Here is a 144,179-nt window from a genome sequence, read left to right on the forward strand (position 1 = left end):
AACACATAGGCAATGATTTATATTATTTATGTTTAGATGATGAAACTATGTGATTTCACTTTCTTTTTATAGCAGTTTCAAAATTTTCTTTAATGATTATATACTATTTAAATAGTGGGGAAAAAGAATGAAATCCTCCTACCCTTCTACTAAAAACATTACTTTCCTTACAGCTTTAAACAGCAGTCGTAAAAGTCAGTCTTCAAGCCTTGGAATAAGACTTGCATAAGAATATTATGCAGTATGGATTCTCTACCAGAAGAATTTTTTGTGAGGTAAGGGATGGGCTGACAAAAACTGACTGTAGGTGTTACATTCTGAAGACACATTTGCCTTTCTCACAAAAATTTGAGAAGCTAGTGTGAATGAGATACCCTTATATTTCAAGACAACTGAACAGTTTTTTAGTAGAGGATGTAAACTGGGTAAAATCTAATTTTAGAAAATTTCTCTGAGGACTTAGACCCTGACTCAATAGCTAAGAGTTGATGTGCTATAGCTTGCCGTACTGGGGACATTCACAACAAAGTAATGTTTTATTTATCATTTAACAAGCTCTTAAATAGATTTGGGGCTTCCTTGGTGACTCAGATTGTAAAGAATCTGCCTGCAATGTGGGAGACCTGGGTTTGATCCCTCGGTTAGAAAGATCCTCTGGAGAAGAGAATGCATACCCACTCCAGTATTCTCACCTGGAGAATTCCATGAATAGAGGAGTCTTGCTGGGTATAGTCCATGGGGTCGCAAAGAGTCGGACACGACTGAGCAAGAAACACTAAATAGACTTACTTTCTGCCACGCATTGTTTTGAATGCTTTTACAAACCTTAACCCATATAAACCTCATAACAACTCTAAGAGGGGATGCTATTATTTTTTCCATTTTATATAAAGTAGCCTTAGTATAACACAGAAGACTACTGAGTGGTTCAACTGGGCCTAGGCTAAATGTCAATCTCTCCCCTCCTGTTAGGGAAAGTTCATCCTGCTTAGACCTTTCCCATAAAATAGTAAAGAGCTGGTTAGTATTGGAGATCTTCTTCCCACCTTGCCCTATCTTATATAATAAGCAGTGTGGTGGTTTTGCAACTATTTAATTACCTCCTTGACACTTAGGGAATAAGACTAAAATAAAATATGTGTACTTAGCATCGCTGACTCAGTGGACATGAATTTGAGCAATCTCCAGGAGGTAGTGGAGGACAGAGGAGCCTGGTGTACTACAATCCATGGGGTTGCAAAGAGTTGGACATGACTTAGTGATTGAACAACAACTTAGAATTATAATATAGTCAGAAGATATATGAAAAATTGTCTTTAGGCAAAATGCATGCAAAAGTATTATAGTAGAAATGCTGTGGCTGTATATAGAATGAAACACTAATTACTGACTGGGGTTCAGTGGGTTTTTACAAAGTGACATTTAGACTGAGCTTTAAAGGATAAAGATGGCTTTTGATGAATGTAGAAGCAGATCACGTGGGAGGTTGTTTAGCTGAGGAAACAGCAAGAAAAACATATTTAAGATAAATTCTTGGGGAGGAGTTTGACACCTGATAAGGAGTTAGCTTTATTTTGTGCAGAGTTATGAGAAAAGGGGCAGAGGAGAAGTAGAGATAAGTTGAAGGTTTCTAGTGATCACAAGGAAATATGTACTGTTAAGTAACATGGAGATCACAAAAGAACAGTTTTAATGTGTGTTGAGAAAGTAAGAGAGGACAGATAATGAGTTCAACTTTAGATACGAGCAGACTGAGTGTCACTAAGGTGGTCGTACAGAGATTGTTAAATAGGTGGGTGGAAATATGTAGCTGTAACATCAAAGAACAATTAAGGTTGCAGATACAGATTTGTGAATCATTGGAATGGGTTACTATTTGAATTCATGGAAGTTTGCTTATTTATTTGTTTGTATATTCATACATTCAGTAAATATTTGAGTGCCTACTTTATATCAGATGTTGAGCTGGAGACTTAAAGATAAAAATAGTGAATAAGAAGAACCTAATTCCTATTTGAGAGTGTTTATTCATGGGCTTCCCTGATGGCTCCCACGGCAAAGCGTCTGCCTGCGATGTGGGAGACCCGGGTTCGATTCCTGGGTCGGGAAGATCCCCTGGAGAAGGAAATGGCAATCCACTCCAGTACTCTTGCCTGGAAAATCCCATGGACAGAGGAGCCTGATAGGCTACAGTCCATGAGGTCGCAAAGAGTCGGACACGACTGAGTGACTTCAATTTCACTTTTCATTCTGGGCATAAATGAGATTGATTTAAACAGAAAATATAGTAAGAAGAAAGAGGGATAAATAATGAATATTACTATATGCTATATATGTATATTTCAGGTTTATTATTATAGCAAAATTTCAGCTTTTCCCAGTAGCAGAATAAAGTACACAGATGGTAGAAGTAGCAGAATAGCAAAAAAAAAAAAAAAAAAGAAAAAAGAAAAAACTAGTCTTACACTTTGTTTTAGTTTGCTGCTTTCTAGTGTATGACTTCTCTGGGCATTAATTTACCCATCAATAAAGTAAAGTAGATGCCATATATGACCACTGGGTACCGTCCTGATCTAATACATGGGGAGCATGGTTTGATAGTGTTAACATATGCAGTTCTATGTAAATCTTATTAAAATAATAATAAGGTAAATGGAAGGAAGAGGGATAGCCAGTGGTGCAAACTGATAAGTGGACAGCTGAGGGGCTAGGAGAAGACACAATAGCAGCAAAGGGTGTAGAGGTTTTCAAGGAGGGTTGGAGTCTATGATGTATGATGTTAAATAATGCAGAAAGGGTCACTATTGAGGACCCAAGACAAAGCTACTGGACTAGCAAATAGAATTTCATTAGAAACTTTTATTAGAGCACTTTTAATGTTGTGGAGAAAGTACAGATTAGTCAAGTTTTTACATCAAAATTTGTTATGGAACCTACGGAACATATTGAAGCTAATGTTCCACACTTCTGTTTAAGAAGTTCTGAAGTAGGGTTTGGACATCTGGATGTTTCCAAAGCTTCACAGGTAATTTTAATATGCATGAAATCTGGGACTGAGAACTACTGGGTTAAGAGGTAGATGATCCTAAAGTGGAGTCAACAGGTAGAATATACCTTTTGAGAACATTTTGTACTCTCTCAAACCTTAACAGACTTCAGAAGACTGCTTGAGTGAAGTTGCTCAGTCATGTCCGACTCTTTGCGACCCCGTGGACTGTAGCCCATCAGGCTCCTCCATCCATGGGGTTTCCCACGCAAGAATACTAGAGTGGGTTGCTATTTCCTTCCTTGATAACACAGATGCCTTGTGTTCCTTTTAGGAATGGGGTTTAGAAGTGCAGGAAAAAACAGTTAACAGGTTTCTTTTTACCATGACATTTTTAAAGGGCACTGACTCCTGTTGTGAAATATTGTTTGTGTGTATAAATCAGCTTTTGTTGTGACGTTCACTGTGTAGACAGTTCTGTACTGTTTATCTGTCCCAGTTTCCCCTGACAAAATCAGTTAGCACATCAGTTCACTTCAGTCGCTCAGTCGTGTCCGACTCTTTGCGACCCCATGAATCAGCATGCCAGGCCTCCCTGTCCATCACCATCTCCCAGAGTTCACTCAGACTCACGTCCATTGAGTCAGTGATGCCATCCAGCCATCTCATCCTCGGTCGTCCCCTTCTCCTCCTGCCCCCAATCCCTCCCAGCATCAGAGTCTTTTCCAATGAGTCAACTCTTCACATAAGGTGGCCGAACTACTGGAGTTTCAGCTTTAGCATCAGTCCCTCCAAAGAAATCCCAGGGTTGATCTCCTTTAGAATGGACTGGTTGGATCTCCTTGCAGTCCAAGGGACTCTCAAGAGTCTTCTCCAACACCACAGTTCAAAAGCATCAATTCTTTGGCACTCAGCCTTCTTCACAGTCCAACTCTCACATCCATACATGACCACTGGAAAAACCATAGCCTTGACTAGACAGACCTTAGTCAGCAAAGTAATGTCTCTGCTTTTGAATATACTATCTAGGTTGGTCATAACTTTTCTTCCAAGGAGTAAGTGTCTTAATTTCATGGCTGCAATCACTATCTACAGTGATTTTGGAGCCCAGAAAAATAAAGTCTGACACTGTTTCTACTGTTTCCCCATCTATTTCCCATGAAGTGATGGGACCAGATGCCGTGATCTTCATTTTCTGAATGTTGTGCTTTACGCCAACTTTTTCACTCTCCTCTTTCACTTTCATCAAGGGGCTTTTTAGTTCCTCTTCACTTTCTGCCTGCCATAAGGGTGTTGTCATCTGCATATCTGAGGTTCTTGATATTTCTCCCGACAATCTTGATTCCAGCTTGTGTTTCTTCCAGTCCAGCATTTCTCATGATGTACTCTGCATATAAGTTAAATAAGCAGGGTGACAATATACAGCCTTGACGTACTCCTTTTCCTGTTTGGAACCAATCTGTTGTTCCATGTCCAGTTCTAACTGTTGCTTCCTGACCTGCATACAGATTTCTCAAGAGGCAGGTCAGGTGGTCTGGTATTCCCATCTCTTTAAGAATTTTCCACAGTTTATTGTGATCCACACAGTTAGCACATAGTAGATGATAAATGATTGTCAGTCAAATGAGTATATAAATGTGAAGTGAAATAGGATATTTACAAAGTACAATTCTGAATAAATCAATTGATAGGTTTATCACCTCAGTTTTCTCTCTGCTAGCATATAGAATTAAGCAAATTATATAAATCATATGTGACCCTATGTTATGGTTCTCAAATCTTGTGTCATGATTCTGTATGTAGGCAAAAGCAATTTTATAAATTTTTGGTTCAATAATACTGCATATGTTCACATTTCAAGCATATGACAAAAGCAAAATTTGTTATTCCTTTCTACAGAAATAGTTAAATAATTGCTAAATATGATACTGTTCTACTTCAGTTACAAAAGCCACTTTGGAAAACCAGATAATTTTGATGCTAAGAAGCTGGAAAAAAAGAACTGTGTAAGATAGACACTTACCAAAGTTTAATTATTTTCTTAAACACATACAGGCATGCACACACAAAATATCAATCTTTTCAGCCTTTTTTTCCTTTACACTGAAACAGTGCTATAAAGTTAATTTTTCTCATTATTTTGATCTATTGTGTGTTTGTTTTACATCAGTTTTCTGTTCTCTCTGCCACATCCAGTAAGGACTTGGAATAATTTCTTTTCTTTATTATGAGTCCCTAAGGAGAGATAGCACCTACCTTTGGTACGTATTGTTTACACTTTTGAAAGTTTCAGGCAAAAATTCATATGTTAGAGTCTTTACTAATACAGGCACAGATTCATCAAAGATTTTTAATTGTGTTCTTTGTAAGGGGATGGCTCTGAATATACCTTTCTTTTTCATTTAAAATAGGGATCTTCCTCTGGAAGAGCAGGCTACAGAGGAAACCAAGAAAAAGGTAGAAAAATCAACTGATCAACTGGTAAGAGAAAATTTAGTTAACCAATGTTGTATGAGAATAGAATACTAAATCTAATCAGTTTAATTATCTGCTAAAAGTTTTCTTGCCTATGTGGTCATCACTAAATCCTTTTTTCATAATTGATGTTTGTGTCTCAAAGTTATCATTATAAGCATCCATCCTCACTGTAAGTTAAATTAGTAGATAAGTGAATTAACTTGCCCAGAAACATCACAATAATCAGTTTTAAGATATCTCTTATTTATCCTTTTAAGCAAAATTCAAACAAGATGAACACTATACACATGGCAAGAAAATATATACAAAGAATTTTTTTTAGTAAGAAATTTCATTGATTTGTTTTGGAAGTTAATTCTTTTTCCTGTTTTTATTTTTACTGTCAGAACCTCCAGTTCTAAATGAATAACTTAATGATACACTAATATAAAGTGCTTGTTACCAGCAACAATAGACTTTATACTAGATTAAAAGATACAGACACATTTGTGAATGCCATATGTATTCATATTTAGTGAAACCTTGATGAGAGAGATTTGTTTGATAGATTCTTTTTAATGCAATTTTACTTTCTACATAGCTTTATACAATGAATGATGTCCACTTGTTAATAAAGTTTATAATAGTTGTCTGGTAACTTAGAAAAATATATTAACATAACTATAGTATTCACTTGCACAAAAAAGATCTTCACAACTCAGATAATCACGATGGTGTGATCGCTCACCTAGAGCCAGACATCCTGGAATGTGAAGTCAAGTGGGCCTTAGAAAGCATCACTACAAAAAAAGCTAGTGGAGGTGATGGAATTACAGTTGAGCTATTTCTAATCCTGAAAGATGATGCTGTGAAAGTGCTGCACTCAATATGCCAGCAAATTTAGAAAACTCAGCAGTGGCCACAGAACTGGAAAAGGTCAGTTTTCATTCCAATCCCAAAGAAAGGCAATGCCAAGGAATGCTCAAACTACTCCATAATTGCACTCATCTCACATGCTAGTAAAGTAATGCTCAAAATTCTCCAAGCCAGGCTTCAGCAATATGTGAACTGTGAACTTCCAGATGTTCAAGCTGGTTTTAGAAAAACCAGCTTCCTGGCAGAGGAACCAGAGATCAAATTGCCAACAGCCACTGGATCATGGAAAAAGCAAGAGAGTTCCAGAAAAACATTTACTTCTGCTTTATTGACTATGCCAAAGCCTTTGACTGTGTGGATCACAACAAACTGTGGAAAATTCTGAAAGAGATGGGAATACCAGACCACCTGACCTGCCTCTTGAGAAACCTATATGCAGGTCAGGAAGCAACAGTTAGAACTGGACATGGAACAATAGACTGGTTCCAAACAGGAAAAGGAGTACGTCAAGGGTGTATATTGTCACCCTGCTTATTTAACTTATATGTAGAATACATCATGAGAAACGCTAGGCTGGAAGAAGCACAGCTGGAATCAAGATTGCCAGGAGAAATATCAAGAACCTCAGATATGCAGATGATACCACCCTTATGGTAGAAAGTGAAGAGGAACTAAAAAGCCCCTTGATGAAAGTGAAAGAGGAGAGCGAAAAAGTTGGCTTAAAGCTCAACATTCAGAAAATGAAGATCATGGCATCTGGTCCCATCACTTCATGGGAAATAGATGGGGAAACAGTGGAAACAGTGTCAGACTTTATTTTTCTGGGCTCCAAAATCACTGTAGATGGTGACTGCAGCCATGAAATTAAAAGACGCTTTCTCCTTGGAAGAAAAGTTATGACCAACCTAGATAGTATATTCAAAAGCAGAGACATTACTTTGCCAACAAAGGTCCGTCTAGTCAAGGCTATGGTTTTTCCAGTGGTCATGTATGGATGTGAGAGTTGGACTGTGAAGAAAGCTGAGCACCAAAGAATTGATGGTTTTGAACTGTGGTGTTGGAGAAGACTCTTGAGAGTCCCTTGGACTGCAAGGAGATCCACCTAGTCCATTCTGAAGGAGATCAGCCCTGGGATTTCTTTGGAAGGAATGATGCTAAAGCTGAAACTCCAGTAGTTTGGCCACCTTATGTGAAGAGTTGACTCATTGGAAAAGACTCTGATGCTGGGAGGGATTGGGGGCAGGAGGAGAAGGGGACAACAGAGGATGAGATGACTGGATGTGTCACTGACTCGATGGATGTGAGTCTGAGTGAACTGCAGGGGTTGGTGATGGACAGGGAGGCCTGGTGTGCTGCGACTCATGGGGTCGCAAAGAGTCGGACATGAGTGAGCAACTGAACTGAAGGTTATTAAAAGAATGTTGCAGAGAAAATACAACATATGCAAATATACCAAGGGATGTGCACTTGGACTAGGGGGACTTGATCTAGAAAAGCCATTTCTAGATACAGATTTCTGAATACATAGGCAAAGGAGGTAGAAAGTTTAAGTTTAATTTGGCTTAGATGCTAAATCTATTTTGCAAAAATAGATTGAGTCCAACTATTTTGACAACTTAAAAATTATAATTGTGTTTATAATAAGATTGTTTAACAAACATGAAGCTTATAGTATTTCCTGTTGAAAAAATGTTATTCATGCCATGATCTTACTTGTCTACCAATTTGGTAATTAGTCTTAGATGATTCTACAATGACTTTTGACTGCAGAACTCATCTTTAATTTGAAATACATGCACTGTTGACAATGATCATTCTTTGTAAAGGTTTGTTTGGTTATTTTTTAGAAGCTTTTTTAAATTTACTTTTTGAAATATTTCATACCTACCAAGAAATTGTAAGAATACAGTGAAGACATATACTCTTTACTGAGATTTAACAAACTGTTGACATTTCCTAAATTTTTGGATGTAAATATAATGAAGTGTACCATAAAATGCAAGATGGATTTGTTTGGTGTTGTAGGTGGTGAAGGAATCTCAGTTTAAGACTCAAACCCAGAAAGGGAGAGGAGGAGGAGGAGGAGGAGGAGGAGGAGGAGGAGTCCTGCATTGGACCTTATTTTTTTTCTGGGTAGTTCCAGGTTTGTTAGAAACCTGGCAGTCAGTGTCACCCCATACCAGTGACTGTTTTGCCTTCTCAGTGACTCTACATGGCCTCTGCAGTAAAAATGTTTTTATATACATAGGTCAGTGGCTGCATATTCATAATCCCAAAGTTTCAGCAGGGTGTAAGAACTGTGGTATCTTGTTAAGGTTTGAAGGAAGGCCATCATCCATCCGTTCCAGAACATTTATTCATTTCTGTTGCCCACTCGTTTCTCACAATTAATGCTAATAGAAAATTCAGCAAGACTTGACTATATAGCTATCAGTTAACTGTTAATTACAGCTTTATTAAGTCTATAAGTATCAGTTCCTGAAATCCCAAGATTATTACTATTTATTCAGCTCTGAATTGAGGTTAGGTGTAGATTATATTAGTCTAATTATTTATAAAGTATTACAACTGCATTCATTTTCAAATTGCTGTATGTAGTAGCTGAATCATTAGTCACATAATGTAAAAGGCAGTATCATCAGAGATAGTTTTCATATTTGTAGAATAACCTATTTAATATTTTAAACTTAGCATTTTTTATGCCTTTAAATGGACCAATTCACTACATGCTGTGTATTTCTCAAGGGCAATCATTTTTTGAGGCTTAACTCACATTTAATCCTAAAATCATTCATGTTTCCCATCCTGCCACAATAAAAAAAAAGATATAATTATTCCCATCTTTGAATCTATGCTTTGTTTATAACTTATAAATGTGTTTATAATGGCCTTCCCTAGATTAAAGCTTCTTGAGTTTTGATCTTAAACTTCTGGCTATGTTTTACATTCCTTGAGAACAGAGAGAATGTCTTATGGGGATTTTCTGTAGTCTTTCAAAGTGATCACATATAGCATGGAAAGTTACTTTAAAAAAAATACGTCAACTGGTTTTAATACTGAGGTAAATAAGATCATGAATAATTGTGTAAATTTAAAAAATGTTGTCTAGGACAAACAGGAAAATGACGCACCTACTGATCTTGTCCCTGTTAACCTACTATTAGAAGTGAAGAAATTATTGAATGCAATTAACACTCTACCAAAAGGTGTGGTTCCTCACGTCAAGAAGTTCTTACAAGAAGATTTTTCCTTCCAAACTATGCAGGTAAGATAATAATTTGGTATTTGGGGCAGAAGTATAGCTCTCTATATGTGACACACTGTGTTCCTTGACTGTCACACTACGGTCATACTCACACCACTTCTGACACTAAATGTGTGGGTTTAGTCCCACACCCGTCAATTCTCCAGCATCCTCTGGGTGTCTTACAAGTCACTTCAGTTCTGACACTATCGACCTAGAGTTAGCATCCAATCCCACAATTTAAGAGCCCAGTCTAAGACTGCTCCCCTTCAGATGCCAGTCACCTGTCTTTGATTTTCCCAGTACTTCTGACTGGCTGGCTATCCATTGGCCAGTCAGTGAACACTTATATTCTCAGCCATGATCCCTTTTGAGTGCAGTAATTTGCTAGAACAGCTCACAAAACTCAGGGAAACACATTTACCAGTTAATTACATGATAAAGGATGTGATTTATAGAGGATACAGCTGAACAATCACATGAAGAAGTACATAGGGCAAGGAAGGGTCTCAAGTTCAGGAACTTCTCTCCTTTTGGAGTTGGGGTTCACCATTCTCCTGGCATGTACAAACTGGAAGTTCTTCAAACCCCATAGTCTTAGAATTTTTATAGGGACTTCATCATGTAGGTATGTTGATGTATTAATTATTAATTTACCTTCCAGCTTCCCTCCCCTCTTTAGGGGTATGGTGCTAAAAGTTCCAAATTTCTAATCATGGCTTGATCTATCTGGTGCCCAAGTGTCCGTCCAGAAGCCCACCAAGAGTTACCACTTTAGAACAAAAGACACTGTCTTCCCTGTCATCCAGGAAATTCCAAGGATTTTAGGAGCTGTGTGCCTAGAACCAGAGTCAAAGACCAAATATTGGCAGGAACTGGGGACAGATCAATATTTGTATCTCTTATTACTTTACAGCGACCCTTCCTCCCTCCCTCCCGTCCTTTCTCATTCTCTCTCTCCCTTTCCTCTTTCCGTCCTCTTCCTTCCCTTTCTTTCCTTCTTTCTTTACCGTAACAGTGACACTAAGTTCTTGAAACTATCTTACACCTTATGAAGGGCTTTGGTTTCAGCTTAGACTTTTATTAATTAAATAAAGTTGATGCTAGCCTTTCAAGAATAATAGTAAGGATGTGCGTTAGTAGCTTATAAGCTGTTACTAGCTTATAAGGTCTAGGGTTGAATTCTAATAATGGGCAACATACTATTCTGGAAGAGGGAACTGCTTTCACTTTTCCAAATTTGTAATGTTGATGGCTTTTTAAAAATAGAAAATATAAAGAAAATAATAAGACTTCTGGATTTTTAATGAGATAAATATTCTAGAGAATAGATTGTTGATTTGCATCTTATAGTTTTTCTAGATAATTTGTGAAGCTTTTGACACAAGATAGCCATCAGTTTGTAAATTAATGAAATTTCCCAAAGTTAAAGAAAATGATTATCTACTTTTCTTTGTGACAGTTAATAGGGGGAAGGAGACAGAACACCATAGGTGTCCTAAAAAGGCCACATTTACTTTTTCTGTGGAAGAATATATTATTAATTATTTCCATGAAACAAATTAATACTATTATTATTAAAAATTCAAAAAAGCTCTAAAAATATCCAAAGACTATGTATAATTTTAACCTTAACTGAGGTAATATACCACAAATATGAATTCTGGTTTGAAATTGATGGAATAATGCCACTTTTTCCCTCTCATCTTTTGAAAATCACCTAGAAACCACAATATGAAATATAAATCAGTAGCAATGGCACCCTACTCCAGTACTCTTGCCTGGAAAATTCCATGGATGGAGGAGCCTGGTGGGCTGCCGTCTCTGGGGTCGCGAAGAGTCAGACATGACTGAGTGACTTCACTTTCATGTTTCACTTTCATGCATTGGAGAAGGAAATGGCAACCCACTGCAGTGTTCTTGCCTGGAGAATCCCAGGGACGGGGGAGCCTGGTGGGCTGCCGTCTCTGGGGTCGCACAGAATTGGACACGACTGAAGCGACTTAGCAGCAGCAGCAGCCTTTATTATATAAACAATAGCCAATTAGAAGGTAAGAAGGAAAGAAAAGTACTTCTGATAGCAACAAAAAAGATAAAATACCCAGGAAAACACTTAAGAAGTACACAAGAAATAAATTGGTGTTTCTCAAAGTTTTTTCTAAGCCACTTACGTGAACCTGTTCTGACCCACATACTAGTCTCAAAGAATGAAAATCTTTGGGGGTAGCTCTGGGAATCTACATTGTAGCAGGTACCCTGAAACACCTATTTTTTCACATTTAAGTTTAGAAATAAATACTATATTAAAACAATAAGTAAAAATTTCTAAGACTCTATTAAAAAGTAAGCTATGAAGACCTGAATGGGAAGCAATAGATATAGGAAGACACAGTGTGATAGAGATGCCAATTTTCCTGAAATTAAAATTTACAAATATCACAAAATTCCAAGAAAAATAAACAAGAGGGTTTTCTGTTTACTAAAAGCTAATTCTAAAGTTCAAATCAGAAATTAAAGGAAGAATAGCCAAGAAAATTATTAAAGCATTGTAGAAACAAAGGGCTGGGAGTTTGCCAGTTTTAACTTACTATGAAGCTCTAATAACTAAAAGATTGTGTTACTTGCTCTTGACTCTACAGATAAGTCTGGAAAATAGAAGAGAAATTCCAGAAGTAGACCCAAATATATTCAGGAATTTTTTGTATAAGATAACAAGAATTGATAATACTAAAGGGGAAATGAACCAGTCAGCAGTCCCAGAGGGAGATTTTAACACAGCTGTCTTAATAAGTGATAGAACATGAACACAAAGCTAGTAGAACTATAGCAAACTTAGTCTAATTTATTTGGTGTAATTCATTTATATATATGTAACATTGAACCCAACAGTGACAAGAAATATATTCTTTTTAAATATACATAGAATATTTATAAAAATTGACCATGTGCTAGTTCATAAAGCAAGTCTCTTCAAATTTCAAAGAATCAAAACATGCAGAGCATGTTCTCTAACATTTGTACAGTTGATTTAGAAATTAGTTACAGATATACAGACTAGAAAATCATTGTTCTTAAATTAAGATATATACCTCTAATCTAGTTAATCTAGGGGTCAAGGAAGCCAGCATATTGGACATTAGATACATTTTGGAACTAAAATATATGAAAAACGTGTATCATAATTTTGTGTTATTAGATAAAAGCTGTGCTGCAAGGATTATTTGTAGCTTGAAATGCATATAGTAGAAAAAGAAGTAAGGTTGAATACCAGTCATCTAAACAAAATTCAAGAGTTTGAAGAAAGAACAGCAAATTAAAAGTAGAGTTTAAAAAAAGAATAAAGATAGCCAAATCTAATGAAATGGAATAAAACAAAAGCCTGGTAAGAATGTTAGAAAAAAGGCAAAAATAACCAAACTCATAAATAAATGAACATGAAAGCTTCAATACAAATTCCATAATCATCTATTTTGTCTGAAGGGGATTAAGAGATACAGACTTACAGCTGTAAGATAAATAAGTCAAGGGGATATAATATATACCTAAGGAATATAGTCAATAATTTTATAACTGGTACAATGGTGAGTGGTATAATGATGAATGATAACTGGTGTTATTGCAGTCATCATTTTAAGAGGATGTCATAAGAAAAATGTCAAATCACTATGTTGTTCACCTGAAATATGTTTATTATAAGTCAGTACAGAATTCTGCTACTTACAATGGCTGCCTGGGTTGGTTTCAGGCAGCCTTCTTTTGAGAAGAACTAGAAAAACAAGGCAGAATCTTTCTTAGTAATGATTATTTGTGCTTTTCTTACAGATCACTTAATTCAGCTAGGGATTGAGATGATTTGAAGTTTCACTTCTGTTCTATGAAGTATCTGTTTGTGGCTTACCTTTTGTAGCAGATACTGTCGATGCTCTGCCCATACTCCTTGGCCCTTTGAATCATTTCAGTATACTCTGGACAGTTTCTAATTTTCAATATCTACATCTCTATGTTTCAGGCTTTTTTTTTTTTTTTTTTTTCCTGAAACTGCATGCATGCATGCTTAGTCACTCAGTCATGTTCAACTCTTTGCAACCCCATGGACTGTAGCCCAGCAGTCTTATCTGTCTATGGGATTTTCCAGGAAGAATACTGTGAGCAGGTTCCCATTTCTTAGGATCTACCCACCCAGGGATTGAACCCACGCGTCCTGAGTCTGCTTCATTGGCAAGAATATTCTTTACCACTGTGCCACCTGGAACTGCAGAAAGCTATAATTCTCACAGAATTTTAGAGATCTCAAGGAACTAGTTCTTTCCCTGACCTCAGAAAGCACACTATCAATAACCCTTGGGAATTACTATATAAAAAATCCCAGTTCTCTCTCTCCTTAAGTTGAATAACACTGAGGTTGAATTTTTCAATGGTTTCTGTCATATTAACCCTAGTCAGCCACTGTGGTAACTAGCTTAATAACACACCTGTTAATTTAAAGCCTGCTTTCTCTTCCCTGATTCCCTTCTTGACTCCACTACCATTGTTCTCTGCACCTCTCAAATAAAGTACTTGCATATCTTTGTGTTAGGGTCTGCTTCCAACTGGAACCAAAACAGACACTTTTACTCTAAGGGTAAATTTCTTCAGGATTCTAACCAAAAGAATAAGGTGTTTACCAGGGACCCTGTTCTTGGTAGGTCATACACTCCCAATTTCCCTCCCAGCTCTGCAACTTTGCTGAAAGCTTTGCCTAGCATTTCAACCTCTCAGCCACAACTGAATACAGCAGTTGCATTAAGAAAAAAAAGTGGCTGCAAAATCAGTCTCTTGTCTCTTGGCCTTCCTCCTCTCTTGCACATTGGCCCCATAGATTTTAGTGCCTAGGTAGTCCATTGCTTTCAAACTTTAAAAAAAAAAATTGTACCTTATCCAGCTTTTTAAAGTTCTGATTGAGAGTATTGCTGTGAAACTACATAAACTGTTTGGCAAAGGTAGAGCTTCAGTGTTACATTTTATATACCTTTTCAGATTCAAGAGATATTCTTGAGTATATGGTTGGATAGATGAGTCTGAAATTCAGATGATAGTTCTGAGCTCAAAATATAAATTTGAAAACTGTCAATGTGTAGACACTATTTAAAAAATGATGCTGTATTACTTTATCTAGGGATGTGTTTTGATAGAGAAAATTGAATGTTTTGGAGACTGAAGTAAAGTATCTCGTTAACCTAGGAGAAGAACAGGAGAATATTGGAAACTGGAAACTGAGTTAAAGTATAGATTAAATTTCCCCCATAGATAGTAGTAAATTATTAAACAAAGAATGTAATTTAAGCCAAGCACTTTGGGGTACAAAGCATTGGGGAATGGACACAAAGATAAGACATAGGTCTTCCTTTATTTCATCCATGTAAGTAACAAACTATGGTACATAATTTATATATTAACTTGGTTTCAATTAGATGACAGCATAAGATGATTTGCCCTGGTGTTGGTATTTTTAAAGCAACCTTCCTGTGTACTAGAGTTTTAGGGCTGGAAAGAAGTTTTTAGCTATGTTAGAGAATAGAAGGTATCAGAAGGAAGTGGGATTATGACTTTCCCCTGAAGTAGGAGTGGACATTACCGATTCTTTTGCAAAGTTGGTATTTAGTATTTTTAGGAAGTAGTTATAAAGATTTGTCAAATCCTTAAAAACAAACAAATATAAGAACAGTTTTATCTAGGTTGTGTGGATCTTTTAAGGCCTCTTTATTCTTTAGATTTTCTATGATGAGTGTATATTATTTGTTTAATAAAAATAAATGTTGATATTTGTTGTAACTTAAGGAAATTTTTGACCAAATTATTTTTCACAGAGAGAAGTTGTAGCCAATAGCCAGAATGGGGAGGAAATTGTTCCTGCTTTGACCTTACGTTTCTTAATAACACGACTGGAAGCAGCACTTAGGAACATTCAAGCTACTAATTATACTGTAAGTATTTTCTTTTGGAAGTTTGAAATGGTGGATTTGACAACATTTTTCAATGAGAGAGCATCCAGTATATGCTTATTTTAAGGTGTAGGCCAATTTGTATTTTTCTTACTTACCTCTAGAAATACATATAAATTGATTTCTTGCATTTGTCTTGTACTTTCTCATGAGCTCATGTACTTTTTAACGAGCCTATTCTAGTTTCTTTTCCTACCATAAAATTGTTCATCTTAAATAGAGAACCTTGAACTAGTGTAAATGGGCTTTCCCAGTTAGACATGAGATATGAACTTCAAAAACTGCTTCTTCCTTTCTTCCTGATTAATAGACATCTCTTCTTTTTACTGATATTTCTTTCTTTAATTGAAGTATAGTTATTTTACAGTGTGTTAATTTCTGTTGTACAGCAAAATGATTTGGTTATATATACTTTTTTTATATTCTTTTCCATTATGATTTATCTCAGGATATTGAGTACAGTTCCTTGTACTATACAATAGGACCTTTTGTTTATCCTTTCTATACGTAATTCTGCTGATATTTCTGTATTTGTAAAAATTAGAACGCCTGTTATCTGTATAATCATGTGAGATACAATTGACAAGACATACATTCGAGGTCAAATGATACTTCAGAAATAGAGAAAAATCTGAGGAAATGTAAACATTGCTTCAAAAATAAGAACCAACAGAATAGGACATAAAAGGAAAAGGCAGTTCTTTGAATAATTGGGTCAGTAAGTAAACTAAGTTTTGCATACATGTAGAAGATGGATTAGAGTTATCTTCAAGCAAGGACTACCCAGACATCAAACAAAGCAGCCTAAGCCACCACTCCCATATTATAATAGTGTACACAGAGATGGAAAAATGATCTTTTTTTTAGGACTTTCAGGACATGTTCTAAGAAGTGATATATATACTGCTGCTGCTGCTAAGTTGCTTCAGTCGTGTCCGACTCTGTGCGACCCCATAGACGGCGGCCTACCAGGCTCCCCCGTCCCTGGGATTCTCCAGGCAAGAATACTGGAGTGGGTTGCCATTTCCTTCTCCAATGCATGAAAGTGAAAAGTGAAAGTGAAGTCGCTCAGTTGTGTCCGACTCTTTGGGACCCCATGGACTGCAGCCTACCAGGCTCCTCCGTCCATGGTATTTTCCAGGCAAGAGTACTGGAGTGGGGTACTATTGCCTTCTCTGATACTCTGTCTAAACTAACAAAATTCCAGACTCACAGAAGAAACTTCCTGATGTTCAGCATAAGTTGCATCTCTGGCACAGTCTAAGCACAGTGAGCCACCCCTGTTGGAGGACAATGGGAACACTCTTGAAATCCAGATTTCCAGACACCAGCCAAGGGTCAGACTTGCAAGCAGGCCTTTCAAAGGATAACATTCTCAGACCAGATATGATAAGGTTTTTTATGTACAGGTGTGTATTGGTGTCTGCCATTTTGTCACAAGTGTATATGTTTGTAACCACTGCTGCAATCATGATAAAAGAGCTATATCATCACCATGAAAATCTTTTGCTGCCCCTTTATAGTCACATATACCTTTTACCATCCTCACTCTTCCTAATCCCCAATCTATTCTCCATCTCTAATTTGGCCTAGGCTGTTTTTAAATAAGGGCTTTCCAGATGGCACTAGTGGTAAAGAACCTGCCTGCCAATGCAGGAGACAAAAGCTGTGGGTTTGAGCTCTGGGTCAGGAAGGTCCTCTTAAGGAGAACATGAAGGAAATATTTGTGTTTCAATTTTTCATTAAATAAGTGATAAACTTTGTTTATAACAGTTTTGTTTTATAACGGAGAAGGCAATGACACCCCACTCCAGTATTATAACAAAACCACCCATGAACAGTAAAAAACTTTGATAAGAGATCCTTGTGCTTTTTTAAGCTGTATGGTAGATACTTGGGTATTTGTTATTATCTAAAGTGTTTCTTGGGGCTTCCCTGGTGGCTCATATGGTAGAAAACCTGCCTGTAATGCAGGAGGCATGGGTTCAATCCCTGGGTCAGGAAGATCCCCTGTAGAAGGAAATGGCAACGCATTCCAGTATTCTTGCCTGGAGAATCCATGGACAGGGGACCCTGGTGGGCTACAGTCCAGGGGTTGCAAAAAGTTGGACACAACTGAGTGACTAACATAACAACAACAACAGAGTGTTCTTCACCTAAAATACAATGAGAAAAATGGAGGATTAGAATTTTTTGGAAAGTTTTAGTATAATAAATATTGATGGCATTTGCTTTTATTTTTTTTGCTCAAACTCTAATGTTTTATTTTGATATTATTAACTGTCTTTCTTCTGGGTCTAATTATTAAATACATCCAAAATGAATTCTGTAGTGATTGTTAGATGATTGATAATAAAATGATAATTTAGCTCCTTTTAATAGTTATTAAATAGGCCTAGGGTACTTAATTAAGCTTTCTATACTGAGAAGTATCATAGTCTAAATAATCAACTAAGGTATATTTTTTATTTTTAGGCACATCAGATTAATATTGGTTATTACCTGACATTACTGTTTTTGTATGGAGTAGCACTCACTGAAAGAGGAAAGAAAGAGGTATGTAGCACGTGTTATTTGTCCATTACAAATAAATCTTTTCACATACTTTGACTTCATTTTAGTAAGTTTAAATGTTGATATTAAAAAAAAATTCTCTAAAAACTGAAACCATTCCATGACTTTTCTGTCATGTATTTAGCTTTCTGCCAGAGACTATTTTGTGAAACTAAAAATATCGATAAGATAAACTTAATGTAAGCTTATAGCCTTGAAATACTTACCATTTGTATAAAATAGAAAATTTTGTTTCACATGTTTCATTTATACATTTTAATCCATTTTCTAGTGTAGTATGTAGTTTAATCTCTCTAGTTTTTATCTTAACCCTCTTACATAAAATATGAATTTGACCTCAGTTCTTCATCAAAGAAAGTGAAGTGCAAAAGTAAAAATCTAGGAGTTAACTAGCTGATCTCTAAGGGTCCTTACAAATTTAACATTTTCTTTTGCTTATTTTTAATGATTTCTCAATTTCAGCCTTGATATCTCTTTTTATTTTTTTTATTTTTTGTATTCTTAAATTTATACTCTCTTCTTGGTTTCATAAAGAAGTCTAACTTGTTAATTAGGTGAAGTAGAATTTAATAAGCACCAAACTGAAAACACTTCCAGTTTAAATAATTTCACATAATGCTAATTATTGTTAAGTGTGTTGTGCTAGAGGATGTTTTACAATGAGGCCATGCAGCACTTTTTTTCCCTCAGGGAGATGGAGGCTGTTGTGCCTATTCTAATAATAGTAACTGAAACATTTATTAGAACTGATTCAGACTTTTACTTCTATACATATATTGCCTATAATCAAGATGATCCTTCCCCAAAAGAGACTATATGTGTGGTCAAAAAGACACCTATTTCCTATTTTAAAAATTAGGAAGATTTGTGCTCCAGTTAGGAAAAAAAAATAGGAAGAATTATGTTCCCATAGTCATTAGAAGAGCCCTTATTTTTGCTAGCAATATTTGTCAATTTTAGACATAAAGATTATTATTTTGATGTTTCACTTTGAAACACTGAAAGACCTTAAGTTCTTTTGTAACTGTTTTATTAAGCACTGAGTACATTTTTAATGGGGTCATATACAGAGATTCCACAAATAGACATGTGAATAAATGACCAAATGACTGAATCAGTATTCAAGCGGCTCTGTCTTTTCTAGTCTGGCAAATAATTGTTCATTGTAAAAGGAAAAAATAGTTTTTACATCAGCCAAACCTAGTTTTATGTTACTACAGGATTATATAGAAGCTGAGAATAAATTTCTAGTGATGAAGATGGTGATCCAAGAAAATGAAATTTGTGAAAACTTTATGTCATTAGTTTATTTTGGTCGTGGTTTGCTTCGATGTGCTCAGAAGAGGTAAGAATTTTAATTAATGGGTAGTTCTTGCCTGTTAACTTTCAGCATTATGTAATGGGAATAAAGTTTGCACAATATACCAGGGATCATGACATTTGTGCTCTGTTGATTTTTTCTCTGTCACTGATTCTGTAGATCATTTCATTAATGTACTTGAGAATATTAAATATCAAATTTAACAGGCCATGGCAATAAAAGGTGGTATAGCATAGGCATTAGGAACATAGGCTTTGGAGTCTGATAGGCCAGTTCAAATACATTTTATATCACTTACCTGATATACGACCCTAGGAAATTTAATGTTGCTAAGCCTAATCTTTGGAACTAATAACAGTGCCCACCTATTAAGGTAATTAATTCAGTGCTCAGGACACAAAAATACTATACTTAATAAATAATAATTATAGTTATTAATATTATTACCACTTGGAATGGCTGTTTAAGTTATAAATGAGCTTATAACACATTGAAAGGGTCCCAGTTCTGAGTTTAGGAGTATTGGGTATTACACAGTTAAGTACAGAAGAATGTACATGGGCTATCTGTTCACTTCCCATATGTATGCTGTTTAGTCACTAAGTCATATCCAACTCTTTTGGAACCCCATGGACTGTAGCCTGCCAGGCTCCTCTGTCCATGGGATTTCCCAGGCAAAAATACTACAGTGGGCTGCCATTTCCTTCTCCGGGGGATCTTCCCAACTGAGGGATTGAACTTGAATCTCCTTCTTGACAGGCAGATTCTTTACCACTGAGCCAACAAGGAAGCCCTCCAATATGTATATCCTTAGCCATTTGTAGAATCAATCATTTTATTTCTAAGCATTTGTTAGAGACTGCTCTAGGTGTTAGGGGTAAAATGGTTTACAAAACAGTTTCTTTCCTCATGTTTAACTGACAGTATAGTGAAGGTTTATAGACCTTAATAAAATAATCAGTTATTTAAATAATTATGAAATGTGATAAAGAGCTATGAAGAAAAATATATTAAAGAATCAAAGTCCTTATTGGAACTTCAGTGTGTTTCTTGGGAATCAGAAGTCTCCTTGAAGAATTAATGTTTGGCTGAGGTCTGAAAGATGAATTAGGAAAAATTTACTTATGCAAATCCTTATGAAGGATTACTGCTGGACCCAACTGTTGAATCCCTGAAAGCATCACTTAATATGGTAGTTCCTTGATTCTTTGAAAGGCTGATCTTCCATCCTCTGGCGTGCTTGGTTTTATCCAAAAGATGTCCTGCTTCCTGTTTATTAGCATGATGTTCTCAATGTAGTTTGCCACTGTGATATTTCACAGAAAGTCAGGATAATCAAAATCCCTTTAATACTGTGGAGAGAATTAACATAGCTCTGAGTCAAAGAATCTGCACTGCTGTCCTTCCTTCAGATATGTGAACTACTGTTTATTTTCTTTATTGATGGGCATCAAGAATCCATTTTCCAAATCATTGACACTAGAAAACCCAGTCGTCTGGCAGCAGCATTTCCTTTTGTCCCTGGCCTATAGAGAACAGCCACCGCTGAGCTGCTCAAAATGTCCTTCTTACTCTGTATTTCTTACTGCATTAATGAAATGGAATGTCCTCTGGACCTTTCTAGGGTACCCTGTCTGGTAGTGGATTCAATGGTGTTATGTCCATTCTACCATCTTTTCCTCCCTGAGCTTTCTTGAATACTCTGCCAAGAAATTTTCAACGTTTCATCTCACTTACTATTATAGAGGCCATTGGTTGTGTCCCGGCTTCAAGTAGCCTCAGCAACATGTTAGGATTGGCTTCTCATGTCCTTACATTCAGGAAATGCTGAATTATGGGAGAGTTGCCCCATATCAGTATACATTTCCCTATCCAGCTATATATTTGACCATTGGTTTAGCTTTCTTAAGATCCACTCCCAGACACATTCCTGCCACTGCATAGTAGTGAAAGTAGTGAAGTCTGCAATGCTTACGGTGAACAAGCCTTTTCTTCCTCTTTTTTCACTTGGGCTTTGCTTGTACCTGATCCTAGATTTTTCAGTATTTAGGCAATGAGCAGAGATCGGGGAGGATTTTGAGAAGGAAGAAGAGCATCATCTTTTGGGACATGTACCTCTGATGATGTACAGATATTTGCATGGTCTACTCGTTCCATATCAGAGTCCTGATAGTATAATAGTCTTGTTGAGGCTGTGCTTTTGGTTTTTGCTGTTGTTCTATCCTTGTGATTAAATACTGGGTCTTATTTTCAGCATGGTCTGCCTTTATGTTTAGAGTTGGTCAGATTTCTTTAAATGTTACCATAGAGGCCTTTTAACTTTCACAGAGTACCCTTAGTTGATAGTAGTAGCCAGTTTCTTCCATTGTGTGGTTAAATCTGGGCCTAATTTTCAGCACAGATTATCTTTATGGCTGTCAGAGCTGAGGGTCTCTTTAAATGCTGCCCTCAGAGGCCTCTGTCTTTCATTGTGTCCTGAGTCAATCATTGGCTGACCTGTGCTGGTCATTCTCTTTTTTCAGGGCTTCCAAGACAGTAAACAAAAGCCAGCCAACTCTACAACCCCTTTAATTACCATGGCCCCCATACTGTTCAGGCTTGAGCTACTACATAATCTATTACCTCCCCTTCTACCTGTATTTCATCCCAATCTATTATAGGTGAGAATCCTAGTATTTGTATTTTTGTAGCATGTTAGACATTATCCTACTTACACACACACACACACACACACACACACACAAATGGGTTGCCTGTTGTCTAATTGGTAAGCTAGTTACAGAGTCTTGTTCAAATTAACTTTTTAAAATGCTTTGCAGATATAATGGAGGACTGCTAGAGTTTCATAAAAGCTTACAAGAAATAGGAGATACAGATGATCATTGGTTTGATATAGATCCTACAGAAGATAAAGATTTACCTACAACTTTTAAAGTAAGAAATTATTTAATCTATGGCTAATCAGAATTATCTTTGATAAAGTACAGTTTATGCTATGTCATTCTATAGCAAATGTATTCTTTTATTGGACATTAGCTTTTTGTATGAGAAAACTTTGATTCCATTATCTGGTACAGAATGTTGAGTATGATTCAACAAGTAGAGAGAAGTGAAGTGGATGTGTTAGCATTTCCAGATAACAAGAAGATTAAAAGTTGCACTAGTTCAATACTTCACATGGTTGAGATAAATGTAAGTTAACTTATTTTTTCTGACTATATTTGTCATTGTTTTGTTGTTGATTTAAATTTTAAAAGTATTAAATGGTCACTTCAGAAAACTTGAAAAATGTGAAAATGCCAAAGATAAAAGTAAAATTCATCCATATATTCCTTCAAATGGCAAAACTATTGTTAGAATTTTCATTTATGTATTTCCATACACACATGTGTAAACACTTTTTATTTTTAGTAAATTGGTGTGATGTTATATACATTGATTTATAGTATAAAAATATATATTATTGTGAATTTGTCAGCAAGTAGATTATTGTATATTGAAAGTATAATTTTTCATAGTCTATCATAAAACGGTGCTTTAATTTGGTTAACCAATTCCCTGGTATTGAACATTTAGTTCATCCTAAACATTCTAGTTTTTTAGTGTTACAGAACGTGATCTTTTTTTATTTCTCACATCATTGCCTTAGTGTAAATTTCTAGAGGTGGAATTGTGAAGTGTTTACACACTTGTACAAGTTATTTATGTATATTTCCACATTTCCTCCCAGAAAGTTGGTCCTGATTTATATTCTCAAGACAAGAGTGTAAGAATTGCTCTTTGCCCTCATGTGCTTAGCCGCTCAGTTGTGTCCGACTCTTTGTGACCCCATGGACTGTAGCTTCTCAGGCTTCTCTGTCCATGGGGATTCTCCAGGCAAAAGTACTGGAGTGGTTGCTGTGCCCTCCTCCAGGGGCTCTTCCCAACCCAGGGATCGAACCCAGGTCTCCCACATTGCGGGTGGATTCTTTACCATCTGAGACACCAGGGAAGCCCACACTCCCTGGATAGTCTTTACCTTTTGGGTAATTTTTACCCATCTAATAAGCCATATTGGTCACTTTTTAGTTGTTTAGAGTGAAAATAGCTACATTAGGCTTCCTTTGGTTAACATTTGAGTGAGGTATCTTATTCCAAGCTTTTACTTTAAACTTTTCTGGATCCTTACATTTTAGCTGACTTTAAAGCCAAATACATTCCTCAGATTAAAGAAGGATGTTTCATAAAAATAAGAAATTCAATTTTTCTAGGAATCTTTAACAAGTTTCTATATACCTAATAATATAGCCTCAAAATACTTGTGACAAAAACTGGTAGAACTAAAAGGAGAACTAGAAGACTTCCCAGTCACAGTGGAATATTTTAATATACCTCTCTCAGTAGTCAATAGAATAAGTAAGATAATGTTTGGTGTTTGGGGAGATGATCATATGTCTTTTAACTTTGACTTAATATATTAAGTAGTAATTTTATGCATTTAAAAAAATATTGAATTTCTGTGTTTACCTGAAGCAGCCCCTACTTGGTCTTGCTTGTTTTTCTCCTATTCCTTCTCCTTTTAAAATATTTTTCTTTCTTATCCAAATTTTATTTTTGTTTTATGCAAGCTAGTACATGTATACAGTTTTTGAAGTATATTGAAAGATTTTAACAGTCTGTGGTTCATCATTTCTAATTGTAGTTTCTGAATATAGATAACTTATTTCAACCCTCTAGGCATTTTCCTTTGATATTAACCTGTACTTTTAAAAAGCTGTACCACTATTTAAAAAACAAATTCTCCATCTTAGGTATCATCTTTTGATTTCCTACTGTGGAAGATGAGGGTTTAGTAATTTCCTTACACATCTCCTTCACACAGACACTTCCCATTCCCCATCCTATTAATAGGTACATGTTTTTGTTAAATTGGCCTTAGAGTTTCCCTTTATTCCTGGGAATACCTGTACCCCTCTCCTGTGTAAATTCCCTATTCTTGGATTAAATTTTCCTCTTTCTAGGTGTACTCCCTTGTTTTGGGGGAGTAGCTTTCATCCAGCAGCTTCCTAGAAAGGGAATTTACGTGAGAGTTAAATTTTTTGAGACCTTTCAAGTCTCAAAATAATTTATCCTTTGTACACTTTACTTGTATCTTGCCTGGGTATAAAATTATAGGTTGAAAATAATTTTCCTTTAATTTTAAAAATTATATTTCTATTATTGTTTAGCTTCCAATAATAGTACTTTTGAGATATTTTATGTCATTCTGATTCTCAATATTTTGCTTGTAACCTGTTTTTTTCTTTCTGGGAATTTTTAGGATATTCTGTATATCCCTAGTGTTCTGAATTTATGTTTTTTTGGTGCTAGGACATTTAATTTTTTATTTATTTGATGATTTCTTCTTCATTTTCTCTTTTCTTTTTGAGATGTTTGTTATTCAGCTGCTTGATATCCTGGACTGAATTTCTGACTTTGTTATTTCTATGCTAATTTTTATTTTTTGTCTTTTCTACTTTCTAGGAGATTTTCTTAACTTCATCTTTTTGCATAGAGCTAGTATTCAGCCAGTATACACTAGTGCTATCATACTAGTTATTATAATGTTAAAATATTTCCATACTACTTGGAAAATAGTTTCTGCCTCAAAAATAATTTGGGTAGCCAGCTGCATTCCAGATGTCCTGTACTCTCCTCCAGCCCTCTCTCCCCGCACTTCTCTAAAATTCAATAACTAAAGCTTTAATGTACAGTAGAGCAGAGTGTGTCCATGATCCTGCTCTCTCTCTAGGCCAGCATGTTCCTATCTGTTTTAATTGGTACCTATGCCTGTGAGCCCACCAAAAGTCCTACTTCCCAGACATTGTGATTAGTTTCTAAAGGAAACTTAGAGGGCTGGCCTGTACCCTTTATCTGACATTGACAAATTCCAGGTGAGTACCACCAGAGGCCTGCCCTGCCCCAGTTGCTCCTATCCTCATGTGTCTCCTGAGATGAACTTACCTTATTAAAGAAGATCATACTTATAGAGATACTGGCACCCTTGTAGAGTGGTGACCTTCATATTGTTATTATTTTCAACATAATTCTTGTTTCTATCCTTCTGTTGAATTTTTAATTTCCATGATTATTTCAGCTATCATCTACCAAGAGTTTCCTTGTTATGAATGTTCTTTTTAAAATAAAATAATATCCTGTCCTTTTTTCTTGCACTTGAGAGGTAAATGTTAAAGGTAAATGTTAGCCAGATCATTTAAGGCTTTATAAACACTGGAGTGTTATAATTAAATTATAGTAAAGTATGGTTTATAGAATTTAGGACTTTGAGTAGTTTCTGTATTTATGATAAAGGAGGAGTTAATAAAATAGCTGCAAGTTGTAATCAGTGTTTTAAAGAAAAACAAGGGACTGGGATAGAGAAAATGAAGGAAATGTAGACACACACTTATATACCTGCATGTATCCATATTTATATGTATATATGCATAAATGTGGAGAAGGCAATGGCAGCCCACTCCAGCTCTCTTGCCTGGAAAATCCCATGGATGGAGGAGCCTGGTAGGCTGCAGTCCATGGGGTCGCTAAGAGTCGGACACGACTGCGCGACTTCACTTTCACTTTTCACTTTCACTTTTCACTTTCATGCATTGGAGAAGGAAATGGCAACCCACTCCAGTGTTCTTGCTTGGAGAATCCCAGGGACGGCGGAGCCCAGTGGGCTGCCATCTGTGGGGCTGCACAGAGTCAGACACGACTGAAGTGACTTAGCACCAGCAGCATGCATAAATGTGTATGTGTGTCTATGTATAGTGGTTAGAAAAGGCCTTTCCAGGAGGTGATATTTAAGTTGGAAGCCCAAGACTGCTAATGAAACTAACTCTGTAAAGAGTAGGGGAACAACTTTCTAGGTAAATGGAATTGAGTAGGAAAAGGCCCTCAGGACTTGAAGAGAAAGTTTGAGGAACTGGAAGTATAAAACCATGTGAATTTTATAGGGAGTGAGGCTAGAGATGAATTTGAAGAGATGGGCTAGCGATGGATACATACACTGGGTTCAGATGCTGTAAGTTCTGCAGAACCTTGAAGTCAGTCTTAATAAGGTAGTGGGAAAGTAGTAGGAAGGTAGATAGTGGGAAGCCACTGAAGAGTTTTAAGCAAGAAACTGACACGATCTTTTGCTTCTTTATAGAGTGCTTTGGAGCATAGTAGGCAGGGATGAGGGAGACTAGTTAGGCAGTTGTTAGTAATCTAGGTAAGATGTAGAACAGATACTAATGGAGAGAGAATTGGAAAAATTTGCAGTGTAATTTGGGAGAAGTCTCAACAGTATTTGCTAATATATTGCATGTAAAGGGTGATGGAATAACTATGTGATGGATGACTTCAAGCCTGCTGGTTGAAAATTAAATAGATCTTGGTAGATGTGCTTGATGTAAGTTCCATGAGGACTAAGTATATATTGACCTTCTAAGTTCACTGCAGCATCCTTATCAGCTAACATTTCCTAGCATTCACAACAACCTAGCCCGTAACAGGCACTCAGTAAATGTTCGTTGAATGAGTGAGTGTCGATGATTGGGGCAGAAAATAAGAAGTAAGGAACAAGGAACAGATTTGGTGGGCAACTCAGTAGATTAGTATTGAACTATTAAGCATTAGACATGTGAAACAACAGTAGCTATATACACACTATGAATCCTGTTTCAGCATCTGCACTTACTATTGGCTATCCTCATAGGATATACTGCTTTCATATGGATAGGTCCTTGGATGATGCTTCTTTATTTCTTGACATTTAAAAATTTCTAGTTGATTTGGTTAGAACATTTTTATTCTTCATAAAATTCTGAATGTCATTAAACAAATGTTATGAATGCTGACTTGATGCATAAAATAGTCTATAGAGGTTTACTTTATCATGTCGTATACCCTCAGTATATATGGGTATGTCTCTCTGAGGGGCAGTATTAAGGACTTGTTTAACTTAGACTTGATAATATGTTTCACAACCTTTAGCCAGCATTTTTAAAATATGGAAATTGCATTTAAAATTGTAACTCTGAACACTGGAAACATATTTCTGGCCCTGCCTCTGCCCATTTGGCTGAGCAGCCTGTTGCACCACTACAGTAGTCCCACTGCCAACATGGTGTCTTGGGGGCCAGTTCTAGCAAGGACTCTCCTGGGTTGCCAACGATTTGTTGTTTCTCTGTATCAGAGAAAGTAATTCTTGTTAGGAACCCAGTGGCTGTTATGAGTTAGAATGGAAAATAGACGTATAGCTTCAAATATAGACTTTTTCCACTTTCTCTGTGTTTGTATTCAGGAAGAAATTTAGTATTTCATGTATAGGGCCCTTCTGTGTATTGTTTACTTTGAATGAGGGAAATAGGTTCTATAACTATTAAAAAAAAAAAAACATAAAACACCTTCAAAAAAAGGACATGAAATGAACCTGTAACTTAATATAAATGTGTGGTCTTTTTATTGCTGATTCATAAGATTTTTTATTTTTAAAATTTAGGACCTTCTTAATAATTTCATCAAGACAACTGAGGGTAATATAATGAAGCAGACCATTTGCAGTTATTTAGATTGTGAGCGATCTTGTGAAGCTGACGTTTTAAAGAACACCAATTATAAGGTACTATAATTATCAATCAACTGAGTGTTTTAAAAATGTAATTGTAAAATTAAACTTAGGTGAAAATTGTTATATTATCATTCATCTAAATACTCTTTAAAAAGTACTTCATTTATTGTTTGTAGACTTTTTGATAGCAGCCATTCTGACCTGCATGAGATGGTACCTCACTGTGGTTTTGATTTGCATTTCTCTGATAATGAATGATGTTGAGCATATTTTCATGGCTGATTCATGTCAAAGTATGGCAAAAACCACTACAATGTTGTAAAGTAATTAGCCTCCAATTAAAATAAATTAATTCTTTTAAAAAGTACTTTATTTAATTACAGCAAAATACAGCTGAGAAGTTGTTTGACTTGAAAATCTCAAAAGCTTAGATTCATTGTGATTAGGAATTATTTATATCCTGTGAGTCAATAAAAAAATGAATTAGCACAGAACCCCTGTTTGAGTTTCCTGAGCCATACAGCAAATTCCCGTTGGCTCTCTGTGTTATGTATGGTAATGTAAGTTTCCATGTTACTTTTTCCATACATCTCACCCTCTCCTCCCCTCTCCCCATGTCCATAAGTCTGTTCTCTATGTCTATTTCTTCATCGCTGCCCTGTAAATAAATTCTTCAGTACCATTTTTCTAGATTCTGTATATATGCATTAGAATATGATATTTATCTTTCTCTTTCTGAATTACTTCACTCTACTGTATGGCTCAGGGAACCCAAACGCAGACTCTGTATCAATCTAAAGGGGTGGAATGGGGCGGGAGATGGGAAGGAGGTTCAAAAGGGAGAGGATATATGTATACCTGTGGCTGATTCATGTTGAGGTTTGACAGAAAACAACAAAATTCTGTAAAGCAATTATCCTTCAATAATAAATTTAAAAAAATGAATTGGCTTTGCTAGTGCTTTTGTAATATTCACAAGCACAGTAGCTTAGGAGCTGTTTATCACCAATATAGCAATCTAAGGTCTGGTGATTGGTGACAAAGAAGTTTTAGGAAATAATGCTATGGAATTGGGGCTGAAGGAAAAGAGAAATATAAAACTTCTGATGAACAGATAGCATGTTCATCTACAAAGGTCACTCACTGAGTTTCTGATATTTTGTTGTATACAGCATATGAAAATATTAACTTATTCAAATTATTGCCTATTTTTTTGTCTTTAATGATATAAAAATGATTTTTATAGTTCTTTGATTACCAGTGATCTGTTGATAAATTTTCAGTGCCAAGCTCATCTAGTTATAGAATAATAAAAAGTGACTTAAGGTGATATTTTCTTTATCTACATGGATTATTATCTCTTATCAACAGTTTTTACTCTCCTCCAGGGATTTTTTCAGTTAATGTGCAGTAAGAGCTGCTGTGTTTACTTCCATAAAATTTGTTGGAAAAAGTTCAAGAATTTAAAATATCCAGGTGAAAATGATCAGGTATTATATTTGTACTTCCTTTAAAACTTTACTAGAGCATATCTTCTTCTACTCTTTCCTGCTTTTTTATTCTTTCCCTTTCATTTCTTTCTATTTACATCCTTCCTCTTCCTTTCTCGCTCCATTTTTCTTTCCCTATTCTCTCTGATACTTTTCTGCTCACTATTTGGTCATCATTACCATTTATTAAACAGGTCTTTGTAGTAAATTCACATAAAGGACATAAAATCAAAGAATAGAATTGCTTAATAAAAAGAAAGGACAACTGTGTAGTTTTAAGGCTAGAGAACAGTGATACATTTTATAGCCTTCCAAAATAAATCTGTGTGACTGGGAATTCCCTGGCAGTCCGGTGTTTGGGGCTTGGTGCTTTCACTATCAGGCCTTGGCTTCAATCTCTGCTTAGGCAACTAAGATCCCACAAGCTGCATGGTGTGGCCAAAAAAAAAAAAACCCCAGAAAACCTTCAAAATATATTAGTATTATTTATATTTGCCTAAAATCATATAACTAAATTGAATTTTTTCCACTGAAATTAAAATAGAAATTAAATGCCTGAGTCTGTTACTTATTTACTCTTTAATGAGGTAACTGCCATAAATTGGGTCTATAGTGTTTAATTCTAAAGTGTTTACATTGTGCAAACCACAGAAAACACTTATAAAGCAATTGTATATGGAGTTGAGTGTTCTGAGTTCAAGTCCAGATTGAACCACTTACTAGGTTTTTTTTACACTAGGCTGAAACTCATTTTTCTAAGCCATAAAGTGAGGATAGTAATACCTACTTTATAAAGTTGTGAAGATTAACAGATAAACTTGTATTGTGCATTATAAAAATCATTATATAAGGCACAGTTATTCATTTTTTAAGCAGTATGTAAATACTTTTCACTTTCTTTGATTGTTAGGGCAATCAGTATTGCTCAACTTAGAAAGACAAGTAAAAGAAAACTAAATAAATTAACCAGAGGAAATAGCAAGATCAGGATCAGAGGACTCAAATTTTTATTCTTTCTTTTCTGCTGAAATCTTCACTTATCTAATAGAAATTCAGTGTTTTTTTGTACTTATTTAGTTTGTATATTTTGCTTGAAGTTGCTTTCACTGGGAACAGCAAATTCATTTTAGTTTATAATGTAACTATGTAAAGATTTTGAAATATTAATAGAAATGATGAGAGGGAAAAGTGTGATTATATATTTTAAGTAAGAAATCCACTGGTACAAGTAATGGACTGTCTTTGAACAGCTAACTCTCAAGTGTTTGTTCACATCTTTTGTTTTACTATCTAGCAATATTTGCTTCTAACTTTATATAAATATAATCAGTTTTGGACATCAATGGGTTTTTTCTATTTTTATTGTTCATATTATTTTACCTATTGATAAGTTATTATTGTTTTCTATTGATAAAATTTATAGAGTTTTAGTGGAAAAAAATGTTTAAAGGAAGGATGTACTGGTGACATGGTAAGGATGCTGCAATGTGAGGTACCTGGAATTGTCAAAATTTTGGTGAGTATCTTTCTCTTGTTTTTCTTACTGGAATGATGTTTTTGACTTGGAACAGATTTGGGAATCATAATAATAGTAGCCTAGTCATATTCTCTTTGATGGTAACTAAGCTCTCTAACATTTTGTTGTGTTGATTTCTCTAAAGTAGTATTTAAGTGGAACTTAAGAGTAAAAAAACTAAAAAAATAAAACACACACACACAGAAACTGACAAAACAGGCCATGACTATACCAGTGAGGATAGTCTATCATGCACAGAGGATGATAATCTAATTCTGTTCCACATATGGTTAAAAATAATTTCAGTGTTTCCGAACCCTTTTTAGTCTTGGTCTTGCTATTTCATTTTAATAAAATATCTTCTTGATATTTACTTATCAGTAAGTAAACCAAAATTTAAAAAATGTATATATATATATTATGTTTAGGTATGATCTTCTCTTTTAGATTTGGCATTTAAATCCTATGGCGATATAAAGTAGAACTGGTTTTTGAGATCAGCTCTACTATTTGACTAAGATTGTTTGTAACTTGTTTCTTCTGTTTTATTTTTGTATATTCACTATAGTTTCATTCTCACTGTCTTCTTTCAAACATTAAGGCTAAGAAGTAACACTAAAGAATTTTGAAAATTGAACTACTTTAGGGCTTTTTTTTTTTTTTTTCCATCACTTGCAGTTTGAAGTTGTGAGAAAGGATGAATATATAACCATTGAAAATTTAGGAGCAAGGTAAGTTTGAAATTAAATATTCTACTTTTTTTTTTAGCATGTATGTATTTTTCAGTTGCTTCTTTCTGTGTTTTCTGTTACTTTTTGGTGCTTCATTAAGTTGAAAGACAATATCAGTTGTGTGAAAAACTGTATTTAATTGACATTTGTTTACCCTTCCCACATTTTTGTAGACACTTAAATTCTAAAGAAGAAAGGAAAATTATGTGGATGCTTTGACCTTAAATATGAAAAGAATCCCTTCATGAAAACCAAGCATATTTTTCTTAAAGTTATTTAAATTAGGTTGTTATAAAAAACTTTCTCCTAGCTTTCAAAACTCATCCAGGCCTCCAGGCTCATCTGAGAATTAGAATCATTCTGTTTCTTAGATGAGAAAGCTGTATTGTAACTGTATATACTGGTTATATATCATATATAAGCAGAAATTCATTGAGCTATAAATTGTTTCTGTTGAAATTAGGAATTTCAATATAACACTTATCCTAATCCATTGATTCTCTTTTCTTCTATTTAAAATGTCTACCATTTTTTAATCTACCAGGCTTAAACATTAATACCTAAGGCATCAGTTTTCTCTATGAGCTAATGAAACACAAATCTTTATCTCTGCTTCAGATCTCACTTTCAAAACTCTAGGTCTATCTACATGAATGCTAAATATTTCCATTTTTATTTTTCAAAAAGATCTATAGTTCAGTATGCCCACAGTTAGATTCACAATATTTCTTCCCAACACTGCTGTGTAACGTTTTTTAGGTCCAATTAATTCAGCTTCTTAAATATATTGTACATGCCTCCTTACTTCTGCCCTTGTGCTTCTATTAAGCTAAATAAAGTTATTTTTCATTTGGAATTCTGAAATAGCTTCTAAACTTGTCTTTCTGGCTCCAGTCTTACCTTTCTTCAGTCTGACTGTTCAACAGTCTATAGAACTGTCTGTTCAGTCATTAAAATAGCTTTTTTAAAAGAAAATTGGAAATACTTCATTTCTGTGCTTGAAAATCTTTAACAGACTTCTAGTTGTTCCTGGTTAAGTTCAGACTTCTTAGCTTGGTTCTTTAAGACACTTTGGACCCTGCTATACTCACTGGTGTCGTCTCTTGTCATTCTTTTCTTACTATACTCAACTTATTTTAGTTATTAAGTGTGCCATCTGCTTTACCTCTAGAATTTGCCCAGAATACTCCACTCCTTTGGATTTGGCTGGTTAAAACTTCTAGAAAATCCTATTTACTTTGCATTAGGTGTTTCAATCACATATTCCCTTTTTTTCTCCTATTAAAACATTTACTAAGTTCTGTTATACTTTCTTGGCTTTCTTTTCCATTTGACTATAGTCTCCACTAGGGCAAGAACTTTAACTTGCTTACTGGTATATTCCCAGTATGTAGCATAATGCCTGGCATATAGCTAGTACCCAATAGTTACACGACAGATGTGGAGATTCTGCAATGAGTGTGTTACTTTTGTTTTGATAGGCAATTAACTTATTTGGAACTGAACTGCAAGGCTGTTTTTCTTGGCTAGTGGTTCCAGTTTCAATTCAGATCTTTTGTCTTTAGCTGAGCTGCTATGAGTGTTCCACATGTATGGTTCAGCTGTTAGTTAGAGATGTGGCCAAAAAAATTGGGGGATCTCTTCTCTGTTTCCTTTCTGGAATTCCCCCACACTCAACAGCCATGGCTCCATGGCTTCAATTTTCTAGTTCCTTTAACCAGGGAGACTTTTGTTTTCTGCTCTGTTATACTTGCACCAAAGAATTGATGCTTTTGAATTGTGGTGTTGGAGAAGACTCTTGAGAGCCCCTTGGACTGTAAGGAGATCCAACCAGTCCATCCTAAAGGAAATCAGTCCTGAATATTCATTTGAAAAGACCCTGATGCTGGAAAAGATTGAAGGCAGGAGGAGAAGGGGATGACAGAGGGTGAGATGGTTGGATGGCATCACCGACTCAATGGGCATGAGTTTGAGTAAACTCTGGGAGTTGGTGATGGACAGGGAGGCCTCGTGTGCTGCAGTCCATGGGGTCGCAAAGAGTCAGACATGACTGAGCAACTGAACTGAGCTGAATGTTATTCTTAGCCTCAGACTAAAAGCTCTAAAAGTGGTAAACTTAATTTCATGTAGTTCTCTTCTCTCTGAGCATATATATATACCCTCTACATTCGGTTTGTTTGGTTGGTTTGTTTCTTCCACTCTTTGGTGCCTTCAAGGAGTTGCTTTTTGTAATTTGTGTAAGTTTTATAGTTATTTTCTGTGGGAAAACCCTGGAATAATTGAACCTTATTATCAAAAGTGGAAGAGCTACCTCATAAGGTTTTATGAATGAATGACAGAAATATTTGGTTGTTTTTTAACTTTAAAATGCTTTATTGTTATTAAAACATGCTCAAAGAAAAGCCCACAAAATATAAATACAGAGTTTAAAAAAGAATTATGAAGCATACAGCCTTGTGGCTTTACCCAAAGCACCAAATAGTTTTGTCAGCACTCCAGAAGCACTCAGTTCTCCTCTTGCTAGGTAACTGTTGACCTGACTTTCACAGTAATTATCTCTTCACTTCCTTTATTAATATAAATGCATTTCTAAACACTGAATTTTTTTTTTATAGGTTAGGCTTTTTTAAGCTATGGTTCATATACAGTAAAATTCACTTTAAAAAAATATACGTTTAAATGAGTTTCTTTATATACAACCAGCTAATCACTACTGTGATCAATAGCTCTTTGTCTCTCTAAAATCTCTTACATAGTCATTTCTCTTCAACCTCCAAATTCTGGTAACTACTGATATGATTTCCATTCTGATTAATACTGCTTTTTTTCTGATTATCCTCTAGTAGGAAGATTTGTAGCATCTGGATTTATTTTACTTAATGTAATGATTTTGAGATTCTTCCTTGTTATTGCATGTATCAGTAGTTCAGTTTTCTTTGTTGCCAAGTAGTCTTCCTTTGTATAGATGTACCACAACTTATTTATCCATTTAACAATTGGTGACGTTTGAATTGTTTCTGGTTTTTGGCTTTATAAATAAGGCTGCTATAAATATTCATGTATAAACCTTGGTAGAAAGAGATGCTTTCATTTCTCTTGGGTAAATTCTTAGAAGCAGTATTGCTGAGTCATATGGTATGTGTTTAATGTTACAATAAACTGCCAGTCTGTTTTCAAAGTAGCTATACATTTTGTTATTCTCACCAGCATTGTAAGAGAATTATAGTTTCTCTGTATTCTGTTCAGCACTTGGTATTATTAAATTTAAAAACTTCAGCCATATTAAAAGAAATGTAATGGTATCTTATTGTGGTTTTAATTTGCATTTACCTAAATTTTCAAAACTAGTTTTCTATTTTAGATCCTTTGCTCTTACATGATAAATCTCAGAAACACCTTATAAATTTCTGTAGACCTCTTGCTGAGGTTTTGATTGCATTGAATTTGTAGGTCAATTTGGGGATGATTTATATCTTAGCAATATTGAGAATGCCCATCCATGAAGATGGTGTATAATTAATTTCATTTAACTGATTCTTCTGTGATGTTGCTCAGAAATATTTTGTAGTCTTCTATGTACAGGCTTATAAATGTATTGTTAGACTATCCATGTATATTTGACTTTTTATGCTATCGTAAATAATAATTATAAAACTTCAATTTCTAGTTTTTTCTATTATATAGAATTTGTTTGTGTCTATTGAACTTGTATTCCGTGACTTGCTACTTACTAATTCTAATATTATTTGTAGATTCTTTGAGGTTTTCTATAAATGATTATACCATCTGTGCATAACGACAATTTTATTTCTTTTTTGCAATCTGTTTGCTCTTTGTTTATTTTTTTTTGCATGTTGCATGAGCTAAGTTCTCTAGTACAGTGTTGAATACACCTGTGAGACCAGACAGACATCTTTGCCTTTTCCAGATCTTAGGAAGAAGGCTTCAGTGTTTCACCATTTAGTATGCTGTTAGCTGTAAAATTTTTATAGATGCTCCTGTTTAGGTTGAAGAGATTCATTTCTCGTGCTACTTCTCTGAAAATTTTTATAATGAATGAATAATGAACTAATGCTTTTTAGCATGCATTGAGATAATCATATGGTTTTTGTCTTCTTTGTTGTTAATATGTTGAATTACATCAGTTTATTTTCAAATGTTGAATCATATGTGCTTTCCAGGAGCAAATAGTTAATTGGTCATGATCTTATTTTATGTTGCTGCTTGTCTTTTAATTTCTAGCTTTATTGAGATATAACTGGTATGTAATATTGTGTAGGTTTAAGTTATACAGTGTGATGCTTTTATATATGTATAATATGTGAATACTACATATGTGAATACAACATACCAGTTATAGCTCAATAAAGCTAGAAATTAAAAGACAAGCAGCAACATGAAATAAAATATGGGGCTTCCCTGGTGGTGCAGAGGTTAAAGCATCTGCCTGCAATGTTGGAAACCTGGGTTCGATCCCTGGATTGGGAAGATCCCCTGGAGAAGGAAATGGCAACCCACTCCAGTATTCTTGCCTGGAGAATCCCATGGACGGAGGAGCTTGGTGGGCTACAGTCCATGGGGTTGCAAAGAGTCAGACACGACTGAGAGACTTGACTTCACCATATATATATATATATATATATGAAACAGTTACCACCATAAGGTTAGTTAATATATCCATCACCTCATATAGATTTTTTGTATAATGGGAATTTTTAAGATCTTTTGTTTTTTTGGCTGCACCTTGTAGCATGTAGAATATTAGTTCCTCAACTCAGGATCAAACCTGTACCTCCTGCATTGGAAACATGAAGTCTTAAATCACTGGACTGCCTGGAAAGTCCCTAAGATCTACTGTCTTAACAACTTTCAAGTATGCTTTGTAGCATTGTTAAGTATAGTCACATGATGTATTTTGGATTCCTGGTTTGTACCTTTTGACCCCTTTACACATTCTGTTGTAGAAACCAGTACTTGAGAAACCAAGCACCACACTCTGAGAGTTGGAGAACTCAGGTTTATTATGCTGGGGGCCCCAGAGGAGTTAACACTCCAAACTCTGAGCGCCAAACAAAGGGGTTACAGAGTTTTTTATACATGGACAGGCATGATTAAACAGGTTTGTGGGTTTGCAGGGGCTAGGGCGATTGCAAATAGCAGAACAAGGGTGAGTGAGATAAGCTCCAGTTCCTAGTATTGTGAGTCCCTACATTCTGAGACCTACATGATCTAGACTTTGCAAGACAGATGCAGAAGGAGCAGGAAGTTATGTAAAATTTTAATTTTTCCTCTTCATTATGCCCTCTTGATGCTTCTATCACTCTTTGTAGAAAGCATCATCTCATGTTTTGGTAGGACATTCAGAGCTCCCCATCGTTTAGGGGCTATATTGAGCTATTACCATTTGTAACTTTATGGATTTAATTCAAAAGGTTATGAACTGACAATTACATTGAGAATACAAGGACCACACAAGAGCACTGCAAAGAACATGAAGAGAGGACCTGTTAAAAGGAGAAGCCATGATGCCCAGCTCCAGATATTGTTCTAATTACCCCAGAAATTAGCTAGTTTCTCTCTTTTTATGATTTATTCCCTTAGTGGTTGGGCCTTGTCCTTGACTATTTCTGATTGGTTTACAGCATTCTTCAATTAAGAAGAGACAGAGTCCTCTCTTTTCAGCTGTCAGTAGGTCTCAGTTCAGTTCAGTTCAGTCGCTCAGTCGTGTCCGACACTTTGCGACCCCATGAATTGCAGCATGCCAGGCCTCCTTGTCCATCACCAACTCCCGGAGTTCACCCAAATTCACGTCCATCGAGTTGGTGATGCCATCTAGCCATCTCATCCTCTGTCGTCCCCTTCTGCTCCTCCCTCCAATCCCTCCCAGCATCAGAGTCTTTTCCAGTGAGTCAGCTCTTCACATGAGGTGGCCAAAGTATTGGAGTTTCAGCTTCAGCATCAGTCCTTCCAAAGAAATCCCAGGGCTGATCTCCTTCAGAATGGACTGGTTGGATCTCCTTGCAGTCCAAGGGACTCTCAAGAGTCTTCTCTAACACCATACTTCAAAAGCATCAGTTCTTCGGTGCTCAGCCTTCTTCGCAGTCCAACTCTCACATCCATACATGACCACTGGAAAAACCATAGCCTTGACTAGACAGACCTTTGTTGGCAAAGTAATGTCTCTGCTTTTCAATCTGCTGTCTAGGTTGGTCATAACTTTCCTTCCAAGGAGTAAGCGTCTTTTAATTTCATGCCTGGAATCACCATCTGCATTGATTTTGGAGCTCAGAAAAACAAAAAGTCTGACACTGTTTCCACTGTTTCCCCATCTATTTCCCATGAAGTGATGGGACCAGATACCATGATCTTCATTTTCTGAACGTTGAGCTTTAAGCCAACTTTTTCACTTTCCTCTTTCACTTTCATCAAGAGGCTTTTTAGCTCCTCTTCACTTTTTGCCATAAGGGTGGTGTCACAGGTCTAGCCCTTTCCTATTCTGTAAAACCACCTCAGCCAGGAAGTCTAGTTGGTCCTGTAATGAAAAGCACAGCAATAATACCAATTAGGGATAGAGGCCAGAGTTGATAATGAAAATCCATTGATATTTCGAAGGCAGGATCCTCAACTTCTGCCATGTGTTGACCACTCAGCTGCCAGAGTGTGGCTGGAGCAAGGCTGAAGAGTCCTCAAGCTTCTGCTGTGCATTGACTAGTCAGCTTCTGGAGTGACTAGAGCAGGGCTCAGTGTCCTTCATGGGTGAGGGCCGTTGCCTCTGGAACCAGACCTTGAGGAGGTTTTTTGGGGTCCCAAACTGCTTTCCAGGTGTCCTCATCAAGGAAGCCGCAGATTTCTTAACTCTGGTGTGGTGACTCTAAGGGATGACATCTGTAACTTTAACAGCAGGAAAGGTTGCCAGGATGACCATGTGAGGGCCTGTTCAAACTGGCTGAAGTGGTTCTTTCTTTTAATCTTTAACCCATATCTCATCTCCTGACTGATAGGGATAAACCCAGTTGCCCAAAGGAATGGGTGTCCTTTTTAAGGTTTCTTGGGCAATATGGCTGAAGACTTTTCCAGGGCCTGGAGGTGTCAGGACATCCTTAGGTCAGCTAGTTGTTCGTGGTCTCCCTTGAGCTTTTCTATTACTGGAGGTGGTCTCCCATATAAGATCTCAAAGGGAGAATAGCCCGAGGACCTCAGGGTGCATTTATGGAGGAAGAGGAGAGCCCACAGTATAAGGCAGCTTGTTCTAGCATTGTCTGGGTGTTGGCTGTGCGGATGGATATTCTTGTTGTATTACTCTTTGGAGAAACAAACTTAACAAGAAAGTGAAAGTTATATAGCCCAAAGATTAATATATGTAGGAAAGCTGTTGTGGGGCTAGCCAGGAGAACCAGGTCCAGACATTGGTTTGTGACATTACTGCTTCTCTAGGCATGAGAAGGCAATGGCACCCCACTCCAGTACTCTTGCCTGGAAAATCCTATGGATAGAAGAGCCTGGAAGGCTGCAGTCCATGGGGTCACTGAGGGTTGGACACAACTGAGCAACTTCACTTTCACTTTTCACTTTCATGCATTGGAGAGGGAAATGGCAACCCACTCCAGTGTTCTTTCCTGGAGAATCCCAGGGACGGGGGAGCCTTTTGCGCTGCTGTCTCTGGGGTCGCACAGAGTTGGACACGACTGAAGTGACTTAGCAGCAGCAGCAGGCATGAGAAGATGTAAGAATTTGGACTCATAAAAATCTTTACCTGAAAACATCTGACTTATCTGAAGACCTGTTTTCTGGTTTTTCCCAGAGCATAGAGTGCCTTATTTTTTGTTTCCATCCTAAACTCCTTTCAAGGGTGTGTTGAAGGTCAGCATTTTGTAGTGGTTGTGATTTAATCTTTGTACAGGCAGCTGGCAAGGGCCACCTTCCAGTCAGCAGGGCCCCTTCATAGCCACATATTTGGCCGTATTTTTTGGGCATTTCATGGTCATTCTGTCCCACTGTGCTGGGAAGGCTCATTCCCACATCTAACAAAGATTCCATTGACAGGCCACTCAATGTGTTGTCACTAGACAAGGCCTTGTAAGTAACAAAAATCTCTGGACCATACCTGTCTTACTAGCCTCTTGGTCCAGGAAAATATTTCCTCTTGTTGCTTCTACCCATATCTAGAGTTACATTATTACAATTATTGATCTCATATGAAGCTGCACATCAGTATTTTATCACAGGCTTAGTCACACATTTGGTAACGTAAGAGATAATCTTCTGAAGCAAGCTACATAGAAAATAATATAGTTAGCAGTTATTAGTAAGGTCACAAGCAAGAATTTAAGTCAAGAATTTTCATTGGGTATAGCCTGTTGTACCCCAGGTCATTTGACTCAGTTAAATGATTATAGCCAAGTTTTCATCTCCTGGTTGTATATTATGGAACATCTGACCTTTATGCAAAGACTGGTTACTGAGATAAGCTTTAGAAACAATCTTAAAGTGTCCTTTTTAATAACTTACTTAAAACTTTTGGCAGTATAACATAACAAGGAACTATCTCAGAAGTGAGTCTTAGAAGCACAGACCTTAATTAACAAAACTAGACTTAATATTCAGTGAAACATTTTTCTTCTTCTTTTTTTTTTTTTTGGAGAACTCACTGTGAGGGCATTAACACTGTGGCCAGGTAAGGCTTTAACCCATCAAATAAAAATGAAGTCTGTCAGGGAGCTGGGAAAAGCCAAGCAGTCATCTTGGATTTCCCCTAGCCCTGGCTCTTTGATTTTCAGCTGTTGTTTATCTATTTTTAATTTCCTGATTTAGGAGCAGACTATTGCCATGTTTTAAAGACATCAGGATAGCAGAAGTCCAACTGTGAGGGGTTGTTTTGTTGTTGAAGCAGAGTGAACTTTGTCTACATGTACCATAATCTTAAATGATGTTTATTTACTTTATCAAAGTAACAAAAAGATTTTAAAAACAAATGTAACTCACTTAAATTTTTAGGCAAAGAAATTCATAATCTGTTATTGAAAGCTGCATGTCAAGAACTTTGTTCTCTAAAGAGAGAGAAGACCAAATTCCAGTCTGGTACCAGCTTACTGTTAATAACAAAATTTGTTTATTTGCTTAATCTGAGAAACTTTTCTATAAATCTTGAAGAACTAGCGGTATTTTTTTAAAGGCATGAGGATAAAACCATAGAAAGCATGTTTAAAATCTGATTCTATAGCAATTGACAAACCTGGTCACAACATTTTAATATGATAACTAGAATTATAATTGACCATATTTTATCAGGACATATCAGATCTATATTAATTTTACACAATTTTAGGATACCTATGTTAGTAATATCAACCGTACAGTATAGTCTGAAATGATTTATCACCCCTTCAACAGTACTTCCTTTGTGGCTCAGCTGGTAAAGAATCTGGCAATGCGGGAGATCTGGGTTTGATCCCTGGGTTGGGAAGATCCCCTGGAGAAGGGAAAGGCTATCCAGTCCAGTATTCTGGCCTGGAGAATTCCATGGGCTGTATAGTCCATGGGATCGCAAAGAGTCAGATACAACTGAGCAACTTTCATGTCACTTCAACAGTACTTCCCATGTAATTTAACATGTCCACTGAACCCAGGTAGCTTAATAGCTCTTTGGGACGTCTCAGGGGCCCTCTGAAGCATCCCAAAGTTAGCTAGAAGTCAAGTTATTTAGGAAGTTTTATCAATAAATATCAAAAGGGTTTAGGATCATATAAGTCACTGTGAAATAATATTCACTAGCCAAAGTTAACAAAAGATTTTAAAGGTAAATTTAGAACAGGTCAATTAAGAGGTAAAGAAACAAATCTATTATTGAAAGTAGTTCAACATCTGAAGAAAGTATGTCCTGTTAACAGAGAGAAAGGCCAAGTTCAAGTTTTGCACCAACTGACTTTAAACTCATTTAGGTGCACAAAACTTTTTAGGGTCCATTTTCCACAAACCTTTTAATCACTTTCTGTAATAGCCACCTGTAAGTCAGACCTACTTTGTTTTCCCTTTATAAAATAAAGTTTTATTTTTTGTATCTTCTTTACTAAAAACATACATCTTACTTCCTTATTAGATTAGCAAACAAACATTAATACTAGATATTTAATATTGAATATTTCCCGGTTTATGTGAATCTGAAATATATTTAGGTTAATTTTTCTTGTACTTAGAATTGTTTGATTTATAAGCACTTACTTTTCTTTAGGTCAATTAAATTAGAATGCATTTAAAACTTCAACAATATTATCAGAAAAAAAAAAAAGGACATACATTGAGACAGACATAAATCCAGACAGACAGACAGAGATCTTATAGTTTTTTGTTTGAGATTTAAAATATCTCTTTGACTCCTTTTTTTTTCTTTGCGTGAAGTTCTAATTTGCCCAAGACTGAGGTCTCAGGCAAAGTGGGCTGTGTATTTCAAGGACATGGAAAGGGTTAACTTCAAGCTTTTTCCTTGGCAGGCCTTTTAACAAGCTAGTTATTTTTAACTGTATATGCAAAAAGAATTGGCTTTGCAGTTTCCAAAAAAAGTTTCTCACACTACATTCAGTCAGCAATCACGCACTCACAATCATTCAGAGGCTATCACAGTGCCTCCCTTCTCCTGAGTCCCCAGGTTTCCTTAACTGTTGCTCCCTTCCTGGGAGCCCCAAGGAGGTTATCAGTTACAATGCCTCCCTCCTCCCAAGTCCCCAGTTCTCCCTATCTAGTGCTCCCTTCCTGGGAGCCCAGGGAGGTGATTAGTCTCTTCTACCCGTTGGGGTAGGTTCCTGCCTGGGGACTGACCCCAGAGCCTTACCTTATCCTGTGGCCTTTCCTGGTGAGTTGGTCTGTCCCTTCAATGAGTCCAGTCAGGGCTCGGCCGTCCAGAGATTTGGAACACCTGTCTGAAAGAGAACCTGGAATACAGTCAGGTAGCATACCTCCTCATTCATCTCCGGGTTCCTTGGCTCCAGCCCAGCCGAGCCACCAGTCCAGTGGCCCAAGGGGCCACTGTGGTTGGAATCTGACTGGGGCCTCCAGAAATGTTGCAATAACAAGTACTCAAGAAACCAAGTACCACACTCGGAGAGTTGGAGAACTCAAGTTTATTATACTAGGGGGCCCAGAGAAGTTAACACTCCAAGCTCTGAGCCCTGAACAAAGAGGTTGCAGAGTTTTTTATACCCAGACAGGCATGATTAAGTGGGTTTGCAGGTTTGCAGGGGCTAGGACGATTGCAAAGAGCAGGACAAAGGTGAGTCAGATAAGCTCCAGTTCCTAGTATTGTGAGTCCCTACTTTCTGAAACCTACATCATCTAGACTTTGCAAGGAGCAAGCTGGGTTATAGAAGCAAAAGGAGCAGGAGTTTATGTAAAATTTTAACTTTTCCTCTTCACTCCCACCCCTGGCAATCACCAGGGGTGATTTTTGAGTTCAGGATTTTTCAGCTCCCACATGTAAGTGAAATTGTACAGTATTTGTCTTTCACTGTTGGACTTATTTCACTTAGCATAATGCCCTCCAAGTTTACCCATTTATCACAAATGGCAGTATTCCCTTCTTCTTATGGCTGAGTAGTATTCCATAGTATATATATATGCCAAATTTTCTTTATCCATTCATCCATTAACAGACACTTAGGTTGTTTTCCATGTTTTGGCTGCTGTAAATAATGCTTCAGTGAACTTGGGGATGTAGATGTCTCTGAGACAGAAATTGTTCCTTTGGACACATAAAATGAAGAAGTGTTAATCACTCACTTGTGTCTGACTCTTTGCACCCCCATGGACTGTAGCCTGCCAGGCTCCTCTGTCCATGGGATTCTCTAGGCAAGAATACTGGAGTGGGTTGCCATTTCTTTCTCCAGGGGGTCTTTCCAACCCAGGGATTGAACTTTGGTCTTCTGCATTGTGGGCAGACTCTTTACAGTCTGTAGGTTGCCTTTTCATTTTGTTGACTATTTCATTCAGTGTGCAGAAGCTTTTTAGTGTGATGTAGTCCCACTTAGTTATTTTTGCTTTTTTATATGTGCTTTTGATGTCATATTAGAAAATCATTGCCAAGACTGATGTCAAGGCAATGTTGCTTTCCTCTCTACTTTCAAAAGTCTCTCTTTGTCTTTTACTTTGTTAAATAAGCTATAATGCATCTCAGTGCAGTCTTTTTAAGGTTCAACCCATTTGTGGTTCTTTGAGCCCTGTGTATCTGGATGTCCATTTTGCACCTTAAGTTTAGGAAAGGGACATTATTTTTTTCAAATACTCTTCTGTCCCTTTTTCTTTCTCATCTCCTTCTTGGATTACTATATGAGTATATTGTTTCTCTTATCATTGTCCTATAAATCCCTTGAGCTTTATTTATTTGTTACATTCTTTGTTTTTGCCTTTTTCAGGAGACACTGCAAGAAGGAATGTAGTCTGCCAAGATACAAGCACTGCTTGCTGTAATTTCTACCCCTCTTCTCTGATTATCAGATACCCAATGGTTGAGCTCAATAGATTTGCTTCAGTGATCCCTATGAGGCAAGACCCAAATGTAAGCCTCCTAGTAAGCCTCCCACAATGCTAGATTGCCAGATGCCTATCTTGAGTTTTCCTTTTCTCACTGGAGAAACTGTAGGTCCAGAGGGACTCTCTTGGTTCAGTGCTGTGCCAGCCTGGGAGACGGGTATGTGGTCAAAGAAGGACTGCTTTTCTAATCCTTTTAAGATGGCTCTGCTTTGTCTCTGTTGTCCAGGGAGATGCATCAGCCTCACAGTTGGGTTCTTGGATTTTCATTAAGTTGTCTTGTCTCTGGAGAGTTACTCGTTAGTCTTTTTGTGAGGGAAACTGAAGTCTGGAATGTTCATGTTGCTGTCTTGATGATGTCATTTCATTGGTGTTGTTAAAAATATTATTCATGATGAGTTTTAGTATGATAAGGCAGGCTTTATTCAGAACTTTCATGAGAGGCATAGAGACTACTGCTAAGGGTTTTGTAGTAGGGAGTGAGACTGGACAAGTAGGAATTTATAGTCAGGGAGAAGAGTGGGAGTCAGTGGATGAAAAATTACTAAGAATCATCAAGGATAATTCTTTGTTAAACTTACCTAATAGGACTCTTGCTGAAGTCAGGCCAGGATAATCAATATTCAGTTCAGTTCAGTCGCTCAGTCGTGTCCAACTCTGCGACCCCACGAATTGCAGCACGCCAGGCGTCCCTGTCCATTACCAACTCCCAGAGTTCACTCAACTCATGTCCATCGAGTTGGTGATGCTATCCAGCCATCTCATCCTCTGTTGTCCCCTTCTCCTCCTGCCCTTTGCAACTAAGGGAAATTGATCCAAAGTTTGTTTGTTTGTTTTTGTAATGTCTTTGTTTAGATTTGGTATCAGTGTAATGCTAGCCTCCTAAAATGAATTTGGAAATTTTCCTACTTTTATTTTGTCAGAATGCTGCCTTGATACTATTATATAAATGCTTTGAACTGTATAAAAGGCAAAAAATATATGACACCAAAAAATGAGTCCCCCAGGTCTGAAGGTGTCCTGTATGCTACTGGGGAAGAATGGAAGAGAATCACCAATAGCCCCAGAATGAATTAAGTGGCTGGGCCAAAGTGGATATGACGCTCAGTTGTTGATGTGTCTGCTGTCGAAAGTAAAATCCAGTGCTGCAAAGAAAAGTATTGTACAGGAACCTGGAATGTTAGGTCCATGAATCAAGGAAAATTGGATGTGGTCAACCAGGAGATGGTAAGAATAAACAACATCTTAGGAATCAGCGAACTAAAATGGATGGGAATGGGCAAATTTAATTCAGATGACCATTATACCTACTACTGTGGGCAAGAATCCCATAGAAGAAATGGAGTAGACCTCATAATCAAAAAAAGAGTCTGAAATACAGTACTTGGGTGCAGCCTCAAAAATGACAGAATGATCTTGGTTCGTTTCCAAGGCAAAACATTCAACATCACAGTAATCCAAATCTATCCCTCTTCCACCAATGCCAAAGAAGCTGAAGTTGATCAGCTCTATGAAGACCTAGAAGACCTCCTGGGACTAACACCTAAAAAAGATGTTCTGTTCATCATCGGGGATTGGAATGTGACAGTAGGAAGTCAAGATATACCTGGAGTAACAGGCAAGTTTGGCCTTGGAGAAGAAAATGAATCAGGGCAAAGGCTAACTGAATTCTGCCAAGAGAATGCACTAGTCATAGCAAATACTCTTTTTTTTTTTAACAACAGAAGAGACAACTTTACACATGGAGATCACCAAATGGTTAATACCAAAGTAAAATTGATTACATTCTTTGTAGCCGAAGATGGAGAAGCTGTATACAATCTGCAAAAACAAGACCTGGAGCTGACTGTGGCTCAGATCAGCAGCTCCTCGTTGCAAAATTCAGGCTTAAACTAAAGAAAACCAGGAAAAACACAACTCCAGCCAGGTATGACTTAAATCCTGTATGAATTCACAGTAGAGGTAAAGAATAGATAAGGGACTATTTCAAGGGACTAGATCTAGATAACAATGTGCCTGAAGAACTATGGCCAGAGGGCCATAATATTGCACAGGAGGTGGTGAACAAAACCATCCCAAAGAAAAAAAACAAGGCAAAGTGATTATTTGAGGAGGCTTTACAAATAGTGGAAGAATGAAGACAAGCAAAAAGCAAGGGAAAGAGGGAAAGGTACATCCAATTAAATGCAGAGTTTTAAAGAATAGCTAGAAGAGAAAAGAAGGCCTTCTTCAATGAACGATGTTTAATAATAGAAGAAAACAACAAAAGGGGAAAGACTAGAGATATCTTCAGGAAAATTGGAAATATCAAGGTAGCATTCCATCCAAAGATGGGCTGCTGCTAAGTCACTTCAGTTGTGTCCGACTCTGTGCGACCCCATAGACAGCAGCCTACCAGGCTCCCCCATCCCTGGGATTCTCCAGGCAAGAACACTGGAGTGGGTTGCCATTTCCTTCTCCAGTGCATGAAAGTGAAAAGTGAAAGTGAAGTCGCTCAGTCATGCCCGACTCTTAGCGACCCCATGGACTGCAGCCTACCAGGCTCCTCCATCCATGGGATTTTCCAGGCAAGAGTACTGGAGTGGGGTGCCATTGCCTTCTCTGTAAGATGGGCACAATAAAGGATAAAAATGGTAGAGACCTAGCAGATACTGAAGAGATCAAGAAGAAATGGAAAGAATACATGGAAGAACTGTATAAAAAAAGATCTTAATGAACTGGATTACTACAATGATGTGGTTAGTCACCCAGAGTCAGACATTCTAGAGTGTGAACTCAAGTGGGCCTTAAGAAGCACTGTTTATAAAGCTAGTGGATATGGTGAAATTCCACCAGAACTATTCAAATCCCTAAAGGACAATTTTGTCAAGGTGTTGCATTCATTATGTTAGCAAATCTGGAAGACCCAGCAGTGGCCAACAGGACTGGGAAAGGTCAATCCTTATCCCAATTCCTAAGAAGGATAGTACCAAAGACTGTGCTAACCATTGGACAATTCCACTCATCTCCCATGATAGTAAGATCATGCTTAAAATCTTGCATGGTCGGCTTCAGCATTATGCAAACCAAGAACTTCCAGATGTCCAAGCTGGGTTTAGAAAAGGAAGAGGAACTAGAGATCAAATTGCCAACATTCACTGGATTATAGAGAAAGCAAGGGAATTTCAGAAAAACATCTATCTCTGTTTCCTCAACTACAGTAAAGCCTTTGACTGTGTGGATCATGACGAACTGTGGAAAGCTCTTAGAGAGATGGGAATACCAGACCATCTTAGCTGTCTCCTGAGAAACCTGTATGTGGGTCAAGAAGCAACAGTTAGAACCCTGTATGGAACAACTGATTGGTTCAAGGTCGAGAAGGAGTACAACTGGGCTGTCTGCTGTCACCCTGTTTGTTTAACCTATGTGCTGAGCACATCATGAGAAATGCCAGGCTAGATGAATTAAAGGCCAGAATCAAGATAGGTGGGAGAAACACCAACAATCTCAGATATGTGGATGATACCACTCTAATGGCAGGAAGCAAAGAGGAACTAAAGAGCCTCTAGATGACGATGAAGGAGGAGAGTGAAAAAGCCAGCTTAAAACTAAATATTAAGAAAACTAACATCATGGCATCCGACCCCATTACTGCATGGCAAATAGAAGGGGAAAAAGGTGGAAGTAGTGACAGATTTCCTTTTCTTGGGATCCAAAATCACTGTGGACAGTGACTGCAGCCCTGAAATCAGAAGATAGTTGCTTCTTGGCAGGAAAGTAATGACAAACCTAGACAGTGTGTTGAAAAGCAGAGACATTACTCTGCTGACAATGGTCCGTATAGTCAAGGGTGTGGTCTTCCCAGTGGTCACATATGGTTCTGAGAACAAGACTGTAAAGAAGGCAGAACACTGATTGATGCCTTTTAACTGTGGTGCTTTAGAAGACTTCCAAAAGTCCCTTGGATGGCAAGGAAATCAAACCAGTCAATCTTAAGGGAGATTAACCCTGAATATTCACTGGAAGGACTGATGCTGACGCTGAAGCTCTAGTATTTTGGTCATCTGAGGTGAACAGACGACTCATTGGAAAAGTCCCTGATGCTGGGAAAGATTGAAGGCAGAAGAAGAAAGTGGCAGAGGATGAGATGGCTGGACGGCATCACCGATGCAATGAGTATGAACTTGGGCAAACTCTGGGAGATGATGAGGGACAGGGAGGCCTGGTGTGCTGCAGTCCATGGGGTCGCAAAGAGTCAGGCACAACTGGGCGACTGGACAACAACAATTTTATAAATGTTTTGAATGCTTACTCGAGAAGCCGTCCAGACTGGAATTTTCTTTGTGGAATTTTCTTTTACATATTAATTAAATTTTTTTAAGAGATCAGTTTAGTTCAGTCACTCAGTCGTGTCTGACTCTTTGAGATGCCATGGACTGCAGCACGCCAGTCCTCCCTGTCCATTACCAACTCCCGGAGTTTACTCAAAATCATGTCCATTGAGTCAGTAACCATCTCATCCTCTGTTGTCTCCTTCTCCTCCCGCCTTCAATCTTTACCAGCATCAGGGTCTTTACAAATGAGTCAGTTCTTTGCATCAGGTGGCTAGTGTTGGAGTTTCAGCTTCAGCATCAGTCCTTCCAATGAATATTCAGGACTGATTTCCCTTAGGATGGACTGGTTGGATCTCCTTGCAGTCCAAAGGACTCTCAAGAGTCTTTTCCAACACCACAGTTCAAAAGCATCAATTCTTCAGCACTCAGCTTTCTTTATACTCCAGCTCTCACATCCATACATGACTACTGGAAAAACCATAGCTTTGACTAGATGGATCTTGGTTGGCAAAGTAATGTCTCTGCTTTTTAGTATGCTGTCTAGGTGGGTCATAACTTTTCTTCCAAGGAGCAAGCGTCTTTTAATTTCATGGCTAGAGTCACCATCTGCAGTAATTTTAGAGCCCAAGAAGTGGAAATCTGTCACTGTTTCCACCTATTTGCCATGAAGTGATGGGACCAGATGCCGTGATCTTAGTTTTCTGAATGTTGAGTTTTAAGCCAACTTTTTCATTCTCCTCGTTCACTTTCATCAAGAGGCTCTTTAGTTCTTCACTTTCTGCCATAAAGGTGGTGTCATCTGCAGATCTGAGGTTATTGATATTTCTCTCGGCAATGTTGATTCCAGCTTGTGCTTCCTCCAGCCCAGCATTTCTCATGATGTACTCTGCATATAAGTTAAATAAGCAGGATGACAATATACAGCCTTGAAGTACTCCTTTCCCTATTTGGAGCCAGTCTGTTGTTCCATGTCCAGTTCTAACTGTGGCTTCAGGACCTGCATATAGGTTTTTCAAGAGGCAGGTCAGGTGGTCTGGTATTCCCATCTGTTTTAGAATTTTCCACAGTTTATTGTGATCCACACAGTCAAAGGCTTTGGTATAGTCAATGAAGCAGAAGTAGATGTTTTTCTGGAACTCAATGATCCAGCAATGTTGGTAATTTGATCTCTGGTTCCTCTGCATTTTCTAAATCCAGCTGGAACATCTGGAAGTTCACAGTTCACGTACTGTTGAAGCCTGGCTTGAAGAATTTTGAGCATTACTTTACTTGCATGTGAGATGAATGCAATTGTGTGGTAGTTTAAGCATTCTTTGTCACTGCTTTTCTTTGGGATTGGAATGAAAACTGACGTTTTCCAGTCCTGTGGCCACTGCTGAGTTTTCCAAATCTGCTGGCATATTGCATGCAACAGTTTCACAGCATCATCTTTCAGGATTTGAAGTAGCTCAACTGAAATTCCATCACCTCTAGCTTTGTTAGTAGTGACACTTCTTAAGTCTTACTTGACTTTACATTCCAGGATGTCTGGTTCTAGGTGAGTGATCACACCATTGTGGTTATCTGGGTCATGAAAATCTTTTTTGTATAGTTGTTCTATGTAAGAGATACATAGCTATTAAGATTATTTTTTCTTGAATGAGCTGTGATAGTTTGTCTTTTTCAAGGAATTTGTCAGTTTCATTCAAGTTATGTATCTTTGCATAAAGTTATTTATAATATTCCCATATGATCCCTTTTTAATGTCTGTAGATTCTACAATGATGTCACCCTTTTCATTTCTGATGTTGGAAATTTGTGTCTTTTTTTGCTTGATCATTATGACTAGAAGTTTATCAATTTTGTTGATCCTTTCAAAGAATCAGTTCATTTCATTGATTTTCTCTAATATTTTTCTGTTTTCAGTTCATTGTTTTCTGTTTTTACCTTTGTTATACATCCTTGCTTCTGCTTGCTTTGGGTTCAGCTTTCTCACATTTTTCTAATTTTTTAATATGAAAGCTTTCATGATTCATTTGTGACATTTTTTTTTCTTTATAAACCAGCTTTCCTTTATCATCACCACTTTTGCTGTGTCCCATCCATTTTAATCTGTAAGTTGTTTTTAGGTTTTTCAACTCAGATTATCTTCTAATTGTGTATGTGTATAACTATGGAAGTGTGTTGTGTAATTGCCAAATATTTGGGGATATTTCAACTATGTTTCTAGATATGAATCCCAATCTCATTCCCTGTAGTCACAGAATGTATTTGCAAGCATTATAGCCTTAAAAATTGTGAAGATTTCTTTTATGACACTTAAATATTGTGTATTTTGATAAGTGTCTCATGTTCATTTGAACTATATCTGCCTTTGTTTAGTACCATGTTCTATTAATATACCAAGTTGATTTATTAGTTTTGTTTCAGTGTTTCTATATCACTACTGATTATCTGTTTACTTTTTCTATCAATTACTAAGAGGGAAATGTTGAAGTTTGATGTCTATATATTGTCTTTTTCTATTGCCTATTTGTATATTTTTAAACTCTTTTCATTAAATACTACACACATATATAGGGTTACTTTCTTTTTTTCTTGATGATTTGAGTCCTTTATCCTTATGTAAAAGGATATCCCTGATTATCCCTGATAATATTTTTGCGCTAAGTTTATTATCTGATATTTGTATAACTATTCCAGCTTTTAGTTAGTGTTTGTGTGGCATAGCTTTTTGCAACTATTTACTTCAATTTATATAATCCCATGGATAGAGGAGCCTGGCAGGCTACAGTCCATAGGGTAGCAAAGATTTGAACATGACTGAAGTGACTTAACACACAGCACATATATATTTTTACCTTTAAAGAGAGTTTCTTACAGATAACATAGGTCTTGGTTTTTTTTTTTTTATATGCAGCTTGACAGTGTCTGTCTTTAAATTAGATTATCATTTCCACATACATTTGCTGTAATTCTTGATTGTGTTGGATTTAAATCTACCATATTCTTGGTTGTTTTCAATTTTTCCCACCTGCCCTTGTTTTTTGTTTCCTGATAGCAGTTTTTTTGCTATATTTATTATATTTATTTTTGTTATATTATATTAAGTGACTGCTCTGAAACCTATGATACACATTTTAAATTATTTTATTGCTATATAATTGATTTACAATGTTATGATGATACACATTTTTAACCTTTAAAAATCTATTTTTATTTTTTTTTTTTTTTTTTTTTTTTTTTTAAAGCATATATATGGAATTTATTTTTTTTTTTTATTTATTTTTATTTTTTTTTAATTTTAAAATCTTTAATTCTTACATGTGTTCCCAAACATGAACCCCCCTCCCACCTCCCTCCCCATAACATCTCTGTGGGTCATCCCCATGCACCAGCCCCAAGCATGCTGTATCCTGCATCAGACATAGACTAGCGATTCAATTCTTACATGATAGTATACATGATAGAATGCCACTCTCCCATATCATCCCACCCTCTCCCTCTCCCTCTGAGTCCAAAAGTCCGTTATAGACAGCTGCGTCTTTTTCCTGTCTTGCATACAGGGTCGTCATTGCCATCTTTCTAAATTCCATATATATGTGTTAGTATGCTGTATTGGTGTTTTTCTTTCTGGCTTACTTCACTCTGTATAATCGGCTCCAGTTTCAAAACAGTATGGTACTGGCACAAAGACAGACATATAGATCAATGGAACAAAATAGAAAGCCCAGAGATAAATCCACACACATATGGACACCTTATCTTTGACAAAGGAGGCAAGAATATACAATGGAGTAAAGACAATCTCTTTAACAAGTGGTGCTGGGAAAACTGGTCAACCACTTGTAAAAGAATGAAACTAGATCACTTTCTAACACCACACACAAAAATAAACTCAAAATGGATTAAAGATCTAAATGTAAGACCAGAAACTATAAAACTCCTAGAGGAGAACATAGGCAAAACACTCTCAGACATAAATCACAGCAGGATCCTCTATGATCCACCCCCCAGAATTCTGGAAATAAAAGCAAAAATAAACAAATGGGATCTAATTAAAATTAAAAGCTTCTGCACAACAAAGGAAAATATCAGCAAGGTGAAAAGACAGCCTTCTGAATGGGAGAAAATAATAGCAAATGAAGCAACTGACAAACAACTAATCTCAAAAATATACAAGCAACTTATGCAGCTCAATTCCAGAAAAATAAATGACCCAATCAAAAAATGGGCCAAAGAACTAAATAGACACATCTCCAAAGAAGACATACGGATGGCTAACAAACACATGAAAAGATGCTCAACATCACTCATTATCAGAGAAATGCAAATCAAAACCACAATGAGGTACCACTTCACACCAGTCAGAATGGCTGCGATCCAAAAATCTGCAAGCAATAAATGCTGGAGAGGGTGTGGAGAAAAGGGGACCCTCCTACACTGTTGGTGGGAATGCAAACTAGTACAGCCACTATGGAGAACAGTGTGGAGATTCCTTAAAAAATTGCAAATAGAACTCCCTTATGACCCAGCAATCCCACTGCTGGGCATACACACCGAGGAAACCAGAATTGAAAGAGACACATGTACCCCAATGTTCATCGCAGCACTGTTTATAATAGCCAGGACATGGAAACAACCTAGATGTCCATCAGCAGATGAATGGATAAGAAAGCTGTGGTACATATACACAATGGAGTATTACTCAGCTGTTAAAAAGAATTCATTTGAATCAGTTCTGATGAGATGGACGAAACTGGAGCCGAAAAATCTATTTTTAAATAATGTATCATATATAGTATATGAGCATTACAATAATATAGTCTGATTTCTTCCCATTTTTGTGGATCATATATTTTACTTCTACATATTTCCTAAATTCTATAATATACTGTTGCTTATAAGTATAGTTTATTTTTTTCTGTTTTGAACTTTATATACATTTGAACACTCATTTTTATGCTTTTAAATAGACATTGAAATTTTTTTCCTATTACAGTTTTTCATTTCATTGGTCTATTTCATTTATAGCTATGGGGCTTCCTTCATAGCTCAGTTGGTAAAGAATCTGCCTGCAGTACTGGAGACCTGGGTTCGATTGCTGGGTTGGGAAGATCCTGTGGAGAAGGAAATAGCAAGCTGTTCCAGTATTCTTGCCTGGAGAATCCCGTGGAGACATTTATAGCTGTACTACTTTAGTTGTTCTACCATTGATAGATACATGGGTTATTTCCAGTTTTAGACTGTAACAACAGTTCTATGATGACCATTCTTATATATGTCTCCAGGTATATGTGTGCAAAAAATTCTCCAGAGTGTATTCCTAGGAGTATAATGCTAGGCCATCTATTCATATCTTCAGCTTTACTAGATTTTGCTGAACTGTTTCCCACAGTGGTTTTACCAGTTTCCACTCTCGCTGGCAATGTAGAATTCCTTTTACTCAGTGTCTTTGCTGTTACTATATATTGTTAGAGTTTAAAATGTTTTCAGTGCAGCAGATGATTGGCAGTGTTATGCTGGTGCTGGAGATAAAATCAGTAACGACCACCACCAACATCTCTGTCCTTTAAGCTAAGTGTACATTCTAGTGTTGCCTTCTTTTTTTTTTTTTTTTGGTATTGTTTTCTGTGGGAGAGTTCTTTTCGACATCAAGTGCCAAGTTTTTTCATCTGTTTCATGGCAGCATTTACTTAGTCTATTTAATAAATCTTGCTACTTTTCTTTCATTTTTTTTTCTACTTATTTGTATTGACACTATGCCAGTTTCTTTCTTTGTGTCTCTTTTAATCACTAGTCATTAAAAGGGGGACTTCCCCAGTGGCTCAGTGGTAGAGAATCTGCCAGTGATGCAGGAGATACAAGTTTGATCCCTAGTTGGGGAAGATCCCATCGAAGAGGAAATGGCAACCCATTCCAATATTCCTGCCTGAAAAATCTCATGGACAGAGCAGCCTGGTGGGCTGCAGTCCAAAGGGTTGCAAAGAGTCAGACATGACTGAGCGACTGAGCATGCATGCAGTAATTAAATGAGTTTTTTTTAGAATAGTTATTGGTAAGAAGATTCTGTGGTGGAAGAGGATGTGGGAGGACTTCCAGGTTTGCTGACTTTTTACAATGCAAAGACTTCTATTTTTTTGCTACCATGCAGTCTTCTGGCAAACAGGCTAGTCATGTGATTCTTTTTGTATGAAATCTAACAGTTCTACTTGCCTCTGAATTCCAATGAAAATGGCCTTGTAGGGTTGTTATTGTTGGTGTTTTTATTTGTTCATTCAGTTTTCGCCTTTGCTTTTAAATTATTTCCAGGAGTAGAAGAAGAAAGTGTGCACTGACTTAGCCATGCTGATATCAAAAATCTTCACTGACTTTTTTAACTTATTTTTTTCCAATTGCAGCTATAAAAAGTTGATGTCTCTGAAAATAACTGATACTGATATAAGACCGAAGATCAGTTTAAAATTTGGTACAAAAGGTATATTTTACTTTCATATGTCTGCTATTAAAAATTGTGTTAAAAATTTTGACTTTCTGTGTAAAGTATCATGCCATTAACAACCATATGTTTATTTGTGTTTGTCATTCATGGGCTTGGGTTTATACTAACAAGCATCACTTGGTCTAGGCTAGAATTCACTGACAGAAATATCAGGTGTATGGATATCACATTACCTTGCCTCTACAGAGAGGTAGTGCATAACTGTGGCTATACAGATTGAGCTTCATCTGATCTTCCTTACCAACCTCTCCTTCTTTGCTGCATTCCCTGTTAAAAGGGTGAAATGGAAAGAATGAACATTTTGGGCTCAAAGTCCAAATGGTGCCACCTCTTTAGGAGTGTGCTAGCAAATGACAGCTGTTCAGCGTTTGGAGACCTTAAGGTCTCCTGGCTCCAAGGAAGTGTAGTCTGGTGGCATTCCTTCTTGTTTGGGGATGTCCCTGATTCTAGCTAGCTTCTTATTTGGCAGCCCAGGGAAAGTTCCTTGAGTCATTTGCTTTGTAACCTTGCTTGCCTCCACAGTTTAAGTCAAGTATATCAAGCAAGAATATATTACGTTGAAAATCTTTTGAAACACACACTCATTAAGGATAAAACCATAAAGCTACATTTTATGATAAATACTTTATTAGTTTAACAATATACTGTCATATACCAAATTCTTATTACTTTCTAATTCATCTCAGTCTGCTTTCATCATTTGGAGGTGCTACTAAACCAGAGAAAAATACCAAATAGTTCAGTCTCATGCCTTATTTCATTTCATTGATGAAACACCTACTTAATGATTAGTTTATTTTTGGGGTAAGATAAGAGTAAGAGGTTCATTAGATTGGTGTGTCTCAAACTTTAATATATGTTTGAATTATCTGTGATTTTGTTAAATTGTAAGTGCTGTAGGTGCCATTTCAGTAACTCTGGGGTAAGACCTGAGATTCTATATTTCTAGCCAGCTCCCATGTGGAAGTTGCTGTTGCTGGTCAATGGACTATACTTTGAGGAGCAAGGCATTAAATCACTTTATATTTCTTAATATAGTTCTGCATTTTCTAATAAGGTAGCCACTAGCCATATGTGGCTATTTAAATTTAAACTTGTTAAAATTAGATAAAGTTTCAAATTTAATTCCTATGTCAGACAAGCAGCATTTCCACTCTCAGTGGATAGTGGACAGCAGAAATTTGAAATATTTTCACCACAGAAAGTCTTATTGGACAATGCTGATTAAGGTAAAACATAATTGCCTAAATAAAGTATAATTAAACACTGGCAGTTACCATTCTTGACAGTCTTCAAAATGTTCAAAGGCCTAATACTTTTATGCCATTTGGTGGCCACAGATCATTTATTTGAACAAAACACTGAATGGTTGAAAGGCTTCTATGGCGATGAGTTTTTGTGATTTCTTTTGCTTGGAACATACTGTTTTTGTTTTGACTTTTTGACAGCTAGACAGATAGCAGCATGCTTATCGAGCACTGGCTGTGGCAAAGCTCTGTACTATATACTTAATTCTTTTGGAATAGTGCCTGTCCTACATGAACTTAGGATGTAATACCTGAAACCACATAGAAAAAGAACATTAATGTGGAATCTTTTGACTTCTCAAAATTCATTTTCAGATGAAATGCCTATCTTCAAACTTGATTATAATTATTTCTATCATCTGCTTCATATAATTATTGTTTCTGGTACTGACGTTGTTCGGCAAATATTTGATGAGGCTCTGCCACCCCCTCTTTTGAGAAAAGAGCTTCTTATACACAAGAATGTACTGGAGCCCTACTACAACCATCTTTGGACCAATCACCCTTTGGGTGGAGCATGGCATCTGCTTTATCCCCCAAACAAGGAGCTACCACAGTCCAAACAGTTTGACTTATATCTCCTATTAGCTCTCATAAAACATTTGAATGTGTTCCCTGCGCCCAAAAAAGGCTGGAATTTGGAACCACCACCTTCTGATCTCTCTAAGTCTGCAGACATCTTGAGGCTGTGCAAATACAGGGATATCCTCCTTAGTGAGATTTTGATGAATGGTCTCACTGAGTCACAATTCAATTCAATTTGGAAAAAAGTTTCAGATATTCTTCTGCGCCTTGGGATGAAGAAAGAAGATATTGACAAAGTGAAGGAGAACCCCATTGAGAATATCTCCCTTGATTACCATCAGCTGTCCGTCTACCTAGGCATACCCGTACCAGAAATCATCCAGAGGATGCTATCCTGCTATCAACAAGGTACAAACTAGTTATTTACCTAAGCTAGTAAACCTGCACTGAGTGTCTGCTATGTGTCAGACACACTGCTAAGGCCAGGAGATGCAGTGAGCTCACATTCTTGAGAGAATAGACTCATCAAGACATTAACAGTAATTACAGTGCTAGAGATGTTTTCAAAACACCATGGGAAATTATAGTCTCAGAGAATCCAAAAAGGCTTTCTGGAGAATATAATATCTTAGGAATTCTTAAATGTAAAAGTTAGCCAAATGAAGAAGATGAGTAAGGATGTTTCAGAAGGAAACAAGAACAAAGGTATAGAAACATAGAAATATAATTCAAGGAACAAAAAGGTTGGCAATATTGAGTTTAACGTAGGGGAGAGTTCATAGAATAAATTCAAGAGGATTTCTCTTGCCATGCTGAGGAGTTTGTGTTTTCATAAAGGAATTGTTGAAGATTTTTAAGTAGAGGAGTTTTATTGCTTCTACAAAATTAAGGATGCCTAAAACTGTGAAATACAGGTACTGCGTGTTTCAAGAATGCTCTTTTAAATACCATGAGTGCATGTTTCACCTTTCTATCAGAACTATGACTTTTAGTTTAGAGGTTTAGCTCTCCATTGGTCATAGGTAATTTTAAAAATCAGATAACATTTATGCAGGGTGTCTAAAGTCAACAGTGGCCATGCTCAGACATTATCCATTATGGGAGACTTCAGACCACCTTTCCACATTCCAGGATAGCTTCTCAGCTGTCATGGAAGGTAAAGGTGAAGGTATTTCAGCATCACTGAAACCCTCACTGTGCTATTCTGGCTGCATTTTCCTGGTCCCAAGTTATTAGTCATACTACCTGGTGAGCAACTGATGATTACACTGATGCTATTTAAACATACAACTTTCCAAGTCTAGTAATTGTTGACCTGGTCCAGATTTTCTTCAGAGATAATTGCTAGATCCCATCCCAGTCCTTTAGCTAAGGCTCTGGGATCATTGTGTTTTCCTGCTTAACCTTTAAGAGTTGTCCTTGAACATGAAAGAAGAGAATGCTGAGTTTGATTATACAAGAAAGTCAGGCAGGAACCCTTGACTTGTAAATTAACTTATAAATTAAAGGCTTTTCTTTTTTGCATTTACTCTGTTAAGATTTTAAATAACAAAATTTCATGAGAATGAAGGTAATATTTGGGAAAGAGCTTTGAGCAATAAATTCAAGGTATTTCAGTTCTCACTGTGGAAGTCTAAAGAGCTTACTGGTCAAGTCTCCTTAATAGAGGCTTTCCTAGAATCTTATAATTCTTCCCTAGTAGTTACTACACTTGTAGTTTTCATTTGTGTATCTGATTAATATCTATTGTCTCCACTAACTCTCTATGAAGGTTATCTTTTTTCTTTACCTTTCAAACTCTAGAGCCTAATACAGCCTCATATATCATAGGTGCTTAATAAATACTAATGGGTAAGGAGAGGGACTGCTTATCAGGATTTTGCTTAAAAAAAGGCTCAAACTTACAATGGTGATTTGCTTCATAATTACCTATTATTACTTCATGACCTTAGACTGTCAATTGTAAGAATTTGCTTCTTGGTTTAAAGTACTGGTGTTCTAGACATTATTATGAACTATTTTTTTTAAACTTTTCTTTCTCTAATCATGGATTAGATAAGCTTTATGTTCTAGCGTAAAGTTTATGTTTTAATATAAAAATTATACTTTGTTTAAACTGGATTCATGAGTGAAGTTGGTTATTTTTAGTTTAAAACTAAAATAAAACTAAAATATTTATTGGTGCAATATAAAACTTTATTTTCTGGTTTTTCTTAGTCTGATATTTGTTGGTTGCATTTTCAATTATACATCTAAAATTTTTCTTTATGTATCGTAGGAATTGCTCTACAGTCAATAACTGGCAGTCAACGTAAGTATGTTTAAAAACCAAATACCTAAGTGACTTTCAACCCTGTGTAGCTAAGGGGCACCTGTAGATTTTTACTTTGTCAAATAAACTATATGATAAACTGTGTTTACTATAAGTTTGGAAAATTATATGATCAAATCACTACTGATCAACTGAATCTAGTATGAGCCTTTTAACTCTGCCTTTCTCTTAGTACATGTGCCCTGGGGTTTACCCTAACAGAGTATTTTAACTTTTGACACAAAGGACACTTCAACAGGCAAAAATGCTTACTTGCTTGCTCTACCTGATCATACATGCTACTCGTTAGCTTATGTAGCTTTTATTTGGTTAACTACCCATTGTTAAGCTATATACTTTTTGCCAGGTAATGAGTTGCTAATTATTTGATTTTCATTTATGTACTGTTGGTTTTTTTAAATGTAATTCAAATTCTGCAACTAAAATTATACTTAAGAAAGGAACACCATGGCTTTTGTTTGAACCAACTGTGATGAGTCAAACGAAGTTTACATGTTTAGAGATTGATCTCTGGAGCACAGTCAAGGAGCATGGTGTCAAAGAAGAAGTTACATAATAGGGGGCTGATACCCTTTAACAACCTTTGGTTATGAAAAAGAAAGAAAAAGGAAAAAAATAAATAGAACTTTTCCTTCTTTTCTTTATGTTTCAAATTTATGCCCTAAGATAATACTAGTTGCAGTGTTAACAGGGTCAGTGTCAGGATACTCAAAAGCTTATATTTAGGGTTGACTTAAGTTCTAGATTATCTAATATCTATAGTCTTCTTAAGATAAAAGTAAAATATCTTAGGATTGTGTTCATACTGATTGGTTTCAGGCTACTATATGTACCTATTATTATTTGGTCATTGATAAATAGACATTTTATTTTCATTTAGTACTTGAATAGAGTAAGATGTCTTCTATTTTTTTTTCTGGGATGGTGTTATGGGAGGAGTAAATATATTTAAAATACTGATAAAGCTAAAATTATGTGCATACAGATTTTGAGTGTTTTGGTTTTAATATTTAGGTATTGAAGTAGAAGAGTTACAAAATGAAGAACTAAGTCCACCTCTTATGGAGTACAATATAAATGTGAAATCAATCCCTGAAATACAGTTAGCAGAAATGAATAAAGATGGGGCATCGATACTGAGTGAATCTTCAACAGAATCTATTAAAGATCTCCAGGAAGTATAAGCTCTCATTAATATTTGAATTAGAAGAACTTAATCAAGGCTTTTAGTTTGTTACATGTTCTGTTTTTAAAGCATCCCAGATAGTCTTACTTTATATTATCATACTGTTTATACAGAGCTTGAATTGGAATTTTCCCAGTACTTTCTTCTACAGTCTTCCCTGCCTTAATCATGTATTTTTGACAGCATTTATTGAACACTTATTATGTGCCAGGCACTGTGCTAGATTTCTGAGCATGTTTCTTTATCCTAAGTGGTAGAGTGAATGTGGAAGGTTAGCAGAAAGTAGAAGAAAGCATAGTAGGGAATAGAAGGAGAGAGAAACGAAGAGAAAACAGGGATATTTCAATACTATTTACACAGAGGTAGAGTTAAAATCATCTAGGATGTATTTCTTTATAGATAAGTGGTAGCAGTTAATATGTGGTCACTAAATTCTTTTTAGGCTTGGTTTTTCACCTTATGGACCTGAATATGTTGATTTTTTTTAAGGTGCCTTCTTCGTTAGTCATATATGCACACACACACACCTTTGTTAGTCATACATGCACATGTGCAAGTGAAGACCTCTGAGCTCTCTTCAGTATCCTACTCATCGATGTTATATATTGTTCCTTTATACATCAGTGATTTCTCAAGCAGAAAACTGAGATTGAAATTAAAATGAAACTAATGTTCCATAGAACCTAGAGGAAACTATGATCTATTTTAGAAGATAAAATTCCAAGTGGTTAGAGGAAATATATTTTGCAAAATAATCCATTGTGCAGTTTGAATTGCATATTAAATAGATGTATTTCTTACCTATCAGGTTAAGAGTAAACCAAAGAAAAAGAAAAAGACCAAGAATAAAAAGGTAAGAGGCATTATAATGGAGGTATGTCTGATTATGAATAGTTAGGTTTAATACATGGTTTTACTGTTGTTTAGTTGCTAAGTTGTGACCGACTCTTGCTGACCTCATGGACTGTAGCCCGCCAGGCTCCTCTGTCCATGGGATTTCCCAGGCAATAATGCTTGACTGGGTTGCCATTTCCCTCTCTAGGGGATCTTCCCAACCCATGAATCAAACTCGCATCTCCTATATTGGCAGGCAGATTCTTTACCACTGAGTCACCAGGAAAGCCTTGTTTTAACTGTTAATAGAACTTAAAATTAGTCCAAGTAGACAAGTAGCACAAATGACTTATAAATGTTCATAGCTTATTGAATATATGATTATAGAGAAGTCTGTATATGTTAGATTCTGAAAATGATTTAAATTTATAATATGCCCTATTTTATTTCTCTAAATCATAATATATACATTTAAATATATAAAGAAATGGAATTAATCACTTTGAAATTTCATTAATTTCTGCATACCATTCTCATTTTAAAAATACCTACTCTGTTTTAAAAACAGCTTCTTTTCATATTTCTATAGATGAGTTCAGAAGAATTTTTAAAATCCTAAGAAATCTTGATTTTCTCTTTTGTATCTAAGACTCTGCCAACTATGCGATAATGTATTAAAATGGTACAAACCCAAGAAGCTTCTTTTATGCCTCTTCCTGTTGTTTGAGAGTTGTAAAATGAGCAAGTTACAGTCTGTAGCAGTATTAGCAAAAAGTGTCTTAATAGCTTGAAAAATTACGAGAGACAGTCAAGAATATTTTTTTATTGGCTTAATTTTTTAAATCAAGACTGTATTAATAATTTTAGAGCAATTTTTTGGTTCAGAGCAAAATTGAGAGAAAGTACAGAATCTCCCATATACTTTCTGACTCCAGACATGCATGTAGCCTCTTCACAACCAACATCCCCTTGCAGGTGTTACATTTGTTACAGCTGATGAGCCTGCATCCATAATATAATTACCCAGAGTCCACACTTTACAATTTGGTTCACTCTTGTACATTTCAGTGGATTTGGACTCAAGATGATTTTATTATTTCTGGCTTGAAACATATATTTAAAGTCTAGATTAAATTATAAACTGAGTGAAAGCATTTGCCCAACTGCAAATTCATCTTATTATATATGAATTTACGTTATGTATATATAAACTTTAGTCATAAATGAAATTTTACACAATGAAGGTAAGTTTACAAAATTCTTATTAAAGTCAAAAACAAGATAAAGATTTTTATTCTAATCTGATCAGTAAAATATCAGTATCATTTTCATATTTATCGAAAGTTACCTTAAAATTAAATTTTTAAAATTAAACTATGTTTTTAAAACAGTTCATTAGAAGTTTGTGTGATACAGAGTGACTATAGAATCCTTATGCATGAAATTATGTCCTCTGTTAATTATCTGATTTTCAGCATGTCTACCTAACAATATTTGAGGTCCTAAAAACACCTATCAGGGATTCTCTGGATGAAGATGACAAAAAGTATAATTTATAAAGCAAATAGAGGGGATAATAAAATAACTTCTAACTAGTATGTATAGCAGTAAATTGTAAATAACTCTTGAGAGTTAATTAGTTCTTTCTTTCTTCCCAATTTTATTCCCTACTCAAAGGAACTGACATTAGAAGTAGAAAAGGAAGGTAAAGCAGATGGCAAAAGAATAGAAGCATTGAGGGAAAAAAATATGGCAGGAAATAAGCTCTTCAAGTGGATGTCCTCTCTAAAGGGAAGTTTGCTGAGATGCATGTAAGACAGGCTGATACATAAAGTTAGCATGAAGTTATCCTGGAAAGAGCTTAAATGGAATTTTAGAAATACAGGTATCTCCTGCTTTCTGAAGTTCACTTTATACCACTTTGTTTTTATGAAAGACCTGCATTAATATCTGTTTATGCTAACCAAAAGAAATATGAAGAGGATTTTTGCTTATACAAAAAAACTTACAGGCTTACTTCATTTTACTGCACTTTGCTTTATTGTACTTTGCAGATACTGAATTTTTCACAAATTGGTTGTGGCAGCTCTGCATCAAAAAAATCTAGTGGCACCATTTTCCCGTTGGCATTTACTCACTTTGTTTCTGTGTTGCATTTTGGTAATTCTCACAATATTTCAAACTTTTAAATTATTATTATTTTGTTTTTTTATCATTTATTAGAGTTTATTTTTTATTATAAATTTGTCTATTTTAAGTGGAGGCTAATTACTTTACAATATTGTATTGGTTTTGCCATACATCAACATGAATCCGCCACAGGTATACACGTGTTCCCCATCCTGAATCCCTCTCCCACCTCCCTCCCCGTACCATCCCTCTGGGTTATCCCAGTGCACCAGCTCCAAGCATCCCGTATCATGCATCGAACCTGGACTGGCGATTCATTTCATATATGATATTAGACATGTTTCAGTGCCATTCTCCCAAATCGTCCCACCCTTTCCCTCTCCCACAGAGTCCAAAAGACTGTTCTATACATCTGTGTCTCCTTTGCTGTCTCTCATACAGGGTTATCATTACGTTCTTTCTAAATTCCATATATATGCGTTAGTGTACTGTATTGGTGTTTTACTTTCTGGCTTACTTCACTCTATAATAGGCTCCAGTTTCATCCACCTCATTAGAACTGATTCAAATGTATTATTTTGTTATTATGATCTCTGATCAGTTATCTTTTTTTAGGTATAGTTGATTTACAGTATTATATTATTTTGGGGTACATAACATAGTGATTCAAAATTTTTATTGGTTATACTCCATTCAAAGTTATTATAAAATATTGGCTATATTCCCTGTGCTATATAATATATCCTTGTAGTTTATTTTATACACAGTAGTTTGTATATCTTAACCCTCTCTTTCTATGGTGTCCCTCCCACTTCCCTATCCCTATTGGTAACAACTAGTTTGTCCACTATATATTTGCATCTGTTTCTATTTTGTTATATTTATTCATTTGTTTTACTTTTTAGATTCCATATATAAGTGATAACATATAGTATTTGTCTTTCTCTGACTTTTTTCACTAATCCTAATACTCTCTAGATACATCCATGTTCTCGCAAATGTAAAATTTCAATCTTTTTTCTGGCCGAGTAGTATTCCATTGTGTATATAAGCCATGGCTTCTTTATCCATTCATCTGTTGATGGACATTTAGGATGCTTCCCTATCTTGGCTATCATAAATAATGCTTCTGTGAACATTGCAGTGCATGTATAGTTTCAAATTAGCGTTTTCATTTTCTTTTCCTGCATGCTCAGGAGTGGAGTTGCTATATCATGTGGTCATTGTACTTACTGTTGGTTTCCTGAGGAACCTCTGTACTGTTTTTCACAGTGGCTACACCAACTTCCATTCCCACCAATGGTGTACCGTGTTCTTTTTCTCCACATCCTTGCTGACATATATTTGTGGTCTTCTTGATCATAGCCATTTTGCTACATGTGGGGTGATCTCATTATGGTTTTGATTTGCATTTCTGTGATGATTATCAGTGTTGAGCATCTTTTCACGTGCCTTTTGGCCACCTGTATATCTTCTTTGGAAAAATGTTTATTCAGGTCTTCTGCCCATTATTTAGTCAGGTTTTTTTTTTTAATATTGAATTGTATGAACTGTTTGTTTTAGATATTAGCCCCTTTTTAGTCATATTGTTTGCAAATATTTTCTCCCATTCAGTAAGTTATCTGCTCATTTTGGTTAGTGGTTTCCTTTGCTCTGTAAAAGTTTTTAAATTTAACTAGGTCCCATTTGTTTACTTTTGCTTTTCTTTCCCGTGCTTTAGGAGACAGATCCAAAAAATTAATGTTGCAATTTATGTCAAAAAATGTTCTGCCTAAATGTTTCTCCAGGGGTTTTATAGTTTCTGGTCCTACATTTAGGTCTTTAACCCATTTTTAGTTTATTTTTACATATAATATGAGATGCTATTCTAATCTGTTTTACATGTAGCTGTTCAGTTTTTTCCTGCATCACTTATTGAAGAGATTGTCTTTTCCCCATTGCATATCCTTGTCTGCCTCGTTTGTCATAGATTAACTGACCATAAGTGTGTGAGTTTATTCCTGAGTGGCTCTTGGCTCTGTTCCTTTGATCCCTGTGTCTGTTTTTGTGCCAGTACCATATTCTTTTGATTACTGTAGCTTTGTAGTACAGGTTGGAATCAGAGAGCATGATGCCTCTAGCTCTCTTTTTCTCTCTCAGGATTGCTTTGACTATTTAAGGTCTTTGAAGTTCCATACAAATTTTATAATTATTTGTTTTAGTTCTGTGAAAAATACTTTCGATATTTTGATATGGATTGCATTAAATATGTAGAGTGTTTTGGGTAGTGTGGCCGTTTTAACAATATTAATTCTTCCAATCAGCGAACATGGTATATCTGCCCCTCACTTTAAGTTAGCCAGTTTCTTTTATTAGGGTTATAGTGTTTCAACTACAGGGCTTTTCAGCTCAGTTCAGTTCAGTCACTCAGTCGTGTCTGATTCTTTACGACCCCATGAATTGCAGCACGCCAGGCCTCCCTGTCCATCGCCAACTCTGGGAGTTCACTCAGACTCACGTCCATCGAGTCCGTGATGCTATCCAGCCATCTCATCCTCTGTCGTCCCCTTCTCCTCCTGCCCTCAATCCCTCCCAGCATCAGAGTCTTTTCCAATGAGTCAACTCTTCGCATGAGGTGGCCAAAGTACTGGAGTTTCAGCTTCAGCGTCATTCCCTTACCTCCGTGTATTTATTCCTAGGTATTTTATTCTTTTTGATGCAGTGGTAAATGGGATTGTTTTCTTAATTTCTCTCTGATATTTCCTTGTTAGTATAAAGAAATGTAACAGATTTCTATATATTAATTTTGTATCCTGTGACTTTACTGAATTCATTGATGAGCTCTAGCCACAGAGTCGGACATGACTGAAGCAACTTAGGAGCGCAGTAGCAGCAGCAGTTTTTTAGTGGCATTTTAGGGTTTTCTATGTATAGTATCTTGTTACCTGCAAACAGTAACAGTTTCACTTCTTCCCTTCCAGTTTGGATTCTTTCTCATTCTTTTTCTTGTCTATGGCTAGGACTTCCAGTATTGTGTTGAATAAAGTGGGTATCCTTGTCTTGTTCCTGATTTTAGAAGAAATGCTTTCAGCTTTTCACCATTGAGTATGATGATAGCTGTAGACTCTTTGTATATGGCCTTTATTATGTGAGGTATGTTCCCTGTGTACCCACTTTCAGTTCAGTTCAGTTCAGTCACTCCAACTCTTTGTGACCCCATGAACCGCAGCATGCCAGGCCTCTCTGTCCATCACCAACTTCCGGAGTCTACCCAAACCCATGTCCATCGTGTCGGTGATGCCATCCAATCATCTCATCCTCTGTCATCCCCTCTCCTCCTGCCCTCAATCTTCCCCAGCATCAGGGTTTTTTTTTAAATGAGTCAGCTCTTCGTATCAGGTAGCCAAAGAATGGGAAAGACTAGAGATCTCTTCAAGAAAATTAGAGATACCAAGGGAACATTTCATGCAGTGATGGGCTCAATAAAGCACAGAAATGGTACCCACTTTGTGGAGAAATTTTATCATTAACAGATATTGAATTTTGTCAAAAGCTTTCTTTGTATCTATTGAGACGACCATATGATTTTTGTTCTTCAGTCATTGTGGTATATTACATTGAGTAATTTGTAAATATTGAACCATCTCTCATCCCTGGGATAAATACCACTTGAAGTGATCAGTGGGCTTTGATGTTACTATTGCAGTTGTTTTGGGATGGTACAAATCATGCCCATATAAGATGGTGACCTTAAAATATAAATGTGTGTATTCTGACTTCTCTACCAACCAAGGCTCCCCTGGTGGCTCAGCTGGGAAAGAATCCACATGCAATGTGGGAAACCTGGGATCGATCCCTGGGTTGGGAAGATCCCCTGGAGAAGGGAAGAGCTACCCACTCCAGTATTCTGGCCTGGAGAATTGCATGGACTGTACAGTCCATGGGGTCACAAAGAGTTGTACATGACTGAGCGACTTTCACTCACCAACCAGCTATTCCCTCATCTCTGTCCCTCTCCTTGGGTTTTCCTGTTCCCTGAGATGCAACAGTTGTTGAAATAGAGCAATTAATAACCTTGCAATAGCCGCTAAGTGTTCTAATGAAAGGAAGAATTGCAGGTCTCTCACTGCAAATCAAAAGCTAGAAATTATTAAGCTTAGTGAGGAAGGTATATTGAAAATGTGATAGGCCAAAAGCTAGGCCTCTTGAGCCAAACCCTTGGCCAACTTGTGAATGCAAAGGAAAAGTACTTGAAGTAAATTAGAAGTGCTACTCCAGTGAACACAGGAATGATAAGAAAGTGAAACAGCCTTTTTGCTGATATAGAGAAAATTTTAGTGTTCTGGATAGAATATTAAATCAACCACAACATTTCCTTAAACTGAAGCCTAATCTAGAGGAAGGCACTTCAGTTCTGTAAAAGCTGAGAGAGGTGAGGAAACTGCAAGAGAAAAGTTTGGAGCCAGCAGAGGTTGGTTCAAGGAAAGAAGCCGTCTCTATAACTTCAGATTATAAGGTGAAGCAGCAAGTGCTGATGTGGAAGCTGCAGAAAGTTATCCAGAAGGCCTCGCTAATATAAGTAATGTAGGTGACTATGCTAAACAACAGATTTTCAGTGTAGTCAAAACAGCCTTCTATTGGAAGAAGATGCCATGTAGGGCTTTCATAGCTAGAGAAGAAAAGTAATACCTGCCTTCAAAACTCCAAGACACAGGCTGACTCTTTTGTTGGAGGCTAATGTAGCTAATAATTTTAAGTAGAACCCAGTGCTCTACCATTCTGAAAATCCTAGCAAAAAGAATTATGCTAAATCAGCTCTGTCCTCTAGAAATGGAAAAACATATCCTGGATGAGAACACATCTCTTTCCAACATGGTTACTAAGTATTTTAAGCCTACTCTAGAGACCTACTGCTTAGAAGGAAAGATTTCTTTCAAAATATTACTACTCATTGACAGTACATCTGGTCACCCAGGAGTTCTGATAGAAATCTACAATGATAGTAATATTGTTTTCATGCTTGCCTAATGCAACATCCATTCTGCAGCCTGTGAATGAAGGAGTCATTTCAACTTTCAAGTGTAATTATTTAAGACTTAAAATTTTGAGATGCTTCGGTTGACATAAATAGTGATTCCTTTGATGAATTTGTGAAAAGTCAATTGAAAACCTCTGGAAGGATTCACCTTTCTAGATGCCATTAAAAATATTAATAATTCATGGAAAGAGGTAAAAATATCAACATTAACAGGAGTTTGGAAGAAGCTGATTCCAGCCCTCATATGACACTGATTTAAGACTTCAGTAGAGGAAGTAATTGCAGATGTGGTGAAAATAGCAAGAGAACTAGAAATAGAAGGGGAGCTTGAAGATGTGACTGAATTGCTACAATCTCATGATAAAACTTTAATGGGTGAAGAGTTGCTTCTTATAAATGAGCAAAAAAGCAGTTTCCTAAGATGAAATCTACTCCTGGTGATAGTTCCATAAATACTGTTGAAATGACAACAAAGAATTAGAAGATGACATAAACTTAACTGCAGGGTTTGAGAGGACTGACTCCAATTTTGAAAGAAGATCTACCCTGGGTGAAATGCTATCAAAACAGCATTGTATGTTACAGAGAAATCATTTGTGAAAGAAAGAGTTGATCAATGTGACAAACTTTGTTGTTGTCTTATTTTAAGAAATTAGCGTAGCCATTGCTGCTTTTAGCAACCTTCACCCTGATTAGTCAGCAGCCATCAACATCAAGGCAAGACCATCTACCAAAGAAAAGATTGCAGTTTGCTGAAAACTTAGATGATGGTTAGCATTTTTAACAATAAAGTATTTTAAAATTAAATTATACACATTCTTTTTTTAAGACATAATGTTATTATCACATACTTACTTGCCTGCAATATAGTATAAACATAATTTTTATATGTACCAGGAAATCAAAAAATTTGTGTGACTTGCTTTATTGCAATATTCACCTTATTGAGGTTGTCTGGAACCAAACTTCCATTTCATCTAAGGTATGCCTGTAATTATTTCTTCAGTTTGTGTAGTTCCTTATGGAGAAGGAAATGGCAACCCACTCCAGTGTTCTTGCCTGGAGAATCCCATGGACAGAGGGGCCTGGTGGGCTGCGGTCTATGGAGTTGCAAAGATTTGGACATGGCTAAGCAACTAACACATGCCATTTCAGCTTTGGAAAAGTTTCATGAGAATGATGTACTTTTGGGTAGCTGGGGAACTTATTATATTAGATGTATTCATTCAGTTCAGTTCAGTTCAGTCCCTAGTGGTGTCCGACTCTTTGCAACCCCATGAATCACAGCACGCTAGGCCTCCCTGTCCATCACCAACTCTCAGAGTTCACTCAAACTCATGTCCATCGAGTCGGTGATGCCATCCAGCCATCTCATCCTCTGTCGTCCCCTTCTCCTCCTGCCCCCAATCCCTCCTAGCATCAAGGTCCTTCCCAAGAAGTCAACTCTTCACTTCAGGTGGCCAAAGTATTGGAGTTTCAGCTTCAACATCAGTTCTTCCAATGAACACCCAGGACTGATCTCCTTTAGGATGGACTGGTTGGATCTCCTTGCAGTCCAAGGGATTCTCAAGAGTCTTATCCAACACCACAGTTCAAAAGCATCAATTCTTTGGTGCTCAGCTTTCTACACAGTCCACCTCTCACATCCATACATGACCACTGGAAAAACCATAGCCTTGACTAGACGGACCTTTGTTGGCAAAATAATATCTCTGCTTTTCAATATGTTATCTAGGTTGGTCATAACTTTCCTTCCAAGATGTATTCATTATGAACAACCAAAGCTCTTTTCAACTTAGTTATTCAGGTACACTCAAGGCAGGAGTTGAAAATTCTAAATTGTAGAATCAAATTGGCACTGGACATTGATCAGACAATGAAATGCAAAAATCCTCTTAGTATGCAGATGATAAAGCAAAACAAATTAGTAAGTTTATCATAGAATCTGTGGGGAAAGAGACCAGAATTTTTTTGTAAACAAGAGATGATAGTAGAAAATAATACTATAATTTACATGACAATAATTGATACTCTTAATAGAAGGGTGATATATAAGAGTAATTAATATGTTGTGCCATTGATATTACCTTTATTTAATAGGTTGCCTTTATAGTTTTGTTTTAATGAAAATAAAATTTAGGGCTATTTAACTTTTCCTCCCAATTGTGGTCTCCCTAGCATTTTTTTCCCTGTAAGATTCTTAGTATATCAGTCTGCTTTCTCTTTACATGTAGATTTTTCAAGAACACTTGTAATTAGTGTCAGATTTCATAAATAAGAATTACATATACCCTGTCCTAAGATACAGCAATAGGTACAAACTCAACCTCAACATTCATTTCCATTATCTGAATCAGTGATTTGTGTGTGTGTGAGTGTGTTTCATGACTCAGTGGTTAGATAACAAAATCGATTTGGTAGGCCATGGCTATAATTTTAGAAAAGGAAAAGAATTAGTATGAATAAAAAAATTCTAGAGTTCCTCATGCATTGTCTTAGTTTAGGCTGCTATAGCAAACTACCATAGATTGGATGGCTTAAACAAGATTTTTGTTTTTCACAGTTCTGGAGGCTGAGAAATTTAAGATCAAGGTGCTAGCCAATTCAGTGTCTGGTGAAGGCCCTCTTCTTAATATGCAGACAGCTACCTTTCTGCTATATTATCACATGTTGAAGAAAGAGAGTGAGTGAGCATGCACAAGCAAGCAAGCTAGCTCTCTGATCTCTTCTTATAATGGCACTGATCCTGTCATCAAGGTTCCACATCATCTAGACCTAATTACCTCTCAGTGGCCATGCCTCCAATTACCATCACATTGAGGGTTAGGGTTTCAGTGTAAGAATTTTGGAGACACACAAGCACGTAGTCCATAACACACATAATATGAGTAACGTTTGTTTCATGGAACTTATATTTCAGTTTTATGCTTGTGGATAAAAATAGCTATGTAAGTGCATTTAAGTCATAATGTAAAATATATTTATTTTGGTTGCGGTCAGAAAGCTTGGTGGTGGTGGTGGTGGCGGTGGTGGTGTAGTAGTCACTAAATTGTGTCCGGCCTTTGTGACCCCATGGACTGTAGCCTGCTGGGCTCCTCTATCCATGAGATTTCCCAGCCAAAAATACTAGAGTGGGAATGCCATGCCCTTTTTCAGGGGATCTTCCCAACCCATGAATCAAACCCACGTCTCCTGCATTGCAGGCATATTCTTTACCTTTGAGCCATCAAGGATCCCCCCAAAACGTGAGAAATGTCTAAATTCAGTTAGATCACTGTACTGTACCAACATAGTTAATATATAATACTAATTCTTGATGTTATTTTTCAGAATAAGGAATCAAAAGAAGAGCAAGTGTAAGTATTTATTTCATTTAAAAATTTTTCTTAGTACTTTCCAAGTGTGCTTTACCAGTATGACACAACCTTGCTTTGGTACATATTCTCAGAATATGGTAATATTCTTAAGAAAAGACAGTTTTTTTATCTTAATAAGTTTTGGGGTTTTTTATTGAAAGTGACAGAAAGTTAAATTATCACTTGTTTTGGGAGAATAGAATCTCTTACCATTTTTCTGTGTGGCTACTCAAGAGTCATCCAGTGCTAATACGGACTAAATTTGTTTCCAGCATAAAATCTTTTAAAATACAGTCTATATTATAGTTAGCCAATGTAGACGAAATAAAACTTAACCTTAAAGACAGATTATCTTTTGTCCCAGTAACCCCTTTTACAAAAAGAGTTTCATGCGGTTTGGTTTGTTTAATTAATCTAAGATGTCTTATTTTTTTATGATCCCAGTTGTTAACAGTGAATTTTGAACCTTTACTGAGCACCTGTTAATGCCTGAAGATAATTGTGAGCTATATTCTCCAGCAACATGATTAATGACCATGTAGTAGAGGAAGGAAGTAGGAGAGACATCCCATGAAGAGATCAGTTAAAAGTTTTGTTAAATGAAAAGTAGTAGCTATAGAGAACTCTCTGTAAGGACATACTTATCTTTAAAATGGTAACAAGAACATACTTTGTTAGCTTTAAAGCATCTTGTAGTTGATACTTTCTCATTGATAATGGACATGATCCTCTTGGTACATTAATAGTTCATCATCCAAGATGGGTTTTCACTTTCTCTGTCAACAAGTTGAGCCACTAAACTGATAGTGTGTGTCTGTGTCTTTTCAAGGTTATGTCTGTTGTTGTTCAATCACGAAGTCTTGTCTGACTCTTTGTGACCCCGTGGACTGCAGCACACCAGGCTTCCCTGTCCTTCACTATCTCCCAGAGTTTGCTCAAATTCATGTCCATTGAGTCAGTGAGGGTATCTAACCATCTCATCCTCTGCTGCCCTTTTCTCCTTTTGCCTTTAATCTTTCCCAGTGTCTGGGCCTTTGCCAATGAGTTGGCTCTTCACATCAGGTGGCCGAAGTATTGGAGCTTCCACTTCAATGTCAGTCCTTCCAAAGAACATTCAGGGTTGATTTTCTTTAGGATTGACTGATCTGATGTTCTTTAAGTCCAAGGGACCATCAAGAGTCTTCCCCAACACCACAGTTTGAAAACATCAATTCTTCGGCACTCAGCCTTCTTTACAGTCCAAGTCTCACATCCTTATATGACTACTAGGAAATCCACAGCTTTAACTATACAGACCTCTGCTGGCAAATTCCTGTCTCTGCTTTCTAATATGCTGTCTAGGTTTGTCATAGCTTTCCTTCCAACGAGTGAACGTCTTTTAATTTAATGCCTGCAGTCACTGGACCATCTGCAGTGATTTTGGAGCCCAAGAAAATAAAATCTGTCACTGCTTTCACTTTCCCCTCTTCTATTTGCCATGAAGTGATGTAACCAGATGCAATGATCTTAGTTTTTTGAATGTTGGGTTTTAAGCCAACTTTTTCACTCTTCTCTTTCACCCTCATCAAGAGGCTCTTTAGTTCCTCTCACTTTCTGCCATTAGAGTGGTATCATCTGCATATGTGAGGTTGTCGGTATTTCTCCTGGCAATCTTGATTTCAGGTAATCATCCAGCCTGGCATTTCACATGATATACTCTGCACATAAGTTAAATAAGCAGGGTGACAATATACCGCCTTGATGTACTCCTTTCCCAATTTTGAATCAGTCAGCTGTTCCATGTCCAGTTCTAACTGTTAATTCTTGGCATACGGGTTTCTCAGGAGACAGGAAAGGTGGTCTGATATTCCCACCTCTTTAAGAATTTTCCGTAGTTGTTGTGATTTTACAGTTTTCATTGTTTTCCCACATTTGCTTCATTCTTCCCTTCACATTTATTGTTTGAATGTTTTCAGTCTCAAAACTGTATAATTTTATCTATACATGCTTCAGTTTACATCTCTTTGATAGAAGAATATTTTCCTATATTATCACAATGCTATTATCATACTTTAAAAATTTAGAAGTAACCTTTTCTAGCTTTTCAAAAGTATAAATTCATATTTTTACATCTGTTGTGGTTTCAGGAAGAATATAAATTTTTAAAAACTGTTGAAGTAATATGGAAAACTGAGTTTTGGAATGGTGGTCTAAACAAGTAATTTATTTCATTGAACTTTCCAAAATGTTTGAGTTAGTCTAGAATACTTCAGTGATATGTAATGACTGTTCTGTAGTGTTTTACAAGTTATTCTACAAGCATAATATGTCCTTTTTTCTGGATCTCATTGACCTAAAATAAGTACTATTGCATCTATTTTCTATTTGCTAATAAAGTCAAGTAATTTATATCATGCTATATGTAAAATACTATTTCTTGTTATTATTCAGCAAGATTAGGAAGGAAATTCATAGCTACTAAATAGTAGGCCAACTGAAATGATACTAGCATGCATTTAAATTTTAGACATAGGTATAAAAATGAGTTAATTGCCATTGTACTTATAGTATTTCCTTTCTTTTCCCAGTGGTTTCTAGTTACTGAAATTCATTATCACTACAATTTTTTTTTAAATAAAATCTTGTTACCAAAAAAAAAAACACCTGTTACAAAACAAACCTCCATCTTAAATCTGCTTTATGTATGTTACTATTCAGAACCCTCTATTTAAATGTAGATGAGACCTAAGTACTGAAGTTGATCAAACCAACCTGCCTGTCAGGAATGCTGTAATGAGTAAATAATATAGCAGATGTGGAAATGCTTGTCAATATTTCCCAAAGTATTGTTTCTCAAAGTAACTGATGTTAATAATTATATCTTGAAAAATGAACTCCATGGTCTCATAATTCTTAGAAGCACTACTATAAACAGAATAGGTACCTCAATTGAGTGCTATCTCAAATATGCTAAAATTCATTGTGAGTCTCCAAAAGAAATACATGGTATCGGCACTGTCCAAACTTTGAACCTGTCTGATCTAAGCATCTCACGAGACCAGTACAATATTAATTTGGGAAATAATGGCTTAGATGAAAAACGCTATACAGTTATAAAAGGTCACATTGGTTATGTCACCACTATAGCCCAAATATGATAGGAAAGGAAGAGCAGTTGAAGAAAGAACAAGCAAATCTGTATGCAATCAGTAGATTTATGAAAGATGATGCAAGCAATATTCAAGAAGATTCTACAACTGAAGACAAGTTCTATAGTCTGGATGAATTGCATATTCTGGACATGATACAGCAGGTAAGCCTGATTGGAGAGGGTACAGTCCTGCCTTCCTTTTTCTAGAATAATTATTAACGATTTTCTCCCCATGACTCTTTGAACATCATATTAACCTAGTGATTTATGTTGTGTTTGTGAGGAAAAAGAAAAAGTAGGAAAGGAGGGACAGAGGGATGGCTGACATACAAAAGAACTCTGCTACTGCTACTGCTAAGTCGCTTCAGTTGTGTCCGACTCTGTGCGACCCCATAGACGGCAGCCCACCAGGGCCCCCCATCCCTGGGATTCTCCAGGCAAGAACACCGGAGTGGGTTGCCATTTCCTTCTCCAATGCATGAAAGTGAAAAGTGAAAGAGAAGTCGCTCAGTCATGTCCGACTCTTAGCGACCCCATGGACTGCAGCCCACCAGGCTCCTCCGTCCGTGGGATTTTCCAAGAGTACTGGAGTGGGGTGCCATTGCCTTCTCTGTGGAGAAAAAAGAACTCTAGGAACTAGAAACTCTTCACTTTAGTCCTCAAACCATTTCCTGATTTTAAGTATTGGTCAGAGTTGATTACAAATGCATACCTTATAAAGAGTTTTCAAATAACACAAGAAAGAAAAAATACCCTAGGATAATCCCACTGGATTAAATTTCATTAGGAAAATAGCTTTATAAAACAAAGCTACTTTCATTTTTTAGATAATTAAACTTCGCTGTTACAAAGAAATATCTACAAAAATGTTAATAACAACACTTTTTGGGGGTTCCTTTCCTGTTAGTAGTCAGTGCTGGGGAAGACATACATATATGAAGGTGCACATGAGCATGATCTATGTGCTCAACAGAGTACTTAATGAGACAAAACTATGAAAGCTTGTTTTTAGTGAAAAACCCCAGGATTTACTTACCCATGAGAATTTTATACTGAGATAATTTTATGATAACCTGTTCCAGGGTTTAAGTATAATATATAGTATATATTATCAATAATATTGATTGTGTAAGGAAACAGTGCAAATGATTCTCTGACTGATAGTACATTAGTATGACTGTCGTATCTTTCTGTCTCCTTTCCAATTAAAATACGTAAAGTTTAACTGAAATGACATATTCTAGGCTTTAGATGACACACTAAGGTTTAAATGTGGGGTCTTTAGTTTTCATTCAACAGCTATGAGAACTCAAAAATAGAATCAAAATGTCACACACATTTTGAAAAATGTTTATTCATTCATTTATTCAAAAAGCACTTAGCACCTACTTTGTGTCAAGAGGTATGCCAAGATATGGTCCCTGTGATGATAGTGTTTATAATCCAGTGGAGAAATTGAACATTAACCTAAGGTGATAATTCCTAAGGTAATAATTAGGTACTTGAGCAATCAAGGTTGCCTGAGTTAGAATTCTGGCTCTTTCACTTACTGTGTGACCTTGGGCAAGTTACCTAGTTTTATCATCTCTAAAACAGGAATATCGAGTACCTGCTTCATATGATCTTGTGACAACAAAAGCATTACGAAAAAAACTTTAAAAATGGTGAGCTTGCAGTTAACATTATCTAGTAGTAGCAGCAGCAGACAAGTAACTCTGGTATTGTTCAGTGAATGCTGTAATTGGAGAGAGGTAGATTTATTTAAACTAATCAGAGAATGATGTTTGCATTGAAAGCTGTAATGCATGAGTTAGCAACTTAAATACCCACCAAATAAGTAAAATAGTAGTGCTTTTCCTTTAAATAACTGTCATATTAAGTGCTTTTTTTTTTAAGTTATTTATTTCTGTCTGTGCTGGGTCTTTGTTGCTCTGTGGGTTTTTCTGTAGCTGTGGCAAGTGGGGGCTACTCTCTAGTTGCGGTATGCATGCATCTCATTGCGGTGGCTTCTCTGGTTGTGGAGCACAGGCTTAGCTGCTCCACAGAATATAGGATCTTCCAGGAGAGGGATTGAACCCGTGGCACTTACATTGGTAGGTGCATTCTTTACCACTGAGCCACGGGGGAAGCCCCCTAAGTGCTGTTTTAAAGAGAAAAATAAAGCATTCATATTCCATTTGCTCAATAGGGCTCAACCAAGATAACTACAGAATATGGAGAAACTGAGAAGGAAAAGCTCGCTCGACAACGGCAGCTTTGTAAATTGCACTATCAGTGTGAAGTAAGTACTTCTGCCCTTAGATCTCAGGCAAGTCAGAGATAGTTTTTGAAGAGTCCAATTTTTTTCTTTAAATTTCTGAAGACTTGAACAAAATTAGTTGAAATAATATTTTTCATCAATCAGGATTTCAAAAGACAGTTGAAAACAGTGACTTTGTGGTGGCAAGAAAACCAAATGCAGATTAAAAAGAAAGATAAAATCATCGCATCTCTTAACCAACAAGTGGCTTTTGGAATCAGTAAGATGTCCAAGTAAGTACAAATCTGTTGATAGAAGAAAATCCTGTGTTAAAAGATAATCCCTATGTAGCCACTAGGTGGCATTGTGACTGCACATTAGGAACTGCCAACCACAAGGACTGCACTTGCTAAAAAACCCACTGTATTTTTTGCCTTGCCAGCTGGATTGAGAAATAAGCAACTGCTCACTCTATATATCAAGCTTTTCATATATTGGCTGAATAAGTGTGAAGATAATAGAATTGCATGAGAATGATAATTAACTTTCAGGTCATGGCTCTAATTTGTAAAAATGTGACTAATGATTGGCTAGTTTATAGCATATGAGAATTACATTCCTCAAATACATCACTGACTCACTTTAATACTTTTTAATGTTGGTTTCTGAGAGTATTTGTGTTTTAAGCACAAGATATTGAAAACAAATCAAATTCCTGGAGAATCTTCTCTCCCCTATCAATCTCATATCTCTTACAACCTTAAGTATTAAATGCCTAAGACTAAAAATTCTGATTTAATATGGAAAATTAGTATCCTTGCTCCATTCTTTTTAATCTAGCCACTGCTTCAAACCACTATTGGGTGAAATAACAGTATAATTTGTAACATATTATTTTGATAAACAGTGATACCACAAAATACCAGTCATTCATGATGTCTGATTTCAAATCCACTGCAGTTCCTAGCGGAGAAGGCAGTGGCAACCCACTCCAGTTCTCCTGCCTGGAAAACCCCATGGGCGGAGGAGCCTGGTAGGCTGCAGTCCACGGGCTCGCGAAGAGTCGGACACGACTGAGCGACTTAGCAGCAGCAGCAGTTCCTAGACTGCTAATAATAAAAATAGGTTCTAGGGAGTATCTCAGTGTAAGGAACTCATGATGCCAATTGGAAAATTGGAAAAATGCTTGACAGAGATTTTGGTCTTAAATTTTCTCCCACATAACATATCATTCAACCTGAAGGGGTTTTAAGGAAGAACAGGATGCCATACCTCTGGCAACATGATATCACTTGCAAACACTTTCAGGTTTGTGGACCTAAGATAGCTGGGGCAAACTAAACTGGCTGACATCACTTAAGAAACCACACTTCAGGATTCAAAACTTTGTCTTTTAGCCTGAAAAATAATGACCAATCCATGAATATGTTACATAGCATCAGAGATCAGAAAAGCAATGCCACCCATGCAGCTGCCTTTCTCCTTCACTATCTGAGATGTTCCTCTTCAATCCTGATACCTTACCCAGTGTAAGCAACCAGTTATAAAAAGCTGAGTCCATCAAATTCTCTAATCAAGTGTTCTCATAAAAAAATTCTAGCTTGTGTGTTCATTGTGTGAGGACATCAAACATTTATCAAGTTCCCACAGTGTGCAAACAATTATGCAAGGACATGTAAAAGATGCCAAGACGTATCAGATATTAACTGTGAGCTTGTGGAAAATACAGATTAATATGCTGCTGCTGCTGCTGCTAAGTTGCTTCAGTCGTGTCCGACTCTGTGTGACCCCATAGACGCCAGCCCACCAGGCTCCCCCGTCCCTGGGATTCTCCAGGCAAGAACACTGGAGTGGGTTGCCATTTCCTTCTCCAATGCATGAAAGTGAAAAGGGAAAGTGAAGTCACTCAGTCGTGTCCGACTGTTAGTGACCCCATGGACTGCAGCCTACCAGGCTCCTCCATCCATGGGATTTTCCAGGCAAGAGGACTGGAGTGGGTGCCATTGCCTTCTCCGAATGACGTAACTAGGTGACATCAAACACAAATAAAGTTTGCAAGCTTCTTTACTGCGTCCCGTTATCAGTGGATGGCTGTATGCTTCCTTTTTCATGATGCTAACATGTGGGTTTCTTTTCTGAGATCATTGAATGAAACTAAGCTTTAAACTCTTCCTCCACAAAGATCTAGAAGACCATGGGCACAAACCTTCAACCATCCCATCAGTTCTATCCCAGGGTCACTGTGGGAATGGAGTAAGACTGAATAGGATTATTTCAAGAAGCACAATACAAGACATCTATGCAACAAAGCTGGACGATATGAAGGCTCCCAAATTTGCAGTAGAACACTAGGCCTCATATGAGAGGATTAAAATTACATACAATAGAGGGACCACCACTTCACCAACAGGTAGTAGCTTCTTGAGTTGCAAGTCCTGCTTAAAACTAAAACACCCTGGATAGAACACAACGAACATAGGAAGACTCTGAAAGGTATAAGAAGAAAGGTGACTGTCTAGAAACCTTGGAACTTGAAGAATGATGTGACAGTGATTTTTCTTATTGCCTTCCATGTATACTAGACAGGGCACTGCAGAAACCTCCAACATGAAATTGCTAGTAAGCACAGGGGAGGGGGGCACTAAAGCACCAGGAAAAGTCTCCCTTTAAGCAAATGATGAGGGAAAGGAAGACAGAATAACATGAAACCTTTTTGGCACTACACATTTACTCTAGCCAAACAGCAGTAGCTCCACACCACCCACCCCAGACACAGGTGCTACACTCTGACAAAAGATGGGCATACTTGGTTCCTCCTCAGCTACAAATAGAATTGTTCTGACTATTAATAACAAACGATTTCTAACATTTTATGGCGTTCTTTCTTCTTAGGTTACAGCGTCAGAGCCATGCTAAAGATAATGAAATTAAGAACCTTAAAGAGCAACTTTCTATGAAAAGGTAACAAACAGCTGGTCCTACAGTAGACTGCTGTCAGAGACTAGGGCTCATGAGTTCTTTTCTCTGTATTGCAATCATTACTGCTATCTGTGACTGCTTTATGAAACTGGCTAAGTTTTGTTCTGATTCATACATTTTTTTATAATTGTTGTTTTGAGATCTAGTTCATATAGAATAAGATTCACCTTGTTATAGTATACAATTACTTGTTTTTTAGTATATTCACAGAGGATTACAACCATCACCACTATCCAATTCTAGGACATTTTTATCACCCTAAAAAGAAACTCTGGAGCCATTAGAAATCACTGATTCTCTTTTGGCAACCACTAGTCTTTTTTTTTTTTTTTTGGTCTGGACATTTCATATAAATGGAGTCATATAATACATGCCTTTTCTGATTAACTTCTTTCACTTAACATGATGTTTTCAAGGTTCATCCATATTGCAGCAGGTATCAGTACTCATTCCTTTTTTATGGACAGATAATATTCCATTATATGGATATACCACATTTTTCATCAGTTGATGGACATTTTGTTTGTTTCCAGTTTTGACTATTATCAGTAATGCTGTTATGAATATTTGTATACAAATTTTTTTGTGTGGACATATGCTTTTAGTTCTCTTGGGTATGTACCTAAGAGTAGATTTGGTAAGACATGCAGTGAGCTCTGTGTTTAACTTTTGGAGGAACTGCCAGACTGTCTTCTAAGTGACTGCACCATTTTACAATCCCATCAGCAATGTATGAGTATTTTGATTCTCTACATTCTCACCAATACTTATGTTATCTGTTTTTGTTTCACCCATCATAGTATTTGTGAAGTGGTATATATCTTTGTGGTTTTTATTTGCATTTTCCTAATAGTTATCTTTTCATGTGCTTACTGTCTATTTGTGCATCTGCTTGGATAAGTGTCCATTTACTTCCTTTGAATATTTTAAATATTAGATTGTTTCTCTTTCACTGGGCTTCCCTAGTGGCTAAGTTGGTAAAGAATCTGTCTGCAATGCAGGAGACCCAGGTTCGATCCCTGAGTCAGGAAGATCCCCTGGAGAAGAAACTGGCAACCCACTCTAGTACTGTTTCCTGGAGAATTCCGTGGACAGAGGAGCCAGGCAGGCTACAGTCCATGGGATCGCAGTCGGTCTTGACCGTGTGACTGACTTTCGCTTTCACTTTTTTCTCTTATAACTATTGACTTTTAAGAGTTCTTTGTATATTCTGGACACAAGTTCCTTGTCAGATACATGATTTATAAATATTTTCTTCCATTCTGTGGATTGTGTTTTTACTTCCTTGATGATGTCCTTTGAAGCACAGTTAAGTTTGATGAAATCCAATTTATTTTTTTCTCTCATAGGCAAAATTTTCACAGCATTCAATGGCATTATAATTCCTTTTTGTTGACTCTTTCCATATTTTATAATTTTTCCCCTCAAAATACTCTGGCCTTAATGGATATTAACAACATATTGTTTTATCAAGCTTCTCATAAATGTTTGTCAGATATTGTCAGGTATTCAAGCATCCAGATGTTTCTAATAATAAAACAGTGAGGAAAGCCTTGTGAAAAAGTTCTTATTACAATGCTATATGTCCAATTAGATGCTTTCATTGGGAATATAATTTGGTATGTATGGTCTAGTGTTCTGGGGCTCAAGTGTAGGAAGTTGAAATGGGTTAGGAAAAAGAGAAACCTCATAGGTAACCATTTTCCACAAAGTCCTTCATAAATAATATCCTTATCCGCATCTCCTCCTCTCTTTCTCAACCTACAGGAATTGTTTTCATTCTGAGGTACTGAATATGAGCACTGAGATAACCAGTAAAATATGTTAATATAATGATGTAGCTTTATTACAGGGATGGTTGCTATTGTTATAAAAAGGCTTGTAGAACCTTTATTTGATGTAAAATTTGTTAATAATAATAGCTTATTACTTAGTACTTAATATGTGCCAGATGCAAGTACTTAATATATATTATCTGAATGAATGTTTCACAACAACTCTTTGAGGTAAGGAATATAATTTTCTCCATTTTTCTATATGAGGAAACTGAGGTATAGAGAAGTAACTTGTTCATGGTTTCACATTTAATAAGTTGTGAAGGTCAGATTTATCTTCAGACAGCTTGATTTCAGAGCCAAGTTTTAAATCATAACCTCTGTACTGACAACTTTAAACCTTCCACACTCATGACAGTAAAGGATAACACTAAGGGTTAAGCAGTGTCTCGTCTTGCTTCTATGTGCCGTATAGTTTTCAGGAAATCATTTCCTATTCATTGAATAGCTTGTATCTGTGTGCCTCCTGAATAAAGTGGAAGAGTCTGACCTTGCTGCAATGTTACTGACTCTTTAATTATCATATATTTCAGATCTCAGTGGGAAATGGAGAAGCATAATCTGGAAAGCACGATTAAAACATACTTAAACAAACTGAATGCAGAAACTAGCAGGGCTTTAACAGCTGAGGTAAAAAAAAAAAGAGATGGAGTTGGGGAGGGAAGTTTTACTTGTGTACTAGTAAATGCTAAAATACTAAAGAATTTTGAAAAGATTATTTTTTGAATAAACAGAATTAAGACATCTTAGGACCAGCCAGAAAAACAGTTCAAACTCTTGTACTTTTCTTTTGACTCATTGGCGTTTTGTATATTTACTTGAAGATTGATGATCTTACGTTGTTTTCCCCAAAATGACTCCAAGAAATTGGTCTGCTTAAGTATATATATCATACTGATTTTGGAAAATTCTCATTAAACCAGGTGACTAAGCCAAATGTCTAAGAATAATATTTCACTGCTGCTATAATAAATCCTTTCTTTGCTGTTTAACTATATAGATATTTCAAAACCACACACACCATACATTCCAGTCAAAAACTAACTTACCTCTTCCCCTAGAAAGTCATCCAGTCTCTCCTAAGTTATTTTTGAACACCACAGCTAGGATTTCTCAAAAGAAATGTGATTTTATGTATGTGTATAATTTTTATTTGTAGATAACCAATCTTGCTGTACAATAAAATTCAAATTTTTGGAGAGCTCATTGACATTAAAATCATCACAAACCTTCTCACCTTGGTCATGGGTAAGGTCTGTTTTTAACAGAGTACTCTGAAATCCAGAGCTCAACAATCAAGGGTTGATCTCTGCACCAAAAATCCCTGGAGAGTGATGTATTAGAGTATTAAATTTAACTGGGGAAAGAAAACAATCTCAGATTACCTTAAGAATCAAGTTTGTAGACTTTTTCACTGCTTTTAATTGGAAAGTTTCTACTTCAATTTATTAATTTTAGAAACATTTAATGCTGTCCAAGAGTATAGTAAGCTATCTTCAGTGAATATTGAGTGATCCATAGAAAAAAACAAAGGCCAAATGACCATGCATCAATAATACTTGGAAAGACATCAGACTAGATGACCTCCAAGCCCCATTTGGGTGGCTTAGTCCTATATGGTCTCATTGTTTTCTTACTCCTTCATCAATTAAAACAAAAGTCAAATAGCAGGACTTCTTTTGAGTGTTCTTAAACTTTGCAGATGACACCACCCTTATGGCAGAATGTGAAGAGGAACTAAAAAGCCTCTTGATGAAAGTGAAAGAGGAGAGTGAAAAAGTTGGCTTAAAGCTCAACATTCAGAAAACGAAGATCATGGCATCTGGTCCCATTACTTCATGGGAAATAGATGGGGAAACAGTGTCAGACTTTATATTTTTGGGCTCCAAAATCACTGCAGATGGTGACTGCTGCCATGAAATTAAAAGATGCTTACTCCTTGGAAGGAAAGTTATGACCAACCTAGATAGAATATTGAAAAGCAGAGACATTACTTTGCCAACAAAGGTCTGTCTAGTCAAGGCTATGGTTTTTCCAGTGGTCATGTATGGATGTGAGAGTTGGACCGTGAAGAAAGCTGAGCACCAAAGAATTGATGCTTTTGAACTGTGGTGTTGGAGAAGACTCTTGAGAGTCCCTTGGACTGCAAGAAGATCCAACCAGTCCATTCTGAAGGAGATCAGTCCTGGGTGTTCTTTGGAAGGACTGATGCTAAAGCTGAAACTCCAGTACTTTGGCCACCTCATGCGAAGAGTTGACTCGTTGGAAAAGACTCTGATGCTGGGAGGGATTGGGGGCAGGAGGAGAAGGGGACGACCGAGGATGAGATGGCTGGATGGCATCACTGACTCGATGGACATGAGTTTGAGTGAACTCCGGGAGTTGGTGATGGACAGGGAGGCCTGGCATGCTGTGGTTCATGGGGTCACAAAGAGTCAAACATGACTGAGTAACTGAACTGAGCTGAAACTTTGCTGCAGAATCTGAGAGGTTTTAAAAACCCCATTTACCAGGTTGCACCTAGAATCAATTACATTAAAATCTCTGGAACCAAAGCAGCATTTTTTAAAATTTCTGAGATGATTCAATTGCATATGCAAGTTTGAAAACTAATGTTCTAAAATGTTTACCAACCAAGTAACTTTTGAATAAAAATAGTAGAACTTCAGGATTGATCAAAGAGCTTTAATGTGTTATGGTCAGGAAAGAAGCTCAGGTGCTATTAGAAGAGATCTTTTAAAATAGCTTTAAGTTTACTTGAAATGTTTGAAGAAAAATGTGTTCTTCTATAAGGACACCTTTCACTTCTTTCTCTTTCTCTCAAAAATCTGTAGGTATATTTCTTACAGTGTCGTAGAGATTTTGGTTTGCTTCATCTAGAGCAGACTGAAAAGGAATGCCTCAGTCAGCTTGCCAGGGCGACTCGTATGGCAGCAAGGTAACCTCTTCCTCTTCCTTAATGTGTCTTGAGCTCTGAGATCTCACAGGTGGCTCCAAGGTTGAACATAATCTGTTCTGTGTTTTACATATATGACATCAGAATCTTTGGAATGAAGAAGCCATTTTTTTTTTAACCCTCAGATGTCATTTAATCACTTTGAGCTTTTACTTTGTTGCTCCTGCTGTAGCACGGAGAAGTCTATTAAGTGCAGTAATAGCTGCTAGCAGATTTTTCCCTTCCTCTACAATGAAGCAGATTAGAAGTCTCAGTCAGAGACATGCATGAAAGCGAAAGTGAAAACGAAGTCGCTCAGTCGTGTCCGACTCTTTGTGACCCCGTGAACTAAAGCCCACCAGGCTCCTCCGTCCTTGGGATTTTCCAGGCAAGAATACTGGAGTGGGTTGCCATTTCCTTCTCTAGGGGAACTTCCCAACCCAGGGATCAAACCCAGGTCTCCTGCATTGCAGGTAGATGCTTTAACCTCTGAGCCACCAGATATTTACAAAACAAGGTGGATTCCAACTGAAAACTTTTTATAATTCTTTTCTTTTAAAGATTGATTTTAAATGCCTTTAGAAAAAATACACTGAGGGAAAATCGGCATTAATACCTAAAACTGTGTTAAAGGCAGTTTGCTACTGTGCTACAAATGAATGGTTTTCAAATTTTGGGCAGGTTACATAGGATTCTTCTTCAATTTGTAATTTTACCAGGTACACCTTTAAACTTAAGGAATTAATTGAGTTGAAAATCTCTGAGACCAATGCATCACTATTTTTAACGATTATTATTTCAATATAATCGTCATTATTCTTCAGTTCTGAAGAATCAGAATCTCTGATGTTTAACAAGATTCCTAGTATCTACTGATGTACGTTCAGGTCAGGGAAGCACTGTTATAAGTGATCAGTCTGTCTTTGCTTCCGCAAAGGGGAAATGATGCCCTATAAATTAGAATATTATCAAGCTTGTTTGTATGAGATGATCTCAGTGATAACTTGTTAGGCTCTTTTAAAGTTATTGTGCTGGGTGATTCTGGGGTGGGGATGTTACAACAGATAGAACCGTCTGAAAGGCCACATGAAATCTCTCTTCTAGAGATACCAGACCCTAAACACCTTAAAACTGTTTTACTTAAATCATTTGGTGGGCTGCTTGGCAGAGCTGCTGTGTCTGTGCAATTTATACATTTTATAGAAACAGCAATCTATAATTCATCCTTGCAAAGGAGGTACTTCTTTGTGATTTGCCTTTTTGTAGGAAATATCTTTTTCTAATTTACAAGAGAGCCTTATAGGCCAACCATGGCCTTGTGATGTCAAGGTTAATGTGAAAATGGTCCAAAACCTGCTTCCAAGATGAGTCAACATCTTTGAGATTGCTCGTGCACTGATGCACTTGTGAGTTCCAAGTCACTTCAGTCATGTCCCATGACTCTGCCCTGTAGCCCGCCAGGCTCCTCTGTCCGTGGGATTCTCCAGGCAAGAAAACTGGTGTGGGTTGCCATCCCCTCCTCCAGGGGATCTTCCCAACCCAGGTATCGAACCTGCATCTCATATCTTCTGCATTGGCAGGCGGGTTCTTTACCCACCTGGGAAACCAAACTAGATGGCTAGGGCAATTTCCCTACTTGGTCTTCTTTGCCTGCCTTCTTCAGTGGAGAGATTCATGTACAGAGGTTTTATAGTAAGTATGTCCTAAAAAATATTGCCATGATAGAAAAATCTTTGTGTTCTGGAAGCAGAGGTTATATCCACTGTTTAGAAAAGAGATCTTGTGTTTGTTTCCTAGTCTTTTCTTAAAACTTTTGATAACAAGTCCTTCCATACAACTTTCTTCCCATTTGAGGCAACTGGTGATAGAGGTAATTTTGTTGTTTTGTTTTATTTACGTAAATACTAGGGAACATAATAGAAACTTTTGGAAATTTAAGTGGCATATACAAAGAACTTTCTTTTGTGTTTCCATGTTTGTGCCAGCAACCTAAAATCACTTCAATTAAAGGCTGCAGTAGACAGTTGGAGTGCCATTGTGACAGATGTTAGAAACAAGATTACATTCCTCAGGGTAAGTCATGAAGTATTTGGAGTGAATTGACTCAATGGTATAGATGGTATATACTTAAAAAACAAAATCTAATATTAAAAACAATTGGAAGAAAAGCTATGACAAACCTGGTGGTGGTTTAGTTAGTAAGTCATGTCTGACTCTTGGGACCTCATGGACAAAAGCTTGCCAAGCTCCTCTGTTCATGGCATCCTCTAGGCAAGAATACTGGAGTGGATTGCCATTTCCTTCTCCAGGGGATCTTTCAGACCCAGGAATTGAACCTGGGTCTCCTGCATTGCAGGCAGATTCTTTACTGACTGAGCTGTGAGGGAGGCCCTAGATGGTGTATTTAAAAGCAGAGATATCACTTTGCCAACAAAGGTCCATATAGTCAAGTTATGACTTTTCCAGTAGCCTTGCACAGATATGAGAGCTGGGCTGTAAAGAAGGCCAAGCACTGAAGAATTGATGCTTTCGAACTGTGGTGCTAGAGAAGACTCTTGAGAGTCACTTGGACAGCAAGGAGAGCAAATCAGTCAATTCTAAAGGAAATCAACCCTGAATGTTCATTGGAAGGACTGATGCTGAAGCTGAAGCTCCAATATCTTGGCCACCTGTTTCAAAGAGCCAACTTATTGGAAAAGACCTGATGCTGGGAAAGACTGAGGGCAGGAAGTGAAGGGGGCAGCAGAGGATGTCATCATTGACTCAATGGACGTGAGTTTGAGCAAACTCTGGGAGATAATGAAGGACAGTGGAGCCTGGCATGCTGCAGTCCGTGGGGTCCAAAGAGTTGGACATAACTGAATGACAACAGAAATTTAAGGAAAACATGTTTTTCATTGAAGTTATTAAAGTATGCCTTTTTGAGGTTTGATTACTTCCATGTGGTTGATTGTAGATAGCATCCTAACTCTCACGTGTCTTCTTTTAGGTTCTTGGTTTAGTAAATGGTACGTTCAAAAATTGTGCCTCATACTTAATTTTCCTAGAATTCCAAAGCTAACTGTGTTCCAATCATAAGTGAATGTTTTATGTTTATAGAGTTAAAAGGAAGGCCAAGAATACCTGTATTAGTTTTCAATGTTAAACTTTTTATGTATGAATAATTACTCCCTAATGCAAAATAATAAATTCTTAATTATTCATGTAATAGAATTAGGACTGTGCGAAAGGTAATCTGTGAAGAGGTAAACCACTGAATATTTATTAGTTTATTCATTTGTTTTTAGAATAATTTCATATTTATATATTAAAGTTGATATATAATGTTGATTGTTTTGTGATTCCATAATACTGCCAGGAAAACAGTGACATTCAGTTATAAAGAGCTGCCTCAAAGCACTGTCTGCTTGTCTAGCTTTGTCCTTGTTGGTCTTCCCTGTTTCTTTCCTGGATTCTTTCATCCTCAGCTTTTAGTGATGCTTAGCATTTTATTGGGTTTATTAAAAGTTCTGGCCTCAAAAGATCTGCCCTTTGTTCTCTATCTATCATTGTTTTCTTCTAGGAACATGTCTTGTATATGAAAGTTTCTAAATGTTTTAAGACTTCTTCTTTCCACTCTTGTGGGTTGTTTACAAAGTAATATGGAAAACAAAATGGGGACAGTGCCAATAATCTAGAAAGTATGTTTTTAAACTTCAAGGTTGGGAGTCTTAACTTTTGGCAAAATCCAAGAGGAGAAAAACAAAGCTATATGGGGAACTGGAGAAAGCTAAAGGTATAACTTTTAAGATAAAAAAATGTGGACACTTAATAAGTTTTTTCTAAACCTTCCCCTCCATTTCTAAAATGAACATTTACAAGTAGTTAAGCTGATACAAATACTTTTTTCCCATATTGATCAGCTAGTATATTATTTACATCTTCTTGATCTTCAGACATTGTTTACTTTAATCAGTGGTTACCATTTGGGGGCTAAAAATTATGGAAACACTGAGGAATTTTCACAGAGATCTGTGAATTATGTGTCATTATACCTTGTCACTCAATAGACACTATTAAAGACACAACTGTTAATATTTACATTTATGGAGGGTGGTATAGAGTTGTTTTATGTCAAAAAATTATTTTTATATTATTTTTGGCATACTAGATTGAGAATCACTAACGTGTATTGTACTATTCAAAACTACATCCAGTATTTCCATATGCTATTCCTTTGAAGTTGATTTTGCTGTAAAATATTGTTTCTCTTCTTCTGTTAGACACAATACAATGAACAGATTAGCAAGGTGAAGCAAGGGTTTGCCTTGAGTACACTGCCTCCAATCCATCTTCCTCCACCACCTCCCAGCCCTGAGATACTGGTAAGAAATACAGTTGACTCTTGAACAACACAAGGGTTGAGGGGGTGCGAACCCCCCTTGCAGTCAGGAATTTGAATACTGCTCTACTTGAAAACAATGAATTTGATAAATGACTACCCAAGAGCAGAAAGCTGAAACAGTTTGGATAGAATCAAAACTCAAACCCTAGTTTTTTGATTCCATGTATCAAATGCAAACTCTCTCTGCATTTAAAGATCTATAAAATGAAAATACAGGGACTATATTTGTTAAAAAAAAATAGGGATATAAGTGGACCCACACAACTCAGACCTGTGTTGTTCAAGAATCAGTTGCATAAGATTTTGAACAATCACCATCCTCATCTTGATAAGTGAGAACTATAAAACACTGAATAAGCAGTACATTCATGTGTCTTCAAAGTGGATAGGGCACATGTTGTGCATATCATTTGTAATTATGTCCATTCCTGTTGTATCATCTACAAATGGTATGACTAGTTTGTTGGCTCAGAGGAGGCCAAGAGATAGGTTGTATGATTGGATTTTAGTAATGCGTTTGATATCTAAAGAGGTAATGTATGCTCATTCATCCTGTCAATCACATTTGCATGGTTGGAGAAAACTGATGAATGCTCAGAATTCCCAAATGCCTTCAGATTACCACTAGACTACTGAAACCTCTCAGCATAATACCCTATCAGGCTGGACTTCACTTCTCCACTTCTACTTCAGACCTTGTTTCCTTAACTTTTATCTTCTATTCTTACCTTTTAACATCAAAGACAGCTTTCATTTAGGTCCCTTCCCTGATTGTGGCTAGGGATAAATGGGTCTTCTTCAGACAAACTAATCTCTATGCCATACTATTTATGTTAGCCTTCTGGGAAACATAGTGGGGGGAAAAGTGAAAAAAGTGAAACGTTGTACCTTAGCCCAATAGACTCAGTTTTCCAAAAGACCTTTCAGAACAGAACCACTAGATGATAGCTTTTATTATGATAACAGATCTGAGGATAAGGAAAAAAAAAGCTGTGATATATTTAGGGGTAGATCACTTTTGACATTAGCATTTCTGCTTGTAATAGAACTTTGAAAATATTATTTCTACAAATACTAGTTCAGTATATCAAAGAACTTAAAAATTATTAATATGTGAATTGTGTGGAGTTACACTGTGTTTCAAAAGCAGAATTTAGAGCTGAGAAAGTATTCTATGATACACATGGGCTTTAGTTTAGAATGAGGATTGCCTTTTATATTTTTGATTAGTTCAAGTTTTATAGGAGCTTTGAATTATGGATATTTTGTTCGAGGCTTTGAGCAACATCCTTGCCAATTCTTCTGATAAGGAATGTGTTGCATAGATGACAAATCCCAGATTCCCTTTAGTTCTATGGGAAGTAACATAGTAGGATTTCTAGAAACCCTGTTGCCCTCTGCCTGTATTCAAACTTCCGCCTGTAGGCTGTAAACTCTCCCATGACTCTAAACATAAAATGTCTCCAGAGACTTGGAAGCTAGATACAGAGTTGTTCTTTGGAGTTTTCTGGAATCAGACTGGCATCAGCTGTCTGTGACAGCTATATGTGACACTGTAACTGACAAGCACTATCTAACCTTGACCTCTACATCCTCATCCTTTCAGAGACTTGCTTATGTCTGATGTGGCTTTCCAGGTTTAGTCAAGGGCAAAAACCCACTGGCAGTTAGGCTCAGTAACATTAATACGCATCCTTTGCAGACATATAAGAGGTGCACGTGTATCTTTTGTGGTTCCTAAGGAGAGTCACTGCTGTGCTTGATCAGAGAGTCGCTTTAAGACTGTTGTGTTAAAGTACAGGCATTAGTGACCACTGAGCATTAGTGGAACAGTTTGAAAGCACAGATGCTAAAAATGTGACCATTCTTTCAGTATAAATTGAGGCGGTATTGTACAATGGGAATACACTTGAGGTCTGGGTTCAGGTCCTAACTGTGCAGAACTGTGTTGGTTTGGGGAAACTCAGCTGTCTCAGACTTTGGTTTTCCTATTGACAAATCAAGAAATTGTCCTGGATGATCTGATCACTAACGTCTGTCTCTCTGAAATTCTAGTGTTATAAAGAATGGTCACCAGGCTTTAAATAAATATAGTGGTCTAGCCTGGGAAGTCTGGAATAATGGGTACTCTTCCCAGTTTAACCCAGTATTTTTATGTGTTTCGTTATATTTTGATTTTTATACCCTGGCTGTCTAATTCTCAAAGTAATATTAGGTAATTGTTGTCCTCAAAAAGAACAAGATCACTGATTCAGAATCACCATTTGTTATTTAAGAACTTTATATTATGAATATATTGAAACATACATAAAAATAGAATGACGAACCTCTGTGAACCCAAGAGCCATCTTCAACATCATAATCAACATTTTATCAATCTTGTTTCATGTTATTCCTTCCTTCCTCACCACTGGGACATTTTAAAGTAAACCCTATATATCATATAATCTTCATCCATTTATACTTTAGTATGCATTCCTAAAAGATGAAGACTCTTACTCTTATTGGCTATAATCACACCACCATTCTCCTAAGAAAATTATAATTTTTATATCTGATATTAGAATTCATATTTCCCAGATTGTTTCAAAAATGTCTTTTTCTTAACTAGATTAACAATACTTCCAATTTGGTTATAATTACCATTACTTTAAAAGCCCTTATTTTTAAAAAAGCAATCCAAACAAGGTTTATAATTTCATTTGGCTGATTATTTTTCTTTAAAGTTGTAACAGCTACCCAATACCCTCTCTCTTACTCACGTCATTTATTTGTTGAAAAACTAATTTCCTGTATTATTGATGTAACTGATTACATCCTTATACATGTACATGTCATTATACATGTTCTGCTATTTCCTGTAAACTGATCATAGGTCTAGAGGGTTAAATTAGAATCAGGGTCAGTATTTTTAGCAAGAGTACCTTATAGGTGGTGAAGTATATGCACATTAGAAGACACAGTGTCTCTCATTTAGTGATGTTAGGAGTCAAATGTCATTCTTGTCTCCATTATAAAGTTCCCTAGTAATTGTCAACTTTCTGGTTTCAGTATCATTACTTAAGCACTATACTGATGTTAATTTTTTAAATTCAACAAATAGGTGAACTTCTACTTTATGCCAGTGCTAGACCTGGCACATAGTAGATGTCCCATAAACTTGTCCTCTTTTGTAGTCCAGCCAATAAGGTATCCATCCCACTGGTAGGTGCTAAGAAGGGCTAGCTTTCTATGAATCCCTGGGAAGTTCAGTAACATCCACAGACATGTCTAAAAGTCACTGTAGGAGGGTTTATCCCCCTGGCCCACCCCATTTTAACTTTCTACTATCCTTGAAACTAAACATAGTTCAGAACTCCACCAGGTGGTAAAAGGTCCTTTCAATACATAATAGCAAAAGTAGTATTTTCTATAGACAACTTTGATTCTTTAGTGAATTTCTGAGTGTCAATATTGTTTATCAGTATGGAGAGTACTCATTGAGGAACTCCTTTGTACAGTCCTTTGCATTATTCCATTTGGCAGAGAACTTTGCAGATCATCTAACCTCAACTCTTATTTTATAGATTAATAACTTGGTATCCAAGGCTACCCAGAAAGATGGAAAGAAAGTAGGACTAGAATCAAGTTCTCTTCTCTCTCTGTGCTCTCTAGTGTATTTTACTGCTCCCTGCTTTTTTCAAATATTCATATATTTAACTAGTGTTGTAACAGCACTGTTTCTAATATGCTTTGTATCTAGATTTCAGATCAGTTTTCCTCCCCCCCAAAAATTCATTGTTCTATGAGTTTATATTATTGACTACATAATTATGTGGGGGGTTTGTTTTTATTTTCTGTCTTTTCCATTTTAGATGCAGCAGTTCTTGGGAAGACCCATCGTGAAAGAATCTTTCTTTAGACCCATACTCACTGTTCCTCAAATGCCTGCCGTTTGTTCTGGAATTGTCTCTGCAACTGGTCCATCTAGATCTCCCTTGGTAAAAAGAACCCCCTTGGTAGAATAGACATTAACTAGTCCATTGTCACAGTAGACTCTCAGAATGAATGTGTTCTCTTTGTTCATTTATTTAATACAGTAAATAGTGATGATAATTGAATGACTATGTCCATGAGGTACTGTGTTAAGTGCATTACATATATTAACTATTTCATGAAGTGATAATAGTTTAGTTTTTAGATACAAAGATAAATCTGATATTATAGTAGAGAATTCTTAGTTTTGCTTCTAAAACAGGGTGAGATTGATATTTTTAAGAGACAGTTTATATTTAACATGGTTGTTGGGTAGGTTGGAAAGCAAAGAAGCTAAGTCACATTATGCCACAAAGCAAAAGAAAAATTTTTTATACATAGATGCATATGTGTATATTGTAGGACATTGGTTATCTATAAATAGGTAATATAAGTAGTATCACCCTGAAACATGTTATACTGCAAAGTTACAAATTTTCCTAGTTACAAAGAGCCAGATAAGCTTTATCAGAACCTGAATAAGAAGTAGAGAAGTTTATTTTTATTTTTACTTTATTTTACTTTACAATACTGTATTGGTTTTGCCATACATTGACATGAATCCACCACAAATGATTAGGATTATTAGTTGTAATCTTGATCAAGGTATACTTTTTATTAAAAAACCTCACAGAAGATTGATGTTTAATATAATTAATGAAAAAGTCTCTAATCTGAAGTTTGTCATAACTGAATTCTAATGAATTGAGGTTTATTCTGTACCTGTATATTGCTGACAGACTCTCTGTGAAATGTATAGTCAAATAGATTTACTTACTTGTATAGAGGCAATGGCACCCCACTCCAGTACTCTTGCCTGGAAAATCCCATGGACGGAGGAGCCTGGTAGGCTGCAGTCCACGGGGTCGCTAAGAGTCAGACACGACTGAGCGACTTCGCTTTCACTCTTCACTTTCATGCATTGGAGAAGGAAATGGCAACCCACTCCAGTGTTCTTGCCTGGAGAATCCCAGGGACGGGGGGAGCCTGATGGGCTGCCATCTATGGGGTCGCACAGAGTCGGACACGACACTGAAGCGACTTAGCAGCAGCAGCATAGAGGCGTCTCTACAAGCAAATATGTATCTAAGCTTTAACCTGTTAACTAAGCACCACATTTTTTTTATCACCTTGATATTACATTGTTGCTGATGTGTTTTGCTCCTGCAACATTCTATGAGGATCTATAAAATTTTAAAGTACCTCAGCCTTCTAATAGGATTACTTTCTGATTCCTCTGAAAAAGCTTGGACACTGAGGCAAACCCAGATTTCTGGGGATATTCTGCTCTTTCTCTAACTTACCAGGCTTTGTATGAGTAATTTCAGTGGCTGTTAGTAGTTGCTAATTTTTCATAAGTAGTTACCTTCTATTTTAAAATAATCTATAATCTTAGATAGAAGATACTTTGTTTATAATTATCCTAATAATCAGATAAAGCACTTAAAAATATTCACATATTGATATTAATTACAAACTTAATGGTTCTAAGCAAGAACTATCATAAAATATAGGGCAATTTTTGTTTGATGATTTCATGGCTCTGAGTTGTCACTACAACTTCCATATACCACCTGTGTGACGTTTTGAGACATTGGGCAGATATTTTAGTAGTATTCTCATCTTTATTTAGTTGTTTGAAAATTAAACTTTATTATTTGCTTGATTAATAATTTTATCTTATATTTATTATTAGTATTTAGTGATCTTATTAATTACTTTTATAATTAGAAAAATACAATACACATAGTATATACAAAATATATACTATATACAGTAGAAAGCAAAACTACCCTGCTGTTGAATCCTAGAAAATAATCACAGTTTAGGGTTATTTTATATCTTACAGTCCTTTTTCTATGCATACACATTTGAAAAATATTTTAATATAACATGAGTTCTACCATAAATGCTGTGCCATAGACTTTTTTAAAATTACATATATTATGGATATCTCTTATGGTCAGACATATAGATCTATTTTTAAGGACTTGATTAGATATGCTACAGTTTATTTACTTATCCCTCTATTTCCTCCAGCAACTAGGTTGCTGTCAGAAATGCACATTCTGTATTTCTGTTTATGTTTGCAATTACTGAGACTAGTATGTGCCATTTTAAAAATAAAGGTAAACATATATAAATAATTGGAAATACTGTTGTGCTGGTTAAGGAAAAAAAAACTTCTAAAAAGGGAACATGCATGTCAATATTCCTCTTTATTGTACCCATTTTCTGAGGTATGGAGATGTCATGTTGACATGGAACTTTGCTTCCCCATAATTGAAGCTGATGACATAACTGTGTTTCTTACAGATGACTAGCATAGCCTGGACACTACCAGCTCCTGTGGGAGAAGCTATGCCTCCCAGTGCAAGTCTAGGAAGTGATCCCCTTATGATGAATTGGGAGAAGATTACAGAGAGGCTGAAAACTGCCTTTCCACAGCAGACCAGGTAGCTTAGTCTCTTTTAGTGTTGTGAACAGATCATACTACAGTTTCCATAGCCATAATTATGCCAATAAAACATTTCAGAGAAACAACACTAACCCTCCCTCCTCCCAACACACAGAAGGTACAGGTGTTTCCTAATCATCACCTTGGTAAGGAAAATTAAATTCATTAAGAAGGGATAGTTTTCAATATAAATGCTAAACCTCTCCACGAAAATTATTAAAGTCACGAGGGAATGAACTTTCGAATTTAGGTTTGCTTGTTTAATGAAAGTAGAGCTAGTTATAAACCTATCCAGTTTTAATGCCACTAGCTACAATAATTATCGTAATAACCTATTTCCAAAGTGAATTTTAAGTGAATTGTATGCTATGTAAGCGCAAACATAATCAGATTTCCTTAATTTATTGAAGGTTCTTATGGTTTCTTTGTTAAGGAACACAGTTAAATGCAAGAAATCATTATTTTACTGTGCTTTTCACAGTTCTGACTTTCGCAGAAAGCTATTTAATTCTACTCCTCCAGAAATGAACTGTCTTTTATCTTTAATCTTGTGTCAAATGAATAATTCTAGTTTTCACCAGCATTTTCATTTGAAGGCCAATGCTTTTATTTAACACTATATACTCTTATGTTTCTTGGTTATATTATGGTTTTGTAAACATAATGGTGAATAGAAAATGAAAATAGAATTTTAATATAGTTGTGGTAAAAAATGTTTATAGAAAATAAATGGTAAATCAAAGATAGTTTTATAAGGCTGGTGACATGACATTTCATTTGAGAAAAAATATTTTATCATCCTACCCTGTCCTACCAAAATGTATATGCAGACTTTGGGTCAGTAGGCCATGGGAACTGAAAAATAGCATGTCGATTAAAATACTCCTAGGTTTCTTTATCACATAATGTGTCTTTTAGTCTTTGCTTTCCTTTTCTGTTCAATCTTTCTTTTCTTTTTTTTTGTAAAATTCACATCATATAAAATTAATCATTTTAACCATTCTAAAGTGTATAAGCTGTGCAACTGTCACCGCTGTTTAATTCCAGAGCCTTTTTATCACCTCTAAAAGAAACCTTGTATTCATTAGCAATCATTCTCCATTACTCTCCCAGAGTAATCTTTATTTTCTGTTTATGAATTTTATAAAAGTAGAATTGATAGCACAGTGATAGAGACTGATAGTAACATAATTGAAAAGAAATATTTTAGTTTCTCTCGAGTAAGAACATTGAGAAGTACAGTATAAAGAGGCTCAGTACATAAATAAGTGTTTAGATAGCAAATTTCATTTTCACAAGTGAGCTTTTATAAACAGTTAAAATCTCATTGGGGGAAGAAAATAAATACTAAACTTTATCAATCATGAACACATTAAGTATCCTTAATGAGCACATTAGCAGGAATTTTCATTCTGGTTTAAGATAAATGTAGATGGACCCATGATCGCGTTTTTAGATCAGAGATCCAAAGGGTCACGTCTGTACGTTGGATATTATCCTATGATAGGGTTTTATATCTCCTTTGGAGGGCGCATCTTCAGGGCAGTAGGAGAATGACCACTACTCTTTCCTTGATCTTTTCCAGAAAGGAGCTTACAGATTTCTTACGGAAATTGAAGGATACTCATGGGAAGTCCTTATCTGGACTGACATTTGATGAAATTGTTCACAAGATTTCCCAATTTATTGACCCCAAGAGATCTCAGGTAAAAAATGAAAAAAGCAACTAAACAACAGAAAACAAAAAATAAAACTATCTCCTGACCCTTATCTTTAGTTAGCTATACTAATTATCTCCATAACATCATCAGGAAATCAATTATAATCATATTAAATCATATATTAACATTAAACAATTAAACCTGACAATAGCGTTGGAAACACCACCTGACATTCTAGAATAAAACTAAGCCTTTTGAAATTTAGGCTATTTTGAATATTTCATAAAGGAAATTTTTTTTTTCTAATTTTCTGCAAAGACTTATTTTAATTAAAAGAGCACCTAGAGTTACTTCTGTTTTTACCTGGTTCTTACATTGCCATAATTGCCTCAAGATTTCTCATGAACCTGATTATTAACCTTTTTGTTGTTCAGTCGCTCAGTTGTGTCCGACTCCTTGTGACCCCATAGACTGCAGCACACTAGGCTTCCCTGTCTTTCACTGTCTCCCAGAGTTTGCTCAAACTCTTGTCCATTGATCCATCCAACCATCTCATCCTCTGTGCACCCCCTTCTCCTGCCCTCAATCTTTCCCAACATCAGGATTTTTTCTAGTGAGTCAGCTCTTTGCATCAGGTGGCCAAAGTATTACATCCTCAGCTTCAGCATCAGTCCTTTCAATGAAAATTCAGGGTTGATTTCCCCTTTTGCTAAATTCCACTGTAGCCTATTCTATGGTAGTTTGTCAGTCCTTCCTGTGTTATGGAATTCTAAAAAAATAAGTATGATATTCTTATTTTCAAAGTCAAGGAAAATTAGTGCCAAATGGTAACCGTGTTTCACCTAGCCATACTCCATCACAGGCTAATGCTATCCAGCCCTCAAAACCAGCCCAGAGGCCCCTTGGTTCACAAGGCTCTGTCACACAGGAAGGAGCCAATCATTTGGTAAGACTGAGACTGTTGATTCTAAATACATTTAAATTTAGGAGAGAGAATGAGCTGAATTTAACCATATGTATGTTTTCCCTAGGATGATGAGGAAGAAGAGCCTTGTGTGATCTGTCATGAGAATCTCTCTCCAGATAACCTCTCAGTTTTGCCTTGTGCACATAAATTCCATTCTCAGGTAAGCTTATCTGTTTAATGTTTTACCATTAATCAATTAAGTGAAATTCATGCTACATTTCTTGAAATCATATACACGTATGATCATCCGCTGTGTCATGAATTTCACTGGATATTCACGTATGGATAACGTTTATGTGTTTCTCCATACCTAGCCATGGATTGCCTTGTGTTTTCTCAGGTCTTGATATACCTAGCAGGAGAAGGGGATAGTGATGAAATTTAATGGGCAGAGTGGCATTTCCTTCGAACAGATGAACAGAACTGGAAGGAATGTTGATTGACATGACAGTTGACCATTTAGCAAAGTGACACTTCACCTTGACTTGTTATGAATAGTGTTCTTTGTTTACACCTAATGATGAGCAACTGCTTTTACAACACAGAAGAATTATCTTAACAGTCTGTCCAGGCTTCTGTATTTGCTTTTGAAGATGCTAAGGCTTGAGTTTTTTGTTTTGTTTCTAATTTTTATTGAAGTATAGTTGCTTTACAATGTTGTTTTAATTTCTGTTGTACATCTTTGAATCAGCTACACATATATGCCCTCTTTTTTGGATTTCCTTCCCATTTAGGTCACCACAGAGCACTGAGTAGAGTTCCCTGTGCTATTCAGTAGGTTCTCATTAGTTATCTATTTCATACATAGTAATGTATATATTTCAATCCCACTCTCCCAGTTCAGCCCACCCTCCCTTCCCCCCTTGGTGTCCATACGTTTGTTCTGTACGTCTGTGTCTCTGTTTCTGCTTTGCAAATAGATTCATATGTACCATCTTTCTAGATTCCACATATATGCATTAATATACGATATTTCTCTCTCTCTGACTTATTGACTTGAATGACAGTCTCTGGGTCCATCCATGTCTCTGCAGATAGCACAGTTTCATTCCTTTCTATGGCTGAGAAATATTCCATTGTATGTATGTACCACATCTTCTGTATCCATTCCTCTGTTGATGGACACCAAGGTTGCTTCCATATCCTGGCTATTGTAAATAGAGCTGCAATAAGCATTCGGATGCATGTATCTTTTGAAATTATGGTTTTCTCCAGGTATATACCAGGAATGGAACTGCTGGGTTATCTAGTAGTTTTTTTTCTTAGTATTTTTAAGAAATCACCATACTATTCTCCATAGTGGCTCTATCAGTTTTTATTCCCGCCAATAGTGCAAGAGGGTTCCCTTTTCTCCACACCCTCTCCAGCATTTATTGTTTGTAGTTGTTTTGATGATGACTGTTCTGACTGGTGTGAGGTGATAAGATACACCATTGTATTTTGATTTGCATTTCTCTGATACTTAATGACGTTGAGCATCTTTTCATGTGCCTCTTGACCATCTGTATATCTTCTTTGGAAAAATGTCTATTTAAATCTTCCACCCATTTTTTGATTGGGCTCTTTTATTTTTATATTGAGCTACATGAGCTGTTTGTACATTGTGCAGATTAATCCCTTGTCAGTTGCTTCATTTGCAAATATTTTCTCCTATTCTGAGTGTTGTCTTTTCATCTCATTTATAGTTTCCTTTTGATGTTAGAAAAATGTGAGGCTGGCATATCTTTTGTTAATTCTTGGCATTTATAGATTAGCAACATAGATTAACTTGTTGGCAACATAAATTAACTTCTGACGTTGTTGCTGTGCAAGTGCTATTGGTATACTATTTATGATCCAAGTCTTCTGTTGTGGAAGTGTAACATGACACAAGAAAAGACAATCTTACACAAGAAAGGCTTCTCAGGGAAATAAACAATAGCCACCTTGTTCAAGCCATATCTGTAAAACATCATTTCAAAGATAATGTGATACCTGGTAAGGATTATATTTTTCATCTGCCCTTTAAGAGATATGCATTGACTAATCCTAAATGATCTCCAGATAGATAGTTCAATTCAGTCGCTCAGTCATGTCCTAAATTTTTGCGACCCCATGGACTGCAGCACACCAGGCCTCCCTGTCCATCACCAACTCCCCGAGTTTACCCAAACTCATGTCCATTGAGTCGGTGATGCCATCCAGCCATCTCATCCTCTTTTGTCCCCTTCTCCTCCCACCTTCAATCTTTCCCAGCATCAGGGTCTTTTCAAATGAGTCAGCTCTTCACATCAGGTCGCCAAAGTATTGGAGTTTCAGCTTCAACATCAGTCCTTTCAATGAACACCCAGGACTGATCTCCTTTAGGATGGACTGGTTGGATCTCCTTGCAGTCCAAGGGACTCTCAAGAGTCTTTTCCAACACCACAGTTCAAAAGCATCAATTCTCTGGCACTCAGCTTTCTTTACACTGCAACTCTCACATCCATATATGACTACTGGAAGAACCATAGCCTTGACTAGATGGACCTTTGTTGGCAAAGTAATGTCTCTGCTTTTCAATATGCTATCTAGGTTGGCCATAACTTTCCTTCCAAGGAGTAAGCGTCTTTTAATTTCATGGCTGCAGTCACTATCTACAGTGATTTTGGAGCCAAAAAAATAAAGTCTCTCACTGTTTCCACTGTTTCCCCATCTATTTCCCATGAAGTGATGGGACCAGATGCCATGATCTTCATTTTCTGAATGTTGAGCTTTAAGCCAACTTTTTCACTCTCCTCTAGAGGCTCTTTAGTTCTTCTTTGTTTTCTGCCATAAGGGTGGTGTCATCTGCATATCTGAGGTTATTGATATTTCTCCCAGCAGTCTTGATTCCAACTTGTGCTTCATCCAGCCCAGCATTTCTCATGATGTACTCTGCATACAAGTTAAATAAGCAGGGTGCCAATATACAGCCTTGATGTACTCCTTTTCCTATTTGCAATCAGTCTGTTGTTCCGTGTCCAGTCTGATTTTCCTAAAGATTTTCCTATAGAAAATAAATGTTGCACAAACTTATTTTATTCTTTGCCATTGCTCTTTGAATAGAAAGCAAGTAGTTCATTTTGGTTACTGTCTAGGGATAGAGTTAATGGGCCTCATGTCTACTGCCTATTCTTCATACTCTTAATACTCTCTCATCTGGCTAGGCTCTCCATTATTCATTCAGGTAAAATGATTTGTTTTTGGAGAGTCAGTATTCAGGCAAATAACTTAATAGATAGTTCATAGCCAAAGAGTACTACCATTATCACCAAAGAAAGGCGATCTTAAAAGCATACCCATTATCTAAAGATTTTAACTTCAAACACAAGTACTTCAAATAGGTACTTGATACAACATATTTGTGACATTTGTATATTTAGATATGACTTTTCCTAGATTATCAGTTAGAATAATAGATAATAAATAGAAAAAAATATAGCAGGTTTCCTCAACCTCCTTTTTAGGAAGAAGTGCTAATCTACCTGAAGATTGGAGTTGAAGAAAGGAACTTATTAAAATAAACTGGCTGAAAAGTGTTGTCCTGTTACCAACTGTATTGCTCAGCAAACCATGGACAAAGTGCCTTGATGGCAGCAGTTTTCATGGCAATCCACCAAATAAGGCTCTTAAGATCCATCTGGAGACATATTGGTTGGCAGCCCTGATGTATAGAGTTACACCTGCCTCTGCTAGGCTAAATCTGAGTGACTGACATGACTCTTTTTGCTTCTTAGTGCATTAGACCTTGGTTGATGCAACAGGGAACCTGCCCAACCTGCAGACTCCATGTTTTGCTACCAGAAGAATTTCCAGGTCACCCCAGCCGGCACTTGCCCAAGATCTGATTCAGCAGGGTGACTATGCAAAGGAAGTTCAATTTTCAGACTCCAGAATTTAGTTTTCCACTTATTTGAGCTAATAGTATGAGTGATGTGAAGTGGTATGTTCTTCAGTATTATTCAAAATAAGCTAGCTAATCTCATCAAAGCTGCAGCCAAAGAGGAGAGGACAAATCTTCAGGACTGTGAACTGAACTGAAAGGGTTTAAAGAAGATAAAATTTTGAAAGTTACATTAGATTTGCCCTTATTTTAGTAGATATTTTCTTCCAACTTAAACGTGATTACTGTTAACATGTATCTTAGGATATCTTCTCTTTTCCTTATTCCACTCATCCTTTACTTTCTCCTGAATATGCTACACTTTAATTCCTGTACTAAATGTAAACAAGAGTAAGAAAATTCCTCAGATTTTAGTGTTCCTTTTAACTTTTAAAATTACTTATAAAATATATGTTATTTATTTATGTTTTATCTCTATCTTCCCCATTCTTTCCTATTCTCTAAAATATGTATCTGTGAATAGATTATGAGCTACTTGAGGTTGAGGACCAACCACTGATGTCTTGGAGCTGGCTTATATACTGTACTGGTTTGTGAGAGATAATTCTTAGTTTTAGGAATTTTGTGAAACAGTTTTTCAAACTATTATTAGCTTGAAATCTGGTATTTTACACCACAGAAATTGGTGAATGCTATAGGTAAGGGCTTTTTTTCCCTTCCCCCCAAGAGCTTGTTATTAAAGATTTACCAGCACGCCACTGGGACCATGCCTGATGATTCTTACTGTTCTCAATGTCTTGCACAGTAGATACACGATAAATAGCCCCCCAAATCAGAAATCAGAAAGCAGTAAGAAAATTAGTATGCAAATTAAGCCACTTGCTTATTTAAATAACTTTACTTGTAAACATGCTCTTTGGACCTTAATCATTTATGCTTTGGAGGAATTTTTTTTCAGCCTTAGAAGTTTCTGATTTCACTTTCTCATGCATGGGTGGTGTCCTGTTTGTGTGTAGTTGTCTTTTATGACAGGGTTGACACCCACTGAGCTAAGTGGCACATTTAAAGCTTGTCATTGAGAACTTTCATTCTTAGAGGTCAAAAATATTATTTTGAAATTAGTACTGTGTAAATGTTGTGTTATACATATCTCTAGCTTCAAAATTATTAGTAAAAGTATTCAGTTACTTTGTAAGAGAAATGTTACTTGGTTCGTATTATTTTCCATAAATTAATGAAATTCATTCTGTGAATAAGTGTTTCCTGACTCAGCAACTATTTTACCTTTATATTTCACTATAAATGTATCTTGAAGTTATTTTAAATCTCTGCTTAAAATTACTGTTTCTAAAATTGTATGATGTTTTCTTCTCTAATGAGAATAGACTGGACAAGGTGAAAGAAAATACCCCAAAGTGAAGGCAGTCATCTAGATTTGTTAAGTGCCAAAAAAGTCTTAGAATTATACAATTCAGAACAGGGCCTTTAATAATTATCTCATCTAACACCTCAAGATCATGGTCATATAGCAGATTACCTTGTAAAACATTTTTTAGTGTATGTTTACAATTGTATTTACACTTTCATGTGGGAAAGAATAAATGTTTCATAATTGAATGCCTATTATTTGTGTTTATTGCTGTAACTATATCCTAAAACTACTTGAAATCTCTTTCAAACATCTCTTTCTGTTTAATTATGCTTAAACTTTATCTTCTCTTGTGAGAAAGGGGAGGAAAATATCCAAGAAGTCAGTCATCTATACTTGTAAAATATCAAGAATATCTTAGAATCATAGAATGTCAGAGTTTATAGGGTCTTTAATGATCGTCTGGTCTATTGCCTCATTTTATAGGAACAGTGTGCCCTAGATCATGTGATTAAATAGTGGCTAAGCCAGTCCTAATTCTTGAGAGAGTCCTGATACTCCGTAAGTCACATGTTTCCTCCATAAACTCAAGCTGCAAGGCTGTATTGGTGCTGACCTGTTGTTCTTAGCTCCAAAGATGGGGCCAGAGAACTTAACAGGGTAGCTGATACATAGTGAGAATGTAGTAAGAACATGCTCTTGAATGTCATGTCCAACTCTGCAGATGCTAAAGGTAATGGGATTTGTTTTTCTTTTTGAGGTTTAACAATAAAGACAACTATAGCGGTCATTCAGAGAAGGCAATGGCAACCCACTCCAGTACTCTTGCCTGGAAACTCCCATGGATGGAGGAGCCTAGTAGGCTGCCGTCCATGGGGTCGCTAAGGGTCAGACACAACTGAGCGACTTCACTTTCATGCATTGGAGAAGGAAATGGCAACCCACTCCAGTGTTCTTGCCTGGAGAATCCCAGGGATGGCGGAGCCTGGTGGGCTGCCATCTATGGGGTCACACAGAGTCAGACATGACTGAAGCGACTTAGCAGCAGCAGCAGCAGCATAGCAGTCATTCTATTATAAACAATGATTGCTGTCATGCCTGTGGCTGCTGAAGGACGCAGAACACCATACTGCACAGAAATTCAGTGAGAGAAGTAATATTTACTTTACAAACAATCTGTACACCTCCTGTAATGTAACATCACTGCAGCTGCTGTCAGATATGTCTTGTAGTGTTTTCCTTTATATTCATTGTCCATGTGTATAATAACATTTTCCAGCTTTTATGGGACACCTTCCTTGATCAAATGTTGCTTTGTTTGATCCACTAATAACTTTAAAGTGGATACTATCCTTTTTATTTTGCAGACGGTGAAACTGAGGCTCAGCTAAGAGGGTATACTTTGTCTGAGGTCACAGCTGTGAAGTGGCATTCTGTGATTTGAATGCAAATCTCTGTGCCTTAGCTGGTGTTCTCTCTGTCAGTGCTTCATAGTGGTCTCCCCATTCTGGACTGAGTGTATACACAAATATTATTTTAAATAATATGCTTCAAAATAAAATGAAACAAATGGTAAATCTGATTATTTGGGGCTATGAACATGGTATTGAATACATAAAAATATATATAATAGTGATACAGTATGGTAAGAAAAGTTTGACTTTTCCCTCAGATGTCTTGGTTTGCTTTGGATGGTTTCAATTAATGCCTGTTGTCCTGACATATTAATAGTGCTCCCTTTTACTCTAAACAGTGTCCTAGTACAGATGATTAATTTTATTTTTATGGTTAATTTGTTTTTACCAGATTCAAAATTTAGCAAAACTCCTCTACATTTATAAAATGCTCCTGGCATACCTTAATCTCTTATCACAGAACCTTTCAGGTAGGAATCATCCACTCACACAGCCTCTCAGGTGGGGAACCATCCACACGTAAATATGGTATAAAAAGCAGCAATCATGAGAAGAGAGTGCAAATGCAGGGTATTGGAAATGCATTTGAAATTAAAAGACCATCAACTTAAAACAGTCTTGTGTGTGTGTGTGTGTGTGTGTGTGTGTGTGTGTGTGTGTGTGTGTAGCCTGCTACATTAAAACATTATGGTAACTTCAAAGCAAAAATATACAACAGATGAAAAACAAAAAAGCAATCCAAACACAACACTACAGATAATCCTCAAATCACAAGAGAACAGAACAGAAGAGGGAGGGAAGAGAAAATACCTATAAAAACAAATCCAAAACAATAAGATGGCATTACCTTAAACAAAAATGGATCAAATATTTCAACCAAAAGACACAGATTGGCTGAGTGGATACATAAACCAGACCTATATATATGCAGTCTACAAGAGACCCACTTCAGATCCAAGGGCACATACAGATTGAAAGTGAGGGGAGAGTAAAAGATATTCCATGCAAATGGAAATCAGAAGAAAGCTGGAGTAGCAGTACTCACATCAGACAAAATAGACTTTAAAATAAAGACTAACGGACAAAGAAGGACACTACATAATGATCATGGGATCAATAATCCAAGAAGAAGATATAACAGCTGTAAATATGTATGTACCTACCATAGGAGCATGGCAATTTAAAAGGCAAATGCTAAAAGCCATCAAGGAGAAATCAATACTAACACAATAATAGTAGGTGACTGTAACACCCCATTTTCATCAATGGACAGATCATCCAGACAGAAAATGAGTAAGGAAACGTAGACCTTAAAAGATGCATTAGACCAGATGATCTTAACTGATATTTATAGAGCATTCTATCCAAAAGCAGCAGAATATACATGATTCTCAAGTGCACATGGAACACTCTCCAGAAACTAACTGCATACTGGGCCACAACATGAGCCTTGGTAAATTTTGGAAAATTGAAATTATATCAAGCATCCTTCCTGATCACAAGACTATGAGATTAGAAGTCAACTACAAGAAAAAAATATAAAAAAACACAAACATATATGGGCTGAACCATGTGTTATTAAACCACCAGTGGGCCACTGAAGAAATCAAAGAGGGAATTAAAAAGACCTAGAAACAAATGACAACAAAAAACACCCAGTTATCTAAAACCTATGGGATGCAGCAAAAGCAGTTAGTTGTGAGTTTATATCAAACACAGTCTTACCTCAGGAAATAATAATCTTAAATAAAGAACCTAACCTTAGGGCTTCCCTGGTGGCTCAGACGGTAAAGAATCTGCCTGCAAAGTGGGAGACCTGGGTTCAATCCCTCAGTTGGGAAGATCCCCTGGAGGAGGGCATAGCAACCCACTGCAGTATTCTTGCCTGGAGAATCCCCATGGACAGAGGAGCCTGGCGGGGTACAGTGCATGGGGTCGCATAGAGTCAGACATGACTGAGCAACTAAAGCACCGCATGACCTTATTTTAAAACCCCTGGTGAAATACTAAATACTTTCCCACTGTGTTCTGGAATGAGGCAAGAATGTCTGCTATCACAGCTTCAATTTAATATTGTATTAACTGGTCTAGCCAGTGAAATTAAAAATAGAAGTGAAAGGCATTCAGCTTGGAAAGGTAGAAGTGAAACCTTTTTAATACACAGACATAAATAGATGAAAAAAACTACCATCTTCAGGGATTGAAACACTTGATACAAGGTCTCAATTCTCCCCAAGTTGATTTATAAATTCCACACAGTCCCAGTTAAAATCCCAACAGACTTTTTTCATAGAAATCTACAAGCTGATTATAAATTTGATTTGGAAATTCTAAGGACTAGAATCAAGATTGCCGGGAGAAATATCAATAATCTCAGATATGCGGATGATACCACCCTTATGGCAGAAAGTGAAGAGTAACTAAAAAGCCTTGTGATGAAAGTGAAAGAGAAGAGTGAAAAGTTGGCTTAAAGCTCAACATTCACAAAACAAAGATCATGGCATCCGCTTCCATCTTCATGGGAAACAGATGGGAAAACAGTGGAGACAGTGTCAGATTTTATTTTGGGGTGCTCCAAAATCACTGCAGATGGTGATTGCAGCCATGAAATTAAAAGACGCTTACTCCCTGGAAGGAAAGTTATGACCAACCTAGATAGCATAATGAAAAGCAGAGACATTACTTTGCCAACAAAGATCCATCTAGTTAAGGCTATGGTTTTTCCAGTAGTCATGTATGGATGTGAGAGTTGGACTGTGAAGAAAGCTGAGCACCGAAGGATTGATGCTTTTGTACTGTGGTGCTGGAGAAGACTCTTGAGAGTCCCTTGGACTGCAAGGAGATACCACCAGTCCATTCTAAAGGAGATCAGTCCTGGGTGTTCTTTAAAAGGAATGATGCTAAGCTGAAACTCCAGTCCTTTGGCCACCTCATGCGAAGAGTTGACTCATTGGAAAAGACTCTGATGCTGGGAGGGATTGGGGGCAGGAGGAGAAGGGGATGACAGAGGATGAGATGGCTGGATGGCATCACGGACTCGATGGATGTGAGTCTGAGTGAACTCTGGGAGTTGGTGATGGACAGGGAGGCCTGGCGTGCTGCGATTCATGGGGTTGCAAAGAATTGGACACGACTAAGCGACTGAACTGTACTGAACATATAGGCAAAACAAAGAACAAAGATGAAGAAATTTCACTACCTGAATTCTGCACTAATTTCGCAGTTATAGTAATCAAGATAGTGAGGTAATATAGTATGTCAAAATAGAAAAATCCATTAATGGGAACAGAGACCAGAAATAAATCTTTACATATATGAACAACTTGTTTTGACCAAAATTTAAAGGCAATTCAGTGGAAACACTAGTGCTTTCGACAAATGGTAGTGGAACAATTAAATATCCAAATAAAAAATAAGCTTTGATCCATACCTTGCACCTTGCATTGGATCATAGATCTCTATGCAATATTTTAAACTGTACAAGTTCTAGAAGAAAATATAGAACAGATTTTTTCTGTGTCCTTGGGTTAAATACCAAAGGATCCTTAAATATAACACCAAAACAGCAATCCACAGAAGGAGAAACTGATAAATCAGACTTCATCTGAAAGAACTACACTTCAAAAGATCCTGTTAATAGAATAAAAAGACAAGCCATAGACTGAGAAATATTTTTAAATCACATAAATTACATTTATCCAGTATATATAGAGTACTTTCAAAATGCAATTGAAAAATAATTCCATAAAAAATGGTCCCCAAATTAGAACAGATACTCGTTACAAAATGAATATACAAAAAGATGTTCAACATCATTAGTCATTAGGAAAATGCAAAATAGAATCACAATGAGATGCCACTATACATTTATGAGAGTGTCTAAAAAAGTTGAAATTACCACATATTGGTAAACATGTGGAGCATATGGAATTCTCATATGCTGCTTTCAGGAATATAAAACATCACTTTGGAAAACAGTTTGAAATTTTTGTGTAGTTTAACATACACCATCTATAGACCCAGCTGTTCCACTCCTAGGTATTTATCCAAGAGATGTGAAAGCATAAGTCCATACAAAGACTTGTACAGAACTGTTCATAGAAGCTCAATTTGTGTTACCTCTAAACTGAAAGTAACCCGAACCTTCCACTGAGCTATTTTGCTCACAACACTTCTGACACCAAATATATGGATGTTTTACCCCACCACAGTTTTCTAATGCTCTGGTCACCAACTGGGTGTCCTACCATTCAGTTCAATTCTGACACTACCTGGGCTTAGCACAGACCTCACAGATTAAGGGCTCAGACCCACAACTTCACTGACTATACCAACTTCAGATGCCAGTCACAAGTCCCTGGACTCCCATATTTCTGACTGACTGGCTATAATTTGGGGGTTTGCATGACCCAATTCCTCAGGGTCCATAATTGCCAGAATGGCTCACAGAACTCAGGAAAGCTCTTTCCTTAACTATTATTACCCATTTAGTATACACAGTACAACTCAGGAACAGCTAGATGGAAGAGATGAATAGCACAAGGTATAGGGGAGGAGAACAGAGCTTCTATGCCTTCTCTGGGTGTGGTACCCTCCTAGCACCTTGTGTTCACTAACTCAGCTCTCTGAACCTATTTTTTAAGGGGTTTTATATGGGCATGATTAATTAAATCACTGGTTATTGGTGAATACTTCAGTCTCCAGTCCTTTTCCCATCCTTGAAGAAATGAGATCAGGACACAGAATTCCAACATGTCTTTCTGGTGACCAGCCCCTATCTTGAAGCTATCTAGGGGCCCCTCAGCCAAGTCATCTCATTAGCATGCTGAGAAACATTCAGACAATTCTCAGGGTAGACCTGGAGACAAAGACCAAACATACATATCTCATTATATCACAACCCCTCAGTATGTAAATAGATAAATAATAAAATAATAAAAAGGACAAATTTTTGATACATACAACAATTTGGATAATTTCAAAATAATTCTGCTAATTGAAAGAAGCCAGACAAAAATGTAATACATATTATATGATTCCATTCTTGTAAAATTCTAGAAAATGAAAACATCTACTTTTTGTTTTGGCCATACCATGTGGAATGCAGGATCTTAGTTTCCTCACCAGGGATCAAACTCGTGCTCCCTGCATTGAAAGCATGGAGTCTTACCCACTGTACAGCCAGGGAAGTCCCGCTCTACCCCCCCCAACACCCCCCCCCCCCCCCCCCCGCCACCAAACCTTATCTATATTGACAGAAGACACATCAGTGGTTACCTGGGAGCAGGGAGGAACAGGAAGGAGCACAAGGAAAAATTTGGGAGGTGGAAAATATGATCATTATTGTGATGATAGTTTCCTGAGAGCATATTTATACCAATACTTATCAAGTTGTGTGCTTTAAATATGTACAGTTTATTGTATGTTAATTATATCTCAATTAAGCTTTCTGGGTTTTTTTTCTTTTTTTTTCCTGGATTTCACACAGTACTATGGTTGTTACATACTAAGGAGATTGCTTTAGCCAACTGGACTAAGACAGTAAGACCAGGACCCACCGAGGACCACCACCCAGCTGGGCAGATCTGAGCTCCACTAATATTCTATTGATGTTCTCCCCCAAAAAGCTTCAGTTCAGTTTAGTCACTCAGTTGTGTCTGACTCTGCGACCCCATGGACTCTGGCATACCAGGCTTCCCTGTCCACCACCTACTCTGGAGCCTATTCAAATTCATGTCCATTGCATCGCTGATGCCATCCAACCATCTCTTCCTCTGTTGTCCCCTTCTTCTCCCGCCTTCAACCTTTCCCAGCATCAGGGTCTTTTCAATGAGTCAGTTCTTTGCATCAGGTGGCCACAGTATTGGAGTTTCAGCTTCAGCATCAATCCTTCTAATGAATCTTCAGGACTGCTTTCCTTTAGGATGGACAGGTTGGATCTCCTTGCAGTCCAAGGAACTCTCAAGAGTCTTCTCCAGCACCCCAATTCTCCATCACTCAGCTTTCTTTATAGTCCAACTCTCACATCCATACATGACTATTGGAAAAACCATGGCTTTGACTAGATGGACTTTGTTGGCAAACTAATGTCTCTGCTTTTTAATATGCTGTCTAGGTTGGTCATAGCTTTTCTTCCAAGGAGCAAGCGTCTTTTAATTTTGTGGCTGGAGTCACCATCTGCAGTGATTTTGCAGCCCCCCAAAATAAAGTCTCTCACTGTTTCTGTTGTTTCCCCTTACATTTGCCATGAAGTGGTGGGACCAGAAGCCATGATCTTAGTTTTCTGAATGTTGAGTTTGAAGCCAACTTTTTCACTCTCCTCTTTCACTTTCATCAAGAGGCTCTTTAGTTCTGCTTCACTTTCTGCCAGAAGGGTGGTGTCATCTGCATATCTGAGGTTATTGATATTTCTCCCAGCAATCTTGATCCCAGCTTGTGCATCATCCAATCCAGCATTTCTCATGATGTGCTCTGCATATAAGTTAAATAAGCAGGGTGACAATATACAGCCTTGACATACTCCTTTCCCAATCTGGAACCAGTCTGTTGTTCCATGTGCAGGTCTAACTGTTACTTCTTGACCTGCATACAGATTTCTCAGGAGGCAGGTCAGGTAATCTGGTATTCCCATCTCTGTAAGAATTTTCCACAGTTTGTTCTGATCCACACAGACTTAGGCATAGTCAAAAAAGCAGAAGTATATGTTTTTCTGGAACTCTTTTGCTTTTTCAATGATTTACTGGATATTGGTTTGATCTCTGGTTCCTCTGCCTTTTCTAAATCCAGCTGGAACATCTGGAAGTTCACGGTTCAGGTACTGTTGAAGTCTGGCTTGGAGAATTTTGAGCATTACTTCGCTAGTGTGTGAGATGAATGCAATTGTGCAGTAGTTTGAACATTCTTTGTCATTGCCTTTCTTTGGGATTGGGATGACAACTGATCTTTTCCAGTCTTGTGACCACTGCTGAGTTTTCCATTTGCTGGCATATTGAGTGCAGCACTTTCAGAGCATCATCTTTTAGGATCTGAAATAGCTCAACTGGAATTCCATCACCCACAATAGTTTTGTTCATAGTGATGCTTCCTAAGGCCCACTTGACTTTGCATTCCAGGATGTCTGGCTCTAGGTGAGTAATCACACCACCGTGGTTATCTGGGTCTTGAAGATCTTTTTTGTATAGTTCTTCTATGTATTCTTGCCACCTCTTCTTAATATCTTCTGCTTCTGTTAGGTCCATACCATTTCTGTCCTTTATTGTGCTCATCTTTGCATGAAATGTTCCCTTGGTATCTCTAATTTTCTTGAAGAGATCTCTAGTCTTTCCCATTCTGTTGTTTTCCTCTATTTCTTTGCACTGATCACTGAGGAAGGCTTTCTTATTGCTCCTTGATATTCTTTGGATCTCTGCATTCAAATGGGTGTATCTTTCCTTTTCTCCTTTGCCTTTAGCTTCGCTTCCTTTCTCAGCTATTTGTAAGGCCTCCTCAGACAATCATTTTGCCTTTTTGCATTTATTTTTCTTGGGGATGGTCTCAATCCCTGCCTTCTGTACAATGTCACAAACCTCTGTCCATAGTTCTTCAGACACTATCAGATCTAATCCCTTGAATCTATTTGTCACTTCCACTGTATATTTGTAAGGGATTTAAGTCAAACCTGAATGGTCTAGTGATTTTCCCTACTTTCTTCAATTTAAGTCTGAATTTGGCCATAAGGAGTTCATGATCTGAGCCACAGTTAGCTCTGGGTCTTGTTTTTGCTGACTGTATAGAACTTCTCCATCTTTGGTTGCAAAGTATATAGTCAATCTGATTTCAGTATTGACCATCTGGTGATGTGCATGTGTAGAGCCTTCTCTTGTATTGTTAGAATAGCATGTTTGCTATGACCAGTGTATTCCCTTAGCAAAACTCTATTAGCCTTTGCTTTGCGTCGTTCTGTACTCCAAGGCCAAATTTGCCTGTTACTCCAGGTATTTCTTGACTTCCTACTTTTGCATTCCAGTCCCCTATAATGAAGAGGACATCTTTTTTGGGTGTTAGTCTAGAAGGTCTTGTAGGTCTTCATAGAACCGTTTAGTTTCAGCTTCTTCAGCATTACTGGTCAGGGCATAAACTTAGATTACTGTGATATTAAATGGTATGCCTTGGAAATGAACAGAGATCATTCTGTCGTTTTGGGGATTGCATCCAAGTACTTCATTTTGGACTCTTATTGACTATGATGGCTACTCCATTTCTTCTAAAGGATTCTTGCTGGCAGTAGTAGATATAATGGTCATCTGAATTAAATTCACCCACTCCAGTCCATTTTAGTTTGCTGATTCCTAAAATGTCGATAGTCACTCTTGCCATCTGTTTGACCATTTCCAATTTGCCTTAATTCATGGACCTAACATTCCAGGTTCCTATGCAATATTGCTCTTTACAGCATCGAACTTTACTTCCATCACCAGTCACATCCACAACTGGGTGTTGTTTTTGCTTTGGCTCCATCTCTTCATTCTTTCTGGAGTTGTTTCTTCACTCCTCTCCAGCAGTGTATTGGGCACCTACCAACCTGGGGAGTTCATCTTTCAGTGTCATACGTTTTTGCCTTTTCACACGGTTCATGGGGTTCTCAAGGCAAGAACACTGAAGTGGTTTTCCATTCCCTTCTCCAGCGGACCACGTTTTGTCAGCACTGTCAGCCATGATTCCTCCATCGTGGGTGGCCCTACATGGCATGGGTCATAGTTTCATAGAGCTAGACTTGGCTGTTTCTCATGATGTACTCTGCATATAAGTTAAATAAGCAGGGTGACAATATACAGCCTTGACATACTCCTTTTCCTATTTGGAACCAATCTGTTGTTCCATGTCCAGTTCTAACTGTTGCTTCCTGACCTGCATACAGATTTCTCAAGAGGCCGGTTAGGTGGTCTGGTATTCCCATCTCTTTCAGAATTTTCCACAGTTTGTTGTGATCCACAGAGTCAAAGGCTTTGGCATAGTCAATAAAGCAGAAATAGATGTTTTTATGGAACTCTCTTGCTCTTTCCATGATCCAGCGGATGTTGGCAATTTGATCTCTGGTTCCTCTGCCTTTTCTAAAACCAGCTTGAACATCTGGAAGTTCACGGTTCACATATTGCTGAAGCCTGGCTTGGAGAATTTTGAGCATTACTTTACTAGCATGTGAGATGAGTGCAATTGTGCGGTAGTTTGAGCATTCTTTGGCATTGCATTTCTTTGGAATTAGAATGAAAACTGACCTTTTCCAGTCCTGTGGCCACTGCTGAGTTTTACAAATGTGCTGGCATATTGAGTGCAGCACTTTCACAGCATCATCTTTCAGGCTTTGAAACAGCTCAACTGGCATTCCATCACCTCCACTAGCTTTGTTCATAGTGATGCTTTCTAAGGCCCACTTGACTTCACATTCCAAGATGTCTGGCTCTAGATTAGTGATCACATCTTCATGATTATCTGGGTCGTGAAGATCTTTTTTGTACAGTTCTTCTGTGTATTCTTGCCACCTCTTCTTACTATATTCTGCTTCTGTTAGGTCCAGACCATTTCTGTCCTTTATCAAGCCCATCTTTGCATGAAATGTTCCCTTGGTATCTCTAATTTTCTTAAAGAGATCTCTAGTCTTTCCCATTCTGTTGTTTTCCTCTATTTCTTTGTATTGATCACTGAAGAAGGCTTTCTTATCTCTTCTTGCTATTCTCTGGAAGAAACACAAGCTGGAATCAAGATTGCCAGGAGAAATATCAACAACCTTAGATATGCAGATGACACACCCTTATGGCACAAAGTGAAGAGGAGCTAAAAAGCCTCTTGATGAAAGTGAAAGAGGAGAGTGGAAAAGTTGGCTTAAAGCTCAACATTCAGAAAATGAACATCATGGCATCCGGTCCCATCACTTCATGGGAAATAGATGGGGAAAGAGTGGAAACAGTGTCAGACTTTATCTTTTTGGGCTCCAAAATCACTGCAGATGGTGACTGCAGCCATGAAATTAAAAGACGCTTACTCCTTGGAAGGAAACTGATGACCAACCTAGATAGTATATTCAAAAGCAGAGACATTACTTTTCTGACTAAGGTCCGCCTAGTCAAAGCTATGGTTTTTCCTGTGGTCATGTATGGATGTGATAGTTGGACTGTGAAGCAGGCTGAGCACTGAAGAATTGATGCTTTTGAACTGTGATGTTGGAGAAGACTCTTGAGAGTCCCTTGTACTGCAAGGAGATCCCACCAGTCCATTCTGAAGGAGATCAACCCTGGGATTTCTTTGGAAGGAATGATGCTAAAGCTGAAACTCCAGTACTTTGGCCACCTCATGCGAAGAGTTGACTCATTGGAAAAGACTCTGATGCTGGGAGGGATTGGGGGCAGGAGGAGAAGGGGATGACAGAGGATGAGATGGCTGGATGGCATCATGGACTCCATGGACGTGAGTCTGAGTGAACTCTGGGAGATGGTGATGGACAGGGAGGCCTGGTGTGCTGCAATTCATGGGGTCGCAAAGAGTTGGACACGACTGAGCGACTGAACTGAACTGAACTGAGACATGGCTGTGGTCCATTTGATCAGTTTGGTTAGTTTTCTGTAATTGTGGTTTCATTCTGTCTGCCCTCTGATGGATAAGGATAAGAGGTTAGGGGAGTCTTATCGTCATCCTGGTGGAGAGACTGACTGGGAGAAACTGGGTCTTGTTCTGATGGGCAAGGCCATGTTCAGTAAATCTTCAATCCAGTTTTCTGTTGATGAGCAGGGCTGTGTTCCTCCCTGTTGCTTGACCTGAGGCCAAACTATGGTGGAGGTAGCTCATACACAGGTAAAGCGTCTGTCTACAATCGGGGAGACCCAGGTTCAATCCCTGGGTTGGGAAGATCCCTTGGAGAAGGAAATGGCAATCCACTCCAGTACTATTTCCTGGAAAATCCCACGGACAGAAGAATTGATAGGCTGTAGTCCATTGTAGGCTACAGTCCATGGGGTTGGAAAGAGTTGGACATGACTGAGCGACTTCACGTTCACGTTCAAGGAAGATAATGGAGACCTCCTTCAAATGGTCTCATGCATGCACTGCTACACTCAGTGCCTCTGACCCTGAAGCAAGCCATCACCAACCCACGCCTCCACCGGAGACTCCTGGACACTCATGGGCACGTCTGGGTCAGTTTCTTGTGGGGTCACTGCATCTATCTCCTGGGTCCTGGTGTGCATAAACTTTTGTTTGTTCCCTCCAAGAGTCTGTTTCCACAGTCCTGTGTAAGTTCTGGTGGTTCTATGGTGGGGTTAATGGCAACCTCCTCCAAGAGGGCTTATGCCATACCCAGGTCTGTTGCACCCAGAGCCCCTGCAGCAGACCACTGCAGACCCATACCTCAACAGGAGACACTCAGACACAGTTCTGGCACAGTCTCTGTGGGTTGAGCATTTGTTTTGTGCCCTTTCCAGGTCTGAGCAGGCTCAGGTGACCAGCTGCTTGGCAAGCGCACTGTCCCAGATGGACCGTGCATCTTAATCACCTTCCCAATCCTGGCTGCTTGGTTTCCTCGGTGTGCCATGAGAGCACTGTCTCAGGTGTGTAGTATATCTCCTCTGGAGAGCTGATCTCAGGCTACAACCCTCTGGCGGATGTCAACCATCCAGGATCTCAGGAAGACGTGGTTAGCAGCTGTGAGCCTGCTCCCAGTTTGGTGGAAGATGCGCTCTCTGGGGCTGACATAGTAGCAGTCCCTTGCCTTCTGGCTCTGGCTGTTGAAAGCCTGCCTCTCTGCGACTGGGCGGGGAGGAGCCCGTAGGCAGCTGGCTAGTTCTCCGTTGGTATTTGCTCAATCCTTTGTTCTGTGCTGTGAGATGGCCAGGCTATGCATTAGCTTGTTAAGTTAGAGCCTTTCGTCGGAAAGTTCTCCTTTCTGCAGTTGTAGTTAGGTGTGTCTTCTGTGGGTTTTTTATTTCTCCCGGTTATGTTGCCTTCCTGGATCTTTTCCTCACATTTCTTTCTGAATATACTCATAGAATGACCCTGGATTGGCAACCACTCTGTTTCTACCTATCACTCCTGACACTGCTCTCACTTTAAAAAATCTGATCTACCCTAGGAGGCACAGCAGGGTGGGCGGGGGCTGGCGGCAATGGCACCTGAGATGCTGGCAGCACTATAACAGAGCATGAATTTCAGAGTGGGATAACACATACTACGTGTGTGTGTGCTGAGTTGTATCCAACTCTTTGCAACAACATGGGCTGTAGCCCGCCAGGCTCCTGCAATGGGATTCTCTAAGCTTCTCTAGGCAAGAATACTGGAGTGGGTTGCCATTTTCTTCTCCAGGGGATCTTCCCAACCCACAGATCAAACCCACGTCCCTTGCATTGGCAGGCAAATTCTTTACCATTGAGCCACCAGGGAAGCCCCATAGCTAGCTACATGCATGACTGCTTAGTTGCTCAGTCATATCCGACTCTGCGACCCCATGGACTGCAGCCCACCAGACTCCTCTGGCCATGGGGATTCTCCAAGCAAGAATATTGGAGTGGGTCGCCATGCCCTCCTCCAGAACTAGCTACATCACCTCATGCAAATCAATTTATCTCTCTGAACTGCAGTTTTCTCATTTCAAAAATATGTAACAGTTCTTACCTAGTAGGGTTATCCTGAAGGCACATATGAAAAGATGAGACAGTGCCTGGCCAGAAGGGGAGTGAATACAGAATGCCTTGCCTTCCTGCTGTTGTTTGAAGCCCCCTCCTTAAGCCAGTGATTCTGCACTTGCATCATCACATGCTTTTGGGACGCCAGCTGAAGCCTCAGGTGTAAACTGTAAATGAGGTTCTAATTTAGTGAGTCTCAAATGTTGCTACTTATTAGAATCTTCTGGGGAGATTTTAAAAGTAGCAAAATATGTGATGCCTGGGTTCTACCCCTAAAATCTCTGATTTGACTCTATGGTGCAGGTGGGCACTGGGATATTTAAAAGCTTCCCAAGAGATGTTAAGAAGGGGCCAAGTTTGTGAAACACTGTTCTAATGCTGCTCAAATGTTAATGTCCATTGAATCCCTGGGGATCTTGTTAAAATTCAGATTCTTATTCTGAAGGTTTAAGATTCTGCATTTCTAATAAGCTTTCAGCGATGCTGATGCTGTTAATCCTCAGATGACACTTTGAATAAAGAGGCTGAACTCTGGCTGAGCATCAGAATCACCTAAGGATCTTTTAAAGCTGAGGAATCCCAGGTCCTGCCCTGGGATGGGGCCCCGGCCCCTGTACTTGCATAGGTCAGCCAGATAAGTCTATGTGCTTCTCTTACTAACAACAATGGATCCAGCTGACCTTTTACACTTGAGGACACTGTGCCCCCAGGAAGCTGTGTGACCTCTATCCTGATGTAACTTTCTGCTGGGAAAGTTCATTACTGAATGAAACCTGTATTCAACAGGCACATTTTCTGGTGTGTAGGTTTCCAGTGCTGATTGGGGACTGCAATCTGCACCATGAGTCGAGCATGATGGTTTCATTAACACACAGCTCAGAACCTAGCCGAGGAGCAGCCTGTGTGATGAATGGGGTCCCAGGTTCTACTTGAAGCATTATCACATAATATATCAGCTTTATGTCAAATGAACTGATGGTTTTATGGCCTTTCCATTCAATTTCATAGGCTCCTTGTCATAGGCTCTTTTTAATATGGCTAGAGGGCATTTTTTTGTGATGATGACATAGTGATTTATAAAACCCACTTCATGCATCAGCCACACATATGTAAATCAGAAACATTTCTTTGTGGAAAAAATTGTCATTGCCATCGTGTGATAAATAGGTGCATATTTAATGAGCAGGCTTTCATCAAGACACAGATTTGAATTCATTTTTCTATATACCATAAGGCCAAGCAATTAGTACCATACCTAGGAAATGGTCATATAATTCAGGGTCCTTCCCTGAGAAAGGATGTGCTGCAACTGAGCTTGGTGTCAGCTTGCCCCATCACTGCTGCAGCAAGGTGACCTGGAACTCATCTGGAGACACCAGAGCATCCGCTGAAGAAGAATCTTTTTTTTTTTTTTTTTTAATCTCTCAAGTTCCAGGATTGTTATAGAATTTAACATCCTTCACCTTATCTAATCCTCAAACAGGCTGCAAGGTAGGAATTACCATCTACGTATTAAAGATAAGAAAACTAAAGTTAAAAGACTCATCGAATCCTTAAAGTCAGGTCACTGTGACTCAAAAGCTCATGCTCCTGCTGCTCCACTACAATGCTTTCACAAAGCAGGTGCAGCACCTGCAGGTCAATGGAAGTAAACTGTCACCATAACTCCAGCTTTGCTGACACCAGACTTCAGCTCTTAGCAGTTGTACCCACCATCTGCTTTCTGTGCCCAGCCTTGACTCTGCAGAGAAACATCAGAAGTACTCATGCTAAAACGTGAAAGGTTAAAAAAAAAACCCCACAGAAACTCTCTTTCATTGATGAGTGAAATCAAGTCTCTGCAATATTCTTAGCTAATTGTGTGAAATCAATTTGTAACTACTATATACTTCTTAGAAATAATTGGCAACAGGAATACATGAAATGAATTCAAAAAGAATATATTTTATTTCCTAAATATTTGTTACTTTTGTTGGAGGGAGCCTTACTTAGAGAAACAAAGTTGCTGTCCCAAAATGTCTCTCTAGCATGAAGATTATTTTAGACTGATTAGTTTTTAAGGAACAGTAGATGCAGGTCTTTCTTATTACCTCTGCCTTAACTACCTAAAAGAATTTAGACAAAGAGCCTGGTCCAGGAGGAGTACTATGCCCAGAGATACCTACAAAGAATATGGGCTAGATGTGGTGTGAGGAGCTCAGCAGCGCCTAGAGCCCAAAATCCTGTCTGTGTCTCAGCACATATTTGTTACCAAACTTGCTTTTCCATCTGCATGTGAATTTCCTTCCTCACCTCTGAAGTCCCAGTACCTTACTCCCTTCTTCTCTCAGATGGCATATAAGCCTCAATTTTCTAACTTGTCCCAGTGTGTCATATTTTTTCTTTCAGACCCCTGTACATACATAACTAAATTTGATATTTTCCTGTCCATCTGTCTAACAGCAATTTAATTCTTAGACCAGCTACAAGAACATAGAAGGGGTGGAGGAAAATGTTTTCCTTCCCCAATGTTTACAGTATTTCCTCCACTGACTTAAGATGCTGCTCATTTAAAAAATAATAATCAGGGAGGCAGTCCTAAGATGGTGGAGGAATAGGATGGGGAGACCACTTTCTCCCCCACAAATTCATCAAAAGAACATTTAAATGCTGAGTAAATTCCACAAAACAACTTCTGAATGCCGGCAGAGGACATCAGGCACCCAGAAAAGCAGTCCATTGTCTTCGAAAAGAGGTAGGAAAATATATAAAAGACAGAAAAAGAGACAAAAGAGGTAGGGACGGAGCTCCATCCTGGGAAGGGAGTCTTAAAAAGAGAGAAGTTTCCAAACACCAGGAAACATTCTCACTGTCGAGTCTGTGGCGAGCCTTGGAAGCACAGAGGGCAATATAACAGGGAGGGAAAATAAATAATTAAAACCCACAGATTATGAGCCCAACGGTAACTCCCCCAGTGGAGAAGCAGCGCAGATGCCTGCATCCACCACTAGTAAGCGGGGGCTGGGCAGGGAGGCGTGGGCTGCATTGCTTAGAGTAAGGACCGGGCCTGAATGCCCCGAGGGTAATCAGAACGAACTAACTTGGGCTAGCAAACCAGACTGCGGGATAGCTACCAGAGAAAAGCTCTAACCTAAGACACCGCCAGGACCGCACACAGAACAAAGTACTGAACAGAATCAGCCGGCTGCAAACCAGGCCCCTCCGGTGACAGGCAGTCAGAGCCAGAAGGGGGCAATTGCAGCCCCAGAGAGACGTTATCTACCAAACTGCAAGCAGGTTTCTTTGCTAACTAAGACTTCTTGGGGTTCTGGACAGTCATCATCCACCTGAGAAGGTGCACCGGTTGAACACCCAGAAAACCGAGCAGCAGGAATAGGAGAGGAGACAAATCGCAGTGACTGCACTTGCCAAACACATTACCTGAGCTGCTCGGACCTGGGAAGGGCACAAAACGCAGGCCCAACGGAGTCTGCGCCTCTGAAGACTACCCGAGTGCCTGAACCTGAGCGGCTTAGACCTGGGAGGTGCATGCAGCCCAGGGTTGGCCTCGGACAGTTCCCCGCGGAGCAACCTAGAGCCTGAGCTGTGTGCGCCGTGAGCGGGGACAGGCCCAGTGTGCCTAAGACACTGCGAGCACATGCCAGTGTTATTTGTTTGCAGCGTCCCTCCCTCCCGACAGTGCGACTGAACAAGTGAGCCTAAAAAAAGTGTCCACCACCGCCCCCTTGTGTCAGGGCAGAAATCATATGCTGAAGAGACCAGCAAACAGAAGAAGCTAAAACAGAGGGAACCGCCTTGGAAGTGACAGGCACAATAGATTAAAACCCTGTAGTTAGTACCAACTACATAGGAAGGGGCCTATAGATCTTGAGAAATATAAGCTGGACCAAGGAACTAAATGAACTGACCCCACACTGCCCACAACAACACCAGAGAAAGTCCTAGATATATTTTTACTATTATTACGATCATTCTTTTTTCTTTTCTTTTTTTTAACTTAAAAAAAATTTTAAGTCCTCTATTACTCCTTTAATTTTCATTTTTATAACCTACTATTACTTTTCAAAAAAAAGACCCTATTTTTTATAAGCAAACTTCATATATATATATATTTAAAATAATTTTTGTGACTTTTTGTTTTGTTTTCTTCTTCTTCCTTTCTTTAACATTGTATTTTTGAAAATCCAACCTCTACTCTAGATTTTTTATCTTTGCTTTTTGGTATTTGTTATCAATTTTGTACCTTTAAGAACCCAATCTTCAGTACCCATTTTTACTTGGGAGCAAGATTACTGGCTTGACTGCTCTCTCCTCCTTTGGACTCTCCTTTTTCTCCACCAGGTCACCTCTGTCTCCTCCCTCCCCCTTCTCTTCTCTACCCAACTCTGTGAATCTCTGTGTGTTCCAGACGGTGGAGAACACTTCGGGAACTGATTACTGGCTGGATCTGTCTCTCTCCTTTTCATTCCCCCCTTTTATCCTCCTGGCCACCTCTGTCTCCTTCCTCCCTCTTCTCTTCTCTGCATAACTCCGTGAACATCTCTGAGTGGTCCAGACTGCGGAGCGCACATAAGGAAGTGATTACTGGCTAGCTTGCTCTCTCGTCTTTTGATTCCACCTCATCTCATTCGGATCACCTCTAACTCTCTCCTCCCTCTTCTCTTCTCCATGTAACTCTGTGAACCTCTCTGGGTGTCCCTCACTGTGGAGAAACGTTTCATCTTTAACCTAGATGTTTTATCAATGGTGCTGTATAGAAGGAGAAGTCTTGAGACTACTGTAAAAATAAGACTGAAAACCAGAAGCAGGAGGCTTAAGTCCAAATCCTGAGAACATCAGATAATTCCTGACTCCAGGGAACTTTAATTGATAGGAGCTCATCAAATGCCTCCATACCTACACTGAAACCAAGCACCACCCAAGGGCCAACAAGTTCCAAAGCAAGACATACCACGCAAATTCTCCAGCAACACAGGAACACAGCCCTGAGCTTCAATATACAGGCTGCCCAAAATTACTCCAAAACCATTGACATCTCATAACTCATTACTGGATACTTCATTGCACTCCAGAGAGAAAAATCCAGCTCCACCCACCAGAACACTGACCCAAGCTTCCCTAACCAAGAAACCTTGACAAGCCACAGATACAACCCCACCCACAGTGAGAAAACTCCACAATAAAGAGAACTCCACAAAGTGCCAGAATACAGAAAGGCCACCCCAAATGCAGCAATATAAACAAGATGAAGAGACAGAGGAATACCCAACAGGTAAAGGAACAGGATAAATGCCCACCAAACCAAACAAAAGAGGAAGAGACAGGGAATCCACCTGATAAAGAATTCCAAATAATGATAGTGAAAATGATCCAAAATCTTGAAATCAAAATGGAATCACAGATAAACAGCCTGGAGACAAGGATTGAGAAGATGCAAGAAAGGTTTAACAAGGACCTAGAAGAAATAAAAAAAGAGTCAATATACAATGAGTAATGTAATAAATGAGATCAAAAACACTCTGGAGGCAACAAATAGTAGAATAATGGAGGCAGAAGATAGGATTAGTGAAGTAGAAGATAGAATGGTAGAAATAAATGAATCAGAGAGGAAAAAAGAAAAATGAATTAAAAGAAATGAGGACAATCTCAGAGACCTCTGGGGCAATATTAAACGCTCCAACATTCGAATCATAGGAGTCCCAGAAGAAGACAGAAAGAAAGACCATGAGAAAATACTTGAGGAGACAATAGTTGAAAACTTCCCTAAAATGGGGAAGGAAATAATCACCCAAGTTCAAGAAACCCAGAGAGTCCCAAACAGGATAAACCCAAGGCAAAACACCCCAAGACACATATTAATCAAATTAACAAAGATCAAAGACAAAGAACAAATATTAAAAGCAGCAAGGGAAAAACAACAAATAATACACAAGGGGATTCACATGAGGATAACAGCTGATCTTTCAATAGAAACTCTTCAGGCCAGGAGGGAATGGCAAGACATACTTAAAGTGATGAAAGAAAATAAGCCTACAGCCCAGATTACTGTACCCAGCAAGGATCTCATTCAGATATGAAGGAGAAATCAAAAGCTTCACAGATAAGCAAAAGCTGAGAGAATTCAGCACCACCAAACCAGCTCTCCAACAAATGCTAAAGGATATTCTCTAGACAGGAAACACAGAAAGGGTGAATAAACTTGAACCCAAAACAATAAAGTTAACGGCAACAGGATCATACTTATCAATAATTACCTTAAATGTAAATGGGTTGAATGCCCCAACCAAAAGACAAAGACTGGCTGAATGGATACAAAAACAAAACTCTTATATATATTGTCTGCAAGAGACCCACCTCAAAACAAGGGACACATACAGACTGAAAGTAAAGGGATGGAAAAAGATATTCCATGCAAATAGAGACCAAAAGAAAACAGGAGTAGCAATACTCATATCAGATAAACTAGACTTTAAAACAATGGCTGTGAAAAGAGACAAAGAAGGACACTACATAATGATCAAAGGATCAATCAAAGAAGAAGATATAACGATTATAAATATATATGCACCCAACATAGGAGCACTGCAATATGTAAGACAAATGCTAACAAGTATGAAAAGGGAAATTAACAATAACACAATAATAGTGAGAGACTTTAATACCCCACCTACACCTATGGACAGATCAACTAAACAGAAAATTAACAAAGAAACACAAATTTTAAACGATACAGTAGACCAGTTAGACCTAATTGATATCTATAGGACATTTCACCCCAAAACAATGAATTTCACCTTTTTCTCAAAAGCATATGGAACCTTCTCCAGGATAGATCACATCCTGGGCCATAAATCTAGGCTTGGTAAATTCAAAAAAATTGAAATCATTCCAAGCATCTTTTCTGACCATAATGCAGTAAGATTAGATCTCAATTTCAGGAGAAAAACTATTAAAAATTCCAACACATGGAGGCTGAACAACACGCTTTTTGATAAGCAACAAATCACAGAAGAAATCAAAAAAGAAATCAAAATATGCATAGAAACGAATGAAAATGAAAACACAACAACCCAAAACCTGTTCAGTTCAGTTCAGTTGCTCAGTCGTGTCCGACTCTTTGTGACCCCATGAATCGCAGCATGCCAGGCCTCCCTGTCCATCACCAATTCCCAGAGTTCACTCAGACTCACGCCCATCGAGTCCGTGATGCCATCCAGCCATCTCATCCTGGGTCATCCCCTTCTCCTCCTGCCCCCAATCCCTCCTAGGATCAGAGTCTTTTCCAATAAGTCAACTCTTCGCATGAGGTGGCCAAAGTACTGGAGTTTCAGCTTTAGCATCATTCCTTCCAAAGAAATCCCAGGGCTGATCTCCTTCATAATGGACTGGTTGGATCTCCTTGCAGTCCAAGGGACTCTCAAGAGTCTTCTCCAACACCACAGTTCAAAAGCATCAATTCTTTGGCGCTCAGCTTTCTTCACAGTCCAACTCTCACATCCATACATGACCACTGGAAAAACCATAGCCTTGACTAGACGGACTTTAGTCAGCAAAGTAATGTCTCTGCTTTTGAATATACTATCTAGGTTGGTCATAAATTTTCTTCCAAGGAGTAAGCGTCTTTTAATTTCATGGCTGCAATCACCGTCTGCAGTGATTTTGGAGCCCAGAAAAATAAAAAGTCTGACACTGTTTCCACTGTTTCCCCATTTATTTCCCATGAAGTGATGGGACCAGATGCCATGATGTTCGTTTCCTGAATGTTGAGCTTTAAGCCAACTTTTTCACTCTCCTCTTTCACTTTCATCAAGAGGCTTTTTAGTTCCTCTTCACTTCCTGCCATAAGAGTGGTGTCATCTGCATATCTGAGGTTATTGATATTTCTCCTGGCAATCTTGATTCGTGGGACACTGTAAAAGCAGTGCTAAGGGGAAAGTTCATAGCAATACAGGCATACCTCAAGAAACAAGAAAAAAGTCAAATAAATAACCTAACTCTACACCTAAAGCAACTAGAAAAGGAAGAAATGAAGAACCCCAGGGTTAGTAGAAGGAAAGAAATCTTAAAAATTAGGGCAGAAATAAATGCAAAAGAAACAAAAGAGACCATAGCAAAAATCAACAAAGCCAAAAGCTGGTTCTTTGAAAGGATAAATAAAATTGACAAACCATTAGCCAGACTCATCAAGAAACAAAGGGAGAAAAATCAAATCAATAAAATCAGAAATGAAAATGGAGCAATCACAACAGACAACACAGAAATACAAAGGATCATAGGAGCCTACTATCAGCAATTATATGCCAATAAAATGGAAAATGTGGAAGAAATGGACAAATTCTTAGAAAAGTACAACTTCCCAAAACTGAACCAGGAAGAAATATAAAATCTTAACAGACCCATCACAAGCATGGAAATTGAAACTGTAATCAGAAATCTTCCAGCAAACAAAAGCCCAGGTCCAGATGGCTTCACAGCTGAATTTTACCAAAAATTTAGAGAAGAGCTAACACCTATCCTACTCAAACTCTTCCAGAAAATTGCAGAGGAAGGTAAACTTCCAAACTCACTCTATGAGGCCACCATCACCCTAATACCAAAACCTGACAAAGATGCCACAAAAAAAGAAAACTACAGGCCAATATCACTGATGAACATGGATGCAAAAATCCTTAGCAAAATTCTAGCAATCAGAATCCAACAACACATTAAAAAGATCATACACCCTGACCAAGTGGGCTTTATCCCAGGAATGCAAGGATTCTTCAATACCTGCAAATCAATCAATGTAATACACCACATTAACAAATTGAAAAATAAAAGCCATGTGATTACCTCAATAGATGCAGAGAAGGCCTTTGACAAAATTCAACATCCATTTATGATAAAAACTCTCCAGAAAGCAGGAATAGAAGGAACATACCTCAACATAATAAAAGCTATATATGGCAAACCCACAGCAAACATTATCCTCAATGGTGAAAAATTGAAAGCATTTCCCCTAAAGTCAGGAACAAGACAAGGGTGCCCACATTCACCACTACTATTCAACATAGTTCTGGAAGTTTTGGCCACAGCAATCAGAGCAGAAAAAGAAATAAAAGGAATGCAAATTGGAAAAGAAGAAGTAAAACTCTCACTGTTTGCAGATGACATGATCCTCTACATAGAAAACCCTAAAGACTCCACCAGAAAATTACTAGAGCTAATAAGTGAATATAGCAAAGTTGCAGGATATAAAATCAACACACAGAAACCCCTTGCATTCCTATACACTAATAATGAGAAAATAGAAAGAGAAATTAAGGAAACAATTCCATTCACCATTGCAACGAAAAGAATACAATACTTAGGAATATATCTACCTAAAGAAACTAAAGACCTATATATAGAAAATTATAAAACACTGGTGAAAGAAATCAAAGAGGACACTAATAGATGGAGAAATATACCATGTTCATGGATTGGAAGAATCAATATAGTGCAAACGAGTATACTACCCAAAGCAATCTACAGATTCAATGCGATCCCTATCAAGCTACCAACGGTATTTTTCACAGAACTAGAACAAATAATTTCACAATTTGTATGGAAATACAAAAAGCCTCGAATAGCCAAAGCAATCTTGAGAAAGAAGAATGGAACAGGGGGAATAAACCTGCCTGACTTCAGGCTGTACTACAAAGCCACAGTCATGAAGACAGTATGGTACTGGCACAAAGACAGAAATATAAATCAATGGAACAAGATAGAAAGCCCAGAGATAAACCCACGCACCTATGGACACCTTATCTTTGACAAAGGAGGCAAGAATATACAATGGATTAAAGACAATCTCTTTAACAAGTGGTGCCGGGAAGACTGGTCAACCACTTGTAAAGGAATGAAACTAGAACACTTTCTAACACCATATACAAAAATAAACTCAAAATGGATTAAAGATCTAAATGTAAGACCAGAAACTATAAAACTCTTACAGGAGAACATAGGCAAAACACTCTCCAACATAAATCACAGCAGGACCCTCTATGACCCACCTCCCAGAATACTGGAAATAAAAGCAAAAATAAACAAATGGGATCTAATTAAAATTAAAAGCTTCTGCACAACAAAAGAAACTATAATCAAGGGGAAAAGACAGCCTTCAGAATGGGAGAAAATAATAGCAAATGAAACAACTGACAATGAATTAATCTCAAAAATATACAAGCAACTCCTGCAGCTCAATTCCAGAGAAATAAACCACCCAATCAAAAAATGGGCCAAAGAACTAAATAGACATTTCTCCAAAGAAGACATACAGATGGCTAACAAACACATGAAAAGATGCTCAATATCACTCATTATCAGAGAAATGCAAATCAAGACCACAATGAGGTACCATTTCACGCCAGTCAGAATGGCTGCGATCCAAAAGTCTACAAGCAATAAATGCTGGAGAGGGTGTGGAGAAAAGGGAACCCTCTTACACTGTTGGTGGGAATGCAAACTAGTACAGCCACTATGGAGAACAGTGTGGAGATTCCTTAAAAAACTGGAAATAGAACTTCCATATGACCTGGGCATACACACCAAGGAAACCAGAATCGAAAGAGACATGTATACCCCAATGTTCATCGCAGCACTGTTTATAATAGCCAGGACATGAAAGCAACCTAGATGTCCATCAGCAGATGAATGGATAAGAAAGCTGTGGTACATATACACAATGGAGTATTATTCAGCCATTACAAACAATGCATTTGAATCAGTTCTAATGAGGTGGATGAAACTGGAGCTGATTATACAGAGTGAAGTAAGTCAGAAAGAAAAACACCAATACAGTATACTAAAGCATATATATGGAATTTAGAAAGATGGTAACGATAACCCTGTATGCGAGACAGCAAAAGAGATGGAGATGTAAAGAACAGTCTTTTGGACTCTGTGGGAGAGGGAGAGGGTGGGATGATTTGGGAGAATGGCATTGAAACATGTATAATATCATATAAGAAATGAATCGCCAGTCTAGTTTCGATGCAGGATACAGGATACTTGGGGCTGGTGCACTGGGATGACCCTAAGGGATGGTATGCAGAGGGAGGTGGGAGGGGGGTTCAGGATTGGGAACACGTGTACACCTGTGGCAGATTCATGTTGACGTATGGCAAAACCAATACAATATTGTAAAGTAATTAGCCTTCAATTAAATAAATTTAAATTAAAAAATAATAGTAATCAGTTCAGTTCAGTCCCTCAGTCGTGTCCAACTCTTTGCAACCCCATGGACTACAGCATGCCAGGCTTCCATGTCCATCACCAACTTCTGGAGCTTGCTCAAACTCGTGTCCATTTAATCGGTGATGCCATCCAACCATCGCATCCTCTATCGTCCCCTTCTCCTCCTGCCTTCAGTCTTTTCCAGCATCAGGGTCTTTTCCAATGAGTCTATTGTTCGCATCTGGTGGCTGAAGTATTGAAGTTTCAGCTTCAGCATCAGGCCTTCCAATGAATACTTAAGACTGATTTCCTTTAGGATGGACTGGTTGGATCTCCTTGCAGTCCCAGGGACTCTCAAGAGTCTTCTCCAACACCTCAGTTCAAAAGCATCAATTCTTTGGCACTCAGCATTCTTTATATTCCAACTCTCACATTCACTGGAGGAGGCAATGGCAACCCACTTCAGTGTTCTTGCCTGGAGAATCCCAGGGATGGGGGAGCCTCGTGGGCTGCCATCTATGGGGTTGCACAGAGTCAGACACAACTGAAGCGACTCAGCAGCAGCAGCAGCAGCAGCAGCAGCAGCACATGCATACATGATGACTGAAAAAACCATAGCTTTGACTAGACGGACCTTTGGTGGCAAAGTAATGTCTCTGCTTTTTAATATGTTCTACATAAACTTTTGCAGAACTTTCAACACTAGTAAGTTACTTTCACAAATATATGGGCTTCCCTGGTGGCTCAGACGGTAAAGCGTCTGCCTGCAATGCAGGAGACCTGGGTTCAATCCCTGGGTCAGGAAGATCCCCTGGAGAAGGAAATGGCAACCCACTCCAGTACTCTTGCCTGGAAAATTCCATGGACAGAGGAGCCTTGTAAACTACAGTCCACGGGGTCACAAAGAGTCGGGCACGACTGAGCGACGTCATTTCACTTCACAAATATTATGTGAGTCTCATGACATTTCTGTAATATTGGGAGGTATTATTTGGTGCATTTTTAGATCATTTGTGATGATCAAGTCTCCAAGACCCAGAAATCCAGATCTTAGCCTCAAAAAAAGCCACAAAGCTGGTTATCAAGAGACAGTTCACCACACTATAAGTTGCATATGCTGTTTGCTGCTCAAGAAAATACTTCCTTTAAAACTACTCTTCTGCTTTCCCAAATCTCCATATCAAAGGAGGAAAACATTTACTCTAATGATCACAGTTACAAATATATTCTTTCCCTTTTAAAGAGGTAAGAGGATTTGTTGGCTCACATATTTCATTGGTAAGGTAAAGTCGCTCAGTCGTGTCCGACTCTTTGCGACCCCATGGGCTGTAGCCTACCAGGCTCCTCTGTCCATGGGATTTTCCAGGCAATAGTACTGGAGTGGATTGCCATTTCCTTCTCCAGGGGATCTTCCCGACCCAGGGATCGAACCTGGGTCTCCCACATTGTAGACAGATGCTTAACCGTCTGAGCCAACAGGGAAGTCCTATATTTCACTGGGGACTTTCTTTATATTTTGGTATCCAGAATGTTATCCTGAATTGAATATTTCAAATCACTCTTTTCCTCATTCTACCCTTTCTCTCTAAATATGAAACCAAAGATGGATATTTAGTAAACAGAGAAAAGCAAGGGTATCTCTGACAAATTTTGTCAGAGAAAATATATAATGTAAACAGGATGCCCCAACCTCTAACAGCAGAAATGGAGAAAAGAGATCATGGCCCTGGATTCTTTTGGAAGAAGAGGGAGGGAACACACAGGATATATAGTGAAAGAACTGGTTTGGGGAAGGGATTCCAGGGCTTCCTTAAAGTCAAGAATACTTGGTGCTTTTATCCTGAGTGTTCTTTGTCAGAAGGAAAACCTTCAGGTGGCGGAAATGGTATGGAATCTGACAGGAGAGTGACCCTATGCCTCTGAGGTGGTTGTGTTGGTGGTACCACCATCAAGAGATGCTAGGAAACCAACTGGAAACCACTTTGGTGACTGGAAAGCACCAGTCACTTAGGAACTTGGAGAGTTTATAAGACACCAGGCTTCCACTGATGCTTTTGAACTGTGGTTTTGGAGAAGACTCTTGAAAGTCCCTTGGACAGCAAGAAGATCAAATCAGTCAATTCTAAAGGAAATCAGTCCTGAATATTCATTGGAAGGACTGATGCTGAAGCTGAAACTCCAATACTTTGGCCACCTGATGCAAAGAATGGACTCATTGGAAAAAACCCTGATGCTGGGAAAGACTGAAGGCAGGAGGAGAAGGGGACAACAGAGGATGAGATGGTTGGATGGCATCACCGATTCGATGGGCATGAGTTTGAGCCAGCTCTGGAAGTTGGTGTTGGACAGGGAAGCCTGGCATGCTGCAGTCCATGGAGTCACAAAGAGTCGGACACAACGCTGAGTGACTGAACTGAAGTGACTCCTTTTTAATCACAGGCTAGAAGACACCCTTGGAGAATTTATGAGACACCAGCCTTCCAATGGTGCATATACCCTCTTGATTGACAGAAGCAAAGAAGCAAAACTGTCCACACCCAGATGGCTAATAGGATTTATGAAGCATAATTTTTTAATCATTGTAAACATCTGGTAGACCTAGCCAGGTGAGAAGACCTCAGATATGAGCAGATAAGTCTATTGGTACATCTATATGCTGGAATACCTGCATTCTGATTATGAGGCAAATGTGCTTCTTTGGGAGTGCTTCCCCAGCCTCTGGTTAAAGTTTAATTTCCTGGTATTTACTTCTATAACACCCTGTCCATCCCTTCCCTACACTCACCTGATCTGTGCTTGTTTTGTGCTTGCAAGCAAAGTCGTCTTTGTCTGGTCACCTCTGGTCTCCATCAGGTAATGTAAGCTTGTTTATCATTGTAAGGAAATGTTTCTTACATTGAAATGGAAAAAAAGAAGTCCTAGGATTTTGGTTAACATGGAAAGATTCATACAGTGACTAATTGAAAAGGCAATCAGGTTAGAAAACTGTGTAAGACTATGATCCAGTTTTAGTAAAAAATTTCTTTTGAATGCATAGCAAAACACTGAAAAGATATATTCTGAACTGTAACTGTGGTTTTCTGAGTGGTAGATTACTGATGCTTTTCATTTTCACTATTTTTGCTTTACTGTAGTTTTTTAATGATCAATGTGTTTTACTTGGGTGGAAAGAAAATATCAATCGTTGTTGTTTAGTTGCTAAGTTGTGTCCTTTGCAACCCCATGGACTGCAGCATGCCAGGCTTCCCTGTCCTTCACTACTCCCGGAGTTTGCTCAAATTCATGTCCATTGAGTCGATAATGCTATCTAACCATTTTATCCTCTGCTTCTGCCTTCTCCTTTTGCTTTCAGTCTTTCCCAACATCAGGATCTTTTCCAATGAGTTGACTCTTCACATCAGGTGGTCAAAATGTTGAAGCTTCAGCCTCAGTCCTTCCAATGAATATTCAGAGTTGATTTCCTTTAGCACTGACTGGTTTGTTCTCTTTGCTGTCCAAGGGACTGACAAGAGTTGTCTCCAGCGCCACAGTTGGAAAGAATCAATTCTTTGGCACTCACCCTTCTTTATGGTCCAACTCTCACATCTGTACATGACTACTGGAAAAGCCATAGCTTTCCTTCCAAGGAGCAAGTGTCTTTTAATTTCATGGCTGCAGTTTCTATCTGCAGTGATTTTGGAGGACTAGGACTGCTCAGATATGAAGAATGACCTATGATGCAGTCCTTATCTGACAACTGTATATGTGAACTGCATAGAAAGAAGTAGGCTCAAGTGCAGGTCACGTTACCAGGAGACTAGAAGGAGCTGGGAGAAAGGAAAAGAGGTAACAGAATCAAAGAAGGAAAGAGCAATGTAGGGTAGAATCCAATTCTTTGAAAACTTATGATACAGATTCAACCTCTCATAGTGATTCTTAATGACTATGAAGCTAATACTCCTGTCTATAATAATTTGCCTTCAGATTATTGAAGAAGCTCAGCTGAAGGCAGAAAGATGGTGGTCCTGTGACCTATTGGCTTTGTTAAATATCACTGGAATCCACTTTTATCAGAAGAGTACAGATTTCTAGAATGTGATTCATGTATCACACAAAAACTTGTGGTTTCTTAACTTTCTTAATAAAAATCCTAAGACAGAGGGAAGTAAGTTTCAAATACCATGCTTTTCCCTAACATTCGGGTGTGTGCTTTGTACTCCTCACATTGACTAGAGAGGACTTGTTGATAGTGATTCTGAGCTGATAAGAAAAAACACAAAGGAAAATGGTTATTTCTTGGTCACTGAGCCAAATGATGGTTTTCTCTCATTCTTCTGGCAATAAGCCCATTGCAGAAAGAAGAAAAAAAAGCTCAAGAAGTGGCAGAAGCTCTCATTTCCTTTGAAACAATAATCACATTTAAGGCTATTTAAATTTCCATCAATAATCAGAATATCTTCTACAAATATTTTTAAATGCTTTAATAGAAGCACTGAAAGTGGAAGCTTACATTTCATCTTCAATCATCCCTTGAGACCTTGGCCCATGTGCCTTCAAGTCCACCTAACTGATGAGATGCTCATAAGAGCTCCTGCCAATTGAGAGCCTACCACAAGGAAGGTTTTATACCACTCACCTTAAATTATTCCCCATCAAACAGCTCTTTGAGGGGTTAGATTAATAATTGATCACAGTCAACCACTAGAAAATTTCAAAAATTGAGAAGGAAAAAAATCTATAATCACCCCCAAATTTCATAACCCAAAGACACCCAGGTTTCCACTATTTTATTTTTGTGTCTATATGCTATTTAACTTTTATATGGTTTTAATTCACTTAACTAATCTTTCAATGGATATTTAGGTTTGTATTTTCCACTATCTTAGATAGTGTTACAGAACAATCGCATATTTTTGGAGGCTGTTGTCCAATTTTTTCCTCTGGAGAAATTTCTAGAAGTGAGATTGCTGGTTTAAAGAATATAAAAATATAAGCTGGTTTAAAGCTCTTTTTAAAGAGCTTTTTAAAATTGCCAAACTGTTACTTTGGACAAAGCAAAATGAGTCCCACTCCTAATAGCAGTTATGTGAAGGTTCCTGTTTCCTTACACAACCACACTGACATCAGATCATCTTATTCTTTTAATCTTTGTCAGTCTGGTAAATCAAAATTTTACTTTAATTTGCTTTTAACTACTAGTGAGGCCGAAATCCTGTTGTCAAAGCAGGTATTTTTCCATTTTGTAGTCAGTCCTGCAGAATTCTTATTTGTACATCAATTGCAGCAGAAATGAACTCGCATGAATTGCAACATAACTTTCAATTCAACATTTGTTATGCATTTTCAGAGTGCTTCACTGTTAACCGTTTTTCTTCTCTACAAGACAGTGGACTCTTAGGTGAGACATTTTTACTTTGTTCATCATGTCCAAAATGTCCTGCTTTCTTTCAGGTTCTAAGACATGCATATCGTCATGTGTGGATGGCTTGCAATGCATCAAAAGACAGGAGAGAGTTGCCTGGCACCCGGCAGGATGACCACATTTGCTTTCTTTAGGTGTGTGCATGCTTCGGCCCCACCTTGTTCCCCTCTGCTACGGAGCCCAGGAGCCCAGGGAGTTTAAGTAACTTGCTCAAAGCCAGAAATCAGTTAGTTGGCAGAGTAGGAGGCTAGAACTTGGGTCTTCTCTCTTCCTGCCACTCTGTTGTTACCTCCTAAAATCTGTCACCTCAAATCTGAACCCAAGTGAAGGCTTTATTTCTGAACTTGCTCTTGATTTTTCACTGTAATTACTGCCGTTGGACTGATTTTTTGTGCATCCAGAAAAGGAATCATGCTGTCCTCTGCTGATCCTTCCTTCTCTTGTGCCTCATGAGCTATTCCAGGCTAGAACCTTTGATAAATACTTGCCTGGTAGTGGAGCAGGGGCGGGGCGGGGGAGGAACCTGGGTGGGGGACGCTGTGTGTGTGTCCTCTGCTCTGGCTGTAGAGGGAGACCTCTCACAAATCTCCAAGCTGGTTGCTTTTTAAAGTATAAAAAGTCAGGTACATTTCCAGTTGTCTTGTTTCAGTTTGTGCCCTTGTCGATTGCATAGAACCTCTCTAATCAGAACATTAGGATATTATTTGTTACATGCCATAGCTTTATTTTAAAATTTAAAGGAAATGAATTCTTTCCTTCTGCTGAGGCATTCAATAGTCACTAGGTGACCTGGAGTGCACTCAATTTGTTCTGAGCTTCATTTGGTGATTTTTTTAATTTTTACTTTTATTATCATTAAAGTCTATAGTATTTCTCCTTAGAGAGCAATGGCTTTAAAACAAAACAAAAACCTCATTCCTTTCCAGTCACTGACTGCTTAATCTATTAATAAAATGAAAAAAAAATTTTTTTTGTAGCATAACCAACACTAGCAAGCAACTCCAATAATCTTCTAACACAGTCGAACCTACTTTAACCCACCATGAAATGTTAAATTCTTGAAGAAGGAGGAAAGAGAAAGTTAAAAATCATCAATGAGGTTAAAAAAAAATCCTGATAATCACACTTACTTTTCCTGAGGGGAGAAAAAAAAAAAATCACTCCCCTCTAAAACCGCCCCTCGTCCCCAGAGAACCACCCAAAGCCAACAAACAGACTGTGACCAGAGAATTTTCCATCGATGGCACCCTTGCTTCCTGTCTGAATGCTAAAACAGATTGTCACCAGATAAAACACTCAGAACTGATTTAGAGTGGTCAGGGCTTCTTCAGTGGTCTTGATTATCAATGTTAATTCTGGGATCTCTGCCAGCCAATGGGCCCTAGCAGATAAATAACACCATTATTCTTCAGCTCTCAAGCTCAGGTATAAGTCTCACTTAGCGGGAGCTTAGATTTATAGGTGATATAGTTTAGAATTCTAGGCTCATAAGTTAATGCTGCAGAAATGTCTTCTTTATCTTTTCCAGAGTGATAAATGGGCAGATCCCTGGCTCAGCTCCCCATTTCTTTGCTTGATCTTGCTTCTGATGAAACCCTTATTCTGCCAGATTCAGTACTGTTTGTAGTAGAAAAAGCAATGATCTGGTGCAGACAAGAAAGAAAAGATAAATGTCAGAAGCAGAGGAGAAGTGACACCTTTGGCAAAATAAATAATACTCTAGAGCACTTAATCTATACAAGGCCCTGAACTGGTACTTTGGAAATTTTTATTTCAAATATATTTAATTATATAAATAACTAAAGCTAATATTTACATAGTATTTTACATATAGTTTAATTTTTTCAACTTATTTCTGAGCTGTGTATTATTATTATGCCTATTTTCTAGATGAGACAGCCATAGAGACATTATGCAACTATCTCATGTTTATGTTATTTCTTAACATTTAGATGTTTGATTTTTAATCTTCACATTGGCTATAGGGTGGTTTTGAGTAGTACTGCTGAACAGAGGAACATAAGAAAAAGCATAGAGAAAAATGGTTAGTTCTCGGTCATTAAGGCAAATTGTGGTTTCTTCTCCTTTGCCTGCCTATAACTTCATCACAAAATCCCCCAAAATGTCCAAGAAAAGGCAAAAGCTCTCATTTCTTTTGAAACAAGTGTCACAGAGACTATTTACATTTTCATCAATAAACAGAAAATCTTTTACAAATATTTTGAAAAGCACTTTAAAAGAATAACAGAGGCACTGAAAGTGGAAGTAAAAATTCCATTTTCAAGTATCATCTGAAACCTGGGCCCATGTGCCCACAAGTCCACCCATTTGATAGGAAAATAAGTGTTCCTGTCCACTGAGAACATACCTACCATATAAGAGGCTTTATACCAGTCCCTAGACTTAAACTGCTTCTCATTCTCACAATGTCTTTCAGGTAGTGAACTCAATGCTGAGTTAGATGTTGCAATCCTGCTGCCCTTGTACCTGGGACATCCCTTCCACCCAGCATTTACTGCATTCTTTTGGAATTATATTGATGTCTCCCAGCTACATGATGACTAAAAAAAGCAGAAGTAATTTCTTTATCATTGTTGTATACCTCAGTCAGTCAGTTCAGTTATTCAGTCATGTCCGACTCTTTGTGACCCCCTGGACTGCAGCATGACAGGTTTCCCTTTCCATCACCAACTCCCGGAGCCTACTCAAACTCACGTCCATCGTGTTGATGATGCCATCCAACCATCTCATCATCTATCATCCCCTTTTCCTCCCACCTTCAATCTTTCCCAGATCAGAGTCTTTTCCAATGAGACAGTTCTTCGCATCAGGTGGCCAAAGTATTGGAGCTTCAGCTTCAGCATCAGTCCTTCCAATGAATATTCAGGACTAACTTCCTTTAGGATGGACTGGTTGGATCTCCTTGCAGTCCAAGGGACTCTTAAGAACCTTCTCCAACACCACAGTTCAAAGGTATCAATTCTTTGGTGCTCAGCTTTCTTTATAGTCCAACTCTTACATCCATACATCACTACTGGAGAAACCATATCTTTGACTAGATGGACCTTTATTGGTAAAGTAATGTCTCTGCTTTTTAATATGCTGTCTAGGATGGTCATAGCTTTTCTTCCAAGAAGCGTCTTTTAATTTCATGGCTGCAGTCACCATCTGTGGTGATTTTGGAGCTCCCCAAAATAAAGTCTCTCACCATTTCCATTGTTTCCCCATCTATTTGCCATGAAGTGATGAGACCAGATGCCATGATCTTAGTTTTCTGTATGTTAAGTTTTTAAAAAAAAAAATTAATTTATTTATTTTAATTGGAGGCTGATTACTTTATATTTTAGTGGTTTTTGCCATACACTGACATCAATCAGCCATGGGTGTACATGTGTTCCCCATCCTGAAACCGCCACCCTCCACTCCCTCCCCATCCCATCCCTCAGGGTTATCTCAGGGCACCAGCCCTGAGCACCTTGTCTCATACATTGAACCTGGACTGGAAGTCTAGTTCACATTTGATAATATACATGTTTCAATGTTATTCTCTCAAATCATCCCACCCTCGCCTTCTTCCACAGAGTCCAAAGACTGTTCTTTACATCTCTGTCTCTTTTGCTGTCTTGCATGTAGGGTCATCGTTACCATCTTTCTAAATTCCATACGTATGTGTTAGTATACTGTATTGGTGTTTTTCTTTCTGACTTACTTCACTCTGTATAATAGGCTCCAGTTTCATCCACCTCATTAGAACTGATTCAAATCCATTGTTTTTAATGGCTGAGTAATACTCCATTGCATATATGTACCACAGCTTTCTTATCCATTCATCTGCTGATGGACATCTAGGTTGCTTCCATGTCCTGGCTATTATAAACAGTGCTGCGATGAACATTGGGGTACACGTGTCTCTTTCAGTTCTGGTTTCCTCGGTGTGTATGCCCAGCAGTGGGATTGCTGGGTCGTATGGAAGTTCTATTTCCAGTTTTTTAAGGAATCTCCACACTGTTCTCCATAGTGGCTGTACTAGTTTGCATTCCCACCAACAGTGTAAGAGGGTTCCCTTTTCTCTGCAACCTCTCCAGCATTTATTGTTTGTAGACTTTTTGATAGCCATTCTGATTGGCATAAGATGGTACATCATTGTGGTTTTGATTTACATTTCTGATAATGAGTGATGTTGAGCATCTTTTCATGTGTTTGTTAGCCATCTGTATGTCTTCTTTGGAGAAATGTCTATTTAGTTCTTTGGCCCATTTTTTGATTGGGTGGTTTATTTTTCTGGAATTGAGCTGCAGGGGCTGGTTGTATATTTTTGAGATTAATTCATTGTCAGTTGCTTCATTTGCTATTATTTTCTCCCATTCTGAAGGCTGCCTTTTCACCTTGCTTATAGTTTCCTTCATTGTGCAAAAGCTTTTAACTTTAATTAGGTCCCATTTGTTTATTTTTGCTTTTATTTCCATTACTCTGGGAGGTGAGTCATAGAGGATCCTGCTGTGATTTATGTCAGAGAGTGTTTTGCCTATGTTTTCCTCTGTGTTGTGGAGAATTAGCATGGTATGTCTTGCTCTGGAACTTGCTGGCTCTTGGGTGGAGCTTGGTTTCAGTGTAGTTATGGAGGCTTTTGGATGAGCTCTTGTTGTTTAATGTTCCCTGGAGTCAGGAGTTTTCTGGTGTTCTCAAGTTTTGGATTTAAGCCTGCTGCTTCTGGTTTTCAGTCTTATTCTTACAGTAGCCTCAAGACTTCTCCATCCATACTGCACCAGTGATAAGTTATCTAGGTTAATGGAGAAAAGATTCTCCACAGTGAGGGACACCCAGAGAGGTTTGCAGAGTTACATGGAGAAGAGAAGAGAGAGGAGGAAGATAGAGATGACCAGGAGGAGAAGCTGCTGCTGCTGCTGCTAAGTCGCTTCAGTCGTGTCTGACTCTGTGCGACCCCATAGATGGCAGCCTACAAGGCTCTGGGCTCCCAGCTGTCCCTGGGATTCTCCAGGCAAGAACACAGGAGTGGGTGCAATTTCCTTCTCCAATGCATGAAAGTGAAGTCGCTCAGTCATGTCTGACCCCATGGACTGCAGCCTACCAGGCTCCTCCATCCATGGGATTTTCCAGGTACTGGAGTGGGGTGCCATTGCCTTCTCCACAGGAGGAGAAGAGGGGGAATCAAAAGGGGAGAGAACAATCTAGCCAGTAATCAATTCCCTATGTGCTCTCCACAGCCTGGAACACCCAGAGAGTTTCACAGAGTTACATAGAGAAGAGAAGAGGGAGGAAGGAGATAGAGGTGACCAGGAGGAGAAGAGGGGGAGTCAAAAGGAGAGAGAGAGCTAGCCAGTAATCAGTTCCCTAAGTGTTCTCCACAGCCTGGAACACACAAAGAGATTCACAGAATTGGGTAGAGAAGAGAAGGGGGAGGGAGGAGATAGAGGTGACCTGGGGGATAAAAAGGAGAGTCAAAAGGGGGAGAGGGCAATCAAGCCAGTAATCACATTCCCAAGTAAAAATGGTACTGAAGATTCAATTCTTAAAGGTACAAAATTGATAACAAATACCAAAAAGAAAAGATTAAAAATCTAGAGTAGAGGTTAGACTCTCAAAAATACAATATTAAAAAAACAAAACAAAATCACAAAAATTATAAAAAAACATATGAAATTTTCTTTAAAATAAGGTATTTTTTTGCAAGGTAATAGGTTATAAAAATGAAAATTAAGAAGCAATAAAAAACAAAAATTAAAAAATTAAATTTAAAAAATGATAATAATAAAATAGATTCAGGAATTTCTCTGGAGCTGTTGAGGACAGTGTGGGGTCAGTTCAGTTTCAGTCAGTTCTTTGTGCCAGCTTATACTTCTTCTCAAGGTCTATAGGCTCCTTCCAATGTAGTTGGTGCAGGTGTAGTTGGTACAGGGTTTTAATCTGTTGCACCTGGCACTTCCAAAGTGGTTCCCTCTGTTTATTTTGGCTTCTTTGGTTTGCAAGTCTCTTCAGTGTCTAATTTCCATCCTGACACAAGGGGGCAAAGTTGGTCACTTATTTAGGCTCACTTGTTCAGTTGCACTGTGGGGAGGGAGGTACACTGCAAACAAATATCACTGGCGTGTGGGGAGTGCTCACAGTGTCTGGGCCACACTGGGTTTGCCCTCGCTCATGGCCTGTATGCTTTCCTGGTCTACACTGCTCAGGCTCCAGGTTGCTCTGCAGGGGAACTGTCTAAAGCAGGCCCTGGCTTGTGTGCACTTCCCGGGTCTAAGACGCCCAGATTCAGGTTCTCAGGTACTCCACAAAGGCACAGACTCGGTTGGGCCTGCGTTTTGTGCCCTTCCCAGGTCCGAGCAGCTTCGGTGACCTGGTGCTTGGTGAGCGCGCTCTCCCCAGGTGAGCGGTGCATCTTATCACTTTCTTGGTCCCAGCCTCTGGGTTTCCTGGGTGTGCGTGGGAGCGCCATCTCAGGTGTGCCATGTGTCTCCTCTGGGGAGCTAATCTCTGGCTGAGACCCTCCTGGCAGTTGTCAACTGTCCAGGATCCCAGGAAGTATTGGTTAGCAACTGGGAGCCTGCACGCAGTTTGGTGGAGGATGCCATTTCTGGGGCCAAGATTTCCCCTCGCCTTCCAGCTCTGGCTGTTGCCTGCCTGCCTCTCTGCCTCCGGCGGGGGATGGGCCAGTCCTCAGCCAGCTAGCTCTCCTCTGGTATTCACTCAGTCTTTTTTCTGTGAGCGGGCCTGGCTGGCAGTGCCTTACGTTAGAGCTTTTTGCGGGAAAGTTCTCTCTCTCTCTTTTTTTCTATCTCTCTGGCTATCCCACAGTTTGGGTTGCTATATTATGTTAGCTCTCTCAGATTGTCCTCCGGGCATTCAGGCTGGTCCTTACCCTAACCAATGCAGCCCGTGCCTCCCTGTTCAGCCCCCGCTTGCTGGTGGCAGACACAAACATCTGGGCTACTTCTCCACTGGGAGTTGTGGTTAGGCACCTAATCTGTGGGTTTCATTTATTTATTTTTTTCCTCCCAGTATGTTGCCCTCTGAGATTCCAAAACTCCCCACAGATCCCCTGGTGAGAGGGTTTCCTCGTCTTTGGAAACTTCTCTTTCACAACTTCCTCCCCAGGACGGGTCTCTGTCGCTAACTCTTTTGTCTCTTTTTTATCTTTTATACTTTGTCCTGCCTCCTTTCAAAGACAATGGGCTGCCTTTCTGTGTGCCTAGTGTCCTCTGCCAGCATTCAGAAGTTGTTCTGTGAAATTTGCTTAGCGTTCAAATGATCTTTCAATGAATTTGTCAGGGAGAACGTGGTCTCCCCATCCTATTCCTCTGTCATCTTAGGATCGCCCCCCTGAATGTTGATTTTTAAGCCAACTTTTTCTCTCTTCTCTTTCACTTTCATCAAAAGGCTCTTTAGTTCTTTTTTGCTTTCTGCCATAAGGGAGGTGTCATCTGCATATCTGAGGTTATTGATATTTCTCCTGGCAGTCTTGATTCCATCTTGTGCTTCATCCAGCCCAGCATTTCGCATGATGTGAGTGAGTGAGTGACAGTTGCTCAGTCATACCTGGCCAGGCTCCTCTGTCCATGGAATTCTCCAGGCAAGATTATTGGAGTGGGTTGCCATTTCCATGATGTACGCTGCATATAAGTTAAATAAGCAGGGTGACAATATACAGCCTTCACAGACTCCTTTCCCAGTTTGGAACCAGTCTGTTGTCTCATGTCCAGTTCTAACTATGGCTTCTTGACCTGCATACAGATTTCTCAGGAGGCAGATCAGGTGGTCTGGTATTCCCATCTCTTTCAGAATTTTCCACAGTTTGTTCTGATCCACACAGTCAAAGGCTTTGGTGTAGTCAATAAAGCAGCCATAGATGTTTTTCTGGAACTCTCTTGCTTTTTTGATGATCCAGCAGATGTTGGCAATTTGATCTCTGGTTCCTCTGCCTTTTCTAAATCCATTGTGAACATCTGGAAGTTCATGGTTCATGTACTGTTGAAGCCTGTCTTGGAGAATTTTGAGCATTACTTCGCTAGTGTGTGAGATGAATGCAATTGTGCAGTAGTTTGAACATTCTTTGGCATTGCCTTTCTTTGGGATTGGAATGAGTTCCACCCTTCCCAGTCCTATGGCCACTGCTGAGTTGCATACCTAGAACTTGCCAAAATGTCGAGTACACCATAGCTGCTAAATTAATGCTTGCTAAGGAATATTTCAATCAAGAAATCTTTTAAAAGTTCATGATGGCTTCCTGGGATGAAGTTTCAATTATTCCCCACAAAGGAAAACATAAATTTGGGAAAATAATCTCTGTTTTGGGTCAACTTTTTCTTTGTCTAGGATATAAAAATGCTACCCATCTTCTTCTGGCTGTCTCTTCATTGTTTTTGTCCTTCCTACACATGGGATAAACTCTGATCCTTAAGGATGAGGCGGATGAGTCTTCATTGTGTGTTTTTGGCATTTTCAAATCCTCCCAACATGAGAATTATGTGCCTTCCAAAGGGCTACCTGGTGAGCTCATGACAGGCTAATGACTTCCCCTGAATAATATGAGCCAGGCTGTGACCAGGACTGTCTGAAAAAGAGAAGCAAGTGATGATGAGGCCGCAGATGTGACCAGCAACAAACAAAACCAGGAGGCTATAAGCTGTGATAAAACAAGTCCTGATGCACTGAGTTTCATGAGCCTAATATGCATGGCTAGTTCATGTGCCACTTCATGCCTCTGAAGCCTAGATAGTGCTCAGAACAAAGTCCAATAAAGGTTTCTGGGATAGTGAGGGGACTGGGATTCTGGTGTCTGTCTTGGCTCTCACAGCACAACACCCTTTGAGATGAGATGAGAACACTTGGGAATCAGGAGGTGCAGTTGGAGGCATTGTACATGATCACAAGCTGGGCTGTGTAAGAAGTTCCATATGTCTTTATGAATTTTGATTCATAGTCCCCATTCTTCCAGGCTTTTAGGAAATTCAACTTCATTCTTTTGTGAGGATATCCACATTAGAGTGAGCATCTTATACAAAGCTAAGGAATAGGAGAATTCCTTTTGATCAGTCATTTACCAGAGATCCTTGTTCTCCAAACTCCATGGCCCTTTTGGGGACATCAGTTCCACTCTTTCCTTACTATGTTCAGAGCACTCTGGATGCTGGAATATAGAACTATGGGGTTCTCATCTTCTAAGGTGTTTTCACCTCATTCAGATAGAGTGATGAAGATGAGGTATGAACAGCTCTGCTACTATGAGAGTCCTTAGACTTTTCTCCAGTTGCCAGCCCAGGTAAGTGTCTCCTCCTTGTCCTTACTATCAGAAACTGTCTTTCTCTCCTGCCCATCAATGACACATTACCACTATAGGCACAGGAAAAGCTGTGTGCTTGGCACTACTTCTGTCTAGCCAGAGTCCTTGAAGCAAGGATTGGTAAAACTTGGCTACCAGTTTGAAATAAAAGGAGAGGAAAAGCATGGGGAAAATAGAAATAAGTATTTCACTTTTAAACCACTGTTCCCTAGGGGAATGGTAAACGCAGAGGCAGAGAAATGCAGAGACCATTATTACTTGGAACAGATGTCACTTTCAGGGGAAACTGTGCTGGAGAAGACATACTACAGATTACTCAGTGAGGTTTCCTGACTGGGGCTGAGGTTTCCTTAGGGCTCACAAAGGCAACCTCTTTAGGTCTCTTCTTTTACAGCAGCAAGCAGTGATCCAGCCTATGATGGCATACCAATAGTGACAGATGGTTTTCCATAGAACATTCAAGAACCACAGTCATAGACACAAGTACAAGCAGTAATGAGGTACCCTGCGTGGGACAGAAATGAGAGTCCTTCAATTTCCAAAGGGAGGAATTCTTAACTCTACCTACTCCACCTCACTCTTGCTCACCCTTCCTCACCCTGTGACTATCCTTTCAAAACCTTTGGGAGTTCAGAAAGTGTCATGTAAGAGGCAGGTGAGGA

The 144,179-nt window shown here is 37.9% G+C and overlaps 1 protein-coding gene across 1 annotated transcript; it reads left to right on the plus strand.

The window, feature by feature from the left end:
• Positions 1-243: 243 nt before the first annotated feature.
• DZIP3 (DAZ interacting zinc finger protein 3) lies at positions 244-102,288 on the plus strand. Its single transcript, XM_052643282.1, has 31 exons — positions 244-275; positions 5,398-5,467; positions 9,429-9,584; positions 15,410-15,526; positions 18,020-18,100; positions 19,339-19,463; positions 22,259-22,373; positions 27,943-28,062; positions 29,400-29,501; positions 30,925-31,017; positions 31,696-31,748; positions 54,958-55,034; positions 56,681-57,298; positions 59,169-59,201; positions 60,237-60,400; positions 61,217-61,261; positions 71,720-71,745; positions 74,872-75,037; positions 77,064-77,156; positions 77,280-77,407; positions 80,007-80,075; positions 82,462-82,558; positions 84,763-84,866; positions 86,849-86,936; positions 89,126-89,227; positions 93,102-93,227; positions 95,578-95,717; positions 97,305-97,421; positions 98,179-98,326; positions 98,412-98,507; positions 102,085-102,288. Exons 1-31 carry the CDS (start codon positions 244-246, stop codon positions 102,193-102,195), a joined length of 3,612 nt encoding a protein of 1,203 aa, XP_052499242.1. The 3' UTR covers positions 102,196-102,288.
• Positions 102,289-144,179: the final 41,891 nt, after the last annotated feature.

The sequence above is a fragment of the Budorcas taxicolor genome, chromosome 1, assembly GCF_023091745.1.
Source record: "Budorcas taxicolor isolate Tak-1 chromosome 1, Takin1.1, whole genome shotgun sequence".
Taxonomy (NCBI): Eukaryota; Metazoa; Chordata; class Mammalia; order Artiodactyla; family Bovidae; genus Budorcas; species Budorcas taxicolor.

Excerpts from the sequence above, each read along its gene's own strand:
- DZIP3 (XM_052643282.1), top strand. The coding sequence starts at position 244 with ATGGATTCTCTACCAGAAGAATTTTTTGTGAG. Across the intron at positions 18,101-19,338 it reads CTGAAAGAGGAAAGAAAGAG|GATTATATAGAAGCTGAGAA; the intron begins GTATGTAGCACG and ends ATGTTACTACAG. Across the intron at positions 29,502-30,924 it reads ATCCAGGTGAAAATGATCAG|AGTTTTAGTGGAAAAAAATG; the intron begins GTATTATATTTG and ends TAAAATTTATAG.